At 32.6% G+C, this 131080-nt stretch overlaps 20 protein-coding genes, 2 long non-coding RNA genes and 1 pseudogene across 36 annotated transcripts; 16 read left to right on the top strand and 7 right to left on the bottom strand.

The window, feature by feature from the left end:
• The first annotated feature begins 5444 nt into the window (after window positions 1-5444).
• On the top strand, window positions 5445-13243 carry LOC101205434. Of its 3 annotated transcripts, none has more exons than XM_031886455.1 (10): window positions 5445-5854; window positions 6467-6674; window positions 6845-8659; window positions 8752-9068; window positions 9154-9275; window positions 9446-11218; window positions 11331-11379; window positions 11470-11711; window positions 11998-12099; window positions 12260-13243. In XM_031886455.1, exons 2-10 carry the CDS (start codon window positions 6644-6646, stop codon window positions 12489-12491), a joined length of 4683 nt encoding a protein of 1560 aa, XP_031742315.1. In that variant the 5' UTR covers window positions 5445-5854; window positions 6467-6643; the 3' UTR covers window positions 12492-13243. The 3 variants fall into 3 exon arrangements, with proteins under 3 accessions (XP_031742315.1, XP_031742314.1, XP_004141466.2); XM_031886454.1 differs by having other exon boundaries at window positions 5445-5878; XM_004141418.3 differs by having other exon boundaries at window positions 5446-5878; window positions 9169-9275.
• A 4459-nt stretch (window positions 13244-17702) lies between these two features.
• LOC105435611 lies at window positions 17703-24186 on the bottom strand. 2 transcript variants are annotated; one of them, XR_969664.2, is made up of 9 exons: window positions 24046-24186; window positions 23461-23673; window positions 23160-23345; window positions 21899-21987; window positions 21598-21783; window positions 20132-20309; window positions 18711-18923; window positions 18410-18595; window positions 17703-17982 (listed from the first exon to the last, which is right to left on the bottom strand). It is a non-coding gene; the product is annotated as an uncharacterized LOC105435611 (long non-coding RNA). The 2 variants fall into 2 exon arrangements; XR_004216917.1 differs by lacking the exon at window positions 24046-24186 and adding an exon at window positions 23873-24039.
• Window positions 18308-20136, top strand: LOC105434423 (UDP-glycosyltransferase 83A1-like). Its single transcript, XM_011657706.2, has 2 exons — window positions 18308-18865; window positions 19115-20136. The coding sequence occupies exons 1-2, from the start codon at window positions 18382-18384 to the stop codon at window positions 19999-20001; spliced, it is 1371 nt and encodes a 456-aa protein (XP_011656008.2). The 5' UTR covers window positions 18308-18381; the 3' UTR covers window positions 20002-20136.
• LOC101214159 (UDP-glycosyltransferase 83A1) lies at window positions 23132-24828 on the top strand. Its single transcript, XM_004141535.3, has 2 exons — window positions 23132-23615; window positions 23864-24828. The coding sequence occupies exons 1-2, from the start codon at window positions 23132-23134 to the stop codon at window positions 24748-24750; spliced, it is 1371 nt and encodes a 456-aa protein (XP_004141583.2). The 3' UTR covers window positions 24751-24828.
• A 1639-nt stretch (window positions 24829-26467) lies between these two features.
• LOC116403959 (UDP-glycosyltransferase 83A1-like) lies at window positions 26468-26908 on the top strand. Its single transcript, XM_031885911.1, has one exon. It carries the CDS (start codon window positions 26468-26470, stop codon window positions 26906-26908), a length of 441 nt encoding a protein of 146 aa, XP_031741771.1.
• A 145-nt stretch (window positions 26909-27053) lies between these two features.
• On the top strand, window positions 27054-27739 carry LOC105435714 (annotated as a pseudogene).
• A 10315-nt stretch (window positions 27740-38054) lies between these two features.
• LOC101205192 (40S ribosomal protein S19-3) lies at window positions 38055-39923 on the top strand. Its single transcript, XM_004141417.3, has 4 exons — window positions 38055-38237; window positions 38487-38577; window positions 38661-38844; window positions 39571-39923. Exons 1-4 carry the CDS (start codon window positions 38154-38156, stop codon window positions 39641-39643), a joined length of 432 nt encoding a protein of 143 aa, XP_004141465.1. The 5' UTR covers window positions 38055-38153; the 3' UTR covers window positions 39644-39923.
• A 739-nt stretch (window positions 39924-40662) lies between these two features.
• On the bottom strand, window positions 40663-43545 carry LOC101204950. The gene is made up of 8 exons (XM_004141416.3): window positions 42529-43545; window positions 42387-42426; window positions 42207-42299; window positions 41779-41898; window positions 41573-41671; window positions 41409-41468; window positions 41230-41324; window positions 40663-41131 (listed from the first exon to the last, which is right to left on the bottom strand). The coding sequence occupies exons 1-8, from the start codon at window positions 43440-43442 to the stop codon at window positions 41011-41013; spliced, it is 1542 nt and encodes a 513-aa protein (XP_004141464.1). The 5' UTR covers window positions 43443-43545; the 3' UTR covers window positions 40663-41010.
• A 1828-nt stretch (window positions 43546-45373) lies between these two features.
• LOC101204708 (BAG family molecular chaperone regulator 8, chloroplastic) lies at window positions 45374-47182 on the top strand. Its single transcript, XM_004141415.3, has 2 exons — window positions 45374-46161; window positions 46236-47182. The coding sequence occupies exons 1-2, from the start codon at window positions 45550-45552 to the stop codon at window positions 46965-46967; spliced, it is 1344 nt and encodes a 447-aa protein (XP_004141463.1). The 5' UTR covers window positions 45374-45549; the 3' UTR covers window positions 46968-47182.
• Window positions 47183-48300: 1118 nt separating this feature from the next.
• LOC101204459 (probable galacturonosyltransferase 14) lies at window positions 48301-54691 on the top strand. 2 transcript variants are annotated; one of them, XM_004141414.3, is made up of 6 exons: window positions 48301-49006; window positions 49819-49874; window positions 50010-50168; window positions 52126-52719; window positions 53285-53587; window positions 53785-54691. In XM_004141414.3, the coding sequence occupies exons 1-6, from the start codon at window positions 48796-48798 to the stop codon at window positions 54067-54069; spliced, it is 1608 nt and encodes a 535-aa protein (XP_004141462.1). In that variant the 5' UTR covers window positions 48301-48795; the 3' UTR covers window positions 54070-54691. The 2 variants fall into 2 exon arrangements, with proteins under 2 accessions (XP_004141462.1, XP_011656007.1); XM_011657705.2 differs by having other exon boundaries at window positions 48302-49006; window positions 50013-50168.
• A 1190-nt stretch (window positions 54692-55881) lies between these two features.
• Window positions 55882-59913, top strand: LOC101204050 (membrane-anchored ubiquitin-fold protein 2). Of its 4 annotated transcripts, none has more exons than XM_011657704.2 (4): window positions 55882-56020; window positions 56969-57235; window positions 58272-58436; window positions 59334-59913. In XM_011657704.2, the coding sequence occupies exons 2-4, from the start codon at window positions 57103-57105 to the stop codon at window positions 59387-59389; spliced, it is 354 nt and encodes a 117-aa protein (XP_011656006.1). In that variant the 5' UTR covers window positions 55882-56020; window positions 56969-57102; the 3' UTR covers window positions 59390-59913. The 4 variants fall into 4 exon arrangements, with proteins under 4 accessions (XP_011656006.1, XP_031741332.1, XP_031741333.1 ...); XM_031885472.1 differs by lacking the exon at window positions 55882-56020 and adding an exon at window positions 56054-56178; XM_031885473.1 differs by lacking the exon at window positions 55882-56020 and adding an exon at window positions 56094-56114.
• A 701-nt stretch (window positions 59914-60614) lies between these two features.
• LOC101213671 lies at window positions 60615-64978 on the bottom strand. 4 transcript variants are annotated; one of them, XM_004141534.3, is made up of 2 exons: window positions 64361-64978; window positions 60615-63095 (listed from the first exon to the last, which is right to left on the bottom strand). In XM_004141534.3, the coding sequence occupies exon 2, from the start codon at window positions 63075-63077 to the stop codon at window positions 61014-61016; it is 2064 nt and encodes a 687-aa protein (XP_004141582.3). In that variant the 5' UTR covers window positions 63078-63095; window positions 64361-64978; the 3' UTR covers window positions 60615-61013. The 4 variants fall into 4 exon arrangements, with proteins under 4 accessions (XP_004141582.3, XP_031741329.1, XP_031741331.1 ...); XM_031885469.1 differs by lacking the exon at window positions 64361-64978 and adding an exon at window positions 64004-64320; XM_031885471.1 differs by lacking the exon at window positions 64361-64978 and adding an exon at window positions 63968-63985.
• A 2138-nt stretch (window positions 64979-67116) lies between these two features.
• LOC101203804 lies at window positions 67117-69673 on the bottom strand. 2 transcript variants are annotated; one of them, XM_031884956.1, is made up of 6 exons: window positions 69330-69673; window positions 69005-69154; window positions 68287-68545; window positions 67990-68208; window positions 67735-67898; window positions 67117-67623 (listed from the first exon to the last, which is right to left on the bottom strand). In XM_031884956.1, the coding sequence occupies exons 1-6, from the start codon at window positions 69600-69602 to the stop codon at window positions 67324-67326; spliced, it is 1365 nt and encodes a 454-aa protein (XP_031740816.1). In that variant the 5' UTR covers window positions 69603-69673; the 3' UTR covers window positions 67117-67323. The 2 variants fall into 2 exon arrangements, with proteins under 2 accessions (XP_031740816.1, XP_004141459.1); XM_004141411.3 differs by having other exon boundaries at window positions 67735-67877; window positions 69330-69669.
• Window positions 69674-76205: 6532 nt separating this feature from the next.
• LOC101203560 (cyclic nucleotide-gated ion channel 2) lies at window positions 76206-80832 on the top strand. Its single transcript, XM_004141410.3, has 8 exons — window positions 76206-76461; window positions 76542-77142; window positions 78395-78610; window positions 78692-79005; window positions 79091-79202; window positions 79316-79552; window positions 79792-79878; window positions 80003-80832. Exons 1-8 carry the CDS (start codon window positions 76448-76450, stop codon window positions 80486-80488), a joined length of 2067 nt encoding a protein of 688 aa, XP_004141458.2. The 5' UTR covers window positions 76206-76447; the 3' UTR covers window positions 80489-80832.
• A 533-nt stretch (window positions 80833-81365) lies between these two features.
• Window positions 81366-82742, bottom strand: LOC101213437 (UPF0301 protein ABSDF3201). The gene is made up of 2 exons (XM_004141533.3): window positions 82398-82742; window positions 81366-82297 (listed from the first exon to the last, which is right to left on the bottom strand). The coding sequence occupies exons 1-2, from the start codon at window positions 82618-82620 to the stop codon at window positions 81558-81560; spliced, it is 963 nt and encodes a 320-aa protein (XP_004141581.2). The 5' UTR covers window positions 82621-82742; the 3' UTR covers window positions 81366-81557.
• Window positions 82743-84945: 2203 nt separating this feature from the next.
• On the top strand, window positions 84946-87849 carry LOC101203315 (chorismate mutase 1, chloroplastic). The gene is made up of 6 exons (XM_004141409.3): window positions 84946-85388; window positions 86221-86443; window positions 86530-86616; window positions 86927-87070; window positions 87167-87259; window positions 87340-87849. The coding sequence occupies exons 1-6, from the start codon at window positions 85222-85224 to the stop codon at window positions 87574-87576; spliced, it is 951 nt and encodes a 316-aa protein (XP_004141457.1). The 5' UTR covers window positions 84946-85221; the 3' UTR covers window positions 87577-87849.
• Window positions 87850-88276: 427 nt separating this feature from the next.
• Window positions 88277-91671, top strand: LOC101203077 (probable prefoldin subunit 2). 2 transcript variants are annotated; one of them, XM_004141408.3, is made up of 2 exons: window positions 88277-88518; window positions 90926-91671. In XM_004141408.3, the coding sequence occupies exon 2, from the start codon at window positions 90932-90934 to the stop codon at window positions 91376-91378; it is 447 nt and encodes a 148-aa protein (XP_004141456.1). In that variant the 5' UTR covers window positions 88277-88518; window positions 90926-90931; the 3' UTR covers window positions 91379-91671. The 2 variants fall into 2 exon arrangements, with proteins under 2 accessions (XP_004141456.1, XP_031740999.1); XM_031885139.1 differs by lacking the exon at window positions 88277-88518 and adding an exon at window positions 90355-90494.
• Window positions 88380-91031, top strand: LOC101213193 (hypothetical protein). Its single transcript, XM_011657703.2, has 3 exons — window positions 88380-88518; window positions 89387-90494; window positions 90926-91031. Exon 2 carries the CDS (start codon window positions 89458-89460, stop codon window positions 90460-90462), a length of 1005 nt encoding a protein of 334 aa, XP_011656005.1. The 5' UTR covers window positions 88380-88518; window positions 89387-89457; the 3' UTR covers window positions 90463-90494; window positions 90926-91031.
• A 1389-nt stretch (window positions 91672-93060) lies between the features above and the next one.
• On the top strand, window positions 93061-96064 carry LOC101202842. The gene is made up of 7 exons (XM_004141407.3): window positions 93061-93379; window positions 93566-93660; window positions 93817-93931; window positions 94019-94137; window positions 94783-94975; window positions 95081-95224; window positions 95480-96064. Exons 1-7 carry the CDS (start codon window positions 93137-93139, stop codon window positions 95768-95770), a joined length of 1200 nt encoding a protein of 399 aa, XP_004141455.1. The 5' UTR covers window positions 93061-93136; the 3' UTR covers window positions 95771-96064.
• A 6535-nt stretch (window positions 96065-102599) lies between these two features.
• WRKY37 (probable WRKY transcription factor 3-like) lies at window positions 102600-106667 on the top strand. Its single transcript, NM_001280778.1, has 4 exons — window positions 102600-103004; window positions 104333-105006; window positions 105114-105272; window positions 106385-106667. The coding sequence occupies exons 1-4, from the start codon at window positions 102600-102602 to the stop codon at window positions 106665-106667; spliced, it is 1521 nt and encodes a 506-aa protein (NP_001267707.1).
• A 4392-nt stretch (window positions 106668-111059) lies between these two features.
• Window positions 111060-115689, top strand: LOC101222881 (protein IMPAIRED IN BABA-INDUCED STERILITY 1). Of its 2 annotated transcripts, XM_031885759.1 has the most exons (8): window positions 111061-112106; window positions 112699-112983; window positions 113122-113439; window positions 113531-113758; window positions 114124-114221; window positions 114314-114419; window positions 114508-115005; window positions 115090-115689. In XM_031885759.1, exons 1-8 carry the CDS (start codon window positions 111705-111707, stop codon window positions 115330-115332), a joined length of 2178 nt encoding a protein of 725 aa, XP_031741619.1. In that variant the 5' UTR covers window positions 111061-111704; the 3' UTR covers window positions 115333-115689. The 2 variants fall into 2 exon arrangements, with proteins under 2 accessions (XP_031741618.1, XP_031741619.1); XM_031885758.1 differs by having other exon boundaries at window positions 111060-112106; window positions 112699-113439.
• On the bottom strand, window positions 112002-114183 carry LOC105435610. Its single transcript, XR_969662.2, has 3 exons — window positions 114043-114183; window positions 112261-113783; window positions 112002-112142 (listed from the first exon to the last, which is right to left on the bottom strand). It is a non-coding gene; the product is annotated as an uncharacterized LOC105435610 (long non-coding RNA).
• A 992-nt stretch (window positions 115690-116681) lies between the features above and the next one.
• On the bottom strand, window positions 116682-123005 carry LOC101222638. 2 transcript variants are annotated; one of them, XM_011657700.2, is made up of 10 exons: window positions 122502-123005; window positions 121086-121451; window positions 120436-120519; window positions 119774-120235; window positions 119274-119406; window positions 118999-119161; window positions 118745-118873; window positions 118265-118459; window positions 117708-117830; window positions 116682-117291 (listed from the first exon to the last, which is right to left on the bottom strand). In XM_011657700.2, exons 2-10 carry the CDS (start codon window positions 121366-121368, stop codon window positions 117178-117180), a joined length of 1686 nt encoding a protein of 561 aa, XP_011656002.1. In that variant the 5' UTR covers window positions 121369-121451; window positions 122502-123005; the 3' UTR covers window positions 116682-117177. The 2 variants fall into 2 exon arrangements, with proteins under 2 accessions (XP_011656002.1, XP_011656003.1); XM_011657701.2 differs by lacking the exon at window positions 122502-123005 and adding an exon at window positions 122027-122147.
• Between the last annotated feature and the right edge of the window lie 8075 nt (window positions 123006-131080).

Genomic DNA, 131080 nt, shown 5'->3' with positions numbered 1-131080 from the left:
AGAGAAAACAGTCCAAAATTTAAATTTCAATTAATATGATTAAATTGAGAAAATAATATTTTTTTCAACTTAAAAAATGGTTGTATGGATGTGTCTAAACTTTCATTTTATCTTTTAAGTCGGGTGAATAATCGAATAGATCCTTAAACTTTAAATTATTTATATAATAAATTTTTATATTTTTAGTGAGATATTTACTTATTCTAAAAAATTTAAATTTCACACACCTAATATAATCTTTCATTTTATGTTTAATATAAATGGGCTAAACTCTACAAATGGTAAATAGAACAAAAGAAGTCATGTGTTACCTTTTTTGTTAGAAAAATGTATGGGTTTGAATTAAATTTATGTATTTTTTTTTTTTTACTCAAAGCAAAAAAGGGAATTAAATTTGTGTAACTCAATAAACATAATTTTGGAATTTGTATTGGAAAAGTAATTCATAAAAGACTATTTTGCCACTTCCACTTTTTTCCTTTTACTTTGTGTGGGGATAGTTTTTGTTTCAATAGTTTTAGAAAATTTTAGAATTGGCAAAAAGTATTTTTTGTTTTTCTCCCTATTTCTTTTGAATCAAAGTAAAAAGCTTGTAGATGTTATATAGTAACTTTTTACATACTCATGTATATGCTTGATAGAGCTGTGTATAATTATTGTCTGACTGATTTATGAAACTGAACTGACTGAACTTTCATTTTAAATATAGTGTATTCAACTTTTTACAAATGTCTAATTTTTTAACTACTTTTTTTTTATATTAGATTCTACTGATCTCTTGTATAAATGTCATTTTAGATTCTATCTCGTTTTTTTTGTGTTTGTATGTTGGAAGTAACACATGAATGTTGTTTGAAGCTTTGCTGGCAACTTGAATGGTATTGGTTGAACGTTACGACAACTACTTAAAACGTGTTTATTTAGCTGGTTTAAAGTTCCTCCCTTGATTTAAATAAGTCAAGATTTTTAACAAAAAAAAAAAAAAAAAACCAAAACAAAACCGTTGTCTCAAAAATATTATAAAAGTTGAAAAAAAAAAACAACATAAATTGTGGTTTATATTTATTCTAATTATGTTTGAATTGTAATTCTCCTAAATAGTCACAGTAATTTCCCTAAATCTTAAATTTAGTATTTAGTTTATTATAGAATTTACCTTTTATTTATTTATTTATTAGTATTTTTAATGCAAATTATTTCATATTCTTCCAAAAAAAAAATTGTTATTATTTAACCAATTTCATGAATTAAATATAAAGGGAGGACAATTAAAAATATATGGACTAAAATTAAACAAAATTCAAACGAGGAAGACGAAAATGGTATTAATTTTTTCTATCATCCATTTTGTTTTTATTTTTTTCTTAGAATTAAATGTGTTTTTAACTTTCTGAGGAATATAAAACTAGTCCAAGAAAGATTATAAAATATAATATATATATATATATAGATATATAGATGTTTATATATAAAGACATTATTAGTGAATATTAACTAAATTTAACGAACAAGAGAGTAAGTAAATTTATTTATTTATTTAAATTAAATTGTAAGGAACAAAGATTAGGGACAGTTTTGTAAATTCATAGAAATAAGAATAAACAAAAGGGTAAAAAGAACATTAACCATGCCGTCCACCTTCGGAAGTCGCGTGGAGACGCTTTGCCGTTTGCGGTAAAAAAATATATTTATATAAAAGAAGAAAAGATGAATCGCTTTTTAACCGTCCTCATAGATTGACTTTTCTGCCCCCATTCTCCCAATCCCTTTTTCATTTATTTTATTTTATTTTTTTCATTTTTTGAGAAATTTCGTTGATTTCATGAGATGTAAATTTAATATGTATTATTATATGTGTTTGATGGGCAATTTAAATGATATTTTCTAACCTCAATTTGTGATCTTTTTTTTAAAAAAATAAACTATGTATTGCACAATAAATATTATAAATAATATAATATTATACAACTAATTTTATGATTTATAAATATATGCTATCATATATGTTTTATAATTTACAATCTAATTTTTTAATATATTGTAAAAAATGAAATAAAAAAGGTTAATTTACCAAATAAAATTGAATATTTAGGGTTTGTATACAAAATTTTAAAAATAAAATCATATTTTATAACTTGAGCTAATTTTTTCATAAACTCTAAAATTTTCCTTTTAAGATTTATTCATCACCTCTTCAAGAATTTATTCATTTTTCGTCAACTCTCATATTCGTCGTCATCTTTATTCCTTTTTCATTATCAAGTGAGACATTTTTAAAAACAACAAAATAAATTAAAATATTTACAAACTATATCAAATTTCTAAATTATATCAATGATAATTACTGATAAATTCCTATCACGAGTGACTATCAATATCTATTATTGATAAAATCTAAAAATTTTGCTATATGTTGTAAATATTTTGTCAAATTTGCTATTTTCAACCATTATTCGATCAAGTATTGTGTTATTTTTTTTTCATTACACAGTCATATACCAATATCTAAACGATCAGTTGTCTATCATCTCAGACATAGATAGAACACTATCACTAATAAATTGTTTAAATTTTGTACAATATCGTTTTTTTGTGCGTACGTGACCGGTTAATTGTGAGATATTTTTGTTATTTCACATTGTGAGTTTGTATACATTTTTTCTTTAAGTTGTTTTATAGTGTAAATATTTTTGTGATTTATTATATTTTAAAAAGAAAACCCTTATTTTTTATGATACCTATTGTTATATTTTATAATATATATCTATCTGACTTTGAATTATTTATATATATTTCTTTAATTACTCATTAATACTTTAACTGTTTTTTTTTTTAAAGAAAAACACTTTAAGTAAATTTTAGAAAGAAAATGAAAATATATTTTGTTTCAATTGTCAAACCTTTTTCTTTATGATGTATTGATAAAATTTGCTTTTTTATTCTCTCTTTTCTACCTGCTTTTTAATTATTTCTATTCTTTTCTTTATTCTAACACACCCTTCTTACTTTTCCTTTTAAAAAACAAAATTTAATAATTCTTGAAAATAATAACTTGAATTTGATTTTTTCTATTTTTTTAAAATTAATCGAATAATACCGCATTCGTCTAAATTGTTATAAACTCCAATCCATTTATCTTTTTTAATCTAAAAAATAGCTAATTTTTTGTTGTTAAAAAATTAAATTTTACTTTAAAATATATAAACATCTAATAATTAAAATAGGAAAAGTGTTTAAATTTGTAGAACATGAAATTTAAAATAAATAGTTAATCAAAACGCCTTTTGCCTTTTGCCTTTTACTTTTGTTTTGCTTTTTTTTTTTTTTTTTTAAGTTTTGCCTTTCAAAAAGTAAATTTGGACAAATATAAATTATTTTTATGTATAGAAATGTGACAACTAATATTTACAATACTTGTAAACAATGTGATTAGAAGATTAACAAAAAAAAAAAAATTGAAAGCTTGTTTGAGTCATCCAAAGTTTACTTTCTCCAAAATAACATCAAAGAAAAAAACAAACAGTGAACGAACACTACCTTAACTAGAAACTGTAAAGTCAACTCAACATATAGTCTTTTACAATCCAAACGATCAACCAAACCATGAAGCATAACACTAATGGTTTCAGTGCCAATGCATCGCTGTAAGTTAGCATAAACACTCGAACAACCACCATTGTCAGACCCTTAAAGTCACATTACAGATAATGATGACATATTAACAGATATGTTACTAAATAATGACTGGATGTCTATATAGTCTCGAGTGAAAAATTATATAATAAAATATTAAATATAAATAATAAAATATAATCAATATTTTGATTGAAAAAAAACATATAAAGTTTTTTTTTTGAAAAGTACATTGATATAGTAATTAATTAGAAGCATATAAAAAAAGAAAATTAATTATTAATTTCAATTAATAAATATAAAGAGAGTTTAAAGATTGCATGCAAAACTTTTGATTATATTACTTTGGAATATTTATTAATGCAAACTTAAAATTTAATTCCATTAATAAAAGTAACACCAAATTTATGAGAAGAAAAAGGCAAAATATTAAAAAAGAAAAAACTCAATAAGCATAGTTTTAAATATTTGGAGATGAAATACAATATTAAATTTTCATCGATTTATTAATACTTTTACATTTTTATAGATTCAACCTATCTAATAATTTTTTTATATCTAAAAACATCCGTTACACTTAGAAGTAAACAATAAAATTGTAAATATAATATAAACAATAAACATCTTAAATTCGTTGTTAACTTTAAAAATAAATTATTTACTAATTTAAATAGTTTTGAATATTTTTTACTTTCATAATTTATTAAAAATACATATACTGAAATTGATATTTGTATCAAACCATCTAAATCTTAAAATATATCATTTTGTGGGTATTTCTAGCGTACTATTTAAATCTTCAAAATGTCCCATTCTTTTTTATTGTTTTCCTAATAAACATTTTTTTAAAAAATAAAGTTAGATTAATGTATGTATTTAGTTTTTTTTTTAAAGATATTGTATTTAAAGAGTAACGAGGAGAACAAAATCTCTTACTCAGGTTGACAATACAAACACTATACTAATTGAGCTATGTTCATGTTGATATATATTATATATATAGTTTGTATGAAACTTTATTTTATCAATTTATTTCATTTAATAAAACGTGTTTAGAAATTCGAGCTTGATATCTTTTGATCCAGAGACGATAGAAGTACAATCACTTTGAACACAAGCATAACTTTTCTTAAGTCTTACATGGTTCCTACACTATTCTTTTGATGGTCATGATTAGAAAATTGTTTATTTAGTTACTGAATTTCATAAATTGTTGTTAAATGATGGGCTTAAATACACAGAAGCATAAGACAAAGGCGGATGTAGCCAAATTGATGAAGGCAATAGATCCACTCATTGGTGCATGAAGTAAAAAAAGTACCATGTACTCAAAATGTGACTTGGTGATAAGGACATGAAGTAGTAAATATACAAGAAAAACTATTACAAAGTGATTGATAATTCAACCTTAAATTCTTGGGCCATTTAATTGTTGAACAATATAAAAGAAAACAAAATAAGAATGATGAAAATATGAGGTAATTTGAAATTAAGTCTAAGTTAAACACTATGGTAATTAGAACAAAAAAAATTGATTTAAGAATGAAAGAGAAAAAAAGGAAGAAGGTTGCTTGTGTTGACTTGACTCTTTGACTATGATGGAAGAAATGGAAAAGATCCAACGGTGGAGATGTAAGGAGGAAATTTGAGAACACCCTAACCTGATTCTAGGAGTCCGAGGCAGAGGTTCGGAGTACGAAGCTAAAGCGGCATTTTTCCAAACGAGTTTGTTGAAAATAAAATAAATAAATAATGTTAATTAAACATTATTTAATTTTCTTATTTACGGTTTTTCATCGCTTTATCTTCGGCTTTGATGTCCGAAGAGACCATTTTTTTTCTCACTCTTTTCTGCAGCACTTAACAAATCTTAAGAGAAAGAGAGAAGCAATTTTTCAGTGAGAGAAAGCTTGAAGATACAGAGAAAGAGAGAGAGATTAAGAGAGAGAGAGAGAGAGAGAGACAGAGAGAGAGAGAGATTTAAGGACATTGGGAACTGCTATGGATTTTGAAGAAGCTTGAAGAAGAAGAAGAAGAACAACAACAACAATTTCAGCTCATACGAGAGAGAGGGAGAGAGAAGAGAGACATACATACAAGAAAGTTCAAGGCCTTCAATTGGGTCATTAAGATACTCTTCCAAGAACAGAATTCCTTACCGCCAAAGCTTTTGTGTTGTTATAATTCTATTGCTCAGATCACACCTCCCCAGCTCGTCACTGTACTTCTTACCTCGCCTTGCCTTGTGGGTTTTTGTTTTTTTTTAACGAATCTTGCTTACTGGGTGGCTAACAATTAGGCTAATTGTGAAGAATATGTGGTTCCTCTTTGAAATTAGCGAATGAATAATTCTATGTTGTTGGTGGTGTTTGATTTTGTTGACTTATTTGGGGGTTTGTGATGTTCGTCAGTAAAGCTACGCAGCAATTTTAGGGTTCTGAGTTAAATTTTTGGGTGTTGGGTTTGAAGCAATTGGGATTTGTTTGTTTAATTTATAGTCCACGGGAATTCTTTTCAATTCATGATTTGTTTTCGTGCTCTTCATGTTAACTTAGTTATTTTTGGTTGTACTTGTGAAGTTTCGTTAATCATGTGGTTTTTGTATGTAATTGTCACTCTATGGTTGTTTGCCCTTTATTATTTAGGATTTTCTGTGACTTTAAAGCATTGAGCTTTTGTAATTTTAAGTTCTCTTTCACTCAAGCCTCAAATGGGTTCAGGGCGCTGCTCAAATGGAAATGAACTTTCTGTCCTTTCCGGGTTGAGTTTCTTGCTTGTGTGTTCATTTGATTATAACCTTATAATGATTTTCCCTCTACTTTCTGGGTATTAGGGCTGCAATGCATCTGGTGGCTGTAGCTTTAAGCATTAGTGGTCATGGAAGTAACAGGACTCCCGATTATATAAATTAGATAAGAGGTGGCTTCAACTGCATGTATTGAATGGCGATCTGTTTATGTTTATTTGAGATCATTATGCTAGAAAACCGCACGTGATCATCCAAGTTTCAATGCGAAAAAACTGTAACATTACTCTGAAAGGTATACCAATGTTCTCTACCTTGCTGTTGATTGTTCTAATAGTATACATACACCTTTGTTGTTATTCTTGTCTTTACTGCTTTCCCACCCAATGTTGATGCTGGGCTAGTTTAGCATATTTGAAACAACCATATGTGGTTGTTTTGACTACCGAGACTTTTGATTTACAGATTCTGTGGAAGGATACCTGAGAAACAATTCGACTGTGTCATTAGGCAGAAACTACGCACCACTGGCTTCAAGACCTGGTTTCTGCAGTGATACCTTGGATGGCCAACCACTGAATACGAATGGCTATATGTTTGGAGGGCAAAATTTCCAAACAGAGCACTCTCAGCAAGCATTCTTGGGTGAAAATACTGGCTATGATCCACATTTCTTGATGCTGAGAGGCTTGTCTGTCCTAAAATCACATCAAGAATATGCACCAGTAGACAGTCCAACCCTGACAACTAATTCTGAGAGGTCTGAAATCACTGAAGTGTCAACTGACTTCAACTTTCTTGGAGGATCGCAGCAACTTGTGAGGGGTCAGCAACAATTCGATACTTCTCAATTTCATTCAATGCAGCAGTCTACATACAATGATATGCAGTTGCTGCAGCAGCAAATGATGTTCAAGCAGGTGCAAGATATTCATAGGCAGCAGCAACTACAGCAATTTGATGATGCAAGGCAGCAGGGTTCTCAAAGTCAGATATCTGCTTTCACTAGACAGTCTACAGGAGCTCAATACCCGTCCTATATTAATGGAACTTCTATCCCCGATTCATCAGAAATGTTCATGAACAGGGCACATCTAGGTGCATCTTCTGCAGCGCAAGGAGTTTATAACCAACTAATGTTTTCTCACGAGAAAGGGCAATCTTTTCATTCGTCAGTGTTGGTTCCCCAGCAGCTTGATGAATCTAATTATAGAGCACCTATCTCCAGTGGGCGGGGTAGCATGGGTCAATATTCTCAGCTACAGGGAATTGATCGTGATCGATTCTTGAAGCCTACTATGCAGCCAGTCTTCAGTAGCTCCTCTGTTGGTAATGTAAATACTGGTTCTGCAGGCCATTTTGCCTTGCCCCAAATGGGGAGATCCAGACAAGGCTTTCAAGCGAAAAGTTTATTTGACCAAATTCCAAATCAAGGTTTGGATGCCGGAATGAGATCAGATATCATCCCGCAAAGGACTTCCTTGCAAGCAAATGGATCATTTGCTGAATTTCAAGGTGGGCAAGGTGGAGCTGGTTGGCTTGGTTCAACACAGCAAAAAGTCACTCAACTGGATGCATCTCAGTATTTTGTTCCCTTGGATCCGATTGAACAAAAAATTTTATATAATATGGATCACAATATGTGGGATACTTCTTTGGGAAAATGTACAAATGTCAGCAATGGAGGTTTTGAAAATAACCTAGTACATTCAGATTTCTCAGATGCATTTCCTTCAATTCAGAGTGGGAGCTGGAGTGCTCTTATGCAGTCAGCTGTAGCAGAGGCTTCTAGTAGTGATACTGGGATACAGGAGGAATGGAGTGGATTAACTTTTCAGAATACTGAACTGTCAACTGAAAATCAGCATTCAAACATAGTGGATAGTAAAAAGGAGCAATCAGCTTGGTACGAAAACAGCTTGCACAGTGCATCTTCTTTAAGTTCAAGGCCATATGCGAACTTCAACGATTCTGGTATGAGTTCTAGCTTTCCTGGGTTTCAGCAGTCAGGCATCCAACCATCTCTTGAGCAAACAGAGCATCTTTGTCCAGAAGATTCTCATGAACTAAATCAAAATTCTTCTGAAAAAGTGGTTGGATGGCTAGACAATAAGAGTGCACAAAAGAGAATTGGTGGCCAATCTCAACATGTTCAACCACACGAGCATTTAAACAAGAGCTTGACAAGTCAGTTGTATGAGCAACCTGAATATGACAGACCACCTCAGCAGATAGCAACATCTCATGACAATGTTGATCAATCACATGGAAAACCACAAGGTAGGATTAATCATTTTCTAGTGTTTGATCGAAATATATTAGCATCGATTAATTATTGCCATATGACAACATCTCATGCCATTGTCTTGCAGGACGAGCCAATGAAGTCTCACACAATCAAAGGGATTATAGTGATTTTAGGCACCTTGAAAATATGAAGCATGTGAACACATCCATGAACAGCGAGGAAAACGACATCATGAGGAAGAATAATAGTCAGATAAGCGATGATCCAACTGTTCTACAAAATACTTTTGACAAAGCAGGTGACTCATTTATTGACAAGCTTCAGCAGAAAGGTAACTACCGTGACCAGTATATGTCAAAACAATTAAGCTCTCAAGGGCAGGGTCATTTTCAACAGTCGTATCTTTATGATGCTTCTTCCAACGATGTGAACTCGGGGAAGGTGATTTGTTATTCCCATCAGTATTTCAGTTATGTTATTAAACCTTCCAAATGTTGTGTGTAAATATTTATTCTTACAAGGGCAGTTTACTGGTTTCCAGAGAAATTTAAAACCTTCAGATGGTACTCCAAGGGGCAATCTGGATGCCTCTACCAACTTCTTCAGATCAACGGGCTCAAATGGCCGAACTCCTTACAACCAAACAAGGTAGTTATGTAATAAAAGACTGTTAAATCCACCAGGGAGGTTGAATCATGGAGCAAACCTTTTTATTTAATCTATATGTTGTTGGTCTCTTCACTATTGCTGTTGATCAAGTCTCATCATTCTTTATTTTAAATATGTTCTCATAACTTTCTGTCCATGAACTTTTGTAGTGAAAATGTGAATGGCCATCTTCAAAATGTCGATCAGTCTAAGGAAAATAGTGCCATCTCCCATTATAGCCCTATTGGTTCTAGTCCCTTATCTATGATGGCTGAGGCAGAGTTTCCAAATCCCTCTGTTTCTCAACATCCCAATCAGTCCCCATCTCAAGGGTTTCCTATGAGATTGCTCCATCCATCTCAACAACTGCCATATTTAAATAAGGTCTCTTCATCTCAAGGTCTACTTCAGTTATCAAGCACTCTGGATACAAGACCGGTAAATTCTGGCTTTGTAGAGAAAAATCAAACTCTGTTAGCATCCTCATCCCCTATTCAGTCTATGCCTCCTTCACAAAATGTACATTGGGATGAAAAGTCGCATTGTTTGGGGGAGGCAGAAGCTGCTACATCATTATTCCAGCCGCCTCATTTTGTATCAGATGAAAATCAAGGGCAATTTGCTTCTGGTGCACCCGCAGTACGGTTGTCTCCACAGGCTTCATTGCCAAGTGCTGCTTCCAGATATCCACAATACGGCCTGTCTTCCTCTCAAGATACATCTCGACACACCAACAGCAATATAAGTGGAAAACAGTATCCGGTTTTCGAGGCCCTGCCTATCTCTCAGCCTTTATCCACGTCAAGATTAGGCCAACAGGGTGGATTGTTGGCGAGGCAGCAAAATGTTTGGTTAAATAACACATTCCAGCAAAATAATGCATATACGGAAGGTAATAAGATCGGTTCATTAAACAATACTCTTGAGGCAACTTCATTGGTTCCACTGGGAATCAACGATCAAACTTCCGAAAAATGTGGACTCCAATTACTGGAATCTGACACGATTCCTACAAATTCACAGGATTATGACCATAAGGATGAGATACCAGGGCAGAGGACTAAATCTGATGTATATAATACTTTATTGGCAGATGGGGTGGCAAGGAAGATAGCCAGTACAAATGCTTTTCCCTCTGGCTTATTATTGGCCAATCCACATCAGCAAGATTTTAATAGTGTACAAATTGAAGGCAAAAATTTAGCTGCCTGTGAAGGAGATTTGGCATATGATAACTTTTCTAAATTGCCTCACGTTGGTCAACAATATGCTCCACAAAAAGTTAAACTAATGAAGAATGTGGAGGCTGAGCCAAAGGGAGTTCAAGATGCTCAGCATGTAACAATTATGTCAAAAGAGAATTCAGCAAGAGAAGATGCAAAGCAAGGTTTTGCATCGGAGATGAACTCATTGCCATCTGAAAATAGAAAAATGCTAAACCTGTTGGCAGGGGGAGCAAGAGAAGATTATAATGTGAAATTTTTGTCTGAGAATCCACTAAATGCATGTTCAACAGGTTTTACGTCAGATGGCCAAAGTGAGGCTGTGAGTGAATTTAATAGAAAAAATATGGAAGGTAATAATGAAGAAAATTCTCAGACCAGTTCACTGTCTGCGTCTTCGTGGTTTAAGTTCAGAAATGAGCAGCTGCACGCAAAGCATCCTGGTGGACACTTCTCTCTCTTGAAGCCTTTGGATAATTTTTGCAAACAGTCTTCTCTGGGTGGAATAGATTCTTCAGATGTTAGTCTGAGCGGTAAAGTTTGGTCAACTGCTGCTAAAACCACAGTGGCAACTGACTTAACAGTCCCTTATGGATTGCCTTCTACTGTCACTGTTGAAACTGGGGCCATTTTGAGACCTAAAAAGCGTAAACTTGACTCATCTGAGCTTCAACCATGGCATCTCGAAATCCAAGGTTCTCAAAGGATTGTGAATATCAGGTATTTGACGATCATAGTAAAGAGGGGTATCTCTTTTTACAATCAACATTTGTTTATTTAAGACCATGTCTTTGTGTTGCTGTTGTTAATGTCTGGAATTTGTTGTTTGCAGTGTGGCAGAACAAGACTGGGCTGAAAACACAAGCCGGCTGACAGAAAAAGTATTCACATTAAAACTAAAAGATCAAAAACCTTGTTTAAAATTTTTAAATCAGAAATTGCTGACCCCATTTTTTTGCATTAAATTTCAGATGGTAAATGAAGTTGAGATGATTGAAGATGTGATGCTTCGATCGAAGAGAAGGCTTATTGTGACAACACAGCTGTTGCAGCAGTTAGTTTGTCCTGCACCATCATCTATCCTCTCAGCGGATGCCTCTTCCGTCTATGATAGCGTGATATACCTTATCTTAAGAGCGTCATTAGGGGATACGTGCAGCCTGATGTGTGGACAAACTGATTTTCATGTTTCCACTCTCGATAGCCGAAATGTGTATGTGTCCTTTCCATATATTTTTTTCTTTTGAGGAAGTGTCCTTTCCGTAGTGGCTAGCAACTGTTTTAATTTTGATGTTCTCCGTAATGACAGCAGAAGTAAAATAGAATATCTTGTCATTTCTTAGCGCCTGCATAAGAAAGATTTTTCTAATCTTATTTTTCTTTAGAAACAGAGTATAATCTTATTCTTTTTCACTTTATTACTTAGGATAAATTAGCTCTCGTGTGTTTTAATTAGCTTTTGTGCAGCATTTGTAACATCTTTCTGTGGATCATTTCAGAATGTCCGAGGATACTGTTAAATGTACTGATGATAAGTACATAGAGAAGACTATGGAAAGATTCTACGGCAGAGCTGGGAAACTGGAAAGTGACCTGCAAAGGTATGGAAAATACGATTCTTTCTCACAAATGTTTTTAGTTGTGTTTTCTATAATTATTCCAATTTGATTTTAGATTTTAGAGTAGAAAATTAGAAATATGTAGTTTGCAACCTACAGAACATCATTTACAGTCTTCTGAGTTGTTCCATTTGGTGTGCAGATTGGACAGGACAGCTTCCATTGTGGACTTGATGGTTGAATGCCAAGATTTGGAACGATTTTCTGTGATTAATCGTTTTGCAAAGTTTCACATACGTCAAGCTGAACTCTCTGGAAATGCATCTTCAAATGGATTAGTTACATTGGCACCAAAATCGTGTCCCCAAAGATATGTCACTGTACACCCCATTCCTAATCATCTTCCAGAGGGTGTACAATGTGTTTCACTGTAGTAATTAGTTAATTGGTCACTTCACAGCTAATTCCCTAGTCATCTACATACAAACCATATCCTGCCCCTGCTTTTTGTCTATGATCTCTGGCATTGACATGATGTAGCATTGTAGAAGAAAGAGGATACAACAATAGATTCATATCTTGGAAGCTTTGATAATTGGAGGCCTTTCGCCAAACCACTGTTGTTTATTTTGATGAAGTACATAGTGGTATCATGTATCATGTAAATTTTCATGAATTTCCCAGGTGAAACAAGTTATATTCTGAAGCAAACTATTCAGAGAGGAATGATGTTGGGTATGGATATCGCATCTTGTTTTGATACATAAATTAGAGAAACTAGCCTGCCAATTTATATTGGTAAGCCTATTAGTCATGTTGTTGTATTTTTTCTATTCCTTCCACTTTGCCACCTTCTTTAGGTTTATTATTTCCATAAAGTTGGGGAAGTCAGCATGGAAGTTGGCATCTAGAAGACCAAGCGAATAAAATATTCAAAAAGGTAAAAGTTATGGTTTTAATTTTAAAAGCTTCCTGAAATTTCCCCCACAAACTCGCTATAGTCTAAGAACTCACTGTCTTTGTATTTTTCTTTTTCATTGGTCACGTGTAAGCTTGTGTCCACCTTCACCAGCACTTGTTCATTTATTGGGAAACACAGATATTAACTGTTTCCCAAGTGCCAAAAGGGAACACATTTAATGAGGGAATAAAGGACAAGAAGATATTCTTCTTGCATACCTTAATATATTATTATTATTATTGTTATTATTATTATTATTATTATTATTTGTAAAGTTTCCTTTATGTTGAAAAGATTCTTTGATTTATTAGTTGGTTGACTGAAAGCAGCTAGTTATGTCAATGTCAGTATCTGATTCAACTCATGATTGGGAAGATGATGTGATATCATTTTCAAAGACAGTCAGAAGGAATAATAGGATTGATGAAACAAACCCAAATCCAAATCCAAAACCAAAGTCCAATCCTAATCTTTTCTGCATAAATATTATAATAAATGTTCTTTCCTTTCAGTTGTGTGGGGGCTGTTTGTTTGTTTGTACGAGGAACCTTACTCACCATTGCCGACAAAGTTAGTGGATGGATTTTCTTCAATTTATTTTCTTTCATCGTTCAAGATTCCTTTTAGACTAATTCTTTTTTTTCTTTTCATTCTTTGGAGTTGGAACTATTCTTCTTCTTCTTCAGGCCAACTTAGACAACTTGATAACTGTTCTCTGCCACCAATTGATCTGACTTTGCTGCCTTGTGATACTGCCTCTTCAGAGACTGCTGGTTTGGTACTAATGACTTTCTCATCCTTTTTTTCTGTCTCTTTAAGATCTGATTTTCTTTCAAAAGTTTCTTCATCCAAAATTGGTTTAAGAAAATTAAAAGCTTATGCTTCTAAAAGCAGTCTGGTTTGCCTAAAGAATAGTGAAAAGTGGATTTCTTGTTTCCTTATGAGTAGCTTTGTATTTATGTTCTTTTGTTGAAATGATTTCCTACATTTAAAGTCTTACGAGTTTATGAGTAATTGAGCCACGTGGATGTGGCTAATCTCACTAGTAATGTTATTTGCATAAACACCCGTTAAGATTTTGTATGATAAGCCATTTAATTTCTAAAATCGTGTTTGTTTTCTTGTTATTGTGAAATCAACAAATAAAGCATAGTTCAACTAGAATAGTACTTGTACTAATAACCTCAATATTAGAAGTTTGGTTCTTCCATCTCACGCCTTAATCCGATACATTTGCAAAAAAAAAAAAAAAACATTGAGATTTATATGTTTCACTAATAACGTTACATTTTATTGGTTACAACTACTAAGAGAGATAAGTTTGTTATTAACTACATTTTGTACTCGTTCACTCAAAGTGTCAAATTTCAAAGTACAAAAACACGTTCTCTCAAAAAAAAAAATTGTTACTAAAAGAAAAGCTTCTTTTATTTTATTTTAACTTTTGAATTTCATCCATCATAAAAAAAAAAACAAAGTGTTTATAAGCTTAATTTTTCTAAAACAAAATGATTATTTTATTCTATTTGTTCTAACTTTGGATCAATTAATTGCTAAAATTGTGTCAACAAATGTAGAATGCTTAAACATAAGATAGAACTCTATACCTCATTCATCATCTTTGTGAGTTTCTTCGTTGCCTTCTCTAATTATTTACAATGCATAAGAAGGTGAATGGTTCAAACCTCTAATTTGACGTGTCTTTAATATCATCAAATATGAGATTAAAGTGGCATTTGAATGTTTTATATGAAATACCACTTCCATTTATTGCTTTATATGTTATATTGTTTATAACTTTGGAAATAATTGGCTAAGAACTTTGAATACTTATAAAAGAAATATGCAAAGTAAGACTAAGCAATTTTGAGAAAACAAATACAATTTTTTTTCAAAAATAATTATTAGATGAGATCAAATGTTCGAAATATAGATATGATACAAATATTGAGATCATCGGATATTTTGGAAAATTTTGTGAAAAGTATTATAATTAGTTAATAAAATTTTGATTGTGACTTAATTAGATTATTATCGACGATTATCGAGACAACACTTATAAGAAAAGGGAATGAAAGCTTTGGATGGTAAAAAAAATGTGCTTTCTTAAGAAAAAAAAAACTATTTTCACTTTGTAAAAAGAAAACTACTAAAAGACAAAAATTCATTACACTTTACTTTTCTATGAATGGTAAATATTTTGATAACTTTTCTTAAAAAAACCACAATTCACATCAGTTTCAAATTGTCTATCTCGATAAAGTGAGCACTAACATGTAATAACTATTTAGGTTTCAATCTTCATCAAAGAAAACGTAGTTCAACAATATTGGCTCATTGGTGCATGTCTTGGACTAGTTGAAACGTGCGTTGCATGTGTTTCACGACTTTAAAAATTAAATATACACGTCTAAGTTAAAATAAGAGTCTTATACTTGATAATAATTTTTTTTTCAATTTTTAGAAAATGTCTTTCATATTACTTAAAATAAATTTAATTTAATGTGCTTTTTAAAAATAATTACTTTTATGTTTTCGAATTGAACGTTTAATCCCTTATTTTAATTATTTTAATAGGCTTAGTATAAATATTTTGATAGTAATAAAACAAACAAACATTTGTTTAGACTTAAGATAAAATAGTAGTAACTATTAAATCTAAATTTAAATTTCATATCACAAATTAAAAAAAAAAACAATTTCAAACCAACAAAAAAAATAAAGATGTGATAACTACGTGCAATATTTAAAAAAACCATAAATTAATATTAATGGAAACTAAACATAAGAAATTTAGATTTAAAAACTATGTACAAGATATAACAAACAAAAATTCAAATAAACTATAAAGTGTTTGATGAATTTTTGTTATAGAATGCTAATTTAGTTTTATAAAAAAATAGTTTTGATACATAAATTTATTTTAGAAAAATCTTTTATTTAAGTTTAGGGAGATATTAGTTAGACAAATGCAATTTATTTTATTTAAGATGTTAGTTGGAGATAAAATGGGAACTTTGAAAAATATATTTGAACTTACATAGCTATAATGTGAATTATATATTATAGATTTCTCAAAAAAAGGAAAAAAATATTTATTGTATGTATACAGACAATGTGACTTTTTTATTAAACAAAATCACTTTATTTAACAAAATCCATTTATTTACCGAAATCACTTTATTCTATAATGTAAAATACCAAAATTACCCCACGCAATGAATCGGCATGCGTGTTATAGACGATTGTGTAGATTTTGATATACTATCTCAGGCATACTATAGACGATTGTGTAGATTTTGATACACTATCTCAGACATACCATGCCTCGAGATGTCTTGGTGTGAAAGAATTCTACCTTTATTTTATTCAATCTCGGGCATTCTGCCTTTAGTTATTTAATCTTGAGCCTTAATTGTAACTAGATGACTCGAGATTAATAAATCGCACGTTCATATATGGATGACTTTTCCTATTTTGTTATAGGGCCGGTAAATATTTTGGAGGTTGTTATATTTACGTAAATTACTTTTTATTTAAATTATTATTGAAGTTAATGTATGTGAATCAAAATTAAAAATCCACAACAGACCCATACATTACTTTTGTAGAACAATCTAACTCAGGGCAAAAGTTGAAATTTACCAAATCTAATTTACATTCATTACTTTTTCTTCAAAGCACAAGTGATTTAAGAACTTTACTTGTAGCTTTGATCTCTTCATCCCTTGCTATTAACTCCACTTTCTTCTTGATTTCCCAACGACTAACAAAACAACAAACCCATTACTTTCAAATCCAATTCCAACTCTCCAAATCTCAGTAATGTACTTCGTGTTCGAGAAATGGTCTCCCACACAAGGCCAACAAATAAATGGCAATCCACTTCTGACTCCTTCTATTACAGAATTTCACCCACAATGGTTCATAAAAATCCCAATTTAAGTGTTTTTGTACCTTTTGTTGAGAAACCCAACTCACTATTTTCCTATTTTTCCTCTTAATACCTTGCCTCACCACCCACAAGAATGCCCTCTCTGTAAGCTCCATCCCCATGGCAATCTCCTCATGGTTCTCCCAAATGCCATGCGTTCAACCGAGCCAACCGGTTGCTGGTCCATCCAACGTAGGCCAGAGTCGTCTTCTTTCCATAACTGCACTGCCTTCGTTGCCACGAGAGTGGACCGAGTGTAAAAGCTCGAGTACATGAGGACTATTAAAATGCACCATTTTGCAATTTGACACCTTTGGATACTTATGAAGTGATCGAATAAAACCTTTTGTTATTCCAAGGAAGATCATGAGTGTGGAAGAATGAAGGAATTCCCAATGAACCCAATTCAATTCCCTTTTCTTCTACAGGAATCCCATCTGTGTTTATAATCCCATTTTGAATAAGGTCGTTAATATTGCAGCTGTAGAAGGAGCGAAAATGGCTCCTTGGATCCCTAAATTCTCAACGATTTCAAGGATCAAAACCATTTAGATATAATTGAAAATTATCACATAGATGGTAATTTAATCGATAACAATTTGGTTTTTGTATTTTCAATTATGTAACAAATTAGTAATTGAACTTTAATAAGAACAAATTTAGTCCACCTGTTTTACCATATGTAATGATTTAATTGTTATCCTAATTCAGCCAAAAAGTTAAGAGTTAAGAAGAATTATAAAATAAAAATAAGAGAAACCATTCCAAAAATAAAATAAAATAGAGAACAAACAAAGAAAGAAAAAGATAAAGCATAAGAAACAGGTAGCATAGAACTAAACAAATCAACATCAGATTGCTTCCACTTGCAACATATTGCTAATTCCACCTTAGTTTAAAATTTAAAAAGTTCCAAATTGGAATTTTCTCTTGGAAAGATTGGTATAATCTATAGAGAAAAAATCACTCATTTGGAGTTAGAAATCAGTAGTGAAGAAACTCTCCATGCCCCTGGGACCTCTAAGCCTGCCTGAAATTTAAATAAAATAACATAAAATAAGGTAAAACAATAATATAAATCCAATATAAAATAAAGTAAAACAAGAGTACGAACATCAAGAAAATTTTCCAAACAGAAGAAGTCAATAACAAATGGAAAAAAAGCAATACCAAAAGGTAGATGGTAAATATAAAGAACAATGAGGAGATATAACCTAAGCCATTTTACCATCATATACAAAAATGACAAATTGGCTACAATTATAGACATAATACAGAAACAAATTCACAATTGTTTATATCAATACAAAGAAATGCAATACACACAGCCAATTACATTGGTGGATGTGTGTATATATATGACTATACATTGAAGTTCAGAAGCTACAACCAATTGAAAAGCAAGTAAATCAAAGATTAGAGAAGCAAAATGGGGAGTGGGCACATCTTGGCCATACCTTATCCAGCACAAGGCCATGTGATTCCCTTGTTGGAATTATCGTTGTGCTTAGCCAAATATGGTTTCAAAATCACGTTTGTAAACACAGAGTACAATCACAAACGTGTAGTAAGTGCTTTAGCAGAAACGAATCATATAGGGGATGGTCGTGTTCATCTAGTCTCACTTCCTGATGGCCTGGAACCTGGGGAGGATAGAAATAATCTTGGTAAATTAACTGAAACAATGTTGCAAGTCATGCCTGTGAAGCTAGAAGAGCTGATAAACACGATCAATGGATTGGGTGGCAATGAAATTACTGGTGTTATTGCTGATGAGAACCTTGGATGGGCTTTAGAAGTTGCTGCGAAGATGAAAATCCCACGAGTCGCCTTCTGGCCAGCTGCTGCTGCATTGTTGGCTATGCAATTTAGCATCCCAAACTTGATTGAACAAAAAATAATTGATTCTGATGGTAAGAAGGGTTTCAACTGTTTCTTGATCGGAGTTGATGAGTGCATCCAACAAGTTTTCTGATTCAGACAAAATCAATCATAAGTCAAACTCAGTCTTTCATTCACTTAAACTTTAGATAATGAGATTAAAGTAGGCAGAACAAACAAAAAAATTCACCATCTTTGTCACACAAAGAATTCGAAACAATCTAATCATTAGGCACAATATCAACATAAAATTTGCTTATGATTAATTTCAATATCAACAGGAACCTTACTGAAAAGCGAGGACATCAAGTTAGCAGAATCAGTACCCATAACCAGAACGGAAAGATTGGTTTGGAAATGTGTTGGTGACGAAGAGACCGAGAAAATTATATTTCAAGTTTGCTTAGGGAACAACAAAGCAATAGAAGTGGCAGATTGGGTTATCTGCAATACAGTATATGACCTTGAGGCAGAAATCTTCAGCTTAGCTCCTCGTATTCTCCCAATCGGCCCACTTTTAGCAAGAAATCGACTGGAAAATTCTATTGGACACTTCTGGCCAGAAGACTCAACTTGCCTGAAATGGCTCGACCAGAAAGCTCCATGCTCAGTCATTTACATTGCATTTGGAAGCTTCACTGTTCTAGACAAAACTCAATTCCAGGAGTTAGCCCTAGGGCTTGAGCTTACAGGCAAACCATTTCTCTGGGTGGTGAGGCCAGACATTACTGAAGAGAACCCTAACAATGTCTTCCCGTTAGGGTTTCAAGAGAGGATAGAATCTTGCGGGAAGATTGTGGGTTGGGCTCCTCAACAAAGTGTTCTTAATCATCCCTCAATCGCTTGCTTTGTGAGCCACTGTGGCTGGAACTCTACCCTTGAAAGCCTCAGCAATGGCATCCGATTCCTGTGTTGGCCATACTTTGCCGACCAGTTTCTTAATGAGAGCTACATTTGTGATATATGGAAGGTGGGGTTGAAATTGAAGAAAGACAAACATGGAATCGTTACAAGAACAGAGATTAAAGAAAAATTGGAGAAGCTCATAGCAGATGAGGATTCAAAACAGAGAATTCAAAAATTAAAGAAGACGGTAGTGGAAAGCATCAAAGAAGGCGGTCAATCTTATAATAACCTGAACAATTTCATAAACTGGTTGAAAACTTAACATATTTTAATCTAATGTCAATAAAGGAACCACTACAGGTTTGTTGCTCCATATTAATATCATCTTTCCCATAGTTCAACACGCAACTAGTATACAATCAACCACAAAGCTTGAGCTTCGATCTGCTTACCCTGTTATCTATACACACTCACATATTTTGAAACTTTTATGGCCAAAATGCTTGTGTGGACCTTGAGGATTGACGTTGATACATTTTTAGTTTAGAATGAACGCATTTGTCATCAACTTGGTTAGGATTTTCATGTTCGCTCTCGCTTTTGGCATCTCGCTCCTTCCATCCTCCTTCCCTTCTCAAAAATTAAAAAATCTTCTTACTGTCCTTGTTTCTCAAAAATTAAAAAAGAAAAAAGATGCAGATTGACCAGATAAATCAATTGAAGAAGAATAGATTGAAGAAAATTAGGAAGAAGAATAAATTAGATTAAAAAATAAAAATAAAAGGCTGCATGTTAGATTCTTAAAAAAATGACAAAAGAAAATCAAAAGATCAAAGAAGGAAGAAACGTGAACTTGAAGTCAAAGTGGTAATTTCACATGACAGAACCATAAGACCAAAATTCTATCTTTTTCAAATTTAGAGTTCAATTTAACTTCTAGAAAGGTCCTTCTATACATATTTCTTAAACAATTTCTATTAACTGCAAAAAAAACAAAAAAAACAAAAGAATATACGTATCATAGTTCTGAAAAGTTACAAGAACACGATTAATGAGTAAATAGTGCTGACTACGTTGAAATAAAAGTGTACTTAATGTTTTTCTATTAAATTTCCAATCCAATTGATTAATAAAACCAGTAACAAAAATAATTAAAGACCACATAAAAAAATATTACGAAAAAGGAAAAAGAACAATTCAAAAGGACCGCATATATAAATATAAAAATTATCTACTTACAAATATCATCTATGAGAATAAGTTTAGGTTAATTAGTTTTTTTTTAAAAAAAAAAGAAGACTAGAAGAGCATAATGCCACGAGTAGAAAAAACATAAGACCCTTTTCAACGTTGTGTGAATCGTCTAGTAAAGTACATACATTTTGTCTGTTGAACTATGCACAATTTAGTAAAAGTAAAGCTTTTGAAATTTTGGAAATCGACAACACAATTGTTTATAACCGTGACACGCTTCTAACTAGGTTATAATTTTAGCAACCTAAAATTTGTATATTTCAATTTTGAAAGTCTCTTAGGTTTCTTTCAAATATCATAGCATATAAAGCCAAGAAAATGGAGAGAAAAAGAAAAGATGAAAAAAGGGATGGAATATTAAGAAAAGTTTCCAACAAGTTAAGAAAAATTAACATATTTAATACCAGAAGAAAGTGAAGGCGAACACAAATAACAATTAACAATTAGGAGCTAGATATAACCAAAGTTAGGTTAGTGTCACATATGAAATGACAACGGCATGGCTTAGAGAGTATAGAGAAGAAGATTCCTCCAAATCACTTTGATTGTGGTGTGTGTTGTATATATAGTGACAAACTAAAGTAGAAAATAAAAAATCAATCAAATAACAATTAAATCTTAAATTACAGAAGAGAAACAGGTAGTGGGCACATTTTAGCAATACCTTATCCAGCACAAGGCCATGTGATCCCCCTGCTAGAATTCTCGCCGTGCTTAGCCAAACAAGGATTTGAAATCACCATCATGAACACAGAGCACAGTCAAAAACATGGAATGGATGCTCTAGCAGAAACAAATCATATAGGAGATGCTAATATTCACCTAGTTTCAATCACAGATGACATGGAACCTGGTGCAAATAGAAATGATCTTGGTAAATTACATGACACAATGTCGGATACCATGAGCATGAAGCTTGAAGAGCTGATAAACACAATCCATAGGTTAGGTGTTGAAGAAATTACCAGTGTTATTGCTGATGAGAGTCTTGGGTGGGCTCTGGAAGTTGCTGTGACGACGAGAATCCGACGAGTTGGCTTCTCTCCAGCATCAGCTGCAATGTTGGCTAAGTTATTCAGTATCCCAAAACCGATTCAAGAAAAATTAATTGATTTTGATGGTCAGCTGAAAATGGAGGGGTCCCATTTGGCCTCAACAGACAGGATCTTGGTTCACCTGTCCTGTCCTTCTGATAGAAAGTTGAAACTACTTTCAAATAGATTGTTATCTAACTACTAGTATTTATTAAACATGTTTAGAACAACAAATGAGGGGATGGATTGAAACTTCCCGCTATTAGCTTTCCTTTTATCACATGGATGAAAATTTTGGTGGAAGTAACAACGATAATAATTTGGTTTTTGTACTTTCAATTATGTAACAAATTAGTAATTGAACTTTAATAAGTACAAATTTAGTCCACATATTTTACCATCTATGATTTAAATTTCATCCTAATGCAACCTAAAAGTTAAGATTTAAGAAGAATAATTATTAAATAAAAAGAAAATAGAATAAGAGAAACCATTCCCAAGAAAAACAAAAAGTTTTAGAGAAAACAAATAAAGAAAGAAAAAATCAAGCAAGCAGTAGCATAGAAGTGAACAAATCAACATCAGATTGCTTCCAGTTGCAACATATTTGCTAATTCCACCTTAATTTAAAATTTTAGTTTAAAATTTAATAACCTAAAATTTTAAAAGTTCCAAATTGGAATTTTCTCTTGGGAGGATTGGCTAAAGAGAAAAAATCACTCATTGGAGTTAGAAATCACTAGTGAAGAAACTCTCCATGCCCCTGGGAACTCTAAGCCTGCCTAAAATTTAATTAATATAACATATAAATCCAACATAAAATAAAGTAAAACAAGAGAGTAAGAACATCAAGAAAATTTTCCATATTGAAAAAGTCAATAACAAATGGAAAACAACCAATACCAAAAGGTAGATGGTAAATATAAAGAACAATGAGGAGATATAACCTAAGCCATTTTACCATCATATACAAAAATGACAAAATGGCTACAATTATAGACATAATACAGAAACAAATTCACAATTGTTTATATCAATACAAAGAAATGCAATACACACAAAGCCAACTACATTGGTGGTTATGTGTATATATGTGACTATACATTGAAGTTTAGAACCTACAACCAAATGAAAAGGAAGTAAATCAAAGATTAGAGAAGCAAAATGGGGAGTGGGCACATCTTGGCCATACCTTATCCAGCACAAGGCCATGTGATTCCCTTGTTGGAATTATCGTTGTGCTTAGCCAGACATGGTTTCAAAATCACGTTTGTAAACACAGAGTACAATCACAAACGTGTAGTGAGTGCTCTAGCAGAAACAAATCAGATAGGGGATGGTCGTGTTCATTTAGTCTCACTTCCAGATGGCCTGAAACCTGGGGAGGATAGAAGTAATCTTGGTAAATTAACTGAAACAATGTTGCAAGTCATGCCTGTGAAGCTAGAAGAGCTGATAAACACGATCAATGGATTGGGTGGCAATGAAATTACTGGTGTTATTGCTGATGAGAACCTTGGATGGGCTTTAGAAGTTGCTGCGAAGATGAAAATCCCACGAGTCGCCTTCTGGCCAGCTGCGGCTGCATTGTTGGCTATGCTATTTAGCATCCCAAACTTGATTGAACAAAAACTAATAGATTCTGATGGTAAGAAGGGTTTCAACTGTATCTTGATCAGAGTTGATGAGTCCATCCAACAAGTTTTCTGATTCAGACAAAATCAATCATAAGTCAAACTCAGTCTTTCATTCACTTAAACTTTAGATAATGAGATTAAAGTAGGCAGAACAACAAAGAAATTCACCATCTTCGCCACACAAAGAATTTGAAACAATCTAATCAATAAGCAAAATATCAACATAAAATTTGCTCATGATTAATTTCATTATCAACAGGAACCTTACTGAAAAGCGAGGACATCAAGTTAGCAGAATCAGTACCCATAACCAGAACAGAAAAATTGGTTTGGGCATGTATTGGTGACAAAGAGACCGAGAAATTTCTATTTCAAGTTTTCTTAGCGAACAACAAAGCAATAGAAGTGGCAGATTGGGTTATCTGCAATACAGTATATGACCTTGAGGCAGAAATCTTCAGCTTAGCTCCTCGTATTCTCCCAATCGGCCCACTTTTAGCAAGAAATCGACTGGAAAATTCTATTGGACACTTCTGGCCAGAAGACTCAACTTGCCTGAAATGGCTCGACCAGAAAGCTCCATGCTCAGTCATTTACATTGCATTTGGAAGCTTCACTGTTCTAGACAAAACTCAATTCCAGGAGTTAGCCCTAGGGCTTGAGCTTACAGGCAAACCATTTCTCTGGGTGGTAAGGCCAGACATTACTGAAGAGGACCCTAACAATGTCTTCCCGTTAGGGTTTCAAGAGAGGATAGAATCTCGCGGGAAGATTGTGGGTTGGGCTCCTCAACAAAGTGTTCTTAATCATCCCTCAATCGCTTGCTTTGTGAGCCACTGTGGCTGGAATTCTACCCTTGAAAGCCTCAGCAATGGCATCCGATTCCTGTGTTGGCCATACTTTGCCGACCAGTTTCTTAATGAGAGCTACATTTGTGATATATGGAAGGTGGGGTTGAAATTGAAGAAAGACAAACATGGAATCGTTACAAGAACAGAGATTAAAGAAAAAGTGGAGAAGCTCATCGCAGATGAGGATTCAAAACAGAGAATTCAAAAATTAAAGAAAACGGTCGTGGAAAGCATCAAAGAAGGCGGTCAATCTTATAATAACCTGAACAATTTCATAAACTGGTTGAAAACTTAACATATTTTAATCTAATCACAATAAAGGAACCATTATAGGTTTGTTGCTCCATATTAATATCATCTTTCCCATAGTTCAACATGCAACTAGTGTACAATCAATCACAAGGCTTGAGCTTCGATCTGCTTACCCTCTTATGTATACATACACTCACATATTTTGAAACTTTTATGGCCAAAACGCTTGTGTGGTTCTTGAGGATGACGTCGATACATTTTTAGTTTAGAATGAATGCATTTGTCATCAACTTTGTTAGGATTTTCACTTTCGCTCTCGCTTTTTGTGCCTCGCTCCTTCCATCCTCCTTCCCTTCTCATTTTTCTATAGTAAAAAATTTTCTTGCTCTTCTTGTTTCTCAAAAATTAAAATAATAATAAAAAAAAGATGCAGATCTACCCAAAGATGAATCAAATGGAGAAGAATCGATTGAATAAGAAGCTGCAAATTGGGGAAGAAGAATCAATTAGATTAAAAAATAAATCAAAAGGCTGATATTAGATTTTTAAAAAATGACAAAAGAAAATCAGATCAAAGAAGGAAGAAACGTGAACTTGAAGTCAAAGTGATAATTTCACATGACAGAACCATACGACCAAAATTCTATCTTTTCCAAATTTAGAGTTCAATTTAACTCTAGAAAGGTCCTTCTATACAAATTTGTCAAACAATTTCTATTAACTTAAAAATACAAAAAAATACACGTATTATAGTCCTGAAAATTTATAAGAACACGATTAACGAGTAAATAGTGCTCACTACCTTGAAATAAAAGTGTACTTAACTTTTTTCTGTTAAATTTTCCAATCCAATTGATTAATATAAAACCAATAACGAAAATAATGAAAGACCACATAAAAAGATATTACGAAAAAGGAAAAAGAACAATTCAAAAGGACAGCATATATAAATATAAAAAATGTCTGCTTACATAAATCATCTATGACAATAAGTTTACGTTAAGTAGTTTTTCTATTAAAAAAGAAGAAGACTAGAAGAGCATCATGACCATGGGTAGAAAAGGCATAAGACTTTTTTCAACGTCGTGTGAGATGAATAAAACATGATATCGTCTAGTAAAGTATATACATTTTATGTTTGTTGAACTATGCACAATTTAGTAAAATAAGGCTTTTGAAATTTTGCAAATCGACAACACACTTGTTTGTAACCGTGACACACTTCTAGCTAGGTTATAATTTTATAGCAACCTAAAATTAGTATATTTCAATCTTGAAATTTCTCTGAAGTTTCTTTCAAATATCATAGCACATAAAAGCCAAGAAAATGGAGAGAAAGAAAAGATGAAAAAGGATGGAATATTAAGAAAAGTTAACACATTTAATACCAGAAGAAAGTGAAGGCGAACACAAATAACAATTAACAATTAGGAGCTAGATATAACCAAAGTTAGGTTAGTATCACATATGAAATGACAATGGCATGGCTTAGAGAGTATAGAGAAAAAGATTCCTCTCCAAATCACTTAGATTGTGGTGTGTGTTGTATATATAGTGACAAACTAAAGTTGAAAATCAACAATCAATCGATTAACAATTAAATCCTAAATTACAGAAGAGAAACGGGTAGTGGGCACATTTTAGCCATACCTTATCCAGCACATGGCCATGTGATCCCCCTGCTAGAATTCTCGCTGAGCTTAGCCAAACAAGGATTTGAAATCACGTTCATGAACACAGAGCACAATCATAAACATGTAATGGGTGCTCTAGCAGAAACAAATCATATAGGAGATGCTAATATTCACCTAGTTTCAATCACAAATGGCATGGAACCTGGTGCAAATAGAAATGATCGTGGTAAATTACATGACACAATGTTGGATACCGTGCTCATGAAGCTTGAAGAGCTGATAAACACAATCCATAGGTTAGGTGGTGAAGAAATTACCAGTGTTATTGCTGATGAGAGTCTTGGGTGGGCTCTGGAAGTTGCTGTGAAGACGAGAATCCGACGAGTTGGCTTCTCTCCAGCATCAGCTGCAATGTTGGCAAAGTTATTCAGTATCCCAAAACTGATTCAAGAGAAATTAATTGAGCTTGATGGTCAGATTAACATCAATAGTGTCTTAATCAAGTTGATGAACCTCACAAATTTACTATTCATACAAAACCATATGCCCAACTCAATGCTTTATTGATTTAATCAGTGGCTATACTAGGCAACACAACCAAACAAATTCACTTTCTTACCCAAACAAAGAATTTAAAACAATATCAAAAACAGAATTTGCCCTGGGCCTACAACCAGAACACAAACTTGCCCTGAGCATATTTTGGTAATGAAAAGACAAAGAAAATTATATTTCAAGCTTGCTTAAGAAACAACAAGCAGTGGAAGTAGCAGAATGCAATACAGTTTATGAACTTGAGGTAGGAGCTTTCAACTTGGCTCCTCACATTCTCCCAATCGGCCCACTTTTAGTAATCAGCTCAAAATTTACGTCGGACACTTCTGGCCAGAACACTCAACTTGCCTGAAATGGCTCGACCATCAAGTTCCATTCTCGGTCCTTTACATTGCATTTTGAAGCTTCACAGTTCTAGACAAAACTCAATTCCAGTAAGACATTGTTACAGGCAAACCATTTCTCTGGGTTGTTAGGCAATACATTACTGAAGAAAACCCTAACAATGCCTTCCCATTAGGGTTTCAAGATTGTGTATTCGGCTCCTCAACAAAGGGTTCTTAATCATCCATCAATTGCTTGCTTTGTGAGCCACTGTGGCTGGAATTCGACGCTTGAAAGTCTCAGCATGGTGTTCGGTTCCTGTGTTGGCCATACTTTGGCAACCAGTTTCTTGTTGAGAGCTACATTTGTGATATATGGAATGTGGGGTTGAAATTGAAGAAAGACAGACATGGAATTTGTACAAGAACAGAGATTAAAGAAAAAGTAGAGAAGATCCTTGAAAAAGAGGATTTGAAGCAAAGAATTTCAACAATTTCATCAATTGGTTGAGAACTTGAAGGCATAAACACATAACATGAATAGCCTCTTAGTCATAATCATAGAATCATTTCTTGTTTTTCAAGTCTACATTTGATTATGACCCCCAAAATTTTGGGAGAAAATGAAATTTGTCCAACCTTTTAGCATTGAAGTTCTATTCACTATTTATTAACAAAACGGAACATTCTCCATGCAAATTGGTTGCTTCCCCTCTTTGCTCTTCACTCTCTCGTTAACTTATTCTCTTGCTCTTCTCACTCTCTCCATTTTCTCTCTTTCTCTTATTGGTTTTCTCCTACTCATTCACCCTTGATCTCTTCTCGCCCTCTCTCTCTCTCTCTCTAATCTTTGTTATCTAGCTTTACTGCACCTGACATTTCGATGGACACAACAGCCACACATTTGCAATGTTACCATGGTGGACAACAGGGGGAGAAAGGAAAAATGGAGAAGGAAACTTGAGAAGAAAGAGGAGGAAAAATAAAAGTTCTTACAAAAACAACTTTTGACTCTTCTTATCAATTATCCATCAACCTTTGAAAAACGTTTCTTTTTCAATAGATATAGTCTAAACAAAATATCTAATTTAAAATTGTTTAAACAATACGATGATTCAAATGTCTCACCCATACACTATTTCATACCTAAATATGTTTCAAACGTACTTAAACCTAATTTAGATTAAGATGGTGTATGATATAGATTGTGAATGTCTTGAAAAGCAAGGTAAAGGGGGTGTGAAGTGTATGTGTTTTGTTGGGGGAGAAAATAGTGGTTAGATAGGAAGCACATGAGAGCATAATTAGAAAAAGAAAGAGAGCATAGGAAAAGTGGAAAGAAATGAAAAATGAAAAAGGGAAAATGAATGGGATTTTTAAGAGGAGGCAAAGACCCCATAGAAATTGGCTTTAGCACATGCCATTTTGTCATAGTCTTCACTGTCCATGCAATGAATTTGTACAATTTTTCTCTTTGCAAAAATTCCCACTTCCCATCCACCATTAATGTTATGCCACTCTCCACTTTCTATTCCCTGCTTTCCTGTGCTGTCCATTTTCTTCCCAACCAAACAATATCGATACAAAGATTTACGTGGTTCATTATCGATGTGTTAGACATATTCACGAATAGAATATAAAAAGACGACAAATCGAATTTATGATCTTAAAAACATAATACAAAATTAATATTTTCATGAAGCATTTAATGAAATAATTAAGAGGATATCCAAACATGAGAATATAAGTTGAGTAGCACTAGACTTGTACTGTTGATTTTAAAGTTAGAGGCTTATCCTTTCTACTTCAAATAGTCACGTTAACTATAAACTAAATTAGTTGAGAATGTCACCACTTGTTCAAGTTTTATGACTCATTTTGACTCACCAAAGGAGTGTTGTTTGGCTTACTGACTTCATAAAATTAGTATTAAATAAATCAATTACCCTATCAACGTCAAAAAAAGTCTTAAGACTCCAGTTTAAACTTATATCGAGGAACTTCATCTTTATAAGTAATAACTTTGCACCTCCAACATATTCTTCACTCTATTATACTAACTTCTAACTTAAAAACTCAACTTGATACTTGAAATATCCCCAAAAGTTTTGTTCCGAAAGAAAGTTCCCTTTTGTAGAGGGTAAATGTGAAGTTTTTAACTATCAACTTTTGATTTTATAATTGAGATCTCGAAGATATAATTATTATTCAAAGAAATAAACATTTTTCTCTTTTTTACGTAACTATTTAATCTAAATAACGTGAACTTGTTTCAATTGGAGAATTAACGGATTGTTATCAAAGGAAATGTTTAACAATAAAAAAATTTAAACAATAATTTGATCTCTGTACTTATGTTTTGGTTCATTTTGATTTTTATATTATTAAAACTTGATTGTAAGTCTTTGATAGTTTAAGCATATTCATTTTTATGCTCATTTTTTAAGCATTTGTTCGATTTGGTCTACTTTTAAGAAGTGTCCACCAATTTTTGTTGCTTCATTTTCATATCATTCTTAAGAGAATATGATGTCACTTTATGAAAATTCATGGGACAAAATAAACCAAAGTCAAAAGTACAACAACTAAAATGAAACATTTTGCCATTACAACAACCAAAAGAAATCTTTAAACCTAAATAATTACATATAAATAAAGCATAACTTTATATTGAGTGAGAATTTATGTAATTTTTTTCTAAACTAAAGAACTTAAAAAAAAGAAAACAAAAACTAAATATATACACAATATGTTTGATTTGTTGGTATATGATATGTAAGATTGTACATGAAATTCCAGACATTCTGTAGCATACCAAACAAAGACTATACTTTCAATTTAAATAGCATACCAAATAAAGACCATGCTTTCGGATATGACGAACACCCTTTTGAATCTACAAATACATACCCAACTTTTTTTTAACCGACAAAATCAAAATATTTACAAATATAATAAAATGCACCTATGGATATGTATCGATCATCCTTTTACAGTTACCTTACTTTAAAAAGAATTATCAAAGCTTTAACTTTTTACCAACAAAGCTCGTTCATTTCTCAAAAGATCCCCATATGATATGAATAGCATTTGAAAATTTAAATAATCCTAACACCAAATTTTGCTACTGTGTACATTAGCAGCCACCTCAATATTGTAACAATATGCATTCTTAGTACTTTTAAAAACAATACATAAAATACTTCCATATAGTATGAATGAAATCATATAGTAAAGAAATGGATGTAAAAGGAAAAAGAAGTATTAAAAATAGAATCACAAGAACCAAATAAGCCTTAGTAGTTCTTTTACCATTGGCTATATTTATAAATAAATTTGTTACTTTTTTTCTTTTTATGCTCTCATCTAAGAATTCTTCACTTTCTATCTAAACAAAAAGAACTAAATGGAACATGGCCAAGATGAAAATAGTTGGATTGATATAACATTTGACCAAGAGAGGAAGAAATCAACAACACAAAATAATCTATTTTCTTTGAATTTTTTTTCTTTTTTAGTTTTATTTTTCTCTCATAATTACAGAAAGTAAAAAAGAGAAAAGAGAAAAGAGAAAGAGAGAGAGAGAACTATGAAGCGACGGCGTTTGAGTTTTGGGAGTCACTGCAGGCGGATCCAAAAAAATCAACCAGCTTCTGCAAAATAACGACCTGGGTTTTCAAAACAACAATGTAGTCGGCGGTGTCCTTGAACAACTGATCCGCTTGCCGTGGTTGGCCGTGTTCAGCGGTGGATTGCGGCGGAATGAGGCTCTGCAGAGCTTCCAATTTGGTGGAGACTTCGGAGCAGCCGGGAGCCGAATCCCCCGGACGTCCGCCTGCATTGTGACGGCGGTGAAAGCGACGGCGGGAATGGGTTAAAGATCGTTTGGTTCTTCTTCTTCGGTAATTTCTGAGAGGATTTGGGAGTGTGTTGGTTTTAGAGCTCATTGTGAGAGCCAATTTGTTCGCTCAATATCAATGAGAAACCTTCCTTTAAGTAAACAGTATGTTAACTCTTTGCCCCTCTATTTCACTTTTACTACCATTTTGCCATTACCATGTTTTCAAATTATCTCCCCTTCCCTTTATTTAAATTAAATAAATAACAAAAAAAATAAAAATCGTGAAAAATAACCAAATCGAAAAATATTTACAACATATACCAAAATTTTTAGTTTTATTGCTTCTATTATCAATATTTTAATTTATTTTATTATTTTTAAAAATATTTCAAACTCACACATCCATCGTTTCTAATATTTAATTACCTAAACATGATATCTCTATATTTGTTATTATAGTAGGAAACTAATAAAATATTATAATACTTGCAACACTAAAACAAAAAGAAAGCTTATGATAAACTCTTATGATTGTTATAGTAGAAGAAGTCTATCAACAATATAATTTATAACGGGTAGTTTTTGCTATACTTACAATACTTACTTAATTATTATTCTTAAAAAGGTACTACTATCACTAATAGAAGTCTATCGTTGATAAATTTTGCTTAATTATTATCGTTAAAGATCCACCCCAACTTAATTATTCCAAACAAAAACTATTAATGAGCACATTTTGAAGGTTGATATGAAAAATGTTTCTCTAATTTTGCTTTAAAATATTTAAAATTATTGTGATAAATTGAAATATTTGGAGAAAAAGAAGGAGGGGGTGAGGCGGTAATTTTGGAAAGAAAGGACCGCAATTTGTCGTCAAAAAAAGCATGCTCTTCACAGACGGCGCATGTGATGTCATGACTTCCATTTTTCATCTTCCCCAATTACCCTCACATTCCAATACAAATTACAACAACATTTCAAAAAGAAGAAAAAGCTAACCATAATAGAGGGAAAATTATTATAGGATAAAGATAATGTCATAATATGACCCATAATTTTATCTCATTTATTGAATAAATAATATATATATACTCTTTTTTTTTCCTTCCTAAATCTCAATGGTTCAATCCATATGTGGGACCATCAATTTCAGGTGTGACCAATGATAATAATTATTGTTTCTAATTATAGTGTTACTATTTTAACAATGTTTACTATTTTTTATTTTTACTAAAATAAAATATTTGTTGAACAAAAAATATTATAATTCAAACTAAAACAGCTTACATGTTACAAACAATCTATAATAAGTATGTTAGAGATTTGTTTGTACTTTAAATAAAGTTTAAACTATGGAAGGGTTATTAGTGGCAGCCTACATAGTAGGGTCTTGCGTCTTGGAGGGTAGGATGCAATAATGAGAAGAGAAGAGGGGCAGAAGAGAGAAGAAAATGAAAAAGTGTATTAAGTGGGTGATCTAATTGGGAGAGATGTGGGTTATGGCTTCCCAAAAGGTTGCATGTGAATGTGTATGGGCCATCACAGCCAGCAAAGATTGAGAGAGAAAGAGAGTTTTTGCCCTTTATAGAGAGAGAAATGAGGCACATGGGAAGGCACATGCAAAGAAGGGATTTTGGAGGGTAGCCTTTGAGCATGTGACAAAAGAGGGACAGTGCAGCAGCATGAAAATTGTACAACCATGTCCTACACATTCCCCCCTCCTTCCATGGACCTCATCTCAGTTGGGACCCTACCTGTCCTTTCATTTTTCCTTTGATAACTATTTTGTTTGAGTCTTCGTCCTCTAATTTTACTTAGTGGGATATGTTGTTGTGTTTGTCTTAAAAAGAGGGGATAAGAGATGGTATTAGGTATGTTTGCATGTTTAATTAGTTTAGGAATAAAATTGACTTTGAGTTTAGAAGATTGAAGGAAAGAATTAGTCACTTCTCGAAATTAATTTAGATGCGGGAGAGAAACTTTTGCTTTTTAGACAATTGTCTTCTGAAAATTAAGCTTATAAACATTATTTCTACCAGTGTTTTTCATACTTTGTTAGATGTAGTTTTTTGGACTGTCTTGGAAAGTCGTGTAAAATTTTGAAAACTAAAAAAGAAATGTGATTTTGTTTCTTAATTTTGACTTATAATTATAAAGATAAGTGTTTCTAAAAAAAGGTTCTGAAACAAAAAAAAAAAAAAAACTTTTCAAGTCCCACGTAGGGTATAATTAGGTTGGTTGGAAGACATTCTCAACCCAACCCATATTTTCGGATTATTCAAATTGGTGAATAACTCGAATTTAGTTTTTAACTCAACCTGTAAAATATGGGTTGAGTTGAATTGTATTTTTTTTTCGTTTGTACTTTCTAATGGTTGTAAATTTTAAAATAGTGAGAAGAGAGTGAAGAGATGCGATGCGAATGATACTGCATGCATGAAGGTGAAGGTGAAGATGAAGGTGAAGGTGGTGAAGAGGAAGACCTAATTTTTAAAATTTTATTTTATTAAATAATATATATATTAATTCAGGTTGGGTTGGCTTGAATCGAATTTTTCAACCCTCCAACCCAAACCTAACCCAACCCGAAAATATTCAATTTTTTTAAACCAAACTCAACCCACATTTTAACCCTAACCCAACCAAATCCGTATAATATGAGTTGGGTAGTCCAGGTTATCAAGTTCAACTCATATTCTTACACTCTTACCTCTTAGGAAATAACATAGCAAAATTTAGCCTCAACGAAAAGATGTCTCGTGAAGTTCAACAATGTGCTCGATCGACAACATAACAAAGAAGTGAGATCAAGAAAGAAGGTCAACAACTAGTCATATTATCATCCAATGAATAACACATTATATAAGAAAAAAAGAGTATAATTTAAAAAAACAAAATAGTATCCACAAACCCTTTGGTTTAATTTGTTATCTCTTTTAATTCTTCTAGAACTTAGAGCAGTATTTGAAAAAGTTGAAAACCATACAAAAGAAATGGAAGAAATCATAAATTTCAAAAGTAGCCAAATATTTCAAAAACCTAATTTCCTTTAAAAACAACTTCATAAACAAAAAAGGAGAAATTTAAACAATTATTTTTAAATTTTGAAAATTTAATTAACTCACGATAAAACAACAAAATCTTCGGGTAACTTTTCTTTCTTTTCTTCCTTACAAGTAAAGAATCAAATTTTTTAATCTTAAAGTAAACCGTACAAACCGTATATCTCATGAATTAGACTCATTTTAACGAAGGATAACATATAACTTACATTTTTTTCTTCCCTCTCATGAGTATAAGAAAACGAGTACGTAACTCTCTCCTTTAAATAGGGAAATCAACCGTTATGATAAATTACAACCTAACTTTTAGTTAAAAAGTATAAATGGTGTCCTTTTTTCCATTATTTTAAATTTTGTTCACTATAAAAATATAAAACCTAATTGTTGAGAATCTATTTCAAAATCATGATTTACCTAATCGTCGAGAATCTACGTCAAAAAAATTAAAGCATATTTTCTTTCATTTTCTCACGGTAGTTTGTATATTTTTTAAAATATAATTACTGAATTTTTAGCTAAAACAAATAATAAAAATTACCTTTTCAAATACCACTTCTTGCTTGGTCTTTAGAACGTTAATGAAAAAAATGTAGATAACAAAATAAAAAGTGCAAAGGGCGACAACAATGTGTCCTTTTGTAGATTTATTTTAAAGGATTATAAAAAAAATGAAAAAAAAGATTTTAATAACTTTCTCTATTTTAGATATATACTTTCTAAGGTGTAATTGTTCAAGTTTTGAAAGGAAAGACAAGTCGTAAATAGGAAAAATTGAAGTATTTCGAAATACAACATAAATTTTAAAATTTTACAAAAAATAGCATAAGTGAAGTTGAACTAACCATAGTCGGTGGGATAAGAAATTCTAAAAAAATAAAAATAAAATTAAGAACATCAAACTAAGAAAACAATACTATATATATATATATATTAGTTTAAGTTTGTACGAAACTTGTTTATAAGATAAGATATATTTATAATCTTAAAAAGAAAAACAGAAAGACTAAAGACGAAAATTGCAAATCTCTTTTAAATATATTTTAAATTAATAGTTTAATCCAATTATAATAATGATAATGATAATAATAATAATAATAATATTGTTTAATTAATCTTTGTCGTCATATATATATAAAGTCAATCTACTTTTCCATTCCAAAAATGATTTTCACAGTATCAGTCAAAGGTTTAAAAATAAAAACGATTTGATTATTGAATCCAAACTAATTTTTCTAATATTCACTCTACACATTAACTATTTGGAACCCTTTTGTTTATTTGTTCTCGTGTTAATTAATTTTTTTTATATAAATAGGTCGAAAGATTTGAATTAAACGCTTTGTAGTATTAATCTTTCTTAATTAGGGATTATTAAGGTTATTTTCAATTGTCAAATGGACGATAGAGTAGTGTGAGAGATAAACGGTGATATTTTGCGATATTATTTGTAATGATTTTGAGAATATTTATTATTATATATGTGTGTGTATGTATGTAATGGGAGGCAAGAAGGATGGGGTGGATGATGGGTTTAAAGAAATGGTATAATGTGTGTTTGAGTGAAACAAAAAAGAGAAGAGAAAAGGAGGGGGTAAAAAGGTAAAGTGGGGGCAGAAGGTGTAATGAGAAGGCATTGTTATGAAATGAAACATATTCTCTGTTCTTTTAAACATTCTTTTCATAAATATGACCCCACTTGTTTTGTCTATTGTGTAACAATTTTCTCCCTCTTCCTTTTCTCTCTCTTCTCTTTTCTCCCCTTTCTTCCTATCTACTTTTTAGGGTTCCCATCCAAACATATACCATAATCAACCAACTAACTTCTCCTTTCATCAAACTTCAATCTCCATCAATTGTTATGAACTTGAATCATCCCAAACGTAATTGTGCACTTTCTCTTATCGCCTTATGAATTTTGTCAATTTTACTTTTATTGTTTATTGCTTCTAATTTTGAGAGGTCAAGTGTAATAATGGTAACAATAAAGATGTTAGAATTGATGGTTTTTTAGTTGTAATAATAACAATAATGGTAGCTAGCTGTTAGTCAGTCGTAATTCTCGTGCACAATTGGTTTGAGCACTCGTAATTCATAAATCAGATCGAGTCATTTTATTTTAAATTTGGATGTGGGCTCCATGTGTCAATACTATTGCAGAACGCAAATAAATAAAACCCAAAGTAATAAAATGAAGTTTTTCTTTTTTTTTTTTCCATTGATCTATTACGTTTTTGTTGGAGTAAACGTGACCTAAAATATTTACAAATATTATCAGTAGTAGACATTAATAAACTACTATAATCTATTACTGATAATTAATTCACAAAATGAACTAAAATATTTATTAATACAACAAAATGATTTTATTTTATTTAAATTTCTATACATTCAAATGTCTGAATTTAATCAAAAAAAAGTTATAATTAGTTTCAACCTAATTTTAATCAAAAATTGATAAAAGAATAAGAATTAAGAATTTATTTTTAATGACGAAATTGCTAAGAACATTTATAAATATAGAAAAATGTCACAATCTATTAATGATAGAACGAGAGAAAACATGAAACACTATTATTTATCATTAGAAGATTATTATATCTATAATTTTTTTATTTATTTTACTATATTTAAAAACAATTCTACTCAAGAAAAGCATTGTAAATATATATATTTAAAACTATATTAGAGACTAATATTTTTTTTAAAAAAAAATAAGGTTTAGAACAAACTAAAAATCTTTATTAAATTTGGATAAGAAATAGGAATTTTAGAAGTAATGTGAACTAAATAATATCTTAATTCATGTATAAACTTGATAAAAAGAATTAGAAGGTGATTGGTATTTTGTAATTAATATTTAGTTTAGTTTTAAATTTAAATTAGTATTTTAAAATTATGTAGTTAATTGATTTTATTCTCTTTCAATTTAGGTTAGGAATAGAAATCTTTAATATCTATTTTAATACACATATCACTTTTTTCGTTAGAGTCTCGTCTTTTCATTAGAAATTTACTCTTCTCTTATTTGGTTATGGATTTAGTCTAAATAAATACCTTTCCAAAACTTCTATTTTAAATTATTTAAATATAAGTTTATGTAGATAAATACAAAAAGTACATATTTTTCAAATTTTAAATATATAATAGTTGAAGAAGTCTTTCTAATTCCAAGTCCTAAATTTAGGAACCTCTCAAATGAGGAGTAACCTACACGAGGTAACGTAAGTTTGTTCTTGGTGACCCTTAGACCTAATCAATTGAAATATGGGCTCGATTGCTCTTTGGGCCAAAATAGTTTACTTTTGCACTCAAATTCAATTTGACCCACTAGCCTGTTGGATTTAACAACTATATGCTTCAACGGCTAAACCAACTCTTACTACCAGATACCCAATCTATAATAGACCTATATAGACAAATGTTTAATCTACCACAATCTACGATTAGAGATATCTATTTAAGCTGCATAGACCTACCCTGAATAAGATAGAGAATGAGGGACGAGGGAGTGAAGATAATTTTTTTCTCGTTGATATTATGGAAAAGGAGAATAGATAGTGAGAAACCCAAATCTACAAGGTCGTAAAATGTATTCTCTGTCTCCAATCCTGCCCCAGTGAACGATTTCCCACCCCACCCTAAAAGAAAAAGAAATATGTGTGTAGGAATAAGATAGGGGCAGGATTGGAGATGAGGAGTGACATCCCCATCCTAGCCATCCCAACCCAACCTCGTGTCTTTCCATAACTATAAAAATTAAAATTTTTAATTAGGATTTGCTATATAAAATAATTTTTAAAAAACAAAAATTACTATAAATGCTATTTATATATATATATATATATAGAGCAATCAATTTTTCTTAATTTATAATTTCTCAATTTATTTATATTTTATATTATTGAAGTTTTTTCTCTTAAAATAAAAGCAGAAATCCAAAAATGTAACAAAGGCCCAATGAACTAATATAAAACGAGAGTAACCCTAGCCCAGGGTTACTCTTTCTCTCTATCATCTCCGCTTGCTCAACAATGGCGACGGCGAAGACTGTGAAAGACGTTTCTCCTCACGAATTCGTGAAGGCCTACGCCGCCCATCTCAAAAGATCCGGAAAGGTATTGTCTTTTCATCTCTACGATTTGATGGTTTACACAACCTTAAATGTGGATTGAAGTTTGTATTCTATTATGTCAATTCGTGATGTGCTCCTGTTTTATATCAATCTTTTAATTCATACTAGACTGGTTGGTTGGTTTCGTAATTCCCCCCTAGTTTTGTTACATCCTGTGCCTGGTATGTTTGTCAATAAATCGACTAGGATCAAGTTTTAACTTGCTATTCTGTATTCAATAATTGCCAAGCAGGTTGAACTACCTCCCTGGACTGATATAGTTAAAACTGCAAGATTCAAAGAATTAGCACCTTATGATGCTGATTGGTATTATCTGAGAGCTGGTCAGTTGCCTTTTTTCATCCATTAAAATGAATTGCTTGCTGCTCATTCATTGTCTTATGATCACTTTGTTGAACTTATTCAGCGAGCATGGCTAGGAAAATATACTTGAGGGGTGGACTTGGTGTGGGGGCTTTTAAGCGGATTTATGGTGGAAGCAAGAGGAATGGGAGTCGCCCTCCACATTTCTGTGAAAGCAGTGGTGCTATCGCTCGCCATATTTTACAACAGTTGCAGGAAATGAACATTGTTGATGTTGATCCTAAGGGGTGAGTACAAAGTTCTTATGCATAAAGGCTATAGCCCTTACATTTGTTGATTCAAGTTTAATGCCAATTGATTGTACATTTGTACTTGATGATATATCCAAGCTCTGTTTTTTACACTGTTTTCAAATCATTTGAACCAACGTTATAAATTTAATCTAATCTTGGTTAATGTTGATGTTGATCCCATAGGGTGAGCACGGAGTTCTTGTAGGTTTAGCCCTGGCATTCGATGTTTGATGTCAACTGATTTTACTTTATGATATAACCAAGCTTTGTTTTTTTGCACCGATTCCAAATCATTTGAACCAAAGTTATAATTTTAATCTGATCTGGGCTAATGCTGATGTCGATCCCAAGGGATCAGTACTGAGTGCTTGTAGGTTTAGCCCTTACATTGGAAGATTTTCAAGTTTAATGCCCATATTGCACTTGATGAGTCAACCAAGCTTTGTTTTTTTGCATTTATTTCAAGTCATTTGGACAGAAGTTATAATTTTAATCTAATCTTGGTTAATATTGATGTCCATCCCAAGGGATGGGCACTGAGAGGGTTAGCCCTTACATTTGTTGATGGTTCAAGTTTAATGGCAACTGATTGTTATTGTTGATTCAACCAAGCTTTGTTTTTTGCACTGATTTCAAGTAATTTGAACTAAAGTTATACATTCAATCTGATCTTAGTTAATGTTGATAGATATCTTCTTTTTTCTCATGGTGTGTTTGCAGTGGTAGGAGAATCACTTCGAGCGGTCGACGGGATCTTGACCAAGTTGCCGGTCGGATCGTTGTTGCTCCTTGATTGATGAAGAGAGATTTGTGTGTTTGTTGATGAGATACCACCGTGAAAATTTTGGATATGAATGAAGATAAGCTTACTCTCATGTTTTCATGGGTTTTGGATAGTTTAAAAGTTCAATTTCATTTCCTTAGTCAATTATTTATGAGTTCTTAGGATGAAATATGTTTTTTTTCTTCAATGCTATCAGCAGTGGCGTGGTTGATGCTTAGAAACGGACCTTTTGTAGTAATTTTTTGACATATCATATCAATTATCAATAGAGTTTGCTGTTTGCTGCCTACTCGATGTTTTTTCATTTTTTTTAATACATCATATCAGAAGTTAACATCAAATCGATGATTAAAAGAAATTATAAAATTAATAATGAGAATGTTGTGAAGTAATAGGGGATTTAGATTATGAATTATGGAATTGATGGCTGTTATTTGAACTTCTAAACAATTTTTAATATGTTATTCACGTAATTTCATATGTATTTCTTTTAAAGAATTGGAGCTGGAAACCCATAACGTTTGGTTTTTGTTCCCAAACTATTTACAAAAGTCGTTTTAAGTAACTTATATTAATCAACTTTTTACATTTATCATTAAAATTTACCCATTTATAGAAGAATTTTGTGTATATAGAAGAATTTTGTATATTTAATGAAGAACTCTATCTAGACTTTTCATTCTTAAATGGGATCAACAATAGTTGTAGGCTTATTTTTCTAAAAATTATGAGTAATATAATCATCAACAATATTTTTTCTTTGAAAGGAATGGGTTCGATATTTGGATTTGCTGGATGGTAATATGACATAATTTCTGGATTTGCTGGATGTAAGATATGATATAATTTCTAGCGTTACAGGAGTACACAAACCATCTTTATTGATTATTTGATACATAATCCATCTTTATTGATTGATTATTTGATACGTTATTCAATAATTTATCAATTATTAAATATTTATTAGGTAAACACTAATAATTAATCCATGTAATCCTTAAAAAAAGTCCCTTCCAGCAGCAATCCAATAAATAGAAGTTTTTCATTACTGTATATCACTAAAAATTTGCTCCATTTTTGTTTTGGATTTAGTAACAAAGAATTCTATCATTCTTCTTTTGTTACTTGGAGAGGGAGAGAAGATTCGACATAGTATTCTGAGCAACTATAATCGGTTGCCTCATTTGTCATTCATTATATATCAGCGGCTTTCACAAAGAATACAATCATCAGAAAAATATTAACCCAACAAAACTAAACCCCATTATTTTGCTTATTCAGAGAGAGAGAGACAGAGACAATGGGAAACACTATGTCACAGAATTTTAACCCATAATTGTTTCTTCAACCTCTCTTCTTCTTCTTCTTCTTCTTCGTCATGGTTGAAACTGAAAGGTATATTGGCTCATATCATTCCATGACAAGCAGGACTTTATCTTCTTCTGTTGTGGGATATGGAACTTTGGTTCCTTAGGTATTGTTGGAAGCTTTCCTGACCTTTTTAATAACACAAAAAATTAAAACACCTTTATGACATTTTGTTTCTCAAGTGAAATTGAAACTTAAACCACTTTTTGGTGTATGTATGTGTGTACCTTCTAGGAATGAAGGGTCTGTCAAAATAAGGCATTGGTTGTGCCTTCGGAACCAATTCCTTTCTCAACCTCTTTAGTTCTTCCTCCTCAGCCATCTGTTAATTGATCACAAAAAAACCAAACAAATCAACATACAATATCAATTGAATTGATAGTCATTTCAATTTTTTTTTCTTTACCTTTTCTTGCTTCTCTCTTTCCATCTTGTATTGTTCTATCACAGACAATTTCTCTGCTACCTTCATTTACAAAAACAAACATGGATGATTAAATGGGTTGCAGGCCATGACTATCATATTAACTTTTCATAAGGAACTAATAGAAAATTCTTTCTGAGATCCACCTGATGGTCGAACTCGGCACGTTCTACTGCCCTTACATCACTGTGGAGAACCAGATCTACTGGTCTTGTAATTTCCTTCACTGGAGGTTTCACAACGCACTGCGCAAATGGACATGTACATTTTTTAAAGCATTAGTGGGGTTCAAGAGCTGAAGTTTAGAAAAAAACATGAAAAAGCGTTATATGTGAATAGGGTATCTTTTTACCTCTGGTTCATCAGTTGTCCATGGAAGACCTTGAGCAATTGGTATTCTCTGTTTTTCTTCCTCTATCATTGTTTCTTGTACCCTCTTCAGAAATTCTTCTTCCTTCTCCTTTCCTCTTTGCTGCAAATTCAAAAAGAAACATGGAAAGCAAACATTGTGAATTTGTTCATTAAGCTGAAACTTTCACGATTCATTCTTGTCATGAAATTGACAAATAAAGATATACAGCTTAAACAATAAAGACTCAATACATAGATTTACGTGGCTACTAATAATGTATTAGCTAAGACTGCAAGAGATTTTATACAGTCAAGGAGTTTATAATTATATAGCACAGTAGTCTACACATTTGAAGGGCAAAGAACACAAATACATTTGAAGGGCAGATAACAGATTTAATGCATTCCAATAATTCCCATTTTCTTTACCTCTGTTCTAAGCTTAAATGGCTTCTGCCTAGTGACTTTCAGCTGCTTTTTCTTCCATTTACTTCCACCAATTGTGCCTGCAGATTCAGCGCTCTGAAATTCACAACAATCATTACAATTATCAATCAGTTCATTCAACATTTCATTAGCAATGATCTTCACACAAAAGTCTTCACTTACATTTCTTCTGCTTCTTCTTCCCCCATTCCTGCTTGAAATGCTGAAGTTTGAAAGAAAACAACAAAAGTTAGACAATAATAACACAATGGATTCATTTTCTTCAAATATACACTACTGCGGTAAAAGTAACTAAGGTACCGACCTTCCACGGGATCCGTCCCAAGAAGAAGAAACCGAAGCTCGAGAATCCAAACCGAGATTTTCCGATGTCAGAAAAAGCTCAGACGGACAAAACGAAGAAGATGATTCGATAACCTTTGGAGGAGGTAATCCTGGCAGTGCCCATTTCATCACCTTGCTCTTCTCTTCAATGGGCTTATCTTGGTTTTCTAATTGCTTCTCCTCATTCTCATCAGTCTCCTCCTTTGCAACCTGTATAGTTCTTAGTTTCTCAAACGCCAGTACCAAATGCTTTACTTTCCCAGATCCTGTTTCTGGGACACTATTCCTTGCTGTCTCCAACAGCCTTTCTCTTCGCCTCTTGATTATCGAACTACTTACTTGTTCAGGAGATTCGCTCTCTCCATTAACATCATGATTCTCTGTTTCAATCCCTTCTTCATTTTGAAGGTCTTGAATCATCAATTTCCTCTCCATTTCTTCTTCAAGTTCAATCTCAGCCCTAATTTCCCCAATCCCACCATTCTGATTCTTGAAAAACTCCTCCTGAGAAGCTCTCAGAGTCTCATAAGCCAAACACAAACACTTCTTCGAATCACTCCCATTTCCAACATCACACTTACAATCAGTCTTAGACTTCCCAGTTTTCTCCTTCTTTTGATTCTTCTTCGCCACCACAAACTTCCTCTCCCGGATCTTGTACTTCGGTGAGTTCAAAACCACACTAGGGTTTCTCGCAGCCGATTTCTGAACCGTCTTTGTAGATTTTATCAAAGGAGAAGATTTCGAGAGCTTCGGAACTGGGCTAATCGTATCATTAACATTTGGATTCATATTCTCGGAATGCCTTGAAACTTCTTGAATCATCTTCGATCTAGATCCCGTTGATTCTTTCACAGGGGTCACTGTTCCACCGTTCTTGCCGATTGAACCCATCTGCCGGAAACTAAAAGACAGATCAGAAAATGGGTAGAAATTTTCGCCGCCGGTGAAGGGGAGGGGGAGGAGAGGGGGGTCGATTCTTCAGAAACGAAAGAGATTTGAATGGAAAGGATATATTCGAAACGAAGATGGGGAAAAATGGAACGTTGAGAAGAAAACGCTCTGTGTAACGGCTAGTATTTGTGGGCCGTTAGATTAAAATTTGAAAATATGTTCAGTTTGATGACCGTTGGATTAACTCCAGTGGAGCTTTGGTTTTGATGGATTTAACTTACTCTCTTAACAACCGTTGTGACAATGGCCCAATCATGAGTTGCGCTATTACAAAAGTCTCCTTTTCCTTATTCTATCTCCATCTAACTATAAACCTTAGTCTCAATACTTTTAAAAGTTCAAACTCGTACCAACACTTAACACTTGAACCAACGACTTTACCACACATATAGATTTCTAGTTGAATGCAGTCTTCAATCTAATATTTTTTAGGGCAACAATTTTCGGATTCTAGAATGAAATATCATGCCAAACTACTGTTAAGCTAAACTCACTTTTGGTTAATTTTGCATCTTATGTTAATTGTTTTATAAGTTACATGATTAGTTGGTTTAGACATTTTAGTTTGAAGCCTCCATTCCATGTTAAGCTAAAAAAACAATAAGTTAATGACAATAACATATACAAAAGTAAACATACTTGACTGAAATTGACATAAACTACATTCATTAGAGTCGATAGTTTGAATCTCTATTCCAATTTGATGTACTTGAAAGCTTATATAAAATGAAAGTTAAAATTTTATTTAAACCTTTTAAAATGTAGAGATTAAATAGACTAGATGATATATTGTCTAGGAGAATGTTATATAAAAGCTATGGAACTTAGGGTTTAGAAGCCAAACTTGTAATTTATGGTTACGTTGTGTACTTACTTTAGTGTAAATATCTAGTAAGTGTGCTTTTAGAAAATATGAGAGAAAATCAAGTATCTAGAAGTACTAAAGATCAAATCCAAACGAATGTTTCAACGATTGTAAGACTCATGATCAAGTACAGTGAAGTTATGATTTAAACAAGAGACTTGCAATTATCTCAATGTCCCATTTTGAGAAAGTCATGGTAGAATATGACTGTTTGGAAGTGATTAGTCTCTTGAATGATATAACTATTGTCGACCTCATTCAAGTGTTCTATTTGATTAAAGACATGAATGTTTAGGACCAAGATTTTGGAGACATCTTATTTACTCATATCTTTTAGTGGCACAACATTTTTAGTACATTCTTTAGTGAAAAATACTTTTAAATGAGCAAATATTATCTTTTTTGTACTTCAAACTTTTGTTAATGATTCTTTTTGTTGCTTATTGTGTACTTTTGCATTTTTTGTTTGTAAAATACATTATGTGATTGCTATTTGTAAAGAAGACTTTAGTTTGAGGTGTTTTGGAAAGAACATGTTCCATTATTTTGAGTTACTACTTGTTTAGAAAAAATAGTATTTAAATTGTTTGTTTAAAATGTTTATGCCATGCTATTAAAAAAATAAACGAGAGTCTAGATAAGTAAAATGCATTATTTCTCTTAAAGTTGAAAAATGATATAAAGACTAATAGATAAATGAACTATCCAAATAATAGAATAGTAGAATCAACTAAATTGTTGTACTAAAAATGGACTTTTCAAATCATGTAATTGCAACTAGCATCAAATTTAAATTATAGATCTCATAATTTTAGCATACGTAGATGTTAATTGAGTGTAACTTTTACAACAAATTTAGTATAGGTTAAGTTCTTCAATTCTATGGTGTTTATATAGTTATATATAAAAATCTATTAAATTTTATCATCAAATCTTCATTCTAAAACTTCAATTAACAAATAGACATGAAAACTAATTGTATAAAGATTGGATTGTTTTTGTTGCCTTGAGAAAAAGAAAAACAAAAAGTTCGCCAAAATCGAAGCCCCTTTTTGACACATCGATCGTGGTAGCACTCTTTTCCTGTTCTTCACTTCCAAAACCACCATTTTCTCCAAACCCTCGAAGAATCCCCATCCCTATTCAGCGATTAAGCTTCAAGATTCAATCTTCAAGCCTCCAATGGCCTCTCATCACCATCCCCATCAACCCCATCAACCCCATTTCCACCAAACCCATCTTCCCTTCGCCTGTTGCTGCGGCGGTGGCGGCGGCGGGGATTTCACCACTACCTGTTTCCAAACTCACCACCCCTCTCCTCACCTCCCGGTGTCTCCGTCCGACCCTCTTCTTCAAGCTCTTGCTTCTCAAATCCTTCAATCCGCCCAATTTCACCAATACCCAACTCTCCGTTCCCAAAAGTCGTTTCAATCACATTATCAGTTTCTCGGTCCCCAAAATCAGAAGAAACAAGAAATTCCTCAAGTCCTTCACCATTCTACTGTCTCTTCTCTTCTCTCCCGCATCGAAGCTCTTGAATCCTCCCTCCCTCGTGTTTTTGCTTCTCATCTTCCTTCCCAATCTCTCCGCCATGTTGCTGCCAGTACAATCCAAACCCATTTTCGAGCTTTCCTTGTTCGTAGATCCAGAGCTTTCAGTGAGCTTAAAGATCTCGCCATCATCAAGTCTAGATATGAGTCTCTACAATCGTCGTTTTCCAATGGATTGTACTTCGATCGTAACGCCATTTCTCTCGAAATAATGGATTTTCTTCTCCATCTCGATTCCATTCAGGTAATTTAAGTTTGGTGGGTGCTTTTTATTGTTTTACTTTTATTGTATTTGATTTTTTTCAATGATCTTCACAGGGTAGTGATCCAATGGTCAAAGACAGCAAGAAGAACCTTATCAGAGACTTGGTTCAGTTCTTGGAGCGAATTGATAATTTTGCTGTGAAGAAGAGAAACGGGCTTCCAAATCTGAGGTTAGGTCAAAATGTTAGTAAATTTAGGGTTCCTTCTAATCCTAAGCATAAATGCTATGAGAATCATAAGGAAACTATTGAGAAATTAAAGAACAGAGTTGAAAAGATTTGTGAGCGTTCAAGAATTCTTGAGAATAATGTGAAAGAAGAGGAGGAAGAGTTGGAGGAGTCCCCTAGGATCACTATCAAAGAGAAGAATCAAACTCGAAATCGAAACCTTGTGAAAAACCATCAAATTCTTCAACCTAGAGTGAAGAAAAGTGTTAGATTTGCTGAGAATGGAGACTTATCTAGAGTTTTAAGTAGCAAGAATCCACATGAAGATTATGGTGTTATGGATGAAAGAGATTCAGGTGATGAACTTGTGGAGGATACTTGCAACGAAGCAATGGAGATTAAGGAATTTTCTGAGGAAGCCGAGGATGATGAAGAAGGACATGGAGATGAAGAAGTAGATGGCGAATCTCCAGAGGTCAGTGATGGAGAAAGAAACCATAGAAGGAAGATGATGACTGGTAACAATGGCGTTTCTGCATTCACTGCTCCTTTACCTTTGAAGATGGAGAACAAAGCTGATTTGATGAAGAACAGGAAGTCTCTGAAAATTTTGGGATGAGTATGTAAAACCTTAACCAATTTGTTAACCTTTTTGTTTTCTAGATTTCAAAATCTTTATTGGTTGTGGTATGATCATCTGGTTTCTGATTATCTGTCTTGTTTTGATATCAAATACAAGAGGCTTATTTGGTTTCTTGTAAGAAGAATACCTTCTTAGACCACTAACTTGCCAGTGTTGTTGTGTAAATGAAGCCTCACTTTCTATTTGTTTCATCGTTTTGGTTTGTCATTTCTTTGCAACATATATGTAGTGAAGCAAACGAAGAGGTTCATGGTTCAAATTTACACCCCAACCTCCATCTCCGTCCCCAATTTGTGCTAAAAGAGCCACCACCGTCCCCAATTTGTAAGATCTGGAAATATAAATATATACACTTACATAATATAACATAATATATGTGTGTGGACAATGAAACTATGATGTTTTGTAGTATTATAATTTTTGACAAATTTGTCAAAGGTTGAAAGGTTAAAATGTGAAACTTAGGTCTCTTAGTCCTTGGATCAAACAATTTTTCTTTTGGAAAGGGCCGATCTATCTTGTTTATTGAGTAGAGCCTTAACTAAATTTTTAAACAAAGAAAGAGATCCTTAAAAAGTTGAGACTTTAAAGTTCTCTGTCTCCTTTGGATTCTTAGGATTGAAGTATTATATATTTTTATACATATAAATGGAGTACGATTAATTTCATTGACTACCGCTAAGTGTGAGATTAAACCTCTAACCTCGATGTAAGAAGTCACCTAAAACGAAGTTAGAAATTAGTACTCATATGTTTGTCGAAATTTGAAAAATTCTCATAAATGGTTTTTATGGTCAGATAAAATTCTCCTAAATAAATTCTACCAAACCAATTAAAGATAAATTATAAACTAATTAGTGATTCACATCAAAAACATTATTTCTCTGTTTAGCATGGATTTTACCTAATAAGACTAACCAATTCTTTGTCATCAATTTCTAACTTCTCTATTCAATTTGTGGAAAATTGTTTTAAATGTTAAAATTTTAAAATTATTTACAAATATAACATATTTTTAAATATTTTTAAAATTTTTACTATATTTGAAAATAGTCCTTAAATATTATTTAACTAAAAAATTGCAAAAATCTAAATATGAATTAATTCTATAAAAAAAAAGATTTAATGTAATTAAAAAAAAAATTATGTTAACTCAATTTCACTTCATCTAATTAGAAATTATAAATATAAAAAAAGAAAACGTAAAGAATAGAGATAACAATATTACAACTAAAATAATTCGAAGAAATAAATCAATCAAACTTATAATATTACAAAAATAATACATAAATGAAAATCTCCGCTTACCAGAAAAATTGTTCCTTTAATTGCATTACACCAAACCTAGCTCTCTTATTTCAGATCCTTACTTTATCTCATTCATTCATTCATTCCCCACAACATGAATTGTTTTAGATCGAACTGATGATGATTCCCCCACAAAATGCTCTTCTAGAGTGATGGGATTTGAAAGCCTCACAATTTTCTTCAACATTTTCGATTATTGGGTGAGAATTATTCACCAATTTCTAGCCTAAACCCAATTGGAATCTCTTCGTTCTTGCTCATTGCGGTATTTAAGAACAACCCACAAACAGAAGAAAAAAAAAATCAATCTGAAGCAATCCCAATTTGGGTCTGAATGTGGGTTTTTGCGTAATGGGTTGTCGGTCGATCGATTGATGGGCAGTAGTTTAAGACTGCTGGAGGTGGTTCCACGAGGGAGGAGATTCGATGGCGCTATTTGGGTAGTGATTATTTCAGGTAAAAGTGGCGACCTGAAGAAGAAGGTGCGGAGAAGACGATGCGGCTTCATTTTTCGCCTAGCATGAGAAGCATCACGGTCTCGAGTAGTAATGGGTTTATTGACTTTATGAAGATCAAAGTTGCAGCTCGTCACATTTCTTATCGAACCCTTTTTCATACCATTCTCGTACTCGCTTTCTTGTTGCCATTCGTCTTCATTCTCACTGCTGTCGTTACGCTTGAAGGTGTCAATGACTGCTCCTCTCTGGGTACTGTCAATGAACTTATTACTGTTTCTATTTACAAATTTGTTTTTCTGGTGTTGGTTTATGTGTTAGTGATGTCTTTTTAACTTGACTGTGATGGATCTTATCTGCTTTTTGGGTGTGCAATTATGAAAGTTTTATATCATGATGTTGGTCATTTCAGAGTCCACTGGAGAAGCTGATTGATTTTTTTTGTTTTATTTTATTAGAGATGACCGTGGATGACGAATCCAATTTATTATTTTTTTTATAAAGTTTTGTTTTGTATTTTGTATATTTTGGGGTCAAATTCTTATCTAGGCTATATTGAGGCTAAGTTTTCTTGTGTACATTAATCTGCATTACTATTTCCATGAGGTCTCTCAGTGATGCAAATGACCCTTAGATTCTGATGATTAGCTACCAAAATAAGAAAATTTGGTCTGGCTTGTCTGAGCTAGTGCAGTGCAAACTGCAAACACAATGAGCAAGGAGAAGACAGTTGAGAGCAAAGTGCAAAAAAATAGCTTAAACATTATACAAACTTAAGCAACTTTTTGAATTAATCCTTAATCTCATTTGAGAACATAGGGTTGTATTCATATAAGCTACATAATCATTTTATTCTAAAAATATGAGGCTTATATATATATAAAGAAGCCTAACTGGTTAGATGGAACTACGAGGCTTTTAATTAAAACAGGAAATGACATTTTGGGGAATAGAAACCGTGACCATTTTGAACAAAACTTTAAAGTTTGTAATTGGCATTTCACCATTCATTTCTATTAATTATAGTAATCTGTGTCCTTAGTTCCCTTCTTTTTTGTTGCTAGATTGTTTTGGCAGGACATGGGGACCTCGCCTTCTTGGTAGGGTTGATGCTTCAAAGGTGATTACCGGATTCCTTTTTTTATTTTGCTTTCCATGGCCTTTTTGTTTTATAGCATTTAATTTTTGGACTGTTTCAAATTTTGCTTTTGTTGGAAAACAAAGCTTTATTGTTGTAATTGGCAATCGTATGCAGCAGAGATTGGTGAGTGAATTTTACAAGGTATTCAACCAAGTTAGCACTGAGGAAATACCAGATGGTCTAAAGTTGCCAGATTCCTTTAGTCAGTTAGTTTCAGAGATGAAAGACAACCGTCATGATGCAAAAACATTTGCTTTCATCCTGAAGGCCATGGTATGTGAAGTTTATAATTTTTTTCAATTTTCACTGTATGGTAAAGATAAAAAAGTCAACAGGGGCCCAAGTTTATTCATACTTTTATGCCCTGCCAAGCCTCATAAGGTGAAAAGTGTAATGGAATGATTGGATTAAATTCACTCAAACCTGCCAAAGTCTGGAGTTTTTGTTTGCGATAGTCTCATTTCATAAAAGTTGATTATGGCTTATAGTCTATCAATAGGTATGCATTTGAGTAACCCAGGAAATATAGGTATCCTCACTTCTTTATCTAAGACATGTATAGGAAACAAAAATTCTTTACTGTAAGCTATACATTAATAAGTAGTTCTATTTGTGATATGCAACAGTATGTTAACTTTTCGAGGAACATGCCCTTCTTGAAAGTTGAAACCTCATTGTTCATTGTTGTGTATGTGAGCATGAATACATCCAACCATCATGGATTGGCACAATGGTAAAAAGGAGGCATAGTCTCAATAAATGGCTATGGTCAAGGGTTCAATACATGGTAGTCACCTACCTAGGAATTAATTTTCTACGAGTTTCCTTGACACTCAAATGTTGTAGGGTCAGGTGGGTTGTCACTTTTAAAAATAAATGATCATGAAGACATGATCAATATTTTCTCTGTGATCTTTTTTAGCTAGAGGATGCCAAATCTTGGGTGTTCTTAGGTTTTTATATCCTTTGTAAGAAAATGTGAAAGCATTCATTTATGGAATTCCTCAACTTAGACTGGGTCTTAGGAAATAAAAGGAAAATCGATAGAAGGAAGTTGAAAACCTTCTTTCGAATATTGAGTTAGAAAGTAACAATGGTTGTTTAACAGATTTCTCGAAATTGGTTGGAGTTGGTAGGGTGCTCCAAATTAAACCGTTATCTGTGGATTTCTTTCGATACGGGGACTGTTAATGACTTCAAGAAATTTTGCAGACCACAAAGTGATCAGGGACCAAATAAAGGAAAGGAAACCTTCAAGTTATGAAATAAGTGGATATCATGAAAAGAAATGATCAGATTTATTTACCAACCTTGTCTGCCGTTAGAGAAGAGAGTGTAATGTTCTGAGCTGACTCTATAGGAACAAAGAATTTCTTCTGAAGGAAAAATCCAAGAATCTTGTAGAGAATAAATACTGTTGAATAACTAATTATGTGCTTAGATCTTGTAGAATATTGAGAATAAATCTTGTAGAGAATAAATATTGTTAAATATCTTGTAGAAACTGAATGTGTTTAGACCTCATCCAAAAGGAATTTCAAAATAAATTAATGGTTACTCACCCTGAAAGTACCCAATACATATGCTATCTAGTTTATCTTTTTGTACGGACCTTTGTTTATTTTTTTATTTTTCTGAAAAGCTCTTATTAAGTATAACTTGGCAGTGGAGCATTTTGAAAGATTTTCTCTTCAACTCATCCATAATTCAAAGAGATTAGTTCCAGTACATATCACTCAACAACTTTCTTGGGATGGAATCCACTTGTGTTCCCAAGATGGAGCCTTCTGCGAGATTGATTATCTATTTATATATCTTCATCCAAAAAGAAAAGATAAACTTCTATTTATACACGATCTCAAAGAGAATACTTTGATAGGATTTGGAACTTTGTATTAGAAAAGCAAATTATACAGAAGTGGGGAGTAAGATTTGGTGTATCTTTAGCCAATAGTTATATTAAGGCTCCCCAGTGTCTGTCAGTGATTGAGAGAGAGAACGATAATGGAATTTCATGGATAGTTTTCTTTGTTTTTTTATAAAAAAAAGGAAGAAGAAAGAAAGAAAGAAAGAAAGAGGATAATGAAATTTCATGGAGGTTAGAGTTAATAAACCAGCCAAGTCGATTTGTATGTATTTATTTCATTTTTGAAAATTTTGCCCTTCATAAAAAGTTTTGTACTTCGGTCAGCGGGATCTTTTGTTTTTAAAAAAAAAATTATTTTCGCAGATGGAGAGATTTGAAAAGGAGATAAGGGAGTCCAAATATGCAGAGCTCATGAACAAACACTTCGCAGCTAGTTCCATTCCTAAAGGAATTCATTGTTTATCTCTGCGGTTAACTGACGAATACTCATCAAATGTTCATGCACGCAATCAACTGCCTCCTCCAGAGTTACTGCCGTTGCTCTCTGATAATACATACCAACACTTTATTTTGTCTACTGATAACATTTTGGCAGCTTCAGTTGTTGTCAATTCTGCTGTCCAATCATCTCTCAGTCCTGGAAAGATAGTTTTCCATGTCATTACCGACAAGAAGACTTATGCAGGGATGCACTCATGGTTTGCTTTAAATCCAGTCTACCCAGCTACTGTCGAAGTTAAGGGCACTCACCATTTCGACTACTTAACAAGGGACAATGTTCCAGTGCTTGAGGCTGTTGAAAACCAGGAAGGAATCAGAAATTACTACCATGGAAATCATAATATTGTAGGGACCAACCACACCAATACAACTCCTCGAGCGTTTGCCTCAAAATTGCTGGTTCGAAGTCCCAAATACATATCCTTACTTAACCATCTCCGCATGTACATACCTCAGGTAATCTCGATGCTGTAGGGGGGGAGTCCCTTTTTTCCCTCTCTCTGGTGGTCTATTTTTGAAATATATAACTCATGGAAACAAGTTATAAATGGCATCATTACCATCACTCACCAGTTTTGGTTTCGAGCAGACAATTTTATATGTGAAATGAAATTATAAGTTATCACTATCCATGACTCTGATTAATGATTATCAAAAACCTCAAAGATCTATTTGTAACACATATCAAGAAATGGTTTCCTTGAACTTTCAATAAGGGGCATATTAGCGGGACCATTTTTCTTGCCGGGACAATTCTATAGGTTTCATATTCTTAGATCAAGTCTACTTGGAAATATTGTCTAAATACCATGGCTAACCCCAAGCCCTTTGAAGAATATTATGGATAATAAACATTATTTTACATGAATATCTAGTAAGTCAGTACTCCGTTCTTTCAACATTTTGGATTTAAATATGAACTTGTACAATGTGGTAGTCTTTTTCTGCTCCTGAATTGTTCCTATTTCGTTGTCACTGCACTTGAGATTTTGAAAATTATCGTTCTTCATATGATGTACAGCTCTTCCCCAAATTGGACAAGGTGGTCTTTCTAGATGATGATGTTGTAATTCAACGTGATCTGTCTCCGCTTTGGGACGTTGACCTCGATGGAAAGGTTAATGGAGCTGTTGAAACTTGTAAAGGTGATGATGAGTGGGTTATGTCAAAGCGATTCAAGATCTACTTTAATTTTTCCCACCCCCTCGTAGCAACGCATTTAGATCCTAATGAATGTGCTTGGGCATACGGCATGAACATATTTGATCTTCGTGTCTGGAGAGAGTCGAATATAACAGAAACCTACCACTGGTGGCTGAGAGAGGTATGCTGCAAATTCATTATTAGTGTAGGATTAATTTAATTTCTTGAGTTTGCTATTGCTTATTGTAGGCAATCCCATTTACCATATGGCATTCTATTCATTCTGTTTGGTGATTGCATGATTGTCTCTATTCACTAAAGATTAAAGATGCAATTCTGTGATGATCTGGGATCAATGGCTTCTTTTGTATGTGGCAGAATCTTAAGTCAACGCTGACATTGTGGAGGCTGGGTACACTACCGCCTGCTTTAATTGCATTTAGAGGTCACATTCATCCAATTGACCCCTCATGGCACATGCTTGGCTTGGGATATCAAAACAAAACAAACATTGAGAATGTGAAGAAAGCTGCAGTTATTCACTACAATGGCCAATCTAAACCATGGCTACAGATTGGCTTTGAGCATCTCCGGCCATTTTGGACCAAGTATGTCAACTATTCTAATGATTTCATCAGGAACTGCCACATTTTAGAGTCATAATTCACGAACTATAGGAGGTAAAAGGTAGAGAGAGAACGCCATAACGAACCAAACTATGTTACTCTGGAACTATTACTACTCGGCTAAAGAAATTTGGAGTTTTACATACATGACACGGTGAGCCACATTACGCAATGTTTTAGATCGAGTTATATTGCTGTATGGCCTGTGTCCCGACTGAGACCATTATGTTTGCATAAGCATGGGATTCTCTCATCAACTCGTAATGTAGCAATTCATTTGGTCTTAGTTGCTGAGGATACCGCCTTGGTTCTCATGAGTATATTTTGGAATATAGCAGAATGCATACAATACCGAACATCCCATCACATAGCTGTTATCTACAGAGGCACGAGCAAGGCTAGGACAGGTCCATCGGTGAGTGCTTCTCCATATGGTTGGTCACCGAACAATAATTGTCTGCCCTTCATCCTTTTATATTTCATAGTACCATGTTTTCTATTTTGTATTTGATAATATATGATGACTTTGAGGACAAGGCCTGACGGCTATTGGTTCATTGGATTGGAGAATTCTTCATAGATGGGTTCTGTTTTATTTAGATTCGTTCTGTACCAGATATATTTTTAACAATGTGAAGAAAATTCTTTCTATTCTGTCACATCTACCATTATCATCATTTGAAAAAGGGAAACTACAAGATAGCATTTTTTTTTTTTGGGTACCTAACGTAATGAAGGTCTAAATGTCAAAATTAAGGTGGATTCTCTTAATTGGGTTGGTTAATATTTTTATTCTTTAAAGCTGTAAACAGAGTTATTCGAATCTCCATTAGTTTTTAGATGCTTCAAACACAGCACTACAAGATAAGATTAAACGATGCACATAATAAAGATGCTTATCATAGAACTTGCTAAGTTGGTGATGACAAGAAACCCACCAAGCTTTTATGCCACTTAAAATGTTCACTTTTTCCCTTTTAAATTCCTCATACTTCAAATTCAAGACTTAATAATGTAGTTTAGAGCCCTTATTATCTATTGAAAGATGAGTAAATTTTCACTAATTAATTTCTCAGAGTTAGTGGATTGAGACACGGAGCATAGTGCAAGAAAGTGAGTCTTCAATAGGAATTAACGTTGGGTAATAACTAAAGCAGACATGGTTTGACTAGACACATGAGATATCTACTTTTACTGAGTACAAAATATTGGTTTATGTTTTTGAACTTAGGAGGTGTGTCAATTTAGAACTTTTGTGAATATATCAATTTATCATACAACTTTACGTAATGTATTAATTAAATCTTTAAACTTTCATGAATTGACCAATATAGATAGTTAGGTGAATTTTCCTTCCAGAATTATCCATGCATCTATTTAATATCGTCTATTTTATGAAACCAATATTTGAAGAAGTCTACACACATTCATAAGCTTCACACGATATTGATCAAACAAATACTAGTAAAGGGTGCACACTAATTTATTACAGAATTTGAGAGATTCAAATCAATACAACACTCAAAGTTTGAGAGATTCAAATCAATACAACACTCAAAAGTTTGTGAAGAAATAGTTGCCTCAAACAAAAACAAAAAAAAAAGACATTAGATGAAAAAGGAAAAGAAAATTCAAATAAAATTCTCTTCCACAAAACTGATTGAAGAGAAATTGGCCACATTGAGATTGATTTGGACCCTCTTGGCATTTTTCTTTTGTTTAACATTATCTTCTTGTAATTAAAATGATGGAATTGATGGATTAATTGCACTTAATCTCACATTAAATAACCAATTGATTGATTCTTCCAAGGCCTAACGGAGGAATCTAAAAGGGCTCCTAAATTATTAATGGCCAAAGCAAACTAAGCGAAGCATCTAACAACGTTAGAAAGATATTAGATAGTTTTATTCATGATTTTATTGGAATCGTTCTTGTTAATCAATCCCCCTTTTACCTATATGCCACGTCTATTCTTGAATGATTTGGTACCCTCCACTTTAGTTCATCTCTAAACCTTTTCTTCTTTTCTATTACTCACATGGATGATTTGTTTTGGGTTTGTGTTTTTTGAGCTTTGAGGTGAATTTACGGGGGAAAATTAATTAAATTTAGAAGTAAAGTATAAATCTTGCAATGTTTTTAGGTAATGGGTAATGTGTATTTTTGTTAGAAAGTTTGAATTGTGGCGTTTTCTACTTCCTCGGAGCTGTTTAAAATACGCGTAAATATTACGATTGGGTAATCGATTTTAATTTTTGGGAATATCAAGAAATCAACTTTTAAGAAATGGAGTCATTGACCCCAGATTTAGAAGACTTTGAAAACTCCGGAGGAGCCTCGTCTCTGAGTTCTTCTTTGATCTCTTCAACTGGTTTTTGTATTATTATTATTCATAGAGCTTTTGTTTTTTCTTCACTTTCAACCTCTGAATCAAGGTTTGTGGGAAAAAAGACAAGTACCCAGATCAATTTTTCAGCCGAGTTCATAGCGGTTAAGGTTAATCAATTTCTATGGGGTGTTTTCTTTTCTTTTGTTTTTATTTTAGTTTTGAGGATCGATTTCTTTTTGCGATTCTGAAACTACCCATATCTTGAAATCAGGAAGTGTTTTAGCCGAGCCTGAGTCGTTGCTCTTTAGCTTTAACAGTGTTCGTAATTCTTTTTCTTTTCTTGCTTGTTGTGTCTTAGAAATAGAAAGGAATTCTTTGAGTGAATTTGTTTGTTGGAATATATCTAGTCTTTTGGAAGACGCAACTGATTGATTGCTTTTGTCGCTATTTTTCTCTTCCTTCTAGATATAAGATTGAAATCTAAAGTTCGTTTTGTTTTTCGATATGCAGCTGCTTCATACTTCTGATTGTTGCATCTTCTTTTATGATTTACAACTTACAATGAAATTGACTTTTGTTTTCTGGGTTTCTCTCTTTTTTGCAGAATCTCCCTTGTGAGAGTCTGAGGGGAAAAAAATTCTGCTAATTAACCGCATTCGAATACTCGGGTGGGATTTTTTTGATTTCTTTTCTTGGGAAATCCAATTTGTTTGTGATTGATTGAAGACACAAGTCAATATGGCTGGAGTGGGAGATCAGTTGGAGATCAAGTTTCGACTGAACGATGGATCTGATATTGGCCCCAAAACTTTCCCTGCTGCCACAAGCGTAGCAACCTTAAAAGAAAGCATTCTTGCACAATGGCCAAGAGGTGCGTGAAATTTGAACTCTTCTCTCTTAGTTTTGGCTTTTGGGGTGGTTGATTTTACTTGAAATCCTATCCTATGCTGATCTTGTAGCTTTGTTTGTAATTGAATTATTTAAGTTTAAACATTTTCAGCATATTGGCGTCTGTTTCGTCATTTACTCAAAATCAGAGAAAATCTTTAGACGAAACACAACACGAGTAAAGCTCTGATCTGATGTAGAACTCTGCATTTTCTTCGTTCTTATTGTTGCCATTTCCGAAGAGACATTACACCCTGATCGGGGGAAAACGTTTAACAATCCGTACTGGTGCATAAAAATCCATGATGTCTGTTTTATTTTGGATCTTCTATAAGCATCTTGAACTTATTGATTAGATTTTATGCCTCTTTGAAAGAGATTCTATTAGAGAATGTTGGATTCTTTGTCACCTGATCACATTCTTAATAGAAGAATGCTATTTGTTTCCCATTTACTTTGGATCTTCTCCTTTCTTTCCTTTTTTATTTTGTCTCAACTTGCAATATATTTATGCCTCTTGGGTTTGAACTTGATCAGGAGGCCTCTCCTAGGCCTTTTACCCTTACCGATGTGTTCATCCATTTGATTACTTTTCAACCTCTTGTATTCATCACATTCCTTTGTCTATGCTCTCGGAACCTGAACGACTTAGTGTCTTGTTCACTATAGCTTGAATCTGTGATTCTGATTAGCTTATATATAGTATAGACTCATTATGTTTTTCCCTGAGACGGTAAATCTTCTAATACCACCATGCGGAAGCATTTATCAATACGGTTTAGTGTCATATCCATTGTCCTCCCAACACTGTCACCATAGATTAATGAGAATTTCGATATTAGCTAATGCAATAAGGAGGATATGTTTACTGCACTAACACTGGCTAGATTTTAAAATGTTTCTTCTTTTTTCTTTTTCTTTTTTTTTTTTTACCATCCTATTGTAAATGTAGGACGAGTGATCACAATTATTATTGCTTTTCCTGAGGTACGAGTAATCACAGTTATTTGTTTGAGCAGAAAAGGAGAATGGTCCAAGAACAGTTAAGGATGTGAAGTTAATAAGTGCAGGAAAAATCTTAGAGAATAATAGAACACTTAATGATTGCAGAAGCCCATTATATGACATTCCTGGCAGTGTGACAACCATGCATGTCGTTATCCAACCACCAACTTTGGAGAAAGGTATAATCTGTCCGATAAAAGTTTAAATTATCAATGACTTAAGATAGAATGAATGTTGCTTTTTTGACATCTCACTTGGATTTGTCTGGAATTATCTTTTGCTGTATTTTGAAGTTTCCTTTTGTTCCACTTCAATTGTTTGACAATGATTTAAGGTTAAATTGCAAATTTGGTCCCTTTGGTTTGTAGTAATTTAAAATTTAGCCCCTATGATTTGATAAACCCTTCATAAATCCAACCCTATAGCCTACTTACGACATTACTAAATTATAACTTTTCAAATCACTAGGACTAAATTTTAACCTTTTTTGAATCATAGGGATAAAAAATTATTTGGATGAATCTGCTATTTGGACTGTTCATTAGAGTTGTCTTCTAGAACATAAAACTATTCAGAACTTTTGGAGTTCAGCTGAATGGCTTTTATCTTTCAAAGGTTTTATAATAGATGTGTCTAGATGTCTTTGCGTTGTTATGAGTATATGCATATTCAATTATTCTTATTTTGCTCGAAGGATGTGGAAAATATGATAGGAAGAAGCATATCGTCAGGACAATTATTCTTTAGTATTGACGGACATGTTTGAGAGAGATTCTAAAATGGTTAAACTCACCTTGAAATATACTCTTTATCATTCAAAACCGATTTTGATGATATCAAAATTGCATTTAAAAGTGTAAAATTAAATATTAAATAAATTTTGAGTGATTAAAGATATATTTTGGAAGTGATTAGAAATATGGCATAAGTGGTTTTAACGATTTTAGTAGAATCAGTCCCATACATGTCTGTAAAAAACTGCTGTAGCTGTTGCTACATATTGAAGGCAAGGCTATTGAGACATTGAGGTTCGAATGGGATTACTGATGGAAAGTTTATTTTCTTTGGCTGAGCAGAAAAGAAAGCTGGAGAACAAGCAACACAAAACAAGTGTGTTTGTGTTATACTATAAACGGAACTTGTGGAAGTTCTCGACGCCATTTTTGAGTGCATAAAGATAGCAAATTTTTCCTTTTCAAAGTTCTGATGCCAATAACAGCTTGGAATCAGTTGAAGAAGCTTTTTCTGGAGCTTGTGTTATTGTTTTCACAGTAGTAAAAGTAAAAGAAAAAAAAAAGAAAAAAGAAAAAAGAAACAGACAGAGGTAGCAAAGATGGCGAAGACGATGGGATATTTATCGACAAAAGCCAGTTGTTAGATCAGATTCATGGCAGTTGAATGAATGTCTGGTGATCTATTATGAAAGGTTGTTGCCTTTTCAACGTCCATTGTTAGCTTCATTTGTTGTTTAGATTGATTTTGTGTAACTCTTCTGCTATCTCAAATGTTTGTGGTGAAAGCTTTATATACTTGAAGTTGCAGTTAGTTGTTTACCTTTCTTCTTCTTCTTCAAACTGTATCACCATTTGGGCCCAGACCCCAACTTCATGATACGTTTCCCAAACAAGGAATGATAATATTTCTTTGATTTTCTTTCTTGTATGCTTGAATGAATACTAATAGGAAAAACCTATAACTTTTAAGCAAAAAATATTGAAGTTATTTGCATTTTAGAACAAAATATAAAATAAAATAAAAATTATGATATGATGAGGTTACAAAAAATTCATTTTTACCACACTTAACCTGGCGAGCCCTGTCTCAAATAAATAAATAAAATCTTAGGTCTTGAAATTTCCAATTTTAAATTAAGTTTGAATGTTTTCAAATTTGTACTAATCTTATAATTGAATTGGTATTTAATTATGAAATATGTTGCTTCACACCTCTTCCAATGTTTAGATATTTTCCAATCTAGTAAGCTTCCAAATTTCAAATTGAGTTTACCATAAATTTTCCCTTTCAACAATTTGCTTAAGTTAACTCTAATTTTATCATAGGAAGGTTTTTTCTAATTAATTCTTGGGGTTACAAAAAACTACTTTACGCCATCAGCACAAAAATTTGAAGCAACCAATCTCACTGCTCTTTCTTGAGAAAAAAGAAGTGTGTAATATTATTGAGGTTTTCTACCTTATGCTAGTTATTTATTAAACCAAATATATATCTAGATGTTGATTCCATGGCCATGGATTTGAGGAAGTACATGGGATTTTTTCTTTTTAATCTTATTCAACAAGGATTGCTTGAGATGCTGAAACCTTCCACTATAGGGGATTAAGCAACTACACAATGAATGAAAAAAAGGTGTCAATCCTTCACAACCAAAGAAAGTCACGACTTACAATTAAAAGATGCAAAGTTGGCAGATAACTGTCAATAAAAAATACATGAAGTCATGAGCCTACCCTTATTTTATGTGCAACTCACAAATCAATAATGCCAATTCAGTATAAACGAGTGGTTATTAAGGAGCAGAAGATTACCCAGAAAAAGATAAACAAAATCAAACACTATCTAACTGTGTACAGAAACCTTCCTATCAATAAAAACAGCAATCTATTTCTATGGCTACTGCAGTCTCAGCTGGCCAAGTTCATGTAGTCTTTTTCAACCTGAGCTTTATTTCCTACCACTCTATGCAGATCAGTTAGATACTTAAGTCAAGCTCAACTTCTCAGTCATAATTGACAATGTCAAGACTCGAGAGAAGGTTTTCCATCTTGCAGGGAGATCACAGTTTCAAATGCACCAACCAAGGCCTTAACCTTGCTCTTTCGAGTTTCCACGAGTTTACTTGCGGTTTCTTCAATAACATTGTTGAACAAGCCCTGCGCATCTTTTTTCCCTTGCACATCTTGGTGCCTCAAAACAACAGTTTCTTGAGCTGTGGTATTGGTTTCACTGTCAACTTCTTTTCCTCTCTTGAAGTTCTTCCTAAGGCCATCTCCAGCCTTTTGATTCTCCCCCAACAGCCTTCCACGCCTAAATTTAAGCCTTCTCGGACTATTACTCTCAGAATGGATGTCAATAACTCTTCCCCTCCTGAAACTTAGTTTTGTAGATCGAGGATCCTTTTCTTTAGATGGCAAAATCCCATGATTTCGAGATCTGCCATTTTCACTACCTTCACTTGAAGTTATATTATCTTCTGGTTCACTGCTTCCAATTTCATCTCCTTCATAGTAAAAGTCATTCTCTGCTTCACTTTCTGTGTATTCAGATACATCTTGATCTTCTACATTTGGCAAAAGAGCTGGGGATATTGGTGGTGAGAGCGATTCAGGTGGCAATGATGACACTGCTTCCATGTTGTCATTAGTTTCATCTTGATCAGGTTGCTGGGGTATTTTCTCATTTTCTATCTTAATGACATACAAGGTTTTCTCTTGGATCTCTTTACTCTGTAAGGTTTTCTCTTGGACCTCTTCACTCTGGAAGGTTTCCTCTTGGACCTCTTCACTCTGGAAGGTTTTCTCTTGGACCTCTTCACTTTGGACTTGTCCACGTTCAGATTTTTTGATCATGTTACGATTTTTAAGTGGGACACCTTTCAAGTTACCAACATGCTTTCTTGCGGTTAAGTTTGCAGCTCCATGGATAGAGTTCGAGGAATATGAACCTGTTGACGCTGCCACCACTTTCTTTGCAGCTCCTTTTGATGTCTCCAAACATTTGCCCATTTTCGAATAACTTTTCTTTCTTGAGTTGTCCAAAGACCCTGCAGATCTCAATGGCTTTACCTTGATAGACTTTGGTTTCAAAATTTTATCAGACTTTTCAGGTAACTCTCTACCTTTGGCTTTTGCAAAAACTTGAACCACAGAATCTTCTTGCCTTCTAGTAGCTGTGAACGCTTCAGGCTTCAAGTTCTTTAGGGAATTTTTCGTACTTGACCTTGAAGTAGGCAAAGTTCTCGGCTCAACCAACAATTTCTTCTTCCTCTCATTGAGAACTTCTCTCTGCTTCGGACTGGGCAGCAATTTCTTCTTCCTCTCATTGAGAACTTCTCTCTGCTTCGGACTAGACAGCAATTTCTTCTTCCTTTTATTTGGAATTTCTCTCTGCACTGGAGTTGGGAAGATAGGAGATTCTACTGGCAATTTAGGCTTCGAGAAGGTAGTTGAATCAACTTCATGTAATCTGGAAGTGGATGAAAGCTCAGACTTGGCCCGTGTTGTTGAAGTTGTGTTCTTTCTCTCAGAAAATACCACACAATCTACTGAACTTCCACCCTCAAGTGATTTTCTTGCCCCATTTTTGGTCATTGATTGCCTTGACTTGGTTTCAGATAACCTGGAAGTCGATGACCAAGTCGAAGTTGTTTTCTTTCTTTCAGGAAGTATCACACTATCTACCGATTTTCCACCATCAAGTGATTTTCTGGCCACATTTTTGGGCAGTGGTAGTCTTGACTTGGTTTCAGATAATCTGGAGGTTGATGAAAAATCAGCACTGGCCCAAGTTGAAGTTGTGTTCTTTCTCTCAGGAAGTACAATACCATCGACAGAAATTCCACCGCCGAGTGATTTTCTCCCCAAAATTTTGCGCAATGGTAGTCTTGACTTAGTTTCGAAACCGTGATTTCTTCCATATTTGCAAAAATCATGACAGGAACCAGTAGATGCTCTTAGATAATTAGGCACAAGCTTTTCTACACTATTTGAATAACTTGTACATCCCATAGAGCTTCTTCTCGGATAAGTACCAGGAGTACCAATCGTTTCAAGAGTCACCGGCACATCACCCTTCTCAGCCATCAGAATTTCACACAGCACCTGAATAAAAACAATAGCACACTAATAACTTAACAGGCTTAATAGAAAGTTCTTGACGTGGATCAATTTGAAGGCAAGATGAATAGTAGAAACCAAACAAGATCTAATCATAACGATGGTTTCAGTGGTCCAAAAAAATTTCCCCAAGAATCTCAGTCTCGAGCAACCAATATTGAAACTGGTTAGCATCAACAACTAGAGGTATCATATGAGAAACAAATAAATATATCAAGCAGGAAAAAAGAAAAAAAAAAGGGCTACACAAGTCTCCAACGACTACCAACTACCATCATAAAAAAGGATACACTTTTGCTCAAAAATAGAAATTGAGTGCTCAAAATAACTCCAAGAGACATATATATAAGTACAAGAACTCATACAATAAGTACTTTCTCATCAAGGTTAACCCCATGCGTTCTTACAAAATAAAAACTAGAAAACAAAACAAAGACGTTATATTAATCAGCATTTATATCACCCTTTAAAACATCAATAACATAAATGGAAAGACAGAAAAACACGACAAATATAAAATTAAATGCAACAATTTACATCCAAGGAAGAAAACGAATCCATAGATGAAAATGATCCTTCTGAAAAAGAATCAGTTTATTCCCCACAAGCTTCATGAACAATGAACAAGAAACGCCCTTTCACGTTTGTAAAACATCCAACATAGGAAGCAAAATAATTGTAAGACGTAAATACAAATGTCAGTATGAAATCACAAGAAAGAAGACAAAGGTTGTCTTGTCCCTGGAATTCTGCCATAGAGTGAACAGGAAATGCTAGAAACAGACAAGCTCGCGCACAGGACAAACATCACTAATGCTTGGACAAACTCAAAAGTTTGAGAAGAAACAAGATAGAACCTGACAAAATCAACCCATAATAATTGGAGACATTACCAATCCCTTCCAATTCCAATACATTAATCTTAAACTGAAAAACAGAGCACAACCCAGATCAAGTCCAATGACATTCCCCTTTTCTATCAATTGAACCCATCTCGGTCATTAAGGCAGAAAGGAAACTAAAGCACTCGACGCTCGACCCAAGGATGTGAGCCCCATATTAAAATGGTCAATAATCATAGCAATCAACGTCACAAAACAGGAAGAAAACACGAGATGGCCATTAACCAAACACCCAAAGGGCATATTTTCAGACAAACCAGCATATCGATGATTCGGAAACCGAACAGGAAAAAAAAATCACAACCCCATTTCAGAAACAAATAAAAAAATGATCCATTATTTACTTACCGAATAAAAAAAAACCGCGTCAGAGAGGCACAACTTAGAATCGAATGAAATGGGCCTTCGTTATTAGGCAAGAAAAACGAAAACCCTTGTCTTGAAATCACCAGGAAGCATAGAAAAGGGAAACCCAAGAGGAAGAAACGAATGAATGAATTGAATACGGCGCTGAAAATGGAAGCAATGGGAGGAAAGAATTAAAAAAAAAAAAAAAAAAGGGTCCAGTCTTTTAGAGTCGAGCGTGTCTTGGGAATTCCTTTAATTGTTTAATGAAGAACAAAAAAGTCGGTTTCGAATCGCTTTGGAGATCGTGCAAGCAACTGTGTACTACTATTTCTTCCCCGTTCGGTAGGCTTTTCTTATTCATCTCCGCGTTGGTTACACACAGAATGTAAGTTAAAAACAAAGGGGGAGAAATAGCTCTCAGCCAGAGAAAAGGGTCCCTCCAAAAGGAATCGGTTGCAGTGGGGGAGAAAAAAAGGAACCTGCTCTGATTTTGAGGAACCCATGAAACCGAATCCATTCAAAATTAATAATATTTCATAGAAAACAAAAACGGGTTTTGTTCAAACTTTAATTTCCAATCTTCCATAGATGGTATTTCCTCAATTTCCCAAAGAAATCCATCTTCACATTAATTTTGCTTTCTTATAAGAGAAATTACCTTTCCCGCCAAGTTTTGGCTTCTTATTTATGTCACAATATCATAATTCAATAATTAACATAAGAGTTTGAGAATTCTTGTATTAGAAATAAATAACCAAGTCTAAGAAAATTGCTTAATAAGTCTAGTGAATTAAAAATACATTAATATCATTTAAGTTTTGTTAGCTTCAAATTCAATGTATTTAACAATATAGTTAGACCTAACTTGTAGTTATTAAATTTGTAACTCTATCATCTAAAAGGGGGAAAACCAAGTTGTTACTTTCAAATTTCTAAGTACACAACAATAAATAAAGTCCATTTTATTTCATATATATATTCTCTCCCAATGTTTTTTTTTCAACCGCAAGAAAATAATGATAATGAGGGAACAACTTTGGTGTCCCATAACTTTTTATTGTTTTTTTCTTTTAAATTATTTTGAAAAGATGCATATGGGTTAGATTAGATTGTTTGTTGCCATCCCACCTTTCACAAAGAAAAAGGAAATTAAAGAGCTCACACTTTTGGATGATCAAATTAATTGGTCAAGTGCAATCTTCCTTATTCCCAATGTTGGATACAATATACATATCCTTCCAAATTTCCAAATCACACCCTTCACAAAACTAAAATTAGGATTTTCAATCAATACATTTTTAGTTGCATTTCATTTTTAAGTTTTGAAAATCAACCTTTCTACTCTAATTTATTGTTATTGTTTCAAATTGTCATATAATTATATAAAAAAATATCGGAGGTTTCTAAGGTTACTCTTCAAAAGTTAGATGCTAAAATAGTACTTTTTTAAATTTAGACATTAAATACATCTACCACAAAAAGAAAATATTTTATTTAAAAACTAAAAATTCAAACACCTATTTTTTTAAAATTCAAGAACTATAAAGAAAATTTATATATATATATATATATAAAAGAAAGTGCCATTGTTTAAAAAAGTATTTAGTAGGGTTTCAACTATAAATTAGTGAAGTTTGACATATTTGATTATTTGAATTATATGATATATTAAATAATAAAATTAAACTCAATATTTATTTAACGTAAATAAATTTGAATTTTTAAAGACCTTTTAAATATAAATGATAAACATACAACTCTAAAAATTCATAAACTTATTAAATATGTTTTAAAGTTTAATAATCAAATTGATAGTAGAGTTTAAATAAAAAATAAGATTCATAAATTAAACTGTATTGCGTAAGCTAAGAAAGTCTTATTGACTTTATAGAATAAGATTTAAAAATGGGAGAAAAATATATACATTGAATATACACTTTCATTACCATATATTATATGGTCAAATGTTATAAAAGTTATTTAATCTCCCAATTTGTGTGAAAGGTATGGATGGTGATTGGTCAATTATTATGACTAATTCAAAATCCTTTCTATGTTGAAATTTTATTTTTACATAGAAGGTGAAAAATGGAAGTGATTAATTACAATAACCTAACTTGATTGTGACAAAATCTTCCACATTTTTCTTTGATTAATATTTGTATGGTTGGTAGGTTGACCATCTGTTTTCTCTACTTGCTTGCTTGGATGTTTTCCCCATTTAGACTTTGGCACCAAGGAAACCTTCTAACTTACTAAAAAAATAAACATCTCTTTGTTTGGTTCTCATTTCATAAAACAATTATTATAACGTAGCTCAATCATTTTCTTAATAAAATATGTTATAAGACGGTCGAGATGAAAGATCACAATTTAGTCCTATTTAGCAATAAATGCAAATATAGCAATTGAATCCTAAATGTCAAAGATTGTGTAAAATAATTTGTAGATATAACAAAAGTTAGATCAAACACTCAAAGTTAGGGTACTTTAGGGTCTTTAAATTTTTTAAATATTATATTTTTTGTGACTAATATGTAAACTTTGACAATGTTTTTGTGTTTAAATAGATATGTGAATTCTACAAAAATATTGAGTTGATGAAAAATGTATTAAACTATTACCTATTAGAAACTTTTCAATCTGAGAGTTAGATGTCAACCTGAGAAAACCATTCAAATTTTCTACTTTCTTCCATAAGCAAACTAGTTTTGTTGATTAGCCTCTGAAGTTTGGAAACATAAAAGAATGCAAAGTAGTATGCAACCATGAATTGTGCACTATATATTTTCTTCTAATTGGATATCAAATCACTTTCCATATTCTTCCTTTTTCTCATTGGAAATAACAGATTACCTTCTTAGTGTCAGAGATAGAACATTGGTTGGTGAATCTACATTACTGAATTATATATGAGTGTGCTAAACTTTACCTGGTATCTTTGAGACATTGTCTTCCCTAGGCTACCTTTTTCTGCCCGATACGGTCTTTTTCACGGCTCCGACCGATACTAAGAACTGGTCAAGTGATGATAAGGTCTTCATATCATCTGGTGGAAAGTAACTGGCAGCCTTCCCCATGAGTGATGCAAAGAGAAGGGAGAGTGAAGGTCGGTTGACATAGCGCTCACCCAAAAGGTCGTCGAGAAAGCCGAATGCAGTTAAGAAATCAGAAGTACTTGCATTTACTGGAGCTGCAAAGTGAGCAGGGATGATTCTCTTGAACTTCCAATCTCGGACAATTCTATCAATCCAGTCCCTTACCTGAAAGCAGAATTAGTATGAGACATTAAAAGGTATAGATTTACCGAACTTTTATAATCCTTTTGCATATATGGTTTTCAAGGAGAAAATTTGTGATATGTGGTTGATTACCTTTTCAGGAACTTTGCTGAAGACAAGAGTCTTTACTATGGGTGAAACAATAAGCTTCTGTGACATTTGAGCAAAACTAGCCTTAGGTTCCAAGAGATTTGAAGGCCCAAGGAACAATATCTGAAGTACCATTCTTTCCCACCCTGCATAACCAGTCCCCAATTCTTCAAACATAACTTAAATTAATCTTGATTTTATCGTGATAGAGCTAAACTAAGAATTAAATCTTGAGGTGTCGAAGGCAGGGGACCGAACCTTTTTGACGGTTGTTCTTGTTGTCAACAACTTGCTCTTCAGGGACTTCCTTTCCCTTACTTAATAGTTTTACTGCCAAACCGTTCTTTGCTGATGCCAATAACGATTCTTTGCTAATGCATTCGGGCGGCTGTCTAGGGACAAAGATCACAGCATCTGTCACCAGCAGTGTTCTTGATCGCTTATGATAAAAAGCAACCTCCACATATGGTCCAATCCCTGCAACAAACAAGAAAGTTAAGCTTTCAATAGTAACTAAGAGATTCAACGTAATACTATGTGGGCAGTTTTTTGTACCAACTTCTGGCGAGCTTAAGACTTTCTGTTCAATCTCATCGGCCCATGGAGCAGATAAATCCTCGTCTTTCAATGTTTTAGCCCGAAAAATCCCCAAAAATTCCAATGGCAAGTTCAATGGCCAACTCCATTGCCTTGGTGCCACCCATATCTGAGCACGTGGGAACTTTCTTGAAAACGGCCCAACAAATATCTTGTGCTCATATGCAAATGTTGGTAAAATAATGTACTCTACGGGAGCATCCAACTCTTTCAGAAGCTGTCAAGATGAAAAAACTTGGCAACTTACATACAGTCTCGTAGTTCGATCCACAAACTTAAGCTGAAATGATGTTATTGCCTCCCTGTTTTATTGAATGGTAAACACGCGAATCTCAACTAGACATGTTGTAGGTAAATGCAAATCCTACCATCGACGAGTATGGTATATCATTGATTGACCTAAAAGTTTAAGTAAATTGGTGAAGGTTGATTTAATATTGTATCATCTAATAATCCACTCACTCTTTAGCTTGAAATATGTAGAAGACCAATGAGTGAATTCAATTATCAACGAGTGAAATCAAATCAATAATCTTAAAGAGGAAATGACGTTACAAGAGTTTGAAAATAGAACCTTTTGGACCTAACTTTGATACCATCTTAAATCAACCATTCACTCAAGAACTTAGGCTACCGAGGGAATATAAATTTAACAGAGTTGAAGTAGAAATAGAACCTGAATACACTCCTTGGTCGGAGCAATGGGTGCATGGACCCATAAGCCACCAGATTTGAGTTTGATGACTGTCATCCTAATGTTTGTTGAGACACTACTGAAACCCAACGCTTGTTCTTGCTCAAAAAGCCATATAGAACCTTTCACAGCCTAAAAAACAAACGAAAGATATAAAAAATTCAAACCTACACAAGCTAAAAATAATAAATAACATATACCCACATACCCATATCTTCAATTATACAATATCATCAATAGACTCCATCAAATCAAACAGACCCAGATGAAGAAATGAGAGAAAAGGGTAAATGGTTAAACGTTTAACCTCGGTTCTAATAGTACGGCGATTAAGAAAGGGGCCAAGAGGAAAAGGGAACCCAGTGAAATTGAAGTAGAATCTTTCACTGACACTTCCATCGCTACTACTAGATGAAGTGGAGGAAGCAACAATTAGACCTAGAGGATGAAGTTTCGTCCTCGATTTAGTGAAACCCTTAAACGAGCGGCCAAGAAAATTGGGAACAGGGTCTTTGCGAGAGAATGGGTTTTGCCATAAAATGGCGGATTTGGGAAAAGAAACAGCAATGGCTGCTGTCATTTCTCTTTTAACAAATTTGTTCGTTTTTTTCGTTTACTTTCACTCTGAAAGATTGATTGTTCGTCGAGGAAGATGGCAAACTCCAGGTTGATTTTTCGACACGTGGAGGATGATTATTCGCTTTTTCTCAGGTGGAATTTTTAGTTAATTTTATATTTATTGTGGATGGAATAAAATTATTATTATTATATAAACGAATATCTTGAATGAGATTATTGGGCCGGCCCTATCCAAATTATTAGCCCATTTGAGACTTTGGACCCATTAAATGGTTGCTCAAATAATTTGCCTTAAAAATTAAAATATTTATAAATAAAAAATAAAATGAATTTTAAAAATATTTACGACCCGGGCAACAACCTCATCATCCTACCAATTCTTTTATAAATTTCATATTTACGGTTTGTAGTCTTTTTAATATCGTGAGATCATTTTTCACTTTACTTTTCTTTCTTATTTTTTCTAATCTATTCTTCTCGGTCAGTGTTATTACTTTTTCTTCTTCTTATTTGCAACTTCTTCATTTGCTCTTCCATAATTTTTTTCATCTATCTTCTTTTTTTCTCCTTGGTACAAGATATAAATGATATAGATATAAGATCTTAAACAATCGTGTACGAATATCTATTGTGTATCAATATCTAAATAATCAGTTATCTATCCTATATAGACATACATCACTATCACTAATAGATCGTCTAGATTTGGTACAATATCGTTTAGATTTGGTACAAGAGTACAAGATCGTGTACTAAACTGGTACAAAATCGTTTTTTTCACGAGTGTGTAATTCATTAATTGCAAGATATTTTTGTTATTTCACGTTATGGGCTTGTGGGTTTTTTTTCTTCAAAACTGTTCTATACGGTATAAATATTTTTTGTGCTTTGTTCTATTTATAAAAAAAATCATTTTATAAAATATGTTTTTAATTATTTTTTCAAGCATAACTAAAAATATGAATAAATTTTATTTTCAATTTTACTACACTAAAAATAATTTTTTTATTACCATATGATTTTTTTGTTATATAGTGTTTTTCTATATATGATTTTTTTTTTTTGTTATATAGTGTTCTCTACGTATGATTTCTGAATCTGCCACTACTGTGTGTAAGATGTTGATTTAGAATTCGTATAATTCAAAATTATAGGAGAGAGCGATTGTGACCAATTGAGAATCTTTTCCATTTACAATAATACTTGCAAATTAGCTGTCCCCAATCCATATAGTTTCATTCTATTTTTGTATTATTTTTTGTTGTTTTTCTATATATATGTCTTTGTACATATAAATATTTATTCCAATGACAAATAACATTTATTATTTATGCATAATATGAATAAAATGAAAGAGAAAAGGAAAACATTTCTAATTTTTGCCAGTTTGAATTGCTTCTTCAATAACTATTTTTTTTGTAATTGAAAGTTGCATTTGGATTTCCCCAACTTGTAACTTTTTTCTTTTTTATTTTAAGAACACCATTTATAATACTTAAAACAAATTAAACTCAAAACTTAAACTTCAAAATAATATCAAATACAAATATACAAAATTTTAGGTTTAAAAAGATTTTCCTTTTTATTTTCTCTTTTGAAAATTCCCTAAATTACCTCTCACCCACTTCTACCAATGCTTCTCAAGAAAATCAAAATCAAACTTTAAAGATTTAGGTTCTATTTATTAAACATTTACAACTTAGTTTTCACATTTTTCTATGTATGTGTTTGAATTCTCGACCATTTTTTCAAAAACAAAATGTAACTTTAAAACAAAAAACTTTAGTTCTTATTTCAAAAACACCTCGAAAATATAAACAACAAAACATGGAAACTAATGGATGAAAACAATGGTTAGTCTAATTTAATCTTTTAAAACAAAAAAAAAAAAAAAAAAAAAACCTAAATTCTAAACCAAAAGACAAAATAAAACCGATTTTTGAGAAACGAAAACCAAACCGATTTTATGATCATACAACATTACAATTATAATTAACCAAAGTGAGGGAAAGAACAATAATGATATTCGTAATAATAAAGTTTTGTCTTTTTCATTAAATCCACAGTTGGAAGCAAATTTGATTCAAAACTTTTTTTATGTCAATGTATTTGTGTTTTTCACAAAATTTACAAAATATGTGGAAGGACCCATTCGTAGTTGTAGGGTTGTGATGTGAAACTTCACGTGTAGAAACAACCAAAGAGATCCGCGGCATATATTTATGTGTGGTTGCAAAATTTTAACACATATATTTGTGTGTAAAATAAGTTGGGACAATTAATCTTCGTTCCAACGTTTCATTGTCGATGTGTCCGAAAGGTTTGTTTTGACAGATGATGAGAACAATATTCATCAATATCTCAATTATATATTCGTAAAATGAAGAGTTTGACATCTTGTTTACATGAAATTTTTGAATAAATTTAATTCGTGGATTTGAACTTGGAGTTGATGCTGTATCTTTGTTGATTTGATGCGATGCGGTTCAATCTCTAAAATTTGATCATCTGATTCGCTCTCGACTGGATGCCTACACACTTGATTTGGAGGAAGCGAAACATGTGACGTTCTTGAAGTTTGTTGAACGTCTACGCTTGATTTGGAGAAGCGAAGCACATAATGTTCTTCAAGTTGGTTGAATGCTTACGCTTGATTTGAGGAAGTGGAACATCTGATCTTCTTGAAGTTGGAAGAAAGTTTGTATCTTCAAATGAGTTTCAATCTTCGAGGGTGGTCGACTTTAGGAGTTGGGAAGTCTTGTAGTTTTTGAAAAAATTCTCTATAGACCTTATGGAGTAAAAAAAATTTCAACCCTTACAAATGAGAAGAATTTCTCTATTTATAGAGTTCTTATTTAATTCGTGGATTTTAACTTAATCTAATCGTTAAGATGAAAACATGTGACATTATTAAAATGGTCAATTTATGTTTTTCAATTCTTTAATTTGGGGCACATGTCAATTTTAATTAGTCATAAATTTATTTATTTGTACTTTTCATCAACTTAATAAATGATGTGACAATTTATGATTGGTCTCAAAATTTCTTATTCAACACATCCGTATTGAATATCTTTTTTCTAATTCTTTATAAATACTCGTAGAACATTGCTTATATTATATGGTAAAAAACAATATAAAACATTGAAAGAAAATGTAGTTCGAGCCCGGAAGCATATATACTTCGTGTAAGGCAAAGAATTCAAATCAAACACATATGGTGGTATGTATTGATTTGATGTATTTGTTTTTATTTTGACGTATGTGACACATATCTTACCTACGATTCAATGTATATATTTTTTTCTAAAACAAAAAAGATGAACAACTCATTATTTAATATATTTCACAACTCGAAACTAAACAATCTATTTAAAATGTTCGTTCTCTTTTCTAAAGCTAAAAGGGCAAAAATAAATAAAAGATCAAATTTTGGAATAATTTGATTATCATCTTCACATTTTGAATCATCACAAAGTCTCGAATAGTTTTGTTTTCTTATTCGTCTTTTGTGATATTATTGAAAAAGAAAAAGAAATAGTTACAAAAATATTATATTATTGTTCACGCTGAATATAAGTTAACTATCTCTCCTATCAATTTCGAGATTTAAAATCTGATCTATCCAATGACATGTCGTGTATGAATAAAATTTTATGATAAGAATTGAGTGAACAATCATTCTCTATAATGACTAAAAGGGACCATATAAAGAAAAAGACATTGTTTTAATAATTTTGAAATAGTAATCAATCAAACATTATATTATACACACTGTGCTCAAATGGGTAGGTCCTCATCACTTTGCTATAGAAGTTTTGGTGGGGCATAAAAATGTCTTATTCTCTATTTTAATTTTCAAAATGACAATTCTAACCTCTTAGTAAATAATAATAACTCAAATGATTGATTGCTTTATAACTTTGAAAGTTGATTTCCTATAACATCAAAAATAGTTACATGTACCACTAGCTATTTGGGTCTTTATCATGCATATATACCTTAAAGTCTATACCTAATATTTTCATTGTCTAAACTTTTTTTAAAAGTAAAATTACGGAAAAGGGTACGATGTTTTTGTAATATATATATATATGTTTAGAAAATTACATGATGTGTCATTTTCCAAATTTGTGATCATACAAAAACGTAGTGAATTTTTTTGAAATAATATTGATAACGTATAATTAATACTTGATGCAAAATTCCACTATAAAAAGAACTTTTCCCTTTCTCTCAATGCACACATCAACCAAGATTATTTTCAACGTATTATTCTTTTTTTACTTTCTCTTTATTAGTTTTTAATCTACCAAAAGAAAGATGTTCTCAATATTAATTAAGTTGATTATGGTTGTTATTTGTAATAATATCTCCAACAGAAACAACAAAGGGGTTGATGTGTGTATGTTGAGGTTGACAAATTCAATTTGTATACAAAGAGAATATGGTTAAAAGGGTGAGTATGGAGATTTGGTATGAAGGTTTCAATTTATGGGCAAATTCCTTTGGTGGTGTGCATGTTCTTTTGGGACCCAAATAAAAGAACTGCAGCTTTTTTTCCATTTTTTTTCTTATAAAAAAACACCAAAATTTCTTTTTGGTTTTTCCCATTGCTTGGGATTAGATATATATCTCTTATAATATAATTTCCCAATTTTTTATAAAAAAATTCACTCAATATATACATTCCACAAAATTGGAGAGATATATTATAAGCCCCTTCCTCCCAAAGGCCAAGGGCCAAATGAAAGGCCAACTTAATTAAATTATTGTTTTCTTTTATATATACATTATTATTTGAGAAATAATGAGATGGGTTTTCTAAAAATATGTGATGGTTTTTTTTTGAATTAGGCTTTTGTAAGATAACAAATGCACACTTCTTAATTACAAATTGGCAGATTGGTGTAAAATGTAAATGAACTAATTTGTCTATTATGTTAAGGAGTGACAATGAAATTATGATATAAAAAAAAATGAATTATAAATATTTATTTTGATACGAGAATTTTTTTGGTACATACACGAATCTTGCCCTACTTCTCAAATACTAAAGCTTAATAATTGGATTAGACATTAATAGCCTATCAAAAAATTTGAGATGAAGAACAAGTTTCTTTAACCCTAATTCAAACCGTCAACAAAATATGATTATTAGTGTCATTCTAATATTATTCACATCCAACTCAATAAATGAATTATGTTGCAAAATTAGAAGAAAAAAAAAGCTCTTTTGATTATCTTGAAAGCAAAAACTCGACGTGAAATTTAATTCATTAATCAATCTAACAACAAAGTTTTAATTAAATAATATCTCAACCAAAACTCTCTAAATTTGAACTGTTTTTGTCGTATTTTTACATCATCCATATATAATATATGAAACAACAAAGTTCACTCAAATATATGAAACAACAAAGTTCACTCAAATTTATATTACATTTTAGACTTGCTCTATTTGGAAGAAAAGTATTGTTAATTGTGTTTAGGAAAGAGATTATGACAATAGAAAGTGGAGGATTTTAAACCAAATAATTAAACCATCTTTTCAATTAATATTTTACTTGCAAGAATAGTAAATTACAAATTTAAAACTTTTTAAAGATTGGTTTTGTGGAAATTAATGGTATAGGAAAGGGGATCAAACATCTAAGTTCAATAATATATTGGTATGAGATTTTGCATCTACGTGAAAGCAATTTTAGAAATTTTACTATCACTCCATCCTACAAAATCAATTTAAATATTTACTTTTACAGTTGATGAATTATCACCCATTGTTCTCATCTATCAAAATTACGCGTGTGATTGAATTCATTAATAACGATTAAATTAATTAATTAGTCAAGTAACCATTAGGAAACCACACTTTTCAAACTCTCTAATATTCAGCTCTCTCTAAATAATTGCTAATAATTTGATCAACCACATTCATTTGATTCACTTCTAGAACATTATAAATTTATTTGGAGTATCCAAAATTCAAAATCTAACCCCGAGTTAAGTGTTTCAAGCTAATTGTAGTAAGTATTCAATATTTGGAATGATTAGAGGTATAAAAAGTTGGAAAGATTTGTAGTACATAAGGTTGAAGATATCTTGAATAGGTTTATTAGCTTGTGAAGTGACAACATTTTTAACTTTGGACTCTAGCGACCGACTCCTTCCTCCACAATATACTAAAATGAACTAAAACATTTTAATGTAGAAAAATATCATTGTTATCAACATTGATACAATATTATCATCTATAAATGATAAAATGTGATATTTTGTTATATTTATAAATATTATCGGTAGTTTATCATTTAAAACAAAATTTCTAATTATTATCTCTAAAATACTTCCTAATGCCACCATAATTAAGGGTAATGATAATTGATAGTTAATGATATCATTCTATTTCCAGGATGACACTTTTTATTGCTTACCGTTTCATACTCATTTATCTTTCTTGTTATCGTGTTTACTCTTTACTACTTAAGCTAACCAAACTTAGAGTATGTGTATTGAGCGTAAATGGTTCGGTTCGGTTGGTGTTGATGGTATTAGTAAGCTCAATTCGATCAATCTTTATCCGCGTCAACACAATTAACCAACTCAGGATTGGATTTGGAGTGACAAAAATACGGAGCCCCCACCACCACAGTACCGCCTCCCCCTGCTTCCCTCTTCCCTAAACCTTCCTTCATCATTTATTCCTAATTCTAAGCCTCTCTTCTTCACAAATCAGTTTCATTCCCAATCTCTATCTCAATTCTCAATCTCCTTCTTCACTACTCTCATGTCCCTTCTTCTTCTTCTTCTTCTTCTAAATCCACTCTCTCCCATGGTGGTTTCCCCATGCCTTCTTCCATGTCCGTACTACTACTTCCTTCTAATTTCCATTATTTCCCTTTTCTCTCTCACTAACCGATTTCTCCTTCCCCCTTTTCAGGTGGAGCGAGCTTTGTCTGAGGCCATCACCGCCTCCTCTCAATGTCGCCGCCGACGCAACCCCAGTCTTGGAATGCTACGCCTGTACCCAAGTGGGCGTTCCAGCCTTCCACTCCACCAGCTGCGACCACGCCCACCAACAACCCGAATGGGAAGCCTCCGCGGGCTCTTCCCTGGTTCCAATCCAACCCACAAAATCCTCACCAGCGCCCCGACATTCTTCGGCGGGTTGCTTCGGGACGGTTCTGGACCCAAGAAAGAAACCGGTTCAGAGATGGAACCGGGTTCTGTTATTGGCCCGGGGAATGTCTCTTGCGGTTGATCCGCTTTACTTCTATGCTCTGTCTATTGGAAGAGGAGGATGGCCTTGCCTGTACATGGATGGTGGGTTGGCTGCCGGAGTTACGGTGGTTCGAACGTGTCTTGATATAGTGCACTTGTGGCACGTGTGGCTTCAGTTCAGGCTTGCTTACGTGTCGAAAGAGAGTATGGTGATTGGGTGTGGGAAACTGGTGTGGGATGCACGTGATATTGCTTCTCACTATGTTCGTTCTTTCAAAGGCTTTTGGTTTGATGCCTTTGTTATCCTCCCTGTTCCTCAGGTTTGCTTCCTTCTCTCTATTTTTTTATTTTTCTATGACAATTTTTTTAAAACCATTTATAAAAACACAATAGACACAAATAATAATATATTTTTTTGTTATTACGGTCCATCGTAAATATTTTGGTTGCTAGGAGTATGTCATTTTTTAATATAATCGGTATATTAAGAACACTTGGCCTTTTTTTTTTTTCTAAAAAAGCGAGTATTCATGGGCTTCATTTTAAAATCATAATAAAAAACTAAATAGTTATTCAAAGATACTTAAAACAACTTATTTGATTTTTTTAAAAATTAGTTAAAATACCATTTTGGTCTACATAATAACAATAATAATAATTGTTGTGTATAGAAATTATTGTAGTAACTTTAACTCTTACTAAAATTGAAGTAACTGTTAAACTGATATTTTAACTAAGAGAATGTAATCTATAATACATAAATGAATGGTTAGAATGGAGTAAAACAAGCATAGTAGTTATCTACTACAAGTGACAATGAGTACCTCTTAATGACTAAGAGGTTTTGATTTGAATCTCCATTATCATTAATCATTTGGATATAATCAACTATCATTAATTACTAGTTGTTTGATAAAAATGGAATTTGTTGGTCAAATTATTGAAAATAATCACTAACTTTAACTTTTAAGATATGACTTAATCAGTTAGGATGGTGCAATAATAGAGTGGTCATGGGTTCTTATCTTTTGTTCTAACTTTTTCATAACATGGTACAACCATAATTCTATTATCATTACCTTTATCTCTGTATTTGTCTTTTTGTTTACTTTTCTTCTTCTTCTCTCTTCTTTTTTTTTTTTTTTTAATTCTATTATTAAAGTGCTTATTTTGTTGTGTTTGTGTAACTTAATGTTCATGACATCGATCTAATATCGAATGGTTCATCTTCTCTTAATTATTGTAATACTCCATTTGATGACTATCTAGTTATTTTTTTTAATTATTTCTTGAAAACTATGGTTGAAAATTGGATGGAAACAAATGTAGATTTCCAAAACAAACTAAAAATGAAGTTGGTATCAAATGGGACGTAAGAAATCAAACTCAAGTTCAAACTTCAATTCCTATTGCTTCACAGAAGAACATATTTGTATTTTTCTTATTAATGAATGAAAAGGCTTTAATTCTTCCTAAATTCAACAAAAATATCTTTACCTTTAGCGAACTTAAAGAGGAAAATGTTCAAAGTTTTGATTGTGCTTCCTCTGTGCTCATCTTTTCTTATGGCAGATTGTTTATTGGTTGGTTTTACCAAAACTGATCAGAGAAGAAAGAATCAAACTTATAATGACAGTAATCTTATTAATGTTCTTGTTCCAATTCCTCCCAAAAGTTTACCACTCCATTATTTTAATGAGAAGAATGCAGAAGGTTACTGGATACATCTTTGGCACCATTTGGTGGGGTTTTGGCCTCAATCTCATTGCCTATTTTATTGCCTCTCATGTAAGCGCACCTTGTATTTTTCATCATAGTCAGTTCTTTAAACTTTGTTTTTTATTCTGAATCTGTTTTTGCTGTTAACAGGTTGCTGGGGGTTGTTGGTATGTTCTTGCAATACAGCGAGTTGCTTCTTGTATCCAACAACATTGTGAGAGAAACAAGTGCAACTTATCTTTGTCTTGCTCTGAGGAGGTGTGTTATCAGTTTCTATCATCAGATACAACGATTGGAAGTTCGTGTGGTCGGAATTCGACTGCTACGTTTAGGAAGCCACTATGTTTGGATGTTAATGGTCCGTTCGCCTATGGCATCTACAAGTGGGCTCTTCCTGTCATTTCTAGCAATTCAGTTGCTGTCAAAATCCTTTATCCTATCTTTTGGGGATTAATGACTCTCAGGTAATTAAGGAAAGAGGCAAAGTGCTTTTCTAACTCTGTTTCTTTAGCTTCTGTTTCTTGATAAATGATGGTTTAAATGTTGAAGCACCTTTGGAAATGATCTTGAGCCTACGAGTAATTGGCTGGAAGTGTGCTTCAGTATTTGTACGGTGCTTAGTGGATTGTTGCTTTTCACTCTTTTGATTGGTAATATTCAGGTGAGTTTTTTTTTTTTGGTTCATTATGCAAATTTAGATTAAAAATTTCTTCTTCTGATGATAATAACTTCTCATTGCTAAAATAAAAAAAAACAATAAAAAAACCTACAAAGGTACTTTTGCACGCTGTCATGGCAAGGAGGCGAAAAATGCAGCTGAGATGTCGAGATTTGGAGTGGTGGATGAGGAGACGACAATTGCCATCTCGTTTGAAACATCGAGTTCGACACTATGAGCACCAGAGATGGGCAGCTATGGGAGGAGAAGATGAGATGGAACTAATCAATGATTTGCCAGAAGGTCTTAGAAGAGATATCAAACGTCATCTTTGTGTTGACCTAATCAGAAAGGTAACTACGATATTGTAGACAACATTTGATAACAATTTCGTTTCTGAATACTAGGTTCGGTTTGAAATTATTAATAGAAAGTAGTAGATGAGATTAGTGTTTATAAGCTTAATTTTTAAAATATAAAACAAAGTTCAAAATGTTATCAAAGAGAGCTAAGGCCTTAGTTCTCTTTAGGATTACGGAAAACTTGCGGTGGTAGTTCTTTGTTTCCTTTTTTAACCATCATCAATGTGTAGGTGCCTCTCTTTCAAAACCTGGAGGAGCTGATTCTAGACAACATATGTGACAAAGTCAAGCCACTTGTATTCTCCAAAGATGAAAAGGTACATATTTGAACGAAGACACGTGGAATGTCATCCTTTGCTAAAAAAATATTTTTAAGCACTTAAAAAGTCATTTCAAACGAGTCGGAAGATAGATGAATGTTAATATTTCCTTAAAACACAGATAATCAGAGAAGGAGATCCTGTTCCAAGGATGTTATTCATAGTGTGTGGACGAGTAAAACGTAGCCAAAGCCTGAGCAAGGGCATGACAGCGACAAGTTTTATTGAACCGGGAGGATTTCTTGGTGACGAACTGCTATCGTGGTGTCTTCGTCGCCCATTTCTGGAGAGACTTCCAGCTTCATCCGCTACATTTGTTTGCATTGAACCAACAGAAGCATTTGCCCTGAAAGCAGACCATCTGAAGTACATAACCGATCACTTCCGCTACAAATTCGCGAATGAGAGACTGAAGAGAACAGCAAGATTTTACTCTTCCAACTGGAGAACATGGGCTGCTGTTAACATACAACTTGCTTGGCGTCGATACAGAAAACGGATGAGGCGTCCAGTGATAGCTGTGGTGGAAAATGGAAGCACTGAACGTCGGCTTTTGCAGTATGCTGCAATGTTCATGTCATTCAGACCACATGATCATCTTGAATAGTGAATTGCTGCTTCTGCCTCCAATTCTTGAACTCTTTCTTCAAAACCCATTCATTCATATCATTTTCCATATGATTCTATATCCATCTCCCAAGAAAGACATGGAATTGGAAATGAAAGTGGAGACTGTTTCTCATTTGTTGGAAAATGTTTCAGTGTCAAGTGTGAGATGAAGTGTTTATTTTCTCTATTTGATGTTAGATCGTGTTTCTCAAGAAAGATATGGAATTGAAAATGAATGTAATTTCAAGAATGAAACGTATTTTTTTGTTTTTCATTTCCATGAAATGTATTTGTTTGAGTGTTTTTCAGTTGTAAATGAAACGCATCTACACGTATTTTTCACTCTTTGATCTCTTTTTCTCTTACAAAATCTCACTCCTCTTGAAAAATGGAGTTAATGTTTGGAATAACTTGCTAAGTAGTTAATGTTTTAAATATAAAAGAAGTATCTTTAAACATTTCGAAAGACATTACAAATGAGATTGTAAATTTGTTGGGAACAATTTATCAAGTAGTTTGTGATAAAGAAATTACATTAGAAAAATCTAAGTTCTGTTCCTAATGAACTTAATAGAATAAATGATAATTGCAATGTGGAAAGAGCATATCTTAATGGTCTAAACATTTAGGTATATATATGTGCTTTCTCTAAAACGTCTTGTGCTCAAATTGTGACCACATATGAGATGTTCTATAATTGAGAAGATAAAAACAAACGAAACCCAACAAATTAGGTAAAGTAACAATCAACTTCTAGAAAAGATTTAATTCATAGCAGGTGATCTTCTAAGCCAAATCAATGTCAGTTGAGGTCTGTAGACATGTGTAATAGAATTTCAATTGTGATTAACGAAGAAGGTAGATCACGCAAGGAGTTCTCCAAATATTAAATCTCATTACACTGCATGTGATGTATTAATGCAACCAAATTGCATAAAATTAGGTGGATGTTAACTAATATTTCATAAATTGCACTTTTTCAAACTGACAAACCATTGTTTCAAATTTACACATTAAGTTCCTCTGTGTGGAAAATGTTTAGATATCATGAAATTGGTATCATAACTTCACCAAACCTTTTTAGGGCCCAAAAGGCTGAGTAAGTTGTCCCAAAGTCCCACATTTCCCACATCCATTTGAATTAAATTAGGACTACAAGCAGCCACGGTCCAATAACCAGCTTTAATTTCATCTTTCAATTGGTCCTTTTCCCAACCACAATACCCATCAAAGAACCTAAAATCTTCAGCCCCAACAAGATTTCTCTTCACCATTTCTGCTGCACATCCAACGCTTTCTTTAGTCCCATAATACATCCCTTTCATTACTTCCTCAAAAACCCCACTCTTTCCAACCCCATCTTCCCCATTTGTCTTTGGGCTCACTAGAAACACTCCTCCTTCCAATGGCCCGCCAAAGTACAATGCCTGCTCCGAGAACGTCCCGGCAACATCCAGCGCCGTCGACCTCGTTTCCTTAATGGACATCAACGAGGGTCTGTTTAGTATGATCCCTGATGGACCTAACTGCCCATTGTTTAACAAAAGAATCACCGTTCGTTCGAATATGTGTACTCCATCAAGCTTCTCTGTAGCTATTAGAAGACATCCCTTTTCCGGTCCATGAATGACATGAGCCCATTTCTCACCTAGGGAGACCGACGGTGGATGATCCACTACCGTGTCAAGATCCACAAAAGAAGATGAAATCTGAGGCGTTGATAGTTTTTGAGTGGCAATCAATTTCGCTCTAAACGATCTCCAATCATCTTCCTCTCCTCCTGATAAGGGTGATCTAAATTGACAACCTGAAAAGTAAACAACAATAAGTGTGTTAGAGAATTCCACGTAACAAACACGAAAGAAACAGCAAAAAGAAGAGAGAGAGAGAGAGGAATCAGAACTTACATGATATTTTGAGAGATGATGGGGTTGGTGATCTTCTTGTATGAATAGGGAAAGAAGTGGGTTTGGAGGTGACAAAACAAGCTTCCATAACTTTGTAAAGGATGTGATCAAATTTTCTTTCTTGCAAAGATGAAGGGAAAGTGGGAGAAGGTTTATAAGGAAAGAGATGAATTGTGAACCACATAAAAGGAAAAGTTGCACTTTTTGATATGACCATGACCATCTAATCCAAAACTTGGATTGTCTTTTGTGAGGGTCCCAAAAAGGTATGGGAAAATGGATAGAACATGGCACGTGGCTAGATGTGAGAAAGCCAAGTCACTCATTGTACGAATTATGGATTAGTGGAAACTCTTTTGGTGACGTGGGGATTTGATAGCCAATGAGTGTTCTTGGTGTGTATGTAACTTTAATGTTAAGCATTGCTTGCCAAATGCTGACTCACCGCTAGAGCCCAACAGTTCAACTTTGTGGGTTGTTAATGGTTGTAATTTTTTTTTGGCCTTTTTTACTCTTTTCAAAAATATTTGATCGAAATATCGAGTTTTATATTTTAAGAAAATATCAATCCTCATTAGTGCACAAAATGACATTAAAATATACTACCTTACCTTATACACAATACTACACATTATATATAAAATAATGTACTCATATATTTGTGTTTTAAGAAATAAGCTGCAATATATTTCTTACTGCACTAACATACCACAACTTTATAATATATAATCTTATATACCAAATAACAAATCAGATTATAGTTTTATTTTTTAGCATCCAACAATTAAAAAATAAACATGCATTATCTCACATTAAATACACTTCCACTTAAACGAATAATAACGCAACCAAATCAAATTTTAAATCAACTTAATACGAAAATAATTTCCATATTTTCGTTTGATAGTAAAACATTTGTGAAACCAACTATTTCTTTCTTTTTTTAATTGGATTAGCACGACGTTAGAGAAAATTTTGTCCTATTATCTCTTTTTATATATATCTACGTATAACCAACATTTAAATATTAGGTAAAGTTCATAAAATAATAAATCATCTAGTACTATTTGATATTTATGTTTTTCTTTTCATGGTTCTTATTAATTAGGTTTGCATTAGGCGAAATAAATTAATGTTACTTTTCAAGAAACATTAACTTAGAATTGTTTATTTCAAACCTAATTATGGATGAATGACTAAGGAACAAAAAGGAAGATAAGTTTGAAAAGGTAGCAATGAATCACACACTTCAATATAATGTAAACCTCCAATCTTTAAATTAAAAGTAACATAAAACAAAACTGCCAAAAAGAAGATTTGACGGTTCTTAAATACTAATTAAGAGAGTGATTGTGTTTATTCAGCCTAATGAATATTAAGATTTCACAGTTCTTAACTTAATTTTAAGTTTAAATTAATTTTAAGAGAGTAGTTAATATAATTGGGTTATTAATAATTTAGAGTTTAAAGTATAAACTACTTTAGTTTGTAAAAAATTGAAAGCAAATAGTAAAAACGGCACCAAATAGTATATATTGTAGCAAATGTGAGATTTTGAAATAGTATTTATTATAAGTAATTAGAGAATTATAAAGGAAAATAGTAAAAAATATTGCAAACATTTATATTTTTGAAATAATCTCAATTTTAAATAATATTTATTGTAGCTACGAGGAGTCTTGCATTTATTTTGTTTTCAGTGCTTGTTTAAATGATTACGACACAAGGAGATAGTTTTATAAAAGATTCAAACACAAAGTTAAAAATGGGTTTGACCAACTTTTTTAACTTAAGAATTTTGTTATTTTAATCATAATTGATCGACTTCTTAGTAAGTACGAAGCATAAACTTTATAAATAACTAATAAAAAAAAAATTACTCGTTTAATCATGAAGATCATCTAACTTATGTTTTAATTTATTACTTGTTTTTTTAACACTAGGATCATGATGATCAGTTTGTTTCGTAAGACTAGTTGATATGCAAGTAAACTAACCCAAACACTCACGAAGCTTATATCACCATCAACCAAAATTTCCAAATCACGGTCATTTCATTTTTCCTTCGTCTTTCAAATTTCTCGATTTTTTTCTTCTTCATTTTCAACCTTCTCATGTTTTATTATCGTTTTTCCTTACTTCCTCTCCCTTATACTCGATGAGTTTATGTCTTCTTTCCTCATAGGTCCTATTATTGAGATATTTGAGTTTCAAAGTGACAAAGCAAGAAGAGGGCGATATTCGTGAGAGAGAAAAAAGCGAGCGGAATGAACTAGGTTACATTTTAATCACATAAAATAATTATAAAAAAAATTATTTTAACAAACAAATTTCAAATTTTTACCACTTTTTTGGATCATTAGTCCACTGGGATAATCAAACAAATCCCATATCATCTATTGATCTAAGCACATAAAATCTCGAGTCAAAATTCCTTCAACTCGAGTTGTTGTATGAAAGCTTGTAAAGAAAAGAAAAAGAAAAGAGTAGAGAGACGAAGTTAGAAAAGGAAAGGGGAAATAAATGAAAAAAAGAAAACAAAACCTCAAATAGAAAAGAGAGAATAATTTTTTAAGGTTGGAAAGCTGAATACGTCGGATGTAAAGTCGAAGAAGGCCAGCAGCAGCATCAGCTAAACTCATTGGTGGTTGTGGTAGTGGTAGGTAGCTTCCATGACCAAAAGCGGGTTAGGTGAAACCAAAAGTCGACGACGACTCACTTCCTTCCTTCACCTACGCCGGCTCTTTACTTAAATTTCCCCTTTCCCCATCTTCTTCTTTCAGTTTCTTCTCCCCAAATTTTCCCTTCATTTTTTTTTTCTAAAATGGAGGCCACTTTGTTTTTTACTTCCCCTTCTGCAACTCCTTCCCCTCTTCTCTCCAAACCCACTTCCCTTTTTCCCTCTAATCATCGCTCCTTGCCTCTCTCTTCCCCTGCGCTTCATGGGGTTCTCAATCTTCGCTCTGTTCAAGCCTCTGTTGCCTCTGTTGGGTATCTTTCTTTTATTTGTTTTTTTTTTTTTTTTTTTGAGTTGTGGTCTCCGATGGGTTCTGTATACTTATGACATTGCTTCCATTTTTAATTTGTTCTATGCTGCTCTCACATTGCTGTTAGAAACATTTAACATGTTCTCCAAGTTTCAGCTTTTGAGTTGGGTGATGGTTTTGGTGTTGTATCGATTTTGTTTGATTTGGAACTGTCGGTTACTCCCTGATTAAAAAATCTCTTTAAAAACTTCGTTTAATTGGCTTTATGGATCAAATCCATGTTTGAGTCTGGATTGAAACCAGACATAATTGATTTTGACAATTTCAAAATCGCTCACAAACATGTTTTTAAAAATATTTACTTTTTGAGTTTGGTAGTAGTTTATTTAGGAGTAGATCTGTTTTCCTGTTTAGGATTGTGTTATTCTTTTCCCAAGTGCTGTTTTTTATGACAAATAAAAATATTGTTGGAATAACTTGATCAAACACTTTGAATGACTAAGCATGGGGTCTTGCTGTTTGTGAATTATTTTGATATCGTTAAAACCAATTTTAACCCTAGAGTTATGGAGTTTGCTATATAAAGTCTCTAACTCTATTAGCACCTCTAGATCTGTAATATGATATTTTCTCTCTATATGCATTTGATGTATCTAATACAATGTTAGTGTTGATTTCACTATTCTTTATGTTCTTGGTTTATTTGCTTGGTTTATTTGCTCGCCTATTTCGTATCTGATATGGTGTTTGTTGTTACAATTCAAGCATTTTTCTGTCTGTGACTCTGTTTCTGATGGAACAAGCTATAATTTTAAGGATTTGTTTCTGCATTGTAGACCGTCCCCTAAAGCTAGGGTGGATATCAGTGAGAACTTGACCTTAGAGGCAATAAGACGCTCATTAATCTCCCAAGAGGACAGCATTATCTTTAGTCTTTTAGGGAGAGCTCAATACTGTTATAATGGAGATACATATGACCCCAGTGCTTTCTCCATGGATGGCTTCAATGGCTCTTTGGTGGAGTACTTGGTCATGGAAACTGAAAAGCTGCATGCTCAGGTACTTGGAAAATTGTTGAAGGAGGAACAAGAAAGAGTGACTGTAAATTTTATATATATTTGATGGAACCTATTTTTGTATTACAGGTGGGAAGATACAAGAGTCCTGATGAGCATCCTTTCTTCCCCAACGACTTACCAGCTCCACTGTTGCCTCCACTTCAGTATCCACAGGTGTGAGTTAACCTCCATGGACGTTAAGAGCTAGTTTTGAATGAGTTTTCAAATGCTTAAAGTACAAAACAAGTGTTGACTCGAACGCTTTTAAGTACCTAAAAAGCCATTCCAAACATGTCTTAGTGATTGATCTTAAGAACGTATAGAAAGTTCTGAACTTGAAGTCCATTATAATGCAACTTAACTTAAAACAACTTCCCCAAATAGAGTTTCATCGTTGGAATTAGAATACTATATAAAGAACTGATCTTTCTGTTAATGGTGTGACAAATAATGTTGTTTGATTCACGATTCTAATTGAAAATAGGTACTACATCATGCGGCGGATTCCATTAATATAAATAGCAAAGTATGGAGAATGTACTTCAGGGATCTGATACCAAGATTAGTCAAGGAAGGAGATGACAGCAATTATGGTTCAACTGCTGTTTGTGACACGATTTGCTTGCAGGTTTGCATCTAAAACTATCTCAACTATGTAGACACTCACTGCTGGAAAACTTTCTACGACTGAGTTTCTATATTCGTTTAATTTCGATCACTACAGGCTCTATCGAGGAGAATCCATTATGGAAAATATGTAGCTGAAGCCAAGTTTCGAGACTCACCCAAGGCATATGAAGCTGCAATTAGGAAGCAAGTAAATGTTCTTCTTTACTATATTAATTGCCTTCTTTTGAAATCAAATATCTCATGTGATTCTGGTACTCGGTTTTGAAGGACAAAGAGCAATTGATGGACATGCTGACATTCCCGAGCGTCGAGGAGGCGATAAAACGGAGAGTTGAAACTAAAGCCAAAACATTTGGGCAAGAAGTTCCTATGAACATCGAGGAAAAACATGCTGCCCCAGTTTACAAAATACAGCCCAGTTTGGTTGCTGAACTTTATGGTGAATGGATCATGCCATTAACAAAGGAAGTTCAAGTTCAATACTTGTTGAGAAGACTGGATTGATTTGCTTAAGTTTTTCATAATCAATGTTTAAAATGGTAAATAGGATTAGAGCAACAAAAAGGTGGTGTGATTGTTATTGAATAATGATAGAAGTTCACTAGTGTTACAGCAGAATAATTAAGAATTTTCTTGTAGTTAAAGTGATTGAAGTTATAGTCTCCAACAAGGGTAATGATTCGAATCTGCCACTCCCTGTTGTAGTAAAAAAACTTTGTAATATGAAGTATTCATATGTTTATTAGTTTAATAAGAGGTTGAACGTTTGTTACTCTATGTTCTTCATTGACTAATTCATTGAAATATTAAATCTTAAATAATAAAGTGGACAAAACCCCAAAATGCCAAAACTGCTGTTTGTTGTCTCTTGGAATTAACTTTGGATGGCCAAATTGAAGCATTTTCATAAGTGAATGGGACTATGGGCCATTGATCTACAAGAAATTATACATATACTTAGTTCATTTTTTAGGGAAAAATTAAATAAACTTTAAAATGTTTTAAGAATTTAAAGATATTTATTATGAGTTGGTTAAGTTAAGAAATCCTAAATCAAAATATCTTCCCCTTATTTTTCATAAAATAATTTAAACATTAAAATATTTTAATTTTTTTTAAAAATAGTTTAAATGTGGATGAAAACGGATTCAAGACTCGAGCTCTTTTCAACTTTAACCTATTTATTTTATATAACATATGAAAAAAAAAAGTTGTAATTTAAGTAAAAGAGAAAAAGAATCAAACCCTAAAATCAGATTTCAACAGCCTACGATCTTCTCTTTTTCATCGGTTCGTCTTCAGCGCTAATTGGACTGAGCAACTCCATTTTCCAGACCTACGCCGTTTGCCGCCGACCCTCACTCTCCTTCACAATCTCCCCGTCGCCACCGTCGGTCTATTTCAAAGCTCTTCTTTTTCTCCCTCTTTGTCAACTCTCATTATTAGGTAGGTACTTAAGTTATATGCATCTTCATCCTCTCAATCCAAGGGCAATTTATGTATATATAGATTTTCGTTATGTTCTTTCTCTGAAATCAAAATCTCAGGTGCTTCTTGTTGCGATCGTTTTAGACTTTATGCCAATATATTGATCTAGAACTCAGTTACTTAATCCATGGTTTATTGCTTGAAACTGTGTTGCGTTTCTAAACTGCTTCACTTACCTTTCTGTGCTTAATGTTGCTTTTGTCTTGATTCAATGAAATTACGTTATTGTTTCGGGGAGTTGTTGGTTAACTTCTAGTAGTTGGGGGATAAGACAGCGGTGATTTAAGACTATGTTTTAGCTGTTTGGTTCTGCCTCGTTTGAAATTAAACTCTGAAGGGTACCTATATCTATATGTGAGTTATCAAGGAGGTTGTCTTATTCAAAATTTAACTTCATGATCTTCATCCTATCTATTCTCGAGGTGGACTGCCAGATATATCTTCCATTGTAAACAGGGAGGAAGGAAGTATGTGTGGATTGCAATGTTGATTTGAGGGATATCCTTACTGGGCATTAGATGTGGCTATTTCTTATGCTTGGTTGACTTTTGGCTCTGGGTTTTGAGTTCTGAGTCTCCGACCACTATCGATGAAATGGGAGGAGAAAGTTGAGGTCAAAGTTTGATTAAGACAATCCACCCAGATTGCAAATTTAGATGCTACTAGAGGAACTAAGACATTTATGAGTTTCCCTCGTACATCAAATTCAAAAACAAGAAGTTAATTGTGCTAGTTTACAGTATCAATAATGCTGCCCATTTGTTTGATGCTTTGGTTCGATGAGTTAATTCATTCACTATAGGTTGTTTTGTTTTTGTTTCTTTAGGCATATAATGTTCATGTGAGTAGGTGGTTGGGATCTGTGGTTGTTCTTGTTCAAAGTTGTAAAGTGGCTTCATGTTCTTGAGGAGAGGGTTTGCTTTTACTAGCCCTCAATTTGTTTTGAGGGCCTGCAGCTTTTGCTCAAAAGCATTTCCTGGGGGAAGCATTGGAAGCGAGAATGAAAGAGTAGCTCATTCAAATAGTATTGCAAATGGTTCATGCAGGCCTCAGCTAACTCCATTGTTCCCTGATGATAAACCTTGTTCAGTTGCTTATGATGTTGAACTTGTAGATGATGATACTTGGGCAGTTTCATGTGGTTTAGCAAGAGCATGGGAAGCGAGAGAAAAGGGCTGGTCTGGCTTTGAAAATAGATACTCCTTAGAGGATGAGGCTCATGACCCAGTTGATTATTGTGATTCAGATTTTGATGATATTGACAACATGAGAATACGTGGAAATCTCTTCTACAAACTTGACCAAGCATCCAAAGAGTTTGAAGAATGTAGCCTTGATTTTCATCGGAAGAAAAAGTCTCTAAAGGAAAAGGAAGATATGGTGAAAAGAAGAAGCAAAGTAAATGATAAACTTGATAAGTGTTTGGCAAGTGGCCAAGTAAAGCTTCCTGAACATCTGAAGAACAAATATGTAATAGTTGAAAGGGAGAATGATGATGTTGAGAAGAAGCTTAGGACACCCACATTTAATCAACTTACCAGTCCTTACCATGAGCCATTTTGTCTTGATATATTCATATCAAAGGCCTCAGTTCGAGCCTGCATTATTCACCGAGTGACTAGTAAGGTTGTTGCTGTGGCACATTCAATTTCTAAAGACATGAAATTTGACCTGACTTCAAGGAAGGATTCCTCTGCCTGTGCTGCTGTAGGGGCTGTTTTGGCCCAGAGAGCATTGGGCGATGATATCCACAATCTGATATACACGCCAAGAAAAGGTGAGAGGATAGAAGGGAAGCTTCAAATTGTGCTTCAGTCTGTTATTGATAATGGGATTAATGTTACGGTAAAAATTAAGCAGCAAAAGAGACCCAGAAAGTTGGGAAGGCCACCTTTAGCATAGACGGACGAAGATCATGAGGTTGCCCTTTTGATGTAAGACAGCTTCCTTGATATACTAATGGATACGTAATATTATTGTGGATCCCTCGTCTATACCATGAGCTTATTTATACTTGTAATATTAATGATTTTGTGTTTCTTTTGTCAAGATGGTTTCAGTATGTATAATATAAAAAGTGAAAAGTTTCGATCTGAAATAAAAATGCCCTTGTAGAGTTTTCATTCCAGTCTAAAATTAAGGGCGGAATTATACTCATGTAAAACCAAAAAACTCTCTCATCTACCCACCTCACCTTCTGTGATCCCATCCTCCATTAGAAAGCCATTTCTTATTCTCCATGAGCAACTCTCGGTAGAATTTGAAGGGTTGAGAGAATTATTGGATATTTTATGGGGATGAAAGTAAAAAGTAATTCTTATTCTAGTTTTATAAATTGTTTAACTTAGTTTCTACCACTTGATAGATCAAAATGGCAAGCTCAAGTGAGAGTGAACGCAAGGAACCAGTGAACGAGCAAATGGTTGCAAACATGTATGGCGCTTTAAGGTCAGAATTGAATCAGATATACTCAAAAATCACAGAACTCGAAATGGAAGCCAGTGAACACTCTCTGGTTATTTCCGCAATTGAGCCACTTGACCCATCAAGAAGATGCTACAGAATGATCGGTGGAGTGCTGGTTGAAAGAACCATCAAAGAGGTCCTGCCGGCTGTCCAACGCAACAAAGAGGGACTCGAGGAGGTTATTTCGAGACTCAATGAGGCATTGGAGAAGAAGAAGAAGGAGATATCTGACTTGGAGGCCAAATACAAGATCAGGATTAGAAAGCCTGATGGCGAGGCTAAGGAGGAAGACAGTGGGCGGAAAGAAGGTGCAGCCCAAGGAGTCCTAGTAGGCCCTGCAGGTGAAAGCTAAAACTCTCGACCCCTTCATGAACTTTTATCATTATATTCTTGTAGTTTTTCATCCTGATGGTTCACTGTTATAAGCATGTTTGTGTGAATTTTTGTTTTGACAAACTTCCAGTTCTCAATAGGAAGATTCCAGGACTTGTATGGTATATATAGATTGATTTTGAGGGGAAAAAATTGAATTCTCATTGTTTTGATCTGTTATGGAAGTTTTTCCCTCTAGTTTTAGAATACTCTCTTCGAACTTCACTAGTTTTGATTATGCTGCAATGGATTACTCTTCCTTCTTAACACAAATTACAAAGTTGTCTCTTCCAATAGTAATATAGGAAAAAATGGAAATTAGACTAATTGAATCCATTAGTAGGTATGATTGTTACACATTTATGTATGATAAATAAATTATATTATCTTCAATATTTATTTAACTGTATTATATATCTAATATACATCTATTCACCAAATTGGCAAAGCTCGATCTACCTTGAGATGAATGGAGTTGAGAGAGTACGTTGTAAGTTATCTTTTCTTGTGAAGGTTTTTTGGTAGCTAAAATAAAATAATTAACTTTCTTTTTCGAAGTTTTATGGTTGTATGTGTTCTCTGTCTCGAAAAGCAAAAGCAAAAGCAAAAGTGATTTGTGGTTGTATTAGTTCTCAATTTACGTTTGGTTTCGGTGGATTACTTTGTGGTGGGAATTATTCAGACTTGAAGATACCTTCTACTGTTTTCTAGTAAATATTAGGAGACAGGGAGCCTAGAGAAAAGATTTAATCTCCTAAAGATTTAGTCACCTTTGAAATAACAAATGAAATTCGAATACACAAACATTCTATCAAGATTTTACCTTCAATAATGCACTTGCGTTGCTTTTCTAAATGAAGCATGCACACAGTGGAAAGACGAGCAAAGAAAACAAGATAATTAAGTACTAGAGATCAGATATGTTTAATGCATTTCTTCGAAACACCTCAAGAGCACATGGGTTCAAGGCGTAAAAGTTTGGTTTGGTTTTTTGGAATTGCTTTAATTTAATTCAAGGTGTGAAAGTTTGGTTTTTTTGAAATCGCTTTATATAAATTATGCAGAACATCTAAGAACATCTATATTCACACAAGTATTTAAAAAGCATGTTTCTATACTTACCGTGCTTTGTGAGTAGGGGTGAACATTAGTAATTCAGAGTCAATTTGTGAATGTCTAATTAAATCTGATCATGAATCGATAATTGGTCATTAAGTCTGATTTTTTTTAAATGTTATTGTTTGCTTTTTTTCAAATTGACATTGACTGAACCTCTCTTATCTCCAATTGACCGCCTTCGGTTCATTCATCATTCATTCATCCTGTAAATGGAATACTAGAGAAAAAACATAAGAAAGAAATATGTCAAATTTTTTCATGGAAGCAAGCAAACGGAAGAAAAAGGAATTAACCCTTGAACTAAACACAATTTCAAAAGTAATTAGTAATGAATAATTATGAATAACACTTAAACTAATATACAAAAGTTAGACAAAATTTGTTGATCTTCCATTACCAAATTTTTTTAATTAAGAAAAAGAAATTGCATCTGTACTAGAAATTAAAATGCATTAAAAATGAATTTATTTTATAAAATAAAAAGAACTTTGCACTGAAAATTAAATTAAATTGGAGCAATTTAGAAAATAGGGATAAGGTATTAAATCCAATAGTATCTTTTCTTCAACCTTTCGTCTGAAACAGAGAAATCTCTACTTCTGCTTCAGCTTCAGCTTCAATGGCGTCCATTTGCCATTCAATTTCTCTTCCTTCTACAATCACTAAGCTCCGACCTATCCACCCCTTTCTTCCCCATTCAACTTCTACTCTTTCACTTCGGAGCTGCAAAATTCAAGCCTCCACCTCAAAGTCATCCACCGCCGTTGGAGATGCTCGGGAACCTAACGAAGGCTCAATGAGCATCGATAATCTTTATCGCTTCTTCGAAATCAACTCCGGAAAGTGGAACGGTTCTTTCTTTGTCAGTCTTAATTTTCTCTTTCTCTACTTTGTGCTTAATTCCTTCGGCAGTTGCTGTTGTGTATGCGATTAATCAAATTTTATTGGAAATTGAGTGGTTGTTCTATTGATTTATAAGCTTTTAGAGAAATGGGGATCTGGGGTTTTGATTCTTTACTTAAGATTGAGAATTGATTTACTTGTCTAGCAATATGACGTTCGAGGGAATTTGCTGCATGAAATAAGTACGAAGCTAGCTGTGAGCTCTTATGGAGAGGACGAACTTATCAGTCTCATTCAAACGTAAATGCAAATCACTTTGATTTATGGGTTTTCATCTTTTTTCAGTTTCAATTTATGTGAGCCCTTAATGCAACTCTTATTTACAATGTCACTGACTTACCATAACAAATCCACCGGCTAATTTTGTTGTTTTCTTGATTCTATTGTACTTTATAGGTTATATATAAAACAGAAATCAAGTGTTTCGCTTCCTCGTAACGACGACGAGCCGGAGTGGGCAGAGTATAAAATTAAAGAAACCAACATGTTCACTGTGGACAAATATCAGCAGGTGAGTTTTCCTCCCAATTCCAATGTATGTATGCTTATACACAAAAAATACATTTTGTCCTGAATATCCGCTACAATTAGCTTGCAGATTGGCTTTTTCCCCAATGAAAAAGCATTTTCTCTAAGGTACCAGACTGCTGGAATGTTGGATACTGTGCTGAGGGAAGGGGTGCTGGGTGAGGATGATACCGGTGAAGAATTTCCCAAGTAAGAGTTCATTCATGATCCTATCTGCATTCGTGTATAAATGGATTAGATGTGATACTTTCTGTGTATTCGTGATCCTATCTGCTCTCGAACATATCATGCTCATTGTAGTTCCAGAAATGAACTAAATAAAGGTGTGTAAAGAAAATATACTGCTCTAAGATTATTATATAACTCAATATTTTCTCATGGAGTTATATTCCCATTGCCATCAATATTTCGTGATCGTCAGGTTACCCATGCTTGTTCTTCCTTCCTGTCCTGGCTCAATCAACATAAATTATTTATAAACGTTCTTAATAATCCTGAATGATTACATTTTATATGAAGTCCTTTTCCTTGAGCGTTCATAATCATCGACTTCATTTGACTTAAATCCTTTATTGGTTTCAATCATGTCGCCAATGAACTGATGTTGATATTTCTCTAGAACACACTTCTTAAGTTTGTACTTTCGTTCGGCCATTTTTTTCTTGCTCAATATATAGTAGTTTTTTTTTTCCAACTTTTTCAACTTGCAAAATCCTTCTTTGCAGTTTCTTTTTCTTGAATGCATATTAGTTCTTTTTTCTTTTTTTTTTCAACTGTTCAAACTTATACAAAATCCTAATTCGTAGTTACTTTACCACCCCCTTAAACATGCAGAAACCTCAAGCTTCCTTCTCGCCGACCTTCCATTGTATGCGAGAATTGCCTGTATATTCCAGACAGAGATCTGAGGGCAAGAGCTTTTCATATAATGGACCCACAAGGAATTATAGAAATGCTGCTTGTTTTTCTCGAGGAAAGGACTGATGGGAAACTTTTTCATCGTCCTCTCAATTCAAATTCTGTGTCGGTAAGTTGTAGCATTGGTTTGAGTAAAGTGATGGACTTAATTTCACTCTTTGTTTCAACATTTTTCGGTCTTTTTTGTGTTGAACTAACAATCGTATGGTCGCAGGATGAGGAAAACAGGCTTCTCCCTTTTCTTGGTGACTGGAAAGGTCATTCTAGAACAAAAAGAAGTGGTGTTTATGGGGCTACAATTGCTGAGGCTGATTCTTTTTCATCCCTTCAAATGGACGACAATGGTCAGATTATCCAGGTATGATTCACTGAAATCGGACTCTCCCCCATCTTTTGAACATTAACCAAAGTGCTCCCTCTGTTGGATGATATCAATTATTTAAGATAGTATTAAAACATGTCGGTTCAGGAGCTTTGATGATATAATCAAATTTACACTCACCTTCAGCTTAAGCTTTTTAGTCGATCGGTGATTTAACACCTTCCACCATCAAACTGGGTCTTGAAATCTATGATTCCATTTTAAAATTGCAACCTGTTCTTCTACTGTCAGGATATTACAACAACATCAATGAATGAAGATGTAACCACAAACGTGCATTGGACCGGTACTAAATTGGACAACTTGGTAACGTTTGACGGCGGGTATCAGATTACATTGTTGCCTGGTGGAATGTATATGGGATGTCCATGTGATGTAGCCAAAAGTGTAGCAGATAATAAGTCATTCCACCTCGAGTTCTGCTGGCTGGAAGCCCCAGGCAAAAGACAGAGGCTGGTCCGAACTTACGACGTGGAAGGTTTGGCTGTCTCATCAACCTATTTTTCTGAAATCAAACTGTGAGTGATCCTTCCATCTATCCATCGGTCTTCCATTAGAAAGAAGCAATCCTAAAATCATCCCAGATGTATAGCAGTTCATGTTTGCTTATAAAAACTTAGATTATTTGAGGTAGAAGCCAGATTTTTGTCACCAAAATTGTGATGCATGAACAATTTCTTATGTATTGAAAAATAATATCAACAACGGTAGCTTTACAATCCTATTGGATCTTATAGGGGATTAGAATCACAAATCTTGTGATTACTTAGACAGTATTTTATTTTAGTTAATCTCGCTTTGACAATTTTAATTTAATCTAATGGATTTAATGCTTATATTATGATAAGCAATCAATTCAAAATGAAAAGTTTAACTTTCCAATGATGGTATTGCTTTTGCTTCCTATTAGAGTTGCTTGTCTAAAAACTGTCATAACTTTGATCAAAATTGAACTCTTAATGGCTTGATCATTTTTATTTCATACAATTTTGGTACAGTGAACTAAAATTGCAAAGTGATTTTAGATTCGACATTTCGATATTTTGCTTATAAAGTCGTGACTATATTCAACTCTCACTTATCGATTTTGTTACCTCCGGATCAACTAGGACAATCGGTCTTGAATTTCTACGCGAATCAATCGAGCATGACTATATTATTCAGAAAAACAAAAAAGAAAAGATTCTGCAATCCTTCTGTCACAATTTCTTAGTTCAACTTTCAAACCTTTTAAACTTTTTGGTTATTTATCATAAGATTCAAGTCTTTAATATTTATTATTCAATTTTAATCCCAAAGAGATAGTCCTAAATTGTAAACAAAAAAGAGTGTGTTAAATTTATGGAAATAATAATTTTAGAAGTAATTGTACATTTAGGAAAAACTAAAAGTAGATTAGATGTATTTTGGTTTTGTTGGTCATTTATTAGGGTAATAATAACAGGTGCCATTTCCATATTTGTAAATTTGTTGTATAGAATAATTGGTAAATATGCAAAATTTTCTTTTTATGCTATGGATATATTATTAATATACTATATACTAATAAAATGGGTATATTATTGATGTAATATCATCTCAAATTTTAGAGGTTCGATTTCTCCCCTCGTTAATAGAGTAAAAAACTTGACCTTTTAGCTATGAAGAATAAAAGTTGGAATGAAATTTTAAGATCCTATACTTTTATTTACTCAATAAATATAACAAATCTTTAGTTCTCAAAACACTTATTTCTCCTTTTAGTTAAAGAAACGATAGATAATGCGAGATAAATATGTTCGGATTAATTAGTAGGAAAGCAGCGTGTATAATAACATAAAAAAGTACGATTAAATAAACATATGGAAGAAGAGAAGAGAGTTGGAGTTTAATTTTATTTAGTTTTAAAATGTTAAAAAAAAAAAGGGAAGAGATTTGATATGTGTTTCCACAATCTCATTTGTTTTGACTAATCAAGAACTTCCAACTTCATGGTTCATAGTTGAGCCCACGAACTATAACTCACAACCAACCACCCTAAACCCAACTATTGGATTCTTTTTTCTTTTTTCTAAAACAAAATCTCTTCTTCTTTCTTTTGATTGAAAAGAAAGATAAAAATAATATAATAGAGATTCCAGTTCTTAACAAAAAAAAAAAAATGGAGAGATCAATAAATGTTATTTATGATTTTTGTATAATTAAATTTATTAATTTTTGATAATTGCGATTAATTGTAATTAAAACAAAAGTTGTCAAATTTATCGTTTTAAAATAATATGGATCAATTTTGTAATTTAACCTAAAATTTTATATAATAAGTATTTTTTATTATTATATAATAATCATTTTTAGCGTGAGAATCCCCTATTACAGTTGAAATTTATTGGATTTCTTTGGGTGGCTTCCGACTTGGACTAAGGCTAACCAAAGTAGCTTGTGCTACTTTGAGATTTCTTTTGGCTCGACCTCAACTTATAATGAAATTGAATGGGGGATATGAGATCTTTGTTTATTGAACCTTTAGTTTTGATCATAAACTTATAATTTCGTACAGAAATACCCAATTTACTCTTTTATCCAAATTAACCTCTAACATCTTATACTAAAAAAACCCTTGTTTTAATTGATCGGTGCGTAAATTTTCGTGGTTTACAATTTAAATTTTTTTAGAAAGGTATTCACTCTCTAGCCTTAAAAAAAAGTGCACGAAATTCTTCTTTAAAGCATCCAATTGGCTTTTTAATTTGTTTTAGTTAAGATTTAAACCGATAATAAATAATAAAGTAAAAATTCCAACTCATTTAAAATAAAACAGATAGATTATATATAGAACTCAAATGAATGAATACAAATCAAGTAGACAAGTTGTGGGCTTGACTTACATTTTGGATCTATATATATCATTGACTATTTTTAAAAAAATTGTTTTTCTTTAATTTCATCAATTCAAAATTTAAATCATCTATTGCACTTGGATTGCTTAATTGCTTAATTAATTAATTGTAAAACTATTCTAAAACATCAATATCAATGACTATTTAACTTGATGATGTTACATATTATATGTCCTTTTAGGGATTCAATGGGTGGGGCAATATATATATATATATAAAAGAAAGTCCTAGAAATTCTTCAAAAGAAAAAAAAATTGCCCTAGAAATAACTATGAGAGACATGTTGTCCAATTTGTTCTATGTTAATATATATAGGTATGTATGCTAATCATTAACTATTATTATTGTAACAGAAACAATAATGGTGAAAAACTAACAAAGTATTGAAAATCAAAAGCTTCTTTGTTGGTTGGTCATATGAATTCTCTTTTATGTTTTAATTAACATTCATGGAGTTAACTAATATAATATGTTTGACAGAAAATTCCATTTTGAATATTTAACCAATTTGTTTGAGAACATTATTTTAGTCTTTCAATTATTTTAGTTTTATTTCAATTTATTCTATATTACTTTTATATCAATTTCGTTTTCAAGTTGTAGAAATTTGTAATTTAAACTATTAAAATTAAAATTAGAAGACGAAAAGTGATAAGTATTTAGTGAAAATACTATTTTAAAATTTATGGACTTAAGTTAAAACCAAACTAAAAGTGTAAATAATGAAAGCTAGGGGTTAAATTGAAATAGAACTCAAATCACAGTGGTGAGATTGTAACATTTTGAAACTTATGGACTCGTCGAAATCAAATTACAAACTTAAGGACTAAAAGTGTAAATCTTAAAATCCAAGAACACTATTGAAACACAACTCAAATCTAAATCTAAATGGAAAAACAACTATAACATTTTGAAACCTATGGACTTATTCAATTTACGTAATGAACGTGTAACATTTTGTAATTTAGAGACCAAACTGAAATTACCCTCCAAATTTAAAGATCTAAACAATAATTTTCTTTTATAATTTATGAAATAGAAAAATCAAACCTTAAATTTTGAAATCGCTAACACAAACTCTTTATGAAAATCTAACATTTTGTTTATGTCATAACACACTATCGTATGATAAAATGAACTCTTTGTGTTGTATTTTTTTTATTATGAGATAGGATGAAAGTGATTCTCACGAAATTCTTAAAGGGTTAAAAAGTTAGTTTGTTTAAGCAAAGGGGAGAAAGAAAGAAAGAAGAAAAGTGAAAAATAAGGTTTCATTTTCAAAAGTAACAAAAGAAAGAATCGATTTGGGAAATGCTTCTTTTCTTTGTTACATGGGGCCCCACACATTCTCATTTCTATTTCTTAAAACTTTTAATTCTCAAATTTGCTTTGCCAACGTACACGACACGTACTTCTACTCATAATCCTACGTGTCCTAATTCAAATTTATGAAATGAGAATAGATTTTGTAATTGTTTCTCTAATAAAATTTAGTGCTATAATCTCCGATTTTATTGCCGATAGATTTTGTTATACTTGTAAGTCTAGTCGAAATATTTATAAATTATAATAAAATTTTAGATTTTATCAATTATAAACATTTATAAATTTTTACAATTGTTCAAATATAAACTTTTAACAATAACAATGTATACTTACTGTCGATAAGAAGTGTAATGTATTAGGTGTGTATAAGTACATTGTGGCATAACTGTGATATTCTTGAGGCTATAATCTTTAACTTTTAACATTCTAAAAAAAGTGATAGTATAATTAATCTCTATCTTTTACAAAGCAACAATTTAGTGACATCTCCAAAAAAACATCGCATATTGATATTTTTTATGTTCGGTCGGAGCAAATTACATTGGTGTTTTAAGATTCTTATTAAATGTCTCAATCTTTCACTAACTAGGCTTTTGTGACGGCTGCATGTGACAGATTTTTCGTCATTGAATGTTTTTTGCAACGAAAAACAAATATAGTGACAAAATTATTTCATTGCTAAAAGCCAGATTTCTCGTACTGTGTCTTCCACTACCACGTATTCCACTAAGGTTGCCACGTTTTCCTCTCCTATCAACAAGGGAAGTGTTATCACATTATCCAATTCTCCATCATTGACGAAAAATCGCAAAAGCGAGGCGATAACCTCTTAAACTAACTTCAATCACTGAAACCTCAACAAATAGCAGACCAAAAACGAATTTCAAACAATCCCTCCTCCACTGTACCCTTATGATCCTAAAGCACACATCCAATACTATCCTACACTCCTTTACATTTCAAACGTCATAAGATAAGTCTGAGTCACCTAGGTCAACCGACGAAACACACTCATCCATCTAATATACGAGACAAAAAGGTAAATAACAACACATGCTTCTAAAAACTTAAATGGTAATTGAAAAGCCCGCCAATAAAAATAAAATATCTAGAGGTCCTCAAACAAAATAAAAATATAAAAAATATATAGAGAGAGAGCATTAAAGTTGAAAAGGAAAAAGTGATGATGGAAGAATAAATGAAGAAAAGAGGTTAGGAGAGTGTGGTTGAGGTCAAGTTGTACATCTTCTTCAATGCCCTTAGTCTTCATGAACACCTTATATGCCCACAAAAGTCAATTTAACTTTTAAACCACCAAATATTTTAATTCATTTATTTTATGTTCTGGTTGAGAATAATTTACATATATATATATATGTTCTCTTTATTATTATTTTTTACTTTTGGTAACATTTTACTGACAATAGGTTAAAATATATCATTTGGTTACCACACAACTCTTTCTTTCACAAATGTAACCATCTTAAATCAAACTTAGTCTTACGTATAGTTTTGTAATATATTATGAATGTTGAAATGTATATTAGAAATTCACCCTTTCATTTTCATAACAACATTATTGTGTGGACATCATCTCTAGCTAGATTTCTTGATTTATCACTTCGGATCCTCCCAAATCTGAGACTCTCTTTCAATGAAACTTAAGTTCTCTCTAAGTATGAGGATATAGTGAGCAATAACTTAGGCTATCCTCTAAATGTGACTCTTTAATGTGACTTAGGCTTTTCTAGCTCTCTCCAAGTATGAGTCTCCCGATCTCAACATCTTATCGGAAAAAATTCACTCACTGTACGGTAATAAAAAAGTTAAAAGAAAACAATAAAATTGGAAACATCAAATTCTTCACTATGTGAAATATTGTTAACTTATTGAAATTTAATTAATAAAAAAAGAGAAATATAAAATAAAATGGTTGTGAAGGAAAGAAATAAAAGATAATTATGTTCTCTTCCTTTTAGGGATCAAACAAATTGGTTTAATATTTGCAATATAAAGATAAATTTGTGATTGAATTTTCATATTTATTTATTTCACTAGTTTAATTTATTATTATTATTTTTTAAAAAAGATTAGTTTAACTTAATTGGTTATAGTTAAATATTAAATACTTAAACATTATTGATGTTGTCATGTTATAATATGGTAAGAGGCAAATAGTTGACATTCATTTAAAATAATGTGTCAATAACAAAAATAAAAGGTTGACCATCGAAAATTTAAATTAGCTAAGAAATTAGATCAAGGTAATGAATAATAAAGTTTCCAAGTAAAAAGAGGAGCAATGAAGTAAATTTATAGAACCATATTTTTTCGAACAAAGAAAGTTGTTTTAAACTATAAGACGGTTGAGAGTGTTTAAAAAATATTGCAAAATTTCATTTTTATAATTGATAGATCGATGATAAATAGTATATGAAAATTTATCAATAATAAATGTCTATTATATTTGAGTTCATCAAAAATAAAATTTTGCTATATTAGACTACAATATCTCGAGTTGATCAGCATAGTGAAATAATGGATTAATGATAAAGAAAAAACTAATAACAATCCATACGCACTATATTGGTAAAATAGTGATTGTAAAGGTTGAACGAGAAAGTAAATATGAAAACAAAGATCACTAAAATGAAATAGCTCGTATAAAAAAATTTAGGATATGATTTTTTTGTCGATCATCGGTGAGTTTTCACATAACTATTAGGGCACTCACTAACTTTAGAGTTATTTGGTTAGATTTTATACGATAAGTAAAAGTTAGAAGATGTGAATATAACTAATATGTGTTAAAGGGTTAGATCAAATGTGGTTGTGTGTGTTAACATTAATTCTTGATTATTGCTCTTTGTTTAGATCTTAATAGAAAGAATTGTTTTCAATCTTAAGGATTTTGGAGGAGAAAAGTGTTTTTATTTAAAGAAAAAAGGTAAAAATTTTGAGAAGGTAAAAGGAAAGTAAATAAAAAGAATGGTGAATTGGAGGTTACGTGGAGTTTATAGTGAAGATGAAGAGGAAGAAGATAGCACGAAATATTGAGAAAGCCAAAAACGAAAGCCCCAAATACGGAACTTTGTAAGAGAGAGATAGAGAGAGAGAGAAATCCATTTTTCTTTTGAAGAAGTTCTTCAATGGCTAAGAAGGACGATTCTGCAACAAGACCTCCACTTCAACGCCCCACTATTACTCTCCCGCCTCGTCCTTCTATGGAGGCTTTTTTCACCGGCGGTCCTACTGGGGTTAGCCCTGGTCCTATGACTCTTCTTTCAAGTTACTTCGCCGACGGTGCCGTTGACTCTCCTTCCTTCTCCCAGCTTCTCGCTGGAGCTATGGCTTCTCCGATGGCTATGGGGTTTTTCGGAACTGGGTCTACTCCCAATTATTACGCCAAGGATGGACCCGCCTCGGAATTGGAATTTGGGATGAAACAATCGAAGCCGGTGAATTTAGTGGTAGCTCGTTCTCCTCTGTTCTCGGTTCCTCCGGGGCTTAGTCCTTCTGGGTTGCTTAATTCGCCGGGGTTTTATCCTCCTCAGGTAAAATTCCAACTCCCAATTTTGACTTAGAGGGGTTTTTGTTTTTGTTCTGTTGCTCTGAGATTTCCTTTTCTTTTGCTTTGAATTTTTTGGGTAAGCTACTTTCTTTTATGTATTCATGATTTTGATGGTAGAAATTTGGTTTTATGAAATGGGTTTTGGTTAATCATTGGAGAAATGAGAGTTTTTGTGTTCTGTTTTCGAAATTAAGTTCTTTTTCTGAAAGGGGTTTATCCAATTCTTCTTGTTGAGAATGGTTTTTGAGTTTTAGATTGTTTGTTGAAATTGTTTTTTTTTTCATTTTTTACGGTGAGATTTTTTGGTTCTCTTTTCGTAGAAATGAAATTGCCGAAATTTGCGGCAAAACTTTTTGATGTTGAACATGTTTGGATAACATTTGAATATTTGAAATGAACGTATCATAACTTTGGGGATTTTGGGAATTTGAACAGACAAACGATAAGAAACTAAGACAAAATTTGAACTTTCATATATTTACCTTCACAATGTTGATTTAACAATCTCCTGATACAACTTTCGAGGTTTGTGTCTATTTAATATTTGTTCTTCTTAAAAATCTCTAATAGGTCTTTAAACCTTCAAAGTTATGTTTATCTAGTCGCTCAACTTCAATGAGTTTCTAATAGCGACCAATACTTCCAATTATGTGTCTAATAGAATGATGCATTAACTTTGGTGGTTTATGACTATCAATATGACACATTGATTGTATATTATTTAAGCCCCATTTGATAGCTATTTTGTTTTTGGTTTTCTGTTTTTAAAAATCAAATTTATAAACACTTCTTCCACTCGTGTCTTTCTTTGTTTTGTTTTCTACCTTAAAAACATATTCAAAATCTAAGACAATTTTTGAAAACTTCAAAATATAGTTTTTTAAATTTTGTTTTACTTTTGATGCTAAGATTCTTTTTAATATGAAATTCAATGTGTTTTTAAGAAAAATGAAAACAAGCATAAATTTAAAGGGAAAATGAAATTGAAACCATCATCATATGTATATATATAGCAAGCTGATTTTGGTTAGGTTTGGTTAATTGCAAGGAGAGGACCTATTAGATACATAATTGAAAATTTAGAATTTCTTTAGATTGTTTAATTTTTTTGAAACTTTTCAATATATATGGATCAGTAGCCACAACTTTGAAAGTCTTGCAATCAAATCCATGATTTAACCTTCTAGTTATAGTAGTATCTTGTATAATGTGTCATACAAACGATAATCATATTTGCATCCTGAAACTTTGTTGAAATTTCAACATGGGTAGTGACTTGTATGCCTCCTATTGATTTGTTGATTTCTGTAGAGTCCATTTGGAATGTCGCATCAGCAGGCATTGGCTCAAGTTACTGCTCAAGCAGCATTGGCAAATTCCCATATGCATATGCAGCAAGCTGAATACCAACATTCTTCAGTACCAGCTCCTACAGAACCGCTAGTGCGTGATCCATCATTTTCTCTCGATGATGCATCTCAACTGGCCATAATACCCTCCACATCAGACACAAAAAGTCTGATTGCAGAATCGACAGAAGTTTCTCATTCTGATAGAAAATATCAACCTCCTCCTCCCCCCCATGGCTCTGATAAACCTGCAGATGATGGCTATAACTGGCGTAAATATGGGCAGAAGTTGGTTAAGGGCAGTGAATTTCCACGAAGCTATTACAAATGCACTCATTTGAATTGTCCCGTAAAAAAGAAGATTGAGCGCTCACCTGATGGTCAAATTACTGAAATTATTTACAAAGGCCAGCACAACCATGAACCTCCTCCAGCCAACAAACGTGCAAGAGATAATATTGAGCCGGCTGGATGTACAAATTCATTGATTAAGCCTGAATGTGGCTTGCAAAACCAAGCTGGAATTTTGAACAAGTCAAGTGAAAATGTGCAATTAGGGTCTAGTGACAGTGAAGGACGAGCTGATACAGAGATAACGGATGACAGAGATGAAGATGAGCCAAATCCAAAGCGGCAGTATGTGTGGAATTTTTTAATTTTAATATGTTGTCTTGCTTTGGTTGTAGGGAAAAAGAATAAAAAGGAAAAAACTGAACCTTTGTGGCTTTGCTTCATGAGTGCAGGAACATTGACGCAGGGACATCTGGAGTTGCCTTGTCACATAAAACACTCACAGAACCAAAAATCATTGTCCAAACAAGAAGTGAGGTTGACCTGTTAGATGACGGTTATAGGTGGCGCAAGTATGGGCAGAAAGTGGTTAAAGGAAATCCTAACCCTAGGTAGTTACTTTAACTTCTTTTTTATTCTAGGCATAAGCTTACGCCTTGCCATATCATTACCCTGGAATCGTTATCATTCCCTATGATAAGCATGCTATCCTTTTTCTGTCTGAGCTTTTAAGATTTTAAAATCTGTGATCTTGATATTTTTAAAGGTAAAAAGTGATCCTCGGGTCATCATTTTTCTATGACTTCTTTTTTTTCAATTTGATGAATTATGATTACTATAACGAAGATAGAAGTTAGACCTGGTGTCAAATTTTAAGCTACTGGAATGGCCTGCAGTTGACCTGAATAACTGGTTGGGCTACCATTGGTTGCATTCATGAACATGCATTGAGTTTGTATTTTACACGCCCATGGCTCAGATTCCTTTAGGTCATAGATAATGTTTATTGACAAATGGAAGATGTCTTTGCTGTAACTTGTAATTACTTGATTCTTTCCCTCAAAGTTTGACTTCCTTCTTTTTTTATTTTTTTTATCTTTTATTATTATTTTTCTTTCCCTGATTAAAAAAGAAAAGGTTGTCCTTTTCAAGAATATTGAACTCTCCTATACTCCAGCTTTATTATTATTTTGAGCTATCTTTGTCAGCTGACTCTCCTGTACTCCAGCTTGTTTACTTTTTGTTCTGTCAATTAGGCAAATATTTTATTTCATTCAATAGGAGAATGAATACTTAGATTCATTCTAGAAAAATATGGAGACAACAGAACTTTATTATTCTTTGAATAGTGCATTTTAGTTTTGAATTTGGGTTTTACAATGTTGGGTTTTGAGATTATGGCCTCCTTTTGATTGTAAAATATTGGGAAATGGTGGTGACGTTTCAGTATGGCTACAGAATACATCCAAGTCGATTTCATCTCCCACTGTGTGATTTTGTTGCTATGATAGTTAGAATTTAGGATCGACATTTGGTTTGGAGTTTTGACCATCTCATGTTCTCTAAAACAATTCTTCTTTTACATTCTCTTCTTTTTTCTATAAGTGTTAAATCAGCCTAAAGATTTATGAGGTGAAGTCATCTGTGTTAAATCATTGTACACATAATCCAAAGCTTATGGCAACTAGGATGCTCACTTCTTCTGACACATTCCTATCAACAGGAGCTACTACAAATGCACTAGTGCTGGGTGCAATGTCCGAAAGCATGTTGAGAGGTCTTCAACAGACTCGAAAGCTGTTGTAACTACGTACGAAGGGAAACATAACCATGATGTTCCTGCAGCCAGAAACAGCAGCCACCACACTGTCAACAACACTGTCCACCATATCAAACCACTCAAAGTTGTAGCTCAGAAACATCCATTACTTAAAGAGATGGAATTTGGAACTAATGACCAGAGACCTGCCGTTTTGCAGCTTAAAGAAGAACAAATCACTGTGTAAAGTACTACAACAATATCTTTCGTGCAACCAGAAGGTCAGTAGTTTCATTTCAAATGACTAACCGGTTACAGAAAAGGAAAAAAAAAAAAACCTGCCAGTCACATAGAATTCAAATCTTATAGTCTATGTTTGTGTTTTGAGTCAAAAGAGCTCCATTTGCCTTATGCCTTCTACAATTTACATCCCAAAACTATTTTCAATCATGCTGATGCTAAGGGAGATACAAGGAGGTCAGTCATACTGATATTATGTGATCACAAATAATGTTATTACTTGTTTATATCTCTGCTTCCTGAGCCCATTTCACCATTGCAGCTGAGGTGAAGAGTATAATATAAACTGCATTCTACAAAGTAGAGGAAGTGGGGTAACCTTCCCTATAATCTTAGAAACCTGTTGTGTAGTGTGACTTTCAAAAAAATTCAAACTAGACATTGTTATGTACTGTATAATCTCATTATTTTGTAGTTGTTCATTCAGTTTATACCAAAATATGAACTGTACAAATTGTAGTTGTGTGTATAAAGTTGACAATCTTTATATTGTTTTTTTTTTTATTATTATCATTGATCAAGATGGGTAGTTGACACAGTTCCATTGGGAAGATGCTATGCTATATACATCTCTGCATTTGTTTGTGAAAAGACAATGAAAAAAAAGTTGGATTTAAAGTGGGCCATTGTTACATTTTGCTTCTTACTTTATGTTTCATCATCACATTTTTCTGTTATTATTTCCTTTTCCAATCTTTACATCAGAAAGAGTACCTGATTTGCTTGAGAATGGTTGCCTTGTCTGTTCTACTTTGGATATTTTTCATCAATCCACCTTACACCCTGCAAATCTTAACGTTACCTAGTTTTTAGTCGGGACGAAAGTCTTTAAAGGAGGCAAGTCTGTAATGCCCCGTGTTATAGATCGGGTTTCTAATTTAATTATAACTAACTATACATTAGGAACAAATTAGCTATTGATTTGTAAAGCTCATTAGTTTGTAAGTAATGAATTAAGGACCCACTATCTTGGTGTCTTATCAAAATTTGGAAGTTTGCTTGTAAAGAAAACAACCTTCCATCAAAGGGGTCTAACAATTTTCCACTCCAAACCAACAAAGTATAGTTAGATAGGTTGGTGGATTACTTACAATAAGCACATTATTTCAAACAATAATACTAATAAAAACAACAAAGGAGAGTTTGCCATCTTCTCTGCTTTTATTTTTTGAATATTTGTCTGCTTCTTTCTTGGTCTTCGAATTTTTATCAATATTAAGTGATCTAAGATCCCTACTAGTAACCTAAATATTTACTTTAATCTCTATTTTGTAGACTTTGTTTAATAAATCAATTAGAATACTTTGTTTTGTAATCATTTTGGTTTTTGGTTTTTATTTTCTATGTTTGTAAGTTAAAGACTTTTTTTTTTTTTCCATTTTTATATTACTTTGTATTTTTTAAAGAAGAATAGTCGAATTCTTAACTGATTTCAAAGAAAGAAAAACGAGTTTGTTTGTTGGTTTTTTCATCTACCTTTCACAAAGAGTAATTACAATTGGTGACAATTTTAGGTATAATAATTAAGTATAACATTTTTAAAAACTTGCAAATATAGTAAAATCTATCGATGATAGACTTCTATCACTGATAAACTCTTATGGTCTATCAGTTTTATCAACTATAGATTTATATCATTAATAGACTTTTACGGATTTTGCTATATATCCAAAAAAAAAATATAATTGTTATATTTGCAACTAACTTTTTTAATAATGTTATAAAAATTTTGAAAGCTAACTTTTATTTTTTTTAATTTGACTAAGAATATATATCTTATACTTAAATAAGATGATGATCGTAAGAAATTTAAACGAAATAAGTATAGTATAGGAAAAGAAAAAGAAAACAAAAAAATAAAACAGTTACCAAATTAGACGTTTGTTTTTCCTCCAAATTGATCTTATTATTTTAAATGTTTCAACTTCATTCTTTTTACCTATATTGATTGTTTCTATCAAAATTAAATCTTTATAGTCTCACCCAAAGGATACTTTTAGAATTTTTTTTCTAGAAAGAAAAAGAAAGAAAAAGAAAGAAAGAATGGATCTTATTCTTAAAGATAATTATGATTTGTTTGTAAATTATGCATGTCATTTGCCAAATGTTTATGTTACAAAATGTCTTCTTAAGAAGTAGTATGGTTGTATTACTATAGATAGATTGATCTCTTTCACCAAACATTAAGACCCCTTCAACTCAAGAATCAATGTGATATCTTATTTCGTAAAAGAAAAAAAAAAGTATTTTATCTCAACGGTAATCGACAAAATATTTCTACAAAAAGGTTGAATGTTTGATCCACCACTATGTAGTCAATTATTGTACTAAAACAAATAATTAGTATTAGATTGAAGAGACTTTGATGATGAAGTATTTGACATGATAATGTATACCTCCTTCTAAAAGTGAACGTCCTATGTATAAAAGCATTGCCTATTCGATACATAGTTCAAGCTAGCTTAAATTACGAGTTTAGATTAGGTTTAGTAACCATCTTTTTTTAGTTACTTGTTTTTTAAGTTTATAATTGTTTTCTTTCTGATTTCCTTACCATCATTCACTTTACTTGTAAACATTCGAGTTATAAGTTGAAAAAAAAATAGTTTTAAAAAACTATTTCTTTTTTCTAGATTTCAAACCACGCTAGCTTTTTTACAATATTGTTAGAAAGTAAAATGCAAAATATATGCATCGATAAGGGAAAGTAGAGCTAGAAACTTGATTTTCAAAAACCGAAATGAAATCATTAATAGATGAACTCGTAGTCTTTTTAAAAGCTTAATAAGTTTTGAAAGGATAATAAAATTTGAACTTTGTCGATATTTCATCCGTTCTAAAACTTAAAAAATGTCTAATAAATTTTTAGACTATTTTAGTTTTTAACATATTTTTGGCTTATACATGTAATTGAAAGTTAATATTTTAATACACAAATTTTAATTTCGATGCAATAAATGAGCGAGTTATTTTCCGTTTGTTAAACATAGAATCAAAAACGAAAGATTTACTGAATAGTTCTAAAATTCAGACTTATTTTCCGTTTGTTAAACATAGAATCAAAAACGAAAGATTTACTGAATAGTTCTAAAATTCAGACTTACTAGACACAGAAATAGAAGTTTCAAACATGAAATAATTATTTATATTTATTCATCGAAGTGGACTCATTAGACAAAAACATAAAGATTGAATGATTAAAGTCGTAATAAATTCAACTTTAAGTATGAGATAAGGGGGACAAGAATACATTTAAGAGATTTTATGCATGGATGTGTAGTGTTAGCAATCCTTAGTATGTTTAGTTTGGTCCATTGAATGATTGAGATTGATCTCCAACATGACTTGATATCACAACCACTCACTAACACACACAACTCATTGCTTGCAACAATTTCAATTTCTTTCTTTTAAAAATAGAATTTGGAGTGAATATATAATAAACATGTATACATATACAAACTATCTTAAGACTATAACAGCCATACATCACTATAGTAAAGATTTAAAAAAATTTCAATTAGCTATCATCAACACGTTTCAAAACCTTCCTTTACTATAATTTTTACTATTTATTTTTTCTTATCAAAATAAAAACAGTGGAATACTAAAACAATCTACCTTCCAAACAATCAACTATAATACTTTCCAGAATGCTCTCATGGTTTTTAACCTAAAGCATATTCATATTCAACAAAAATGTAAGCAATGGTTGTGAAAGCAATGAGAAAGATAGTTGAAAGAAAGTAAAATGTAGGAATAAGGGATGATTGTAATGATTAAGTGAAGAATGAAAAGAGAGGAATGAGTGAAACTAATGAGGAAAAAAGCAAAGAGAGAAAGGAAAAAGAAGAGAGAAATGATGAGCCGAAAGAAGAGTTTTGTCTTTGGATATCATGCTCTTTTCTTTTTCTGTTCCAAATACAAAACCCCACATGGGAAATTAGTGAAAGACTAAACTTTTGATTGATTGGAGTTAAGAAAATTGTAGAAGTGACTTTAAAATAGTGTCTTTTTTTTAATAAAAAATCATTGAAATACTTATTCTTGATTATTTGTAGACCAACTCTCAAGAATTCAATAAAAAAAAGAACTAAGATTTTCATCTGATATCGATTGGTTTTCTTGGTGGAGTTCTTATCCCAATAAGATTTCACCGAGAAAGCGTAAAAATATTGATAGTTTGAATGCGAGATGAAATGGAGAATTTTTTTTATATTTAAATCTCAACCAGAAAAGATCGAAAAAATTACCCAACAAATTTTCCAAAGTAAAAAAGATGGTACGAAAACTTTTGATCGTTTGTGAGAACCCAAAACCATGAATAATAACACTGAGAAAAACTAATCCTTCATTAAAATCTAAACCAGAAAAGATCAGAACAATTTCAAAGGATTTCCAAAGTGCTAATTGTGAAAGATATAAACTTTTGAGGGTTGTTATTGCTACAAAATTTCCCGAAGGAACTGACACTCAAAGGTTCTGGTACAGTGCTCTAATGGCGGAATCAGTGAAATGAAGGGAAAGCAAAGATAAAATAGAAAGAAAGAAAAAGAAAAGATGAAATTAAAAACGGTATAGATTACAAAAAAAGCAGAGAAAAGGAAGAAGAAGGCAGTTAGGACCCACAATGTTTCTCTTTCTTTTCGTTCCTCTGCTTTCGGACCGTTTCTCACAAAAGAAAGAAACTATTTGGCCAATTCTTCATACTGCAGATCTCGCAGTATGAAGAACACGAGGTCATTGTGTTGCCAACCAACAAGTTAACCCAAAAATGGCTCTTATTTCCGATGGGTTCAATCCATTTTCCCTTCTTTTTTTCCATCCTCAAATAATCCAGCAAACCCTGTTGAGTTGCCGTTGGATGTAGGGGGGGTTCGATCTCCCTCTCTTCCCCTTTGTGCTGAGCAGCCCATTGATCAGGGTTGATCTTGATCGCCCTTGTGTCGTTTCTCCGATCGATGCTGTCGGACTTTGGTGGTTCATGGGTTGCATTAGCTCCAAGAACGTAGCAAAGGCGGCGGCATCACCCGTTTATAACCATCATCATCATCGGACAAAGCCCAATAAACCGACCACCACTACAACCGCCACCGTTGCCGCCGAGAATGGTTCTGTTGTGACCCTGCCGCCTTCATCCAAAGCTCATTCGGTGACGACGCTTGATTATGAGAAGAAAGGGGAGGACATATCGGAGGATCGAAGTCGAGATATTAAGAAATCTAAAGGAGGGAAGGGGGGTTCTTTCAGATTAGGGTTTTCGCAACGCTACGTTGAAGCTGAGCAGGTTGCCGCCGGCTGGCCCTCTTGGCTTAGTAGTGCTGCCGGTGAGGCCGTACATGGATGGGTTCCTCTTCGAGCTGATTCCTTCGAGAAGTTGGAGAAGGTACGAATTATGACACTCGTGATTTCTTCGTTTGTCCTGACGAAAAAAAGAAATACAATCAGAGCTTTGATTCAATTAAAGTTCAATCCGATCTATCATTAAGATATATCATTAATGAACCATCTCATTCCTTCTAGAATAAATAGAACATTACCTTAAAAAACTACAAAGAAGGGCCTACTCCCAAGAGATTGATTCTAATAATCTAACGCAGGTTCATATGAAAAACAGAGTGATTAACCAACCACATTGCGTTAAGAGTCTTTCTGTGCAGTTGTTAAAATGGTCTTTATGACATTCATATATGGCTTTGAGTTACAAGAACTTAGAACAACACATTCGGTGAAGACAGCATTTAGCAAATGCTATCTTAGATGAATATGTTCAAGTTTTCTGCCCCAATATTTGAATTAATCGAACCCCAAACATGTCTCTTGGAGCATTAGATCAAGTTCTGTTCTTTGTATGTTCTGAAGGTCTATAAATCTTGTTATTGGCAATGGCCTGTGTAATGCATCATCCTCTTGAATGTTTGATGTGCATCTATGTACACATTACTCAGAAAGATCAAACAATTTTGTTTTTGAATTAGATTGGCCAAGGAACATACAGCAGTGTGTTTCGTGCTCGAGAAGTTGAGTCAGGAAAGATGGTTGCCTTGAAGAAGGTTCGTTTTGACAATTTTCAACCGGAGAGCATTAGATTTATGGCAAGGGAAATTATGATTTTGCGCCGGCTTGAACATCCAAACATCATGCAGTTAGAAGGAATAATTACTTCAAAAATGTCTAGCAGCATTTACCTTGTATTTGAATACATGGATCACGATCTTGCAGGGCTAGTGTCTTCTCCTAATATCAAGTTCAGTGAGGCACAGGTTGGTATTTCATCCACTGATTTAACGTGCACAATCAATAGCGTTGGCAAAGTGTTAATAAAAAAACAATCTCATTTCCTCTTCCATTGGGTCTGTGGTTTTTATATATGTAAGAAACTATTGTGTTCTCTTTTTCAGATAAAGTGTTATATGAGACAGCTGCTATCTGCAATTGAGCATTGCCACCTTCGGGGTATAATGCATAGAGACATTAAGGCATCCAATATTTTGGTAAACAATGAAGGAGTTCTGAAGTTAGCAGATTTTGGATTAGCAAATGTCATAAACTCGAGAAACAAGCAAGCGCTAACAAGTCGAGTGGTGACATTATGGTACCGCCCACCTGAGCTTCTGATGGGTTCAACAGATTACGGATTAACAGTGGACCTCTGGAGTATAGGATGTGTATTTGCAGAATTGCACCTGGGGAAACCACTTCTTAAAGGAAGAACCGAGGTAATATTGATGGGGGTTTCCAATAGAAGCCTTTGTCTTATTGATTGTTGCTTAGTGTTTGATCTGACACGAATGGAAAAAAACGAAACAGGTTGAACAATTGCACAAAATATTCAAACTTTGCGGCTCCCCACCTGAAGAGTTCTGGAAAAAAACAAAGCTTCCTCATGCAGCTATGTTCAAACCCCAACATGCATATGAAAGTTCTCTTAGTGAAAAGTGTAAAGAATTTGCACCAACCGCATTGAGCCTATTAGAATCTTTTCTTGCCATAGAACCTTACAAGCGTGGAACAGCCTCATCTGCTCTCATGTCTGAGGTAGCTCTTGCCCCTTCATATTCAACTTCACAAATACCAAAGTGTTCTGTCACTGTTTATAACAATCATGATAATTTAGCATTTGAAAAAAATAACATTGTAATCCGTCAGGCATGTCCGCGTAGCTTATGGGTCGGATACAGTTGAATAAACTCATGTCTACTTTAAAAAGTGGAACAAACCATCTAGCTTAGTTTGAGTCTCCCCAAATTTTTAACAAAACTTATTTTAGAAGAATGGAAATTATAAGTAAATCACTTTTGATTGAGAACATTTCGACTTACTCTCAAACATGATTGCTATCCTGACAACTATAACTCAAAGTCTCAAATGTTTTTGGGTTAATGATTTGCCTTCCTTTCCAGTATTTCAAAACGAAGCCATATGCTTGTGATCCATCTACCTTGCCCAAGTATCCACCAAATAAAGAAATGGATGCCAAAAATCGTGAAGATGCGCGAAGGTGAAACTTTCACTCTCTTTTTCTCCAACTTGGCTGCAAAATCCAGTTTCTTCGATATATTCTGAAGAACTATACCTATCGAATACCTGCAGGAAGAGGGCTAATGCAAGAGTAAAAGAGTCAGGGGTCACACAAAGGCCTAGAAGAGTTAGAAGGAATTTCCAAGAATTGAACAGTCATAAAGTGCCAATCAAAGAGGTTTCTCCTTCTTAACCCATTCTTCCTTACCACATTACTCTCCTTTCAAAAACTATTACCAACTTTTATGGAAATCTTCCCTCCACAGGAAGCAGAAGAAAACATTCAACCTTCTCGACGGAATGGCAGCAGTACTGCCAATCTTTGCAAAGAACAAGGTGACGTTTTCCAAAGAGATCCTCAGAAGCAACTATTTGATACAACATCAGAATCCCAGGCTGCAACAGCACCAAATCAGCGAGGAGATAGCGCATTCACAGCCCCAATACCAGTCTCAGCATCTAGTGGCTTTGCTTGGGTAAAGAAGCGAAAAGAGGAAGCTACATCTACAGTATCAGATGGTCTTAAGAGCCAAATAAGTTCTCTGGATCCATCCTTTGCAAATTACACCTTTGAATTAACAAAAAAACAGAATGGACACACACACATTCCAGTCAGTTCAGGCACGCAGGAATACGAATTACGAAAGAACCATAGAAGAAAACACAATTTCCCCGAGTCTTTTGATGCATCCGAAGCATACCCATTCTTGGATATGTCCAATGAACTATATCCAAAACCACCATCCAACACCGCAGCAAACCTCGTAAGCATCCCTCCACTCACTTACACAACAATAACTTCTTTTCTAGACTAGTCCAATTGATATTGTTCTCCCATAAATGAACAGGAAAACGATGATACAGAATCACACATTGAATTCTCAGGACCGCTGTTAACACAACCCCATAGAATAGACGAACTCCTTCAAAGAAATGAAAGTCATATCCGACGAGTGGCTCGAAAATCCAGGTTTGAGAAAGGTAAAAATAAGGGGGAGATTCTAAGTCCAACCCCACTTAAAAAAACTCTTTTCATTTATCTGATCAATCAACAATTGAAAAAACTTCTGTTCTTAATTCCAGATAAGTGATCCGAGCATTATCCTGTGCAATAGTCAGATGATAGACGTACATAACAACCACACTTTAGCAGCAGCAGTTCCAAGACCTGCGTCCACAACGGAGCTCAGATTGACCATTTGCAAACCCGACAACAAAAAAACAAGCGTAAAGGAAGCAGAAAAGAAGAAGCTTCTAGAGATATACATACATTTATTTGAAATTTTCAGACAAGTTGAATGCAAAAAAAATACCCGTCGGATGCAATTGATCAATTATTTTTTTTCTTTTTTGAAAAACGTGGTTTTAACTTTCCTGCATCGTTCTCATCATCTGAATGAAAACCCGAAAACATATAAATATATAAATGCCAATTTCAATTTATCATACTCCGCCGATTAATAAAAACAAAATATACATTCTACCCAAAAAAAACATAATTAAAAAATGAATTCATGAGCAAGTGGTCAAAATTACAATAAGAAAGCGAATGATGAAAGATAAGAACAAAGAAATTTGGAAAAAGAAAAAGGGAAAAAGAAGAATTTGAATGTAGGGCGAAACCCCTCGCTTTGACTGCAAAAGCTAGAGCAGTAAAGCGGCCATGGAAGCCCTCACTGGAAAGTGATAATATTAAGCCCAACGCAACTGAGAGTGCGCCACAATTTGAAAAAACCTCTCCCTGTGGAATACCACGCCACCCCTAACTCAAGAGGGAAGCGCTCGGCCTCGGGCTTTTTTCGGCTCTGCAGCACTTCGTCTTCTTCATTTATTGCCAAACCTTCGTAAACCCTAATTCACACATTTACATTTCTGCCCTTCTTCTTTTCTCTAATTGACACTTTAAGTCCCTCCTTCCGATTGATGTTAATTTGATAAATATTGTAATTTTAAATGTATAACTAAAACCAATATAATTGATTATTTGGTTATAAAATCCATACCTTATCATTACCGTTATTAGTACGGTTACATGTTAGAGGTGTAAGTTCAACTAGAATAACCCGAACTATCCAACCAATATTATATGAGTTGGGTTTGATTGAAATTTTTAGTTTTTTTCAAGTTGGAGTTAAAATTTCGATTTAATCTAATGCAACTGAATTAATATATATATAATATATAAAAAGAGCACTTAGTTAAAATTAATTTAGTCTTGTTTGATTTAATTAATAGAAAATTAGCAAAAATGAATAAAAGTAGCCATTATTGCAAATTTGAATAGTTGTTTTGATGTTTGTATACAATGAAACTTTCAAAATCGTATATTTTATTCCATTAAAATCTTTGTACTTTGTTGCTTATAAATGTTATATTTCAAACAACTATTTCTCTTCTAAATTTTCTTACTGAATCCAACAAGGGAGAAAAGTGCACAAAGTTTTAAGAATGTTGAAGAATATTTCAGTTAATTGATCACAGTACACAAGTCATTGCATTCATTCTTTTTACACAACAATTCAAACAATAGGGAGATGGGATTTGAATTTATGATCAGCAAGAAAGGTTGCTAACGACTCGGTCATTGAGCTCTATGCTCAGATCGATCGGGATGGCATACGAATTCTCAGGGTCTCGTTATTACGATGACAAAATAAACATATACAGAGAGGAAAGGAATGGTTGTAAGTTTGCAACAGCACATCGAGGCATTGCCAGTGAAGGCTTGCTTCTTTATTGGTAGAAGCTATGGGCTGGAAAGGAGAAGAAAAATGACTCGTTGGACAAAACTGAAGGATCTTTTGGATTGTATGGTAGAACCAAAGGGTTGGTGTTTCAGTGCGTTAAAATGGATGTCGTTGCCCGCCTTCATTGAGCTGCTTGAGTGACATGTTGTACCCATTTGAGGAATGTACCGTATGGTCAGCGACCCAGTATTAGCCTTCATCGAGGGTCACTAATGTAGGTATCTGTCCATTATCTATAAAATCAATTTTATTCAGCCTCACACAACACAGAACTTGCTCTGGCAGTTCTTCGGGTTTTTGTGCCTGTTTACAAAAGAGAAGCAATTAAGAATGTGAAAAAGAGACTTGGTTTGGCTGAATAACACTATTTTTCCCTCCTCTTTCAATGAATATGTTCGCTACTGCTAGTTTTCTGTCGTTTTCGGTTTGAAACATGTGTTTAACTACAAAGGTTTCATCAATTTTCAAATGAAATTCTGATGATCACATTGAACACCTTGATTGACCAAATGAAATAACCAAGGCTTCTAAACTTGCCCAAGTAGTCATGTTTTTCTCAGCAGTGTTCGTTTTGACATTGATGACAAATTAATATTTTAGGTCAAGGATAAGCTATTTCACGTTAAAAACTGGATTATTTCCCTCTTCTGATTGATATATGAAAAATATGTATATCATCTATAACTAGAACAGAGAGTGCAATGGTACCAACTAGATACCTGGATGGTTAGACCGAGATCAAGTATTCCGTTTTTTAAACGTTCTCGAAACGATTCAAGTCCCTTTCTTGATATGTAGCTGAAACGGTGAATGTCTAGATCAATCTCAAAGTAATTTTGGCCCTGCAATTGTTAAAGGGTGGTTGAAAAAGTCAGAAATGCTTCTATATAGCCTATAAGAAATACGGCAGTTGAAAGTTACATTCTTCCCTCCCCGTTCTTTTCCCCCAATCCAACATTTAAGAGAAACCCAATCCCTTTAGAAGCACATCAAGGATTATGCCTCCAGATATTTAAGGAAAAGACATGAAAGTTCAAAGCAGAGCCTATCAATTTGGCCTACCACTTGCGTCCACGCTTATCCACCAAGTTGGCAATAATAGTTAAAATTCAGAGGTTAAACATTCTCCGGCAAGTTTAAGTAAGGCAGAGTTTGATTTTTCACACAACGGAACAATAAAAAATTGAAAACTTCAGGTTTCTTCATCTGTTGTTATAATTCTAAAATGGAATCAGGACATCCAAAGTAAATTGTCGTAATGTCTCAAATTATATACCTTGTAAAAATTGTGCTGAGGCCGTGAGAGGACAGGTTTTTCATTATAAGCACTAACAAGCTTCCTTTCGGTGGAGCTCAAATGAAGATCCTCTGGATTAACCACCCCTGCCATAATCTTTAGCCTTTCCCTGAATGGAACAGTAGAATCTTTTGTAAATCCTTTGGTTTTTTCCATCTCATCATCAACCAATTTCTGTAGAATAAGCAAAGAATATCTGTGCTGTAAGATATATGGGAAACCCATGTTGAATGAGGAACTCACTTAGCAACTTAAGAACATAAAAGACGAGAAAAGGATAGAGTGAGAATGAGGGCAGGAAATCGTAGGTTTAATCGAATAGAAAAGCTGCTTTAGGTGATTATGAAGATTTAAGCAAGCATAGCATACTAAAAGCCAACGAACTCAGCATACTAAATTGAATTTGATGAATGCCGGTTTACTTGGTGAAAGAAAAAAAAAGTAAGAAAAAGAGCTTACCTTGATACTTTCCTGACAATGAAGGGAGATGTCCTTATCAAACTTCTCAGATACTTTGAAATACAAAACAAGACTCATTCCCTCCCCATCACTATCACCCAAGAACATTGCAGCAGGATAAATAGGCAACTACATCAAATTAGAAGACTTTTAAAAATGCAATAACATTTTAAGCTAAAGAAAACTATAGAAGAACGGAATCTCAGTCATAAAAGTAGAAGGTATTAAACTGAACTGACTTACGGAATAATTACCTGAATGTTTACAATGAGTAGTGGAGGCACTTTTGAATCAGATTTTACCGAAGGAAGCTCTAGGTATTGTGCAATGTGATTGATTTTCTTGGGACACATGAATAAATCAACGCCAATTGGAACATAAGGACTGGCATTTGGAGCAGGATATTTCTTCTTATCTCTACATGTAAAGATCAGAAGAAAATTAAAAATTTCACAAAATAACAGAAAAAAATATCAGACAAAATCAGGGCACGGCCCAGGATGATATTGAGTAAAACAAAATTGTATACTTGAAGTAGCTTTCGCCACGAAGTTTGAAAGTTGATGGTGGAATCTCGGACCAGCTTCCTGGGGGTGTTTTCTCTCCTGAAAAGCATGGAATATGTCCAGCTCTAGGACGGAATAGGTACTTCTTTGATTGACCTGTTGCATACCATAAAATAGACAGGTTATTATTGCTCTCTTCAAACATAAACCTCATCTGAACAAAGCACAAGGCCAGGAAAGGACGTTTTGTACTATTTCCCAGAATTCAGGTCCCCAGTTCAAAACAAGAATTCCCAGCTGATCAAATAATATTTGATATGTAATTTCTTAAATTTACCACTGCAAGCTCTTTCTAATTCTATGAGATCTTAGTTAAATTGAACTGCCTTTAAGACTAAGGATGCAGAAACAAGTTATTTCTGATAAATGTTTAGCTTTCAGAAACCAAGAAGACAAGCATTGAGGTCAAAAGGTTCATGCTTCCCTCTTCAGCTGATGAGATTTAAATAATTAGACCACTTACATTTTTCTATGGTTTCTTCTCCATCGCAAGACCTTCTCTTAAAAGAAAGCCTGAAAACTGCTGACTGCTTTTTATGTCCCTGAGGAATCTGAGGATTCAGAATCTTCTCATTGAAACTTATAGAAGGAACCATACGTGGTAAGGCCGACTTAATAATAGTCTCTTGATTTTTCTCTACAGAATTACGCCAATCCTCTTTTAGACCTTTGAAGCTGCCATAAGAATGATCTAACATCGATCTCTTTTTGCTGGAAATTTCATTACCTTGGCTGCCCATCAGACCAAAACCATATTCATCCTTGTTCATGATACTTTCTGGTTTTCCTCCATCTATTTTCAGATAGCTTTCATGGTATTCTTCATATTTGCACTTATTATCTAGAAAGCATGACGATCTTTCATACTGAACAACTTGGCCATTTGAGATGTTCCCAGTTGTATTTCCCATGGATGGAAAACCATCTGCAAAGAACAGATGATCAAACAATCAATATTAAAAAATGAGTACTAAAATGCTTCAAAGAAAAAAGATTGAGAAAGAAATTCTAAGCAGCCCAGTTATAACACAAGACTTTTGAGTGGTGGTAAAATATTTTAAGTAGCCAAAGGATTCTGACACACTAGTATTAATGTTTAAAAGAAAAATCCACCGTTCATATTACCTCCATGCAAACTGCTGAATTCATCATCTGAATCGGAGTCCAGAACACTGACAGAGTCAAACCAAGCTTCATCTTGGCCAATTGCTGAAACACAGCATTTGAAAATAAAGTTCAATGGTGTAACTTCGATTTCCAGAACAAACAACAGTTAAAAAGGAACTGTATAGATCAAATAATACTCATAAGACAGTATGTCAGGCATATGTCTTCAACAATAATGGCTGGCTGACTAACCATAGTTAAATAATGGTGCATTTGGTTTTCAAAAGATTTGGCTACCATCGGGAAAAGAAAAGTGAAGGAGGGCAACAGAACCAACCAACTTTTACAAGGAAAGGAACCATTTAAACAAGTTTTTACTAAGCCTATGTTCTCAACAATGACAAGAGGTTCCAAAAACCACTCTCAACAACCTTAATTCTAATTTCATTTTTCACACTCGAAAGGCTATTGTAGTTCTATCTTCAATGCATGGTGTAATAAAGGGAAAAGAAAAACAACCATAAAACCAAAATATAAATCGTTTGCCAGATTCATTTTGTAAAATCTATCAGAGAACTCAATGAAATAATACTATATTCTGATAGGAGAGAAGCACAAGTCACACGGCAAACAGATAATAGAAAATGGTTAAATTGGAGGTGACATACTGTTTGCATCATACTGACTATGTAGCCATTGCAACTGAGTGAGGTGGAATGTTGAATTAGAAACTTCTGATCTTCTACAAGTAGTGGTTGCACCGCTCTCCAAATCCATATGAACAAACTCACTGACAGCATAATCAGTGACCCTATTTCCTGCATTGCTCTTTCTTTTTATGATAGCTCTTGGGATAGAACTGGAAATCTTTCTACCATACTTTCCAAACTGATGATGCAGTTTCTTCCGAGTTTTAATATTTTTTGATGGAGTTGATACACAGCCTCCCATGATAGCCTTCAAAAAAGCGAAAGGAGCAATGGTTCCAAAAAAGAAAAAGGATCTCCACAAGTTCAATTCACCTCATAAAATACCTGAAAATGGCATACCAACGATCAATTTTGGTTACATATTACATATTGATAACGTGCATCACTACCATATATCTAATGCTATAAGTGTCCAAGTGCGAGCACGCAACAGAAGCAGAAACAGAGATTTTTTGGATAAGAAACAGAGACAGAGATTAAAACAAAATTTTGGTAAAAAGAATGCTGAAGGACCATTAGTCAAGTGACTCAAGTCTCTGACTGCAATGTTCATTACGAAAGGACCACCAAAACACGCGCACATACACACACACACACACCTCATGTGGCTGTATAATTTTACTGAATATGCTGGAATCTATTCATATACATGAATAGTTGCTCACAACTCACAAATTACTTCTCCTAAAGAAAAACAAGAGGAAGCAAGACACATCAAAATCATTAAATGAGCACAATCTGGTTGAGAAGAAGAATTTCCCAAGTGAACATGCACATGAAAAAGAAAAAACGCACAACACAAATTCTAATAAATTGATACAAAAAGAAAGAGGAAAAAAAAACGAGCCAGAATCCCAAAACAAAAAAGTGGAAAATTGAGAGAAGTTTGAAGTTTCAACCTTCCTTCTGGAGATAAATTGGAAGATAGAGAAAGAGAGAAAGAAGAGTCCTCTTTTCTTGCCTATGCTTTCTCGAAACAGAAAACCCAAATACAAAACAACAAATAAATAGAAAAAGGAAGTTTAATAGAGAAAGTCAGAGGGTCCACATAAAAAGAATTGGAGGTCATTATGTTTCATGAGTAAGAACTCCAGAAAAGAACAAAAGGATGAAAACAACGTTGACGTTAATGTAAAATAAAAAGATAGAAGAAAAAAACAGTGATTCAGAAAAACAGAGCCATTTCACAGAACAAAACAAAACCCAATTGCGTTTTACTGCTCCTGAAGATGATGATAGCGATTAACAACAACAACAATAATAAGTATCAGAATGATAACAAAACCCACAAAACAAAAAATCTCGTGATTCATCATACTTAACCAAACAGAAGAAAAGAATCAAAACTTCAAAAAGAAAAATGCAGGAACAAACCAGAACAGATAAAGGAGTTACAGATCTCTCGTTGAAGTTAGCTCCCTTTCTCTGCGACCCAGAAACAAGAAGAAAGACACAGAGAGAGGGAGAGTGTGGAATCGTGAAAAGGGTTGGTGGGTAGGTCCAAAAAGAAATCGGATCGAGGTACAATAAAATACCCAGATGGCGATTCTTCCTCGAAATGATAAAACAGAATGCCCAAAGTCAAAAAAACGAAGAAATGGTGAGAAATGGGGGTTAAATACAATGGAAGAAAAGGGATTAAAGAAGAAGCAAAATGAGAAATGTTAAAAGAAAAAGAGAACGTGAGAAGCAGAATAATAAGGAGATTGAGAAGGTTCTATTTGTTTGTGTTTTTACTATCTTCTTCCCATTTTTTTTCTCCTTCAATTTAGGTTTGTTTTTTGTCTCTGAATTCGTTGGCACGAAAACAGAGAAATAGGGAAAAGAAGGGTTTTATTTTTGTAGTCTTCTTCCACCTTCAGGAGTTGGCTTCCATGGATTTCCGTAAACCATAAATTTCAGTCTTTGCCTCCATTTATTTCTTTTCAACTTTTTTCCTATTTATATTTTCAAATTAAACTATTAATAAATAAAAATTTTAAATACTTTCTTTTGAATTTAGTCTCCATATTTTCAAATATCCAATTTTTCGTTCACCTAATTTCAATCAATTTCAAATTTAGTCTCTACTGTTCAATTTTTTATCTATTTGATTTTTACTATATCTTCTAAAAATATACTTATATACTTCTATTCTCTTGCATGCATGAAAGTTATTCTCCATATATAATAAAAATATATAAATTAAACAAATAGGAAGACTACACTCACATTTTAATGTAAACATAATAAATATTAAAAACATCCATTTTAGTTTATAATGTTCAACGTTCAACTTTAATTTCTCAATTTTAATAAATTTAAATTAATTTTCATCAAAATTAAATAATAATAATTTTCATGTGAAATATACTTTCATAATTATTAGTTTGAATATTGTTAAATAAATTAGTATTTAAAACTAAAATTTAAGATTATAGAAATAAGTACTAGAATCAAAATGTTATTCTAAATAAACTTCACCATGTTTTACTTTTTCTTTTTTCTATTAAAATGTTTATCTTAAAATATAATGTTGTTGATAGTGATATAAAAGTTTAAAATAATGTTAATGATAAGCTTAATGAAGAATTTAGGGGCAGGGAGATTTGTATGAATATAATAATGTATATGAAAGTATGTATTTTCCTATGGGCATTTGTACAAACAATTGTTCGGGTTATATCAACAAATTTTCTAATATCCATCAATTATAATATATTTTAACGATTGAGACGTTAATGTTATTTTCTATACATTGAATGGTTGAATTTTCGATAATGTAACTATCTAATCCCAAAAAATAATAGCTAGTTTTTAGAATTTTTTAAATCATTATAGATATTTTACTTATATTACTTATCAAACAAGGAAAAAGAAGTATATTCTTTCAAACAAACTACATGCCACAATATTATATATATATATATATATATATAGGTTTTGAGAATTTGAGACACGTTTATTTAGCAAGTGGGTTTGAACGTTTGGTTAGATGATGATGAAAACTATTCAAGTTGAGTGTTTGAAATCGATAAAATGATGTAGAATGAATTAAAGAAAAACGTATCTAAATAATCATGAACAATCGTCATCTTTGTTCCTACGTAGAAAGGATAATAATCCAACGACAAATTTGTTAAATATGCATAAAACAATTGAATTCTATGAATAAATACTTTCTCGATCTAAACTATGTAAGAAAACATTTAGAAAGTTGTAAAATATATAATCATCCTATACGTATATATTAAAAGATTAGAAGTGATAGTAATTAAGTTTAAGACACTTACAAATTAGTTTAAATTAAAACACATAGAAGGAAGCAAGTACTTGATTTTTATTTTGACTTAGGAATTAGGCCATATCCATTTGCTCCACGCACACACACACATATATATATATAACATTGTTTTATTATATATACTTTGTAGTTTATAATAATAACAATATCTACTTTTGTCCATACGTGTGAAATTAATTAATTTTTGGTTTTAAATTAATCTAGTTTATATTAGGTGTTGATATAATATATAGTTATCCCATTAAAATAATTCTCCCACCAGCACCATCAAAGTAAGGTTGCTACCAACGAACTTTGGTGTTTTCTTCTTTTTAAATGGAATTATTAATTAAGTACACCAATAAATTATACCCAAATATTGATTAATTAAGATAGTAATAAATAATTATTAATGCAAATCATAAATTTTCTACTTCTGTTGATCTTCAACCATTAATATGACAATCTAAACTATTAATTAGAAATGGTTGGAGTTAGGTGATTTCATTTTCTTTTCCTAAACTATGAATTAAACTAAACCAAACGATATTGTTTTGTTTCGATCGATATTTAATTAATTATAAATGAGTAGATTGATATTTTTTAACAAATTAAACACTCATCATAATAATTATAATCCCAATATTAAAAGACACGTCATATTAAAATTTATCTTTAAGAATAGTTATATACTTTCTTTCTTTTTTCTTTTTGGTTTGATTTTGATTCAACGAAAAGATCAATATTTATTTGTTAGAAAATGATAATCGAAGGAGAAAATGAAAATGAAAAATTAGGACTAATTCTACTATGAACACTCGAATTTAGTATAGATTTGAAAAACTCGAGCTGCCTTTACATAAATAACTAAAACAATATCAATACCAAAAGGTAGAGTACAATGATAAAAATACCATACAGCCCTTCTTCGTTAAGTTTTCGTTCTTACATTTCTTTCTAATTATTTTTACCGAATATAAAACTTATTCAACAAAATTTATAGATTGATTTTTTTTTACTGTAATAATTAAGAGCAATTATATAAATTGTATGTCCTTAATTAAGAGATAGAAGCTAGCTTAGTATTTTTTTATAAAAAAAAAAGATTTACTTTGGGGGCATTAATGAGGATCCATTATTTAATTTATAGGCTTTTTAATGTGTTGAAGTGATTAATTGATGATAATAATGAACATTGACTTAATAAAGTCAAGAGTTGTATTGAGATTTGCTCACCAAATCCCACACCCTTTTCCATATCCATCTTCTTCTCTCTCTCTTTTCAAATGTAATTGCATTCACATCCATCACTCTTGGTAGGACTTTTTCTTAATGCCAATTTAAAAATAGGATCAAGTTTATTGGTATGTATCCCATTGATGTAATCGTATTGAAATTTCATTTTTAGAGATGTAATTAGCAAATGTAATTAGATTGCTTTTGATTTTTTCATTTAATAAGAATCAAGCTATAATCGTAACAATAACTACAATAGTACATACCGCAAGATTCGTAGTTTTTTTTCTTCACTAAATAGTAATAATAATGGTAATGTATGACGAAATTGGATTGATCACTCTGATTTGCACATAAATCGATTTGCATTTTTTTACAAATTTGGATATGGATCCCATGTGTCAGCACATATATGTAAAACACAAGTAAACAACATCAAATGTCAATTATCATTAGACTACAGTAAATGTGGCTGAAAATTGTATTTTAGATATATGTTTGGCGTAATTGGTTCATAAATTAAATTAAAATTTAAACAAATTTACAAAATGTGTTCGGTACTGTATATTCAAAACATAAAATTTAAGAGAAAAGTACATTTCTAGTCCATTATGTTTCGATGAACAATGTGTGTTTGATCCTTGAATTTTAAAAATAGCTAGATATTTTTAATTAATATGTTTATAAGAATAGACTCGTTTGGTCGAGCATTTTGAGTTTTTAAAAATAGATTTTAAAGGTAATTTTTTTAAAAAAAACAAGGAGACAAAATATAATGTAACATTTTTATTTTAAGATGTCATTTGCATCGAACACCCTTTTTTTAGTTTGGTATACAAATTTTCAAAAGTTAATGAAAAAGGAAAACGTCCGTCTCAACTTGTACTAATAATTTTTTGTGCATTTCACTTAAATTGTTCAATTATTATTTCTTACATGGTAAAAATTTACTTTACATAATTTTAAAATCTTATGAAAAATACGTTTTCCATTCCTAAACTTTGGTTTAGTTTCTAATTCTTATGTTTCAAATATTACACCATTTAATTTGTAAATTTTAATTTATTCATGGAGTATCAAAATATTAGAATTTGATCTTTAAGATTTTAATTTTTCATTACAGTTTGTTCTCTAATATTAATTAATTTAAAGTAATCATGAAGTAAAATTTATCATTAATTTAAAAAGCGATAAAAAAATAGTAAAATTTAATTAATTACACAATTCATTTCATTATTTTAAATTTATTAATATACATAAACATGGAAGAATGTAGAAAATAAGTATTGATTGAAAATTTGAAGTTAAAAATATAAATATTAAAATTTAGTGATAAATTGAAATGAATTTTTGATGTGAATAAGTGCAATTCAGACTATACTTTAAAAATTTTCCTTCTAAAATCATTAGGATCATTGTGGTCAAATTATAGGATCATTTTGTGGGGGGTGGTGGGTGGAACTTTTTTCTTTGTTAGTACAAAGAAATTTGACAAGAAAGGCAATGATTTTGTCTAAAAAAGTATACAATATTTTGCACACTATTGATTGATTTAATGAAAAATCAAATAAGTCTTCCTGTTAGTCATTGTTCTACACAATCAATAACATATAAAAGGTTGAGTTTGAGTGGAAAATGAGATCCAAAGTTTTTGATATGTCACAAATATAAGTAAATTATAATTATTTTTTAAATGACACAAGTATTAATTTATGAACTTGATTGATCTTTTTCCTAAATAAAATGTGAATAACATTAGCCTTTAAAAAGTAGATTTTGATGTAACTTTAAAAAAGTTGTTTTTACAAAAGAAATTAAAAAAATTGGTTAAACAGAGAATTAAAAAGATACTTTAATTCAATTAGCACAATCATTAAAAAAACCCAATCTTTAAAAAAGCACTACAATCAAATTCAATTACATATGATACACATGTGAACATTGTAAAACCAAAACCACATATATAAGATGTCACACAAAAAGATATATATATATATATATGATTGATTGATGTCTTAGGAGACGAACTTTGGATCAAAATATATAGTTAAATTAATACATTTGTAAAGAAGAAAAAAGGGTTTAGAAATTGAATGATGGAAAAGGCAAATTACAAACTCTATCGAATTCATCATCATAATAAAAAGACATACCATATGGTGGCAACACATGTAACACATTATTTATAATAACCTATTATATATGTGTGTGTGGGATGGCCCAACCAATATATATATATATATGGCAATGCTTCATTTTCAAAATAAGCCAAAATTACAACTTAAATATAGCTGTATGCCTCTTCTCCATTTTTATATAATTATGTTATAAACATATCTAAAAATATAATATATATATACCCAATTTGTCTAACCCCACAAGTCACAACCTTTGTTAATTTTAGAATTGGTATGATTTGAAATGTGTAGCTTTATTCTGCCTAAAGATGAACAAAAAGTAATGAAAATTTGGTCAGATCCAATTGATTGATGCTATTAATTCAACTCTCTCTCTATATATAATTTTCTTTTAAACAATAAGATATGCAATCATTCATGTTTTGTGTTTCTTATCTTTGTTGTGTGATTGTGTCCTATTGTTATTATTAATAATTTTTTTTTAGAAAAGAAGAGAATAGAACAAAACAAAATTAAGAAGAAAAAAAAGATAAAATGTCCCTACACCTGATCACTTGAATTAGGTATGGAAACACAACGGGGTCGGGATTGGGACGCGGTGGGCTTTTCACTCTCCATGCATTTGTTATATATTGTAAAAAATTTCATCAAAAATGTTTTCTAGATATCCTATTGTTGCATGCATGATGAACAAATATGTATAACGATGATCTTATTAGAATCTCTTGAAATGTTGAAAAACTCTTATAATGAAACTTTTATTGATGCTTTTTTAATATAATATCGAATCGATATTTTTATAGTGGATATGTTTCAAAAGAATCTTTCACATAGTTTAAAAGTTGATTTACATGTGAAAAAGTTGATTTCAAGATTGATACAAAAGAGTTGATCTTTAAAATTATATCATATATTTTTTATATGATTAAAGGGGTAGAGATTAAAACAAAAATGTATTTACATTTTCCTCTCTTGTTTTTTTGGGTCATGAATAATTATATTATTATAACCAAAGTTTTGATTAACTTAGGTTGTATATTAGTTTAAATTCAACCTTTTTAGTTATAAAGCTTAAAAAGTGTACCTAATAGTCCACTTTTATGTTCTTGGAATAATAATAGAAAGCTATCTCAATTTATAATATTTTTTTAGTTTTGATTTGAGAATAAATAAACTTGTTTGTGTTGCATAAATCACAAAGCTATTCACATCTAATTTTGTTCTTTTTGATATTAAATATTAAACATTTTATTTATTTTAATAATTAATTACAACACACATATAATCACTTTGGGTGACTTTCCTATTTACTATCATGGAATCAATTAATATTTTTTTTCTTAAGCCATCCAAATAAATTGTAGTATTTTTTAAAGTTATTTGATTGAAATAATATCTTTGAATTGTTTCCCCATGAAAATTTATTGTCCTTATGTTATAATTCAAATGAAAACCATATTTTTTGGTCCATAGAAAAAGAACATAACATGTGGATTTGGAGTTTTTTAATTTGATTTAACAATAACCACATATTTTGTTATTTTAAGATATATTTTGTGTGTTAACCGAAACACATAACGGGTAAGGGTGATTGCAAGTTGGTCGGATTCAGTTTTCTGATCAAACCATCAACAATTTGTTTGATAAATGTTCGAACCTATCTTGACCGTTAAGGAATAAAAGTCGATTGATGGTTTGAATTAATTTCTTTGAATTTTATATATATTGAAATTTTTCGATTTGAAATTTTCTCAAACCGAGACTAATCATCGACTCCAATTGGTTTAGTCGATCAATCTACTTGATTTTTCGATTTTGTTCATGTCACTCCCATCGTTTGTGTTATTTTATAAGTTATTGTGCTAATAGAAATATTAAAAATATATTATTAAACAAAAACATACGGATATTAATGTTTAAAATTTATATAATATCGAAAAAACGATCTTATGCATTTTGATATATTATTGGAAACTTTGCAAAATCATATATTTCTATTTGATTGTATACTGCTTTTTTTTTTTTTTCTTTTTGTAGTCTATGTTTTACTAAATAAATATTTGACATCATTTGGTAGTAAGTAGGGTAAGGCTTGCATGTTGTACGAATGACCAGAATGAGATTAACTAACACATTCGAAAAACATAAGGTATGATTTACGGGATAGAGTAATCTATATTTTCAAAAGTACTTATTAAGAGTATATTTGATTTGGATTAAAAAAATTTGGTCGAAAAACATAATTGCTTAAAATAAAAACACCCATACATTTAATTATACTTATTTTTATGTCCAAGTTTCTCTATTAATCTCAAATTACTAAAAAAAAAAAAAACTATGAACTAATTATAATTTAAAATAATAGTTGTTAGAGTTGATATGTTGTCTATGTTGAAGTTGGAAGTGATGATTATCAAAGTTGGTTATTGTCGAATAATATTTTTGTTAGAGCAAGGTAGGTTGATGATGAGCGGGTGGTAAATAACCGACGACAACACTATTGAAGAAAATCAAATTATTTAATTTTTTTAATTACACCCCACCTTAATTTGATTCAAGAAATCAAATTGGAAAGCAACATTAAGAATAGTTTTTCTAAAAAAATAAAAATTAAGAATTCAAGTAAAGCAAACAAACAAAAATGTAATGATTTTTTTCTTAAAAAAAGTACTTCTAGGGTTGTTATTTGCAAACAATACAATTCACTAGAATTTTCATTTGTTAGTAGTTGGGAGCACAACCATTTTAATTATAATAAAGGAATTTGGATTTTGGCCTAATTGAATTAAGATGCATTATATATATGTATATATAATGGAAAATATATAAAATTAAATTAAAAAAAGTAAAGAAAAAAGAAAAAGATTCTTCACCAAATATTAATTAAAATAATTAAAGAGTGTTAGCATATGCAATGAAACTTTCTAGGAAATTGAAACAATTTCTAAACCAATTAGTCTTTTCCAATTATTCAATTTCTAGGGTTTGGAGAATTTTATTTAATTGTTTTTTTATATTATGATTATTTTATTCATTGGTGCACAAAAATCAATATTTTAAACAAATGAAATTAATGAAGATATGGAAGCAAGAATGAGCCTTTCTCCAATTTCATTAATGGCCTTATTAATTTAATATCATCTTTGGAAAAGATAAGTGTGGTTTGTCCATTTGTTTTCTTTCTATTGTATTCAAAATTATACAATAATGCTTACTTTGTCCTCTTGAAAAAATACAAATTACAAATAGACCAAAATAAGGATTAAATTTCTCACTAAAAAAACTAAACTATAAAGTAAGAAACTACCATGAAATAT

Source organism: Cucumis sativus, chromosome 5 (genome assembly GCF_000004075.3).
Source record: "Cucumis sativus cultivar 9930 chromosome 5, Cucumber_9930_V3, whole genome shotgun sequence".
In the NCBI taxonomy this organism is placed as follows: Eukaryota; Viridiplantae; Streptophyta; class Magnoliopsida; order Cucurbitales; family Cucurbitaceae; genus Cucumis; species Cucumis sativus.
The sequence above is the reverse complement of the archived record's forward strand: the minus strand, read 5'-3'. Positions and strand labels throughout refer to the sequence as shown.

What these genes read in the sequence shown, in the direction of transcription:
- LOC101205434 (XM_031886455.1), top strand. Translation starts at nt 6,644, where the DNA reads ATGCGAAAAAACTGTAACATTACTCTGAAAG. An exon ending in CTGTAACATTACTCTGAAAG is followed by an intron (nt 6,675 to 6,844) that starts GTATACCAATGT and finishes TTTGATTTACAG; the next exon opens with ATTCTGTGGAAGGATACCTG. An exon ending in CAAGCCGGCTGACAGAAAAA is followed by an intron (nt 11,380 to 11,469) that starts GTATTCACATTA and finishes ATTAAATTTCAG; the next exon opens with ATGGTAAATGAAGTTGAGAT.
- LOC101213671 (XM_031885469.1), bottom strand. Translation starts at nt 64,027, where the DNA reads ATGTATTGGAATTGGAAGGGATTG. An exon ending in ATTGGAATTGGAAGGGATTG is followed by an intron (nt 63,096 to 64,003) that starts GTAATGTCTCCA and finishes GTTTTTATTCAG; the next exon opens with GTGCTGTGTGAAATTCTGAT.
- LOC101222638 (XM_011657700.2), bottom strand. Translation starts at nt 121,368, where the DNA reads ATGGGAGGCTGTGTATCAACTCCATCAAAAAATATTAAAACTCGGAAG. An exon ending in CGTGGCGAAAGCTACTTCAA is followed by an intron (nt 119,162 to 119,273) that starts GTATACAATTTT and finishes CTTTACATGTAG; the next exon opens with AGATAAGAAGAAATATCCTG. An exon ending in ATCTCGGTCTAACCATCCAG is followed by an intron (nt 117,292 to 117,707) that starts GTATCTAGTTGG and finishes TTTTGTAAACAG; the next exon opens with GCACAAAAACCCGAAGAACT.
- LOC101213437 (XM_004141533.3), bottom strand. Translation starts at nt 82,620, where the DNA reads ATGGTCATGGTCATATCAAAAAGTGCAACTTTTCCTTTTATGTGGTTC. An exon ending in ATCATCTCTCAAAATATCAT is followed by an intron (nt 82,298 to 82,397) that starts GTAAGTTCTGAT and finishes TTTACTTTTCAG; the next exon opens with GTTGTCAATTTAGATCACCC.
- LOC101202842 (XM_004141407.3), top strand. Translation starts at nt 93,137, where the DNA reads ATGGCGTCCATTTGCCATTCAATTTCTCTTCCTTCTACAATCACTAAG. An exon ending in CTGTGGACAAATATCAGCAG is followed by an intron (nt 93,932 to 94,018) that starts GTGAGTTTTCCT and finishes ATTAGCTTGCAG; the next exon opens with ATTGGCTTTTTCCCCAATGA. An exon ending in ACCGGTGAAGAATTTCCCAA is followed by an intron (nt 94,138 to 94,782) that starts GTAAGAGTTCAT and finishes TTAAACATGCAG; the next exon opens with AAACCTCAAGCTTCCTTCTC.
- LOC101214159 (XM_004141535.3), top strand. Translation starts at nt 23,132, where the DNA reads ATGGGGAGTGGGCACATCTTGGCCATACCTTATCCAGCACAAGGCCAT. An exon ending in AAAACTAATAGATTCTGATG is followed by an intron (nt 23,616 to 23,863) that starts GTAAGAAGGGTT and finishes CATTATCAACAG; the next exon opens with GAACCTTACTGAAAAGCGAG.
- LOC101203077 (XM_004141408.3), top strand. Translation starts at nt 90,932, where the DNA reads ATGGCAAGCTCAAGTGAGAGTGAACGCAAGGAACCAGTGAACGAGCAA.
- LOC101203804 (XM_031884956.1), bottom strand. Translation starts at nt 69,602, where the DNA reads ATGACAGCAGCCATTGCTGTTTCTTTTCCCAAATCCGCCATTTTATGG. An exon ending in CAAGAACAACCGTCAAAAAG is followed by an intron (nt 67,899 to 67,989) that starts GTTCGGTCCCCT and finishes TTATGTTTGAAG; the next exon opens with AATTGGGGACTGGTTATGCA. An exon ending in TCAGCAAAGTTCCTGAAAAG is followed by an intron (nt 67,624 to 67,734) that starts GTAATCAACCAC and finishes TTCTGCTTTCAG; the next exon opens with GTAAGGGACTGGATTGATAG.
- LOC101213193 (XM_011657703.2), top strand. Translation starts at nt 89,458, where the DNA reads ATGTTCTTGAGGAGAGGGTTTGCTTTTACTAGCCCTCAATTTGTTTTG.
- LOC101222881 (XM_031885758.1), top strand. Translation starts at nt 111,705, where the DNA reads ATGGGTTGCATTAGCTCCAAGAACGTAGCAAAGGCGGCGGCATCACCC. An exon ending in CATCTGCTCTCATGTCTGAG is followed by an intron (nt 113,759 to 114,123) that starts GTAGCTCTTGCC and finishes CTTCCTTTCCAG; the next exon opens with TATTTCAAAACGAAGCCATA. An exon ending in ATAAAGTGCCAATCAAAGAG is followed by an intron (nt 114,420 to 114,507) that starts GTTTCTCCTTCT and finishes TTCCCTCCACAG; the next exon opens with GAAGCAGAAGAAAACATTCA.
- LOC105434423 (XM_011657706.2), top strand. Translation starts at nt 18,382, where the DNA reads ATGGGGAGTGGGCACATCTTGGCCATACCTTATCCAGCACAAGGCCAT. An exon ending in AAAAATAATTGATTCTGATG is followed by an intron (nt 18,866 to 19,114) that starts GTAAGAAGGGTT and finishes CAATATCAACAG; the next exon opens with GAACCTTACTGAAAAGCGAG.
- LOC116403959 (XM_031885911.1), top strand. Translation starts at nt 26,468, where the DNA reads ATGGGTGCTCTAGCAGAAACAAATCATATAGGAGATGCTAATATTCAC.
- LOC101203315 (XM_004141409.3), top strand. Translation starts at nt 85,222, where the DNA reads ATGGAGGCCACTTTGTTTTTTACTTCCCCTTCTGCAACTCCTTCCCCT. An exon ending in CTCCACTTCAGTATCCACAG is followed by an intron (nt 86,617 to 86,926) that starts GTGTGAGTTAAC and finishes AATTGAAAATAG; the next exon opens with GTACTACATCATGCGGCGGA. An exon ending in AAGCTGCAATTAGGAAGCAA is followed by an intron (nt 87,260 to 87,339) that starts GTAAATGTTCTT and finishes TCGGTTTTGAAG; the next exon opens with GACAAAGAGCAATTGATGGA.
- LOC101204050 (XM_011657704.2), top strand. Translation starts at nt 57,103, where the DNA reads ATGGCTGGAGTGGGAGATCAGTTGGAGATCAAGTTTCGACTGAACGAT. An exon ending in TCTTGCACAATGGCCAAGAG is followed by an intron (nt 57,236 to 58,271) that starts GTGCGTGAAATT and finishes TTGTTTGAGCAG; the next exon opens with AAAAGGAGAATGGTCCAAGA. An exon ending in ACCACCAACTTTGGAGAAAG is followed by an intron (nt 58,437 to 59,333) that starts GTATAATCTGTC and finishes TTGGCTGAGCAG; the next exon opens with AAAAGAAAGCTGGAGAACAA.
- LOC101205192 (XM_004141417.3), top strand. Translation starts at nt 38,154, where the DNA reads ATGGCGACGGCGAAGACTGTGAAAGACGTTTCTCCTCACGAATTCGTG. An exon ending in ATCTCAAAAGATCCGGAAAG is followed by an intron (nt 38,238 to 38,486) that starts GTATTGTCTTTT and finishes ATTGCCAAGCAG; the next exon opens with GTTGAACTACCTCCCTGGAC. An exon ending in TTGGTATTATCTGAGAGCTG is followed by an intron (nt 38,578 to 38,660) that starts GTCAGTTGCCTT and finishes GAACTTATTCAG; the next exon opens with CGAGCATGGCTAGGAAAATA.
- LOC101204708 (XM_004141415.3), top strand. Translation starts at nt 45,550, where the DNA reads ATGGCCTCTCATCACCATCCCCATCAACCCCATCAACCCCATTTCCAC. An exon ending in TCCATCTCGATTCCATTCAG is followed by an intron (nt 46,162 to 46,235) that starts GTAATTTAAGTT and finishes TGATCTTCACAG; the next exon opens with GGTAGTGATCCAATGGTCAA.
- LOC101204950 (XM_004141416.3), bottom strand. Translation starts at nt 43,442, where the DNA reads ATGGGTTCAATCGGCAAGAACGGTGGAACAGTGACCCCTGTGAAAGAA. An exon ending in TGGGACGGATCCCGTGGAAG is followed by an intron (nt 42,427 to 42,528) that starts GTCGGTACCTTA and finishes TTCAAACTTCAG; the next exon opens with CATTTCAAGCAGGAATGGGG. An exon ending in AGACCCTTCATTCCTAGAAG is followed by an intron (nt 41,132 to 41,229) that starts GTACACACATAC and finishes GTTATTAAAAAG; the next exon opens with GTCAGGAAAGCTTCCAACAA.
- WRKY37 (NM_001280778.1), top strand. Translation starts at nt 102,600, where the DNA reads ATGGCTAAGAAGGACGATTCTGCAACAAGACCTCCACTTCAACGCCCC. An exon ending in CGGGGTTTTATCCTCCTCAG is followed by an intron (nt 103,005 to 104,332) that starts GTAAAATTCCAA and finishes TGATTTCTGTAG; the next exon opens with AGTCCATTTGGAATGTCGCA. An exon ending in AAAGGAAATCCTAACCCTAG is followed by an intron (nt 105,273 to 106,384) that starts GTAGTTACTTTA and finishes TCCTATCAACAG; the next exon opens with GAGCTACTACAAATGCACTA.
- LOC101203560 (XM_004141410.3), top strand. An exon ending in CCTATTTTATTGCCTCTCAT is followed by an intron (nt 78,611 to 78,691) that starts GTAAGCGCACCT and finishes TGCTGTTAACAG; the next exon opens with GTTGCTGGGGGTTGTTGGTA. An exon ending in GTGTTGACCTAATCAGAAAG is followed by an intron (nt 79,553 to 79,791) that starts GTAACTACGATA and finishes ATCAATGTGTAG; the next exon opens with GTGCCTCTCTTTCAAAACCT.
- LOC101204459 (XM_004141414.3), top strand. Translation starts at nt 48,796, where the DNA reads ATGCGGCTTCATTTTTCGCCTAGCATGAGAAGCATCACGGTCTCGAGT. An exon ending in GTAGGGTTGATGCTTCAAAG is followed by an intron (nt 49,875 to 50,009) that starts GTGATTACCGGA and finishes AATCGTATGCAG; the next exon opens with CAGAGATTGGTGAGTGAATT. An exon ending in TCCGCATGTACATACCTCAG is followed by an intron (nt 52,720 to 53,284) that starts GTAATCTCGATG and finishes TATGATGTACAG; the next exon opens with CTCTTCCCCAAATTGGACAA.